Raw genomic sequence first — 144,179 nt, 5'->3', positions numbered from 1 at the left:
TAGCACGTTTAGTGAGGTGGTCACACCACAGGTAATGGCTGCACAGGCAGAAAAGAGATGGGTGACTACCAGACAGAGTAGTAGGCGCAGGCAGGTAGTGCAGGAGTCCCCTGTGGCCATCCCCCTCTCAAACAGATATACTGCTTTGGATACTGTTAGGGGGGAATGACGTCCCAGGGGAAAGCAGCAACAGCAAAGTCTGTGGCACCACGGAGGGCTCTGCTGCACAGGAGGGGAGGGAAAGTGTTGGAAGAGCTATTGTGATAAGGGATTCTATCGTTAGGGATGCAGATAGGCGTTTCTGTGGCCACAAACGAGACTGCAGGATGGTATGTTGTCTCCCTGGTGCTCGGGTCAAGGATGTCTCACTGCAGCTGCAGGACATTCTGAAAGGGGAGGGTGAGCAGCCAGAGGTCGTGGTCCATATTGGTACTAACGACATAGGCAGGAAAAGAGATGAGGTCCTGCAAAGTGAAGCTAGGGAGTTAGGCAGAAGGTTAAAAAGCAGGACCTCTAAGGTTGTAATCTCAGGATTACTCCCTGTGCCACGTGCTAGTGAGGGTAAGAATAGGAGGATTAGGCAAATGAATGCATGGCTGAAGAGCTGGTGTAGGCGGCAGGGCTTCAGCTACTTGGATCATTGGGATCTCTTCTGGTGCAGAGGTGACCTGTACAAGAAGGACGGGTTGCATCTAAACTGGAGGGAGACCAATATCCTTGCAGTGAGGTTTGCTGGCACTACTCGGGAGGGTTTAAACTAGCCTTGCAGGGGGGTGGGACCCAAAGTAGTAGTCTCTCAGATGAGATAGTTGAGGCAAATGTAAAGGTTAAAGCAAGCAAGTCCAGTAGGCAGGCCAGGCAGGGGCAGGACAGGGAACGTGGAAGGTCTGGTAGGCTAAACTGCATTACTTTAATGCATGAAACCTTACAGGTAAGGCAGATGAACTCAGAGCATGGATCGGTACATGGGATTGTGATATTATAGCTATTACGGAAATGTGGTTGAGGGATGGGCAGGATTGGCAGCTCAATGTTTCGGGGTACCGATCATTCTGGTGTGACAGAGGTGGAGGTAAGAAAGGAGGGGGGTTGCATTATTGATTAGGGAGGACATCACGGCAGTACTTAGAGAGGATATCCTGGGGGGAATGTCCAGCGAGGCCATATGGGTAGAACTTAGAAATAAGAAAGGGGTGATCACTTTGATGGGATTATGCTATAGGCCCCCCAATAGTCAGAGGGAAGTGGAGGAGCATATATGTAAGGAAATCGCAGATAGGTGTAGGAATTATAGGGTTGTAATAGTAGGTGATTTTAACTTCCCTAATATTGACTGGGACTGCCTTAGTGCTAAGGGATCAGATGGGGAAGAATTTGTTCAGTGTGTCCAGGATAGTTTTCTGAAGCAGTATGTGGATGGCCCTACTAGAGAAGGGGCTACACTCGACCTCCTCTTAGGAAATGAGGATGGGCAGGTGGTTGATGTGTCAGTGGGGGAGCACTTTGGGACCAGTGACCATAACTCTATTAGCTTCAAGATAGTTATGGAAAAGGATAGGAATGGTCCTCAGGTTGAAGTCCTAAATTGGGGGAAGGCTAATTTCAATGGCATCAGACAGAAACTCTCAAAAGTTGAATGGAAGAGGCTGTTTACAGGTAAAGGAACGTCTGGCAAGTGGGAGGTTTTTAAAAGTGAGATAGGAAGAGTTCAGGGCCGGCATGTTCCTGTTAGATGGAAGGGCGAGGCTGGCAAGTTTAGTGAACCCTGGTTGATGAGGGATATTGAGGGTCTGGTCAGGACAAAGAAGGAGGCACATGTCAGGTATAGGCAGCTGGGATCGAGCGAGTCCCTCGAGGAGTATAGGGGATGTAGGACTACACTTAAGAAGGAAATTAGGAGGGCGAAAAGGAGCCATGAGATTTCCTTGGCAGATAAGATAAAGGAGAATCCGAAAAGATTCGATAAGTATATTAAGAGTAAAAGGGTAGCTCGGGAGAGAGTAGGTCCCCTTAAGGATCAGTGTGGCAATCTATGTGTGGAGCCACGGGAAATGGGTGGGGTCTTAAATGAATATTTCTCGTATGTATTTACCGTGGAGAAGGTCATGGAAGCTTGTGAGTTCAAGGGAGGGAACACCGATATCCTGGAGCATATCAACATTACAAAGGAGGAGGTGTTGGAGGCTTTGAAGCGCATTAAGGTAGATAAATCCACAGGGCATGACCAGGTGTATCATAGGATGCAATGGGAAGCAAGGGAGGAGATTGCTGGGGCTCTGGCAGAGATTTTTGTATCATCATTAGCCATGGGTGAGGTACCGGAAGACTGGAGGATAGCTAATGTTGTGCCTTTATTTAAGAAGGGCAGCAGGGATAAACCAGGGATGTACAGGCTGGTGAGCCTTATATCAGTGGTGGGAAAGTTATTGGAAGGGATTCTGAGAGACAGGATTTATATGCATCTGGAAAGGCATGGTCTGATTAGGGATAGTCAGCATGGCTTTGTGCGTGGGAAATCATGTCTCACGAATTTGAGTTTTTCGAGGAGGTGACCAAGAGGATTGACGAGGGCAGGGCTATGGACGTTGTCTACATGGACTTTAGCAAGGCCTTTGTGAAGATCCCACGTGGTAGGCTGGTCCAGAAGGTTTGAACACTTGGGATCCAGGGTGAGCTAGCCAATTGGATACAAAATTGGCTTGGTGATAGGAGGCAGAGGGTGGTAGTGGAGGGTTGTTTTTCAGATTGGAGGCCGTTGACCAATGGTGTGCCGCAGGGATCGGTGCTGGGCCCTCTGTTGTTTGTCATATATATTAATGACTTGGATGTGAATGTAAGGGGCATGATTAGTAAGTTTACAGATGACACCTAAATTGGTGGTTAGTAGACAGTGAAGAAGATTGTCTAAGGCTACAACAGGATATAGATCATCTGGGAAAGTGGGCAAGGGATTGGCAAATGGAATTTAATGCAGACAAATGTGAAGTGATGCATTTTGGGAAGTTAAACCAGGGCAGGACATATACAGAGAATGGCAGGGCCATGGGGAGTGTTGTTGAGCAGAGAGACCTTGGGGTGCAAGTACATAGTTCCCTGAAAGTGGCAACACAAGTAGACAGGGTGGTGAAGAAGGTGTATGGCATGCTTGCCTTCATCGGCTGAGGCATTGAGTACAAGAGTTGGGACGTCATGTTACAGTTGTACATAACGTTGGTTAGGCCGCATTTGGAGTACTGTGTGCAGTTTTGGTCGCCGCACTACAGGAAAGATATGATTAAGCTAGAGAGGGTGCAGAAAAGATTCACAAGGATGTTGCCTGGTTTGGAGGGCTTGAGTTATAAAGAGAGATTGGATAGGCTGGGTCTGTTTTCCCTGGAGCAAAGGAGGCTGAGAGGGGACATGATAGAGGTATATAAAATTATGAGAGGCATAGATAGGGTAGATAGTCAGAGTCTGTTTCCCATGGTAGGGGTGACTAAAACTAGAGGGCATAGATTTAAGGTGAGAGGGAGGAGGTTTAAAGTGGATCAAAGGGGTAAATTTTTCACACAAAGAATAGTGGGTATCTGGAATGAGCTGTCTGATGAGTTGGTGGAGGCAGGAACAGTAGTGACATTTAAGAGGCATCTGGACAGGTACTTGAATGAGCAAGGCATAGAGGGATATGGAATTAATGCAGGCAGGTGGGATTAGTATAGATAGGCATTATGGTCGGCATGGATGCGGTGGTCCGAAGGGCCTGTTTCTATGCTGTAAAACTCTACGACTCTATAAAACCATGGTGAGAAAAAAATTGGATCCTCTGCATTCAGCAGAGCAGCTGAAGGAGCCCTCAAGTTAGGCTTCCAGCCAGCAGGTTCTGCCTACCTGCACTTGCTCCTCTTCACTCATGCTCTGCGTTTCAAGTATCTTCTCCTGAGACTCTAACCAACTTTCATGTGGGGGATCTTTTCAGTACTGGGTGCTTGCCACAGTGAAGGTAGATGATGCAGTATGTTGTAAGGTGTTTGGTTGAGGCTGTCTCTGGTCTCCTCCACTCTATTGCCTTCAGGCACAGAAACTCCAGTGTCACTCCAATGTCCTCTCCCTTTGTGAGGAGTTCACAGTCTAAGATGAGATGGGCCCATGCTGTCCTGCACGAGTTATCATCTGTTATTTGTGCTTTTTCCTGCAAGCAGATAGAAGAGTCAAATGTTAGAACGAGAAATATATGAGATGATGTATGTCACCCAAATGCCCAGCCAGTTAACTTATATCAGTATTTGAGTAAGCACATACCTTGCAGTGGCAGCGTGTTTGCTGCTTGGTACATGTAGCTGTTCATGATGCAAATATAATGATGTGACAGCAATATAGACTATGCTGCTAAAACATAGATATCTTGTGCATATGGAAAATACATGAACAGTCGCCAGAATGCTATGCAGTCTTCCTCTATGATATCTCACCAAGCTTGCAGTGAAGTGCTGTTCTGGTGCAATTTAAAGTAACTTTGTAAACTGAGGCAAAATTTGAGCAGCACTTTCCTTGTCAACCTTCTTGAGACGAGTTGATTTCTTCTTCACCTGTTGCCAGGTTCAGCATACAGGTGAGAAAGGATTCAATCTTTCAGCCACCTCTATCCAGTCTACTCTGGTGATGCTGTTGACTGGAGGATGCTTCTCAATTCCAAAACAGGCTACCTTTTTAAGGTAAGACCCCCAAAGGTGATTCATTGAATGCAGCAATTCTGCCTTGTTGCAGCACCCCTTGTCAGGACAGGCTCAAGGGCCACGAGTAGCCCTTACTGAGCTACTGGCACTAGTTATTCCAGCCCGTTACCATGTGCTCCAAGCACCTAATGCAGAGTGCACCAGAGCACAGTATTTTCAAACAAGTCAGATGATCTTTCATTTTTGAGGGGATTTTTTAAGGTTCAACATCATACAAATTCTGTAGGTCTGCCCTCAGTACTTCCTATGTTTTTTTTTAGAGATACAGCACTGAAACAGGCCCTTCGGCCCACCGAGTCTGTGCCAAACATCAACCACCCATTTATACTAATCCTACACTAATCCCATATTCCTACCACATCCCCACCTGTCCCTATATTCCCCTACCACCTACCTATACTAGGGGCAATTTTGATAATGGCCAATTTTACCTATCAACCTGCAAGTCTTTGGCTGTGGGAGGAAACCGGAGCACCCGGAGGAAACCCACGCAGACACAGGGAGAACTTGCAAACTCCGCACAGGCAGTACCCAGAATTGAACCCAGGTCGCTGGAGCTGTGAGGCTGCGGTGCTAACCACTGCGCCACTGTGCCACCCCTATGTCCGGGAATGCTTTAATTTGCCCAGATAGCGAGGTAAATTTGTAGCAGATTCATTTTGTTCCCTTTGTTCTATTTACTGGTTTTATGACAGATCCTCATGGGATCTTCCTTGATTTTGGAAGGCAGTACATAGAACTCCACTAGACTGTGACTTAGGCTTTAAATGTCAAACAAATTATACAGTAAAAGAATTAATGATTAAAACATTGTAGAGTTTACAGTGCATATTAAAGCATAGGTAATTTCTCAAGTATAAAATATCAGGTAGCCAAGCTCTGCTCAACTGCAATGTGCATAACGGGACTGCTTCTCTGATCAGACACTCTTAGCAAGCAGAAACATTCACAGGAGCATTCATCTTAATACATAAAGGTTTCATTTCTATCCAGAGAGCTCAAAGCATTGCAGGTATGTATAGAGTGCCCAATGAATTGTGGAACTATATTAATTTAATGGAAAAATTCATTGTAAGACCTTCTAAAATTTGACCTAGACAGGACATCCTTCTCCTCCTTAAGTCCACAATGGGTCAAAAGGCTCCATTATTTGTGAGTACAAAGTTTTAGGAATAGACACATCTTCCCACTGGATTGATTTTTTAGATCCAACTTTAACTGTTAAAGGGCATTTCAGTGTAAATATCATTCTTAACATAGCTTAAATAAAATAGAAAATACTTACTCCCTCAATGGCCAACATTGGAAGCATAAGCTATTGTTAGTGAAAATAAAAACCTTGGAAATATAATGTTGATCAAAAAACTGAAAAGGAATCACAACCCAGAAAGCAGACATCTAAATTGAAACATACGTAAAGTGAAGCCGACCCATTATCATCAGGTAGAGGAAATCCCCATGACTTACTTCCCCAGGATAGCATCAAATTTCAGCATAGTTATGTTATGTATAAACCAATCAGGAGTATTGCTTAGTTTCCAAAATCCATTCCTAACTAGCTTGGCTATGGTTTCTGCTTACAGACTGTAAAATTCAACAAGGAGAGCTTTAATCACAAAAAATCTAGCCTTTTGACCCAACAGTTGGGGGTTGGGAGATGCATGGTTACTGGCCTCTGTAATTAGCCTCCGGAGGTCCCATCCTAACACCAATACTCCCCATGAAAATGCCTGAATATTATTGCACATTCATACCTCGCCTGTGTCATCAGAATATATAGTTGGTATGGGAAATAGTACACAAACCAGGAATGTATTTCATTTCCAGTCAGACATCAGACAGTTTACTGAATGCAGTTCAATTTCATATCTTAAAAAGAGCAAGTCAGTGAGTTTAACTGACTTCCAAGAATTTTGTTTTTAATTTTTTTGTTAATAAATTTAGTAGCATAGAGGGTTGCTGGGGGCAATTACTGTAATAAGAATACATTTTTAATGGGATTGACCCAGGTGCTGCAAGGAAGCAGAAGATCTGAACAAATTGTAATAGAAAATTAAACATAAACCATAGCTTCAAGAATAGCATCAGGTGATAGTAGTACACGGAAGTGAAATGCACAAGCTGAATACTTAAAGGTTCATTGTTGTAATACCATGTCAACTTTTTGGAAATAAACGGAAACATCAGCAATTTCCTTGGATGTTACTGTAACTTAGGTGCAAGATCCACAAACGCTCTGAATAGACGCAGAAGTAGGATTTCCATAAATCTTCTGCCAAAGGTACATTGGCCGATTAAGACAGCCCCACAGAAATTCTCAGTGAGAGTGATGAGATGCAGCTACAACAACTGCTCGATTTGTGTCATAAGATATCTTCTTCTTTCTTTTGGGCCTCCTTATCTCGAGAGACAATGGATACGCGCCTGGAGGTGGTCAGTGGTTTGTGAAGCAGCGCCTGGAGTGGCTATAAAGGCCAATTCTGGAGTGACAGGCTCTTCCACAGGTGCTGCAGAGAAATTTGTTTGTTGGGGCTGTTGCACAGTTGGCTCTCCCCTTGCGCCTCTGTCTTTTTTCCTGCCAACTACTAAGTCTCTTCGACTCGCCACAATTTAGCCCTGTCTTTATGGCTGCCCGCCAGCTCTGGCGATCGCTGGCAACTGACTCCCACAACTTGTGATCAATGTCACACGATTTCATGTCGCGTTTGCAGACGTCTTTATAACGGAGACATGGACGGCCGGTGGGTCTGATACCAGTGGCGAGCTCGCTGTACAATGTGTCTTTGGGGATCCTGCCATCTTCCATGCGGCTCACATGGCCAAGCCATCTCAAGCGCCGCTGACTCAGTAGTGTGTATAAGCTGGGGGTGTTGGCCGCTTCAAGGACTTCTGTGTTGGAGATATAGTCCTGCCACCTGATGCCAAGTATTCTCCGAAGGCAGCGAAGATGGAATGAATTGAGACGTCGCTCTTGGCTGGCATACGTTGTCCAGGCCTCGCTGCCGTAGAGCAAGGTACTGAGGACACAGGCCTGATACACTCGGACTTTTGTGTTCCGTGTCAGTGCGCCATTTTCCCACACTCTCTTGGCCAGTCTGGACATATCAGTGGAAGCTTTACCCATGCGCTTGTTGATTTCTGCATCTAGAGACAGGTTACTGGTGATAGTTGAGCCTAGGTAGGTGAACTCTTGAACCACTTCCAGAGCGTGGTCGCCAATATTGATGGATGGAGCATTTCTGACATCCTGCCCCATGATGTTCGTTTTCTTGAGGCTGATGGTTAGGCCAAATTCATTGCAGGCAGACGCAAACCTGTCGATGAGACTCTGCAGGCATTCTTCAGTGTGAGATGTTAAAGCAGCATCGTCAGCAAAGAGGAGTTCTCTGATGAGGACTTTCCGTACTTTGGACTGCGCTCTTAGACGGGCAAGGTTGAACAACCTGCCCCCTGATCTTGTGTGGAGGAAAATTCCTTCTTCAGAGGATTTGAACGCATGTGAAAGCAGCAGGGAGAAGAAAATCCCAAAAAGTGTGGGTGCGAGAACACAGCCCTGTTTCACACCACTCAGGATAGGAAAGGGCTCTGATGAGGAGCCACCATGTTGAATTGTGCCTTTCATATTGTCATGGAATGAGGTGATGATACTTAGTAGCTTTGGTGGACATCCGATCTTTTCTAGTAGTCTGAAGAGACCACGTCTGCTGACGAGGTCAAAGGCTTTGGTGAGATCAATGAAAGCAATGTAGAGGGGCATCTGTTGTTCACGGCATTTCTCCTGTATCTGACGAAGGGAGAACAGCATGTCAATAGTCGATCTCTCTGCACGAAAGCCACACTGTGCCTCAGGGTAGACGCGCTCGGCCAGCTTCTGGAGCCTGTTCAGAGCGACTCGAGCAAAGACTTTCCCCACTATGCTGAGCAGGGAGATTCCACGGTAGTTGTTGCAGTCACCGCGGTCACCTTTGTTTTTATAGAGGGTGATGATGTTGGCATCGCGCATGTCCTGGGGTACTGCTCCCTCGTCCCAGCACAGGCATAGCAGTTCATGTAGTGCTGAGAGTATAGCAGGCTTGGCACTGCTATAAAGCACCGCAAAAGTCCAATAGGCGCTTAGGCTGTATTAACACAAAAGGGCAGGACTTCTGCCTGGTGGTAAATTGCACCATTGACCCAATCATAATTAGCAAGATCAGTTCATTTAATTATTGTGTGGTAGGCCAGGAACATGACTCCCTCGTAGAATAGGAATAAAGCACCCAGATGTGGAAGGAAACTTATAGGATTTTAAATCTTGCAGAAACTTAAACTGGCAGGATTTTCCAAGAGGGACAGCAAGTGATCCCCCTGCTTTTGTCAGAGTTTACAACTGGAACGTGGAACCAGGACTATGCCATTCAGTCCCTCAGGCCTGCTCCAACATTCAGTTGGATCATGGCTAATCTGTACCTCAACTCCATTCAGCCATCTTTGCTCCATATCCCTTCATACTTGTACCTAACAAAAATCTATCAATCTTTGCTTTGAAAATTTTAATTGACTTAGCATCCATAACCTTTTGGGTGGACAAGGTAAAGAGTTCCAGATTTCCACTGCCCTGTGAGCTTCTCAATTTCACTTCTATATGGCCTACCTCTAATTTTAAGATTATGCCCCTTTGTTCTGGAATCCCCACCAGAGGAAATATATATCAGTATACACCCTAACAAATTCCTTCATCGTTAGATCACCTTTCAACCTTCTAAACTCTGGGGACTATAAGCCAAGTTTAAGCAGCCTGTCCTCAATGGGGTCTGACCAATGCTCTATACATCCAAAGCATCACTTTCTTATTTTTGTAATCCAATGCCTTTGAGATGAAAGCTAACATTTCATTAGTCATTTTGATTATTTTTTGTATTAGCTTTTAGTGATCTGGAAACTGAAATCCCTTTGCTCCTCCATAACTTCTATGCTCTTACTATTAAGAAAATATTCTGATTTGTCTTTTTCAGATTTGAAGGGAACAATCTCATACTGCCCCACATTGAAATGATTTCTTACCAGGGGATTTCTGGCATCATCAGTTACTCGCAAAGGAACCCAAGAAAGGGGATCAGGTAACTGATAGCAGAACTAAACTGAGCATCTCTGACCAGATTATTGGTAAATAGGAGTCTCTTAACAGCATTATTGAGGATTCCTTCCATTCCTTCATTGATGACTGGGAGGAGGCAGATGGGGCAGTAATTGGCCAAGTTAGATTTATCCGTTTTTTGTGGATATGACATAGCTGAGCATTCTTCCATATGGTCACATCAGTGTGAATACAGATGCTGAACTGGAAAAGCCTGGTTAGTTCTGGTGCGCAGCACTTCAGCACTGCAGCCAGGATGTCATCAAAACCAACAGCCATTTCTGTGTTCAGTGCACTCAGCTGCTTTGTAATGTGTGGAGTGAACTGAATCAGCTGGACTAAGCACTTTGACCATTAGTGCCTGAACATTTCAAGTAAATTGGTTAATGTCTTCACTAACAAAAAGTGGACAGCAAAATTTCACACAAATGTGTTAAGCATTCATGTGCTACCATTCTAAAACCATAATTTCAAGACACATATGATAAGTTAGGTACCAGTGTTATGACCGAGGATGGAGGAGTGCACTGTCTTTCTCGAGTTCCACTTCTCCATGAGTCACAACATATTTTTAGATGTTTTACCCAGTTACCAATATGGCCAATTCTATGCTTTATCTATTTTAGTTTCAGAATAAAAATCTGCCAACCAGGTTTCTTTAATAAACAACAAAATTATTAAATTATAAAACAAGACTCGTTCAATATATATGCAAAGATTATTAACACACAGGTTGAAATATGAAAGTATCAATATATTCCCTTTTCAATAACCCATCACACACGCACACACACACACCAGTTAAAGGAAAAATAAAGAAGTTTTCTCTGCAGAGATCAACTTTACAAAAAAAAAAATACTTTGGCCAAATACTTGAAGATAAATGATAAGATATGGAATGTTCCAGTTGGTCTGGCATCCAGATACACGTAGATGGGTGCCACTGGACACATGTGGTTGCCACTGGGAACTTTTCAGAAGCAGTTCGTCAGGAGATGTCAAGAGAAAGGTTTGCAGAAACTACTCAGGAGAAACACTAAATCAGTTTCTCCAATTCTCACACTGGATTCTCAGGGTTTCTCAAAGAGGTAGAACAGGATGATCTGGTAGCCGCTCTCTCTTAGCAGGCTTACATCCCAACCGCCCATTCAAACTGCTCAAAAACAAAACCAACTCCTGACCACCATAAATCTAGGCATGTCGCATCTCTGTAAACAACTCCAATCATCAGGAAATCTCCTGCTGTTTACTTATCTTAAGACATGTGACTTACAGTGAGTATAAAAAAATAAAGTCCCAAGTGTCCTTCCAGTGACCCTTTTTAAACCCTAATATCTCATCAGATATTCTCACAGTTTTTAGAACACAAGTCCTCAAAAAATATTAACAATGGAAACATGTCCATGACACCAGGCAGAAGCTGCAATGTCCCTGTGGTGTTTGCTTGTGAGGTGTGTAACAGGCAATTTCTTCCATTTCTGGATCAGACCTTGAGATGAGCATATGTTGAATGAACTGTGATTAACCACTGTAGGAAAGTATCCAATCTAATTTATGAAAATATGATTTTCTGCAGGGTAGGCAACAGACATTGAAAATGCCAGTGACAAAGGAAAAACAGGTAAAACCCATGCTTGAGTTACAGTGAATCAAGTGTTGCAGAAAATTAGATTAGTGACTGAATCCTTCAGCTATTCTCCATTAAGTATTTGTGCATACCCAAAGCAGAAGGTGCCAGTGAAGCAAAAATAGATTGAAGAAGAGGGACAACATTTAAATCAGCATGGGATTACAGGCCCAAAGCTGTCTCATCCTTAATAAAGCAAGTACTCACAAATTAATTCATTGAGCAATGAGTGTTCTTTGCTACACTCAATGTATGTGGTTTCCATCTCATTTGTTTTCTGCAGATTCCAAACAGTCAACTGAATAAAGAATTAAAACAACTCTCCAAAGTAAAAGTATATTATCTTAATGTGTGAAAGAATAGCTAGAATAAAGAGTGTTAAAGAGTTTATGTTAAGAGTTTAGCAGAAAGTAAATGACCATTTCATTCTGTTCTTTCACTTGTTCTGACCATTTACGCAGAAATGCTTGTTGCACTCTTGAATTCTAAATACATAAAACTGAAACATTTCCGTTAACCAGTTCAAAATAGCATGAATTTGAATTCATATGACTGATCAAATTTACAAAAATTGCCTTTGAGTTTTAGCTGACAATGAGGGAAAAAAGCAATTCCCATTGGCAAGACTCCAAATATAATCCATTCACAGGCATAAGTAATAGCAGTCTCGCATCAGAAATCTGAAGAGGCAGTAACTAGATTCCTGGCAAAAGACTGATGTGTCTATGAAGAAAACATGAACTTAAGATCTTTCATGGGATGATCATTAAAATTACATTTTGGCAAATACTCTAACCTGTAGTTTAACAAAGAAAATAACAAAAAATGATAAATCCCAACGGTCAAAGAATATTCCACCTTCCCAAAAGAAAATACTGTAATTTAGGCTCATTGTGTAGTTAAAATAGATCTTAGCCTTAGAATTTCTTTTAAAAATTCAAATGCAACAAACAGCCCGAAACATACCCAAGATGCATTTGGACAAAACTTCAGGGTCTCCATTTGTCCATCATCATTACCAAAGAAAAAAATACAAACATAATGTGCATTAATAACACAGTTGGGGGTGCATTAGGGCAGTGAAACCCATTCAAACATGGCCCAGAGCACATCCAATGAATGGATATGTATACTTCATGGCACATGCTGGAATGCAGCATAGCACCGAGCACAATCATATAAAGGCAGGCTGCCTAGGTAATATTATTAAAGAAAAACTACTTCCTTCTGGTAAAGGAAAGGGAATCACAGGCACGAGGGCCCAGCGGCAGATGTCAGTGGAAGTCTGTCCTGGACTTCGGGTCCTGGCTGAAAGATAGATGCTGGTTCTGGAAGCAGACTTTCAATTTAGTGTTCACAGAATTGTTACAGCGCAGAAGGAGGCTATTCAGCCCTTCATGTCTGCACCGGCTTTCCCAAAGAGCAATTCACTTAGTGCCAGTCCCCCGCCTTCTCCCTTTTCATATAACAGTCTCATTCCCTTTTGAATGCTTCAATGGAATCTGTCTCCACCACACTCCCAGGCAGTGCATTCCAGACCTTAACCACTCGCTGTGTGAAAAAGTTTTTCGTCATGTCACTTTTGCTTCTCTTACCCATTAATTTAAATCTGTGCCCTCTCGTTCATGATCCCTTCATGAGTGGGAACAGTTTCCCTCTATCTACTCTGTCCAGACCCCTCATGATTTTGAACACCTCTATCAAATCACCTCTCAGCCTTCTCTTCTCCAAGGAAAACAGTCCTAACTTCTCCAATCTATCTTCATAACTGAAGTTTCTCATCCCTGGAACCATTCTTGTGAATCTTTTCTGTACTCTCTCCAATACCCTCATGTCTTTCCTAAAGTGCAGAGTCCAGAACTGGACACAGCACTCCAGCTGAGGCCGAACTAATGTCTTATATAAGTTCAACATAACTTCCTTGCTCTTGTACTCTATGCCCCCAGAAATAAAGCCCAGGATACTGTATGCTTTATTAACTGCTCTCTCAACCTGTCCTGCCACCTTCAATAGCTTATGCACATATACACCTAGGTCCGTCTGCTCCTGCGCCCCCTTTAGAATTGTACCTTTCATTTTATATTGTCTCTCCATGTTCTTCCTACCCAAATGAATCACTTCACATTTCTCTTTATTGAACTTCATCTGCCACCTATCCATCCATTCCACCAACTTGTCTATGTCCTGTGGTAGTTCTAAACTATCCTCCTCACAGTTCATAATGCTTCCAAGTTCCGTATCATCCGCAAACTTTGAAATTATGCCCCGTACACCAAGTTCTAGCTCATTAATGTATATCAGGAAAAGCAAGGATCCCAACACTGACTCCTGGGGAACTCCACTAGAAACCTTTCTCCAGTCCAAAAAACATCCATTGACCACTACTCTTTGTTTCCTGTTACTCAGCCAATTCCATATACATGTTGCGACCATCCTTTTTATTCCATGAGCTATAACTTTTCAACCTCCTCAAAAAACTCCAGCAAATTAGTTAAACATGATTTTCCCTTAAGAAATCCATGCTGGCTTTCTTTAATTAACCTGTATTTGTCCATGTGACTATCAATTTTGTCCCAAGTTATTCTTTCTAGAAGTTTCCCAACCAAAGAAGTTAAACTGACTGGCTTGTAGTTGCTGGGCTTATCTTTACACCCTTTATTGAATAAGCGTGTAACAGTTGCAATTCTTAAGTCCTTTGGCACCACCCCTGAGTCTAAAGAAGACTGAAAAATTATGGCCAGTGCCTCTGCGATTTCCACCCTCATTTCCCTCATTATCCTTGGATGCATCTCATCAGGTCCTGATGCTTTATCCACTTTAAATACAAACAGCCTATCTAATACATCCTCCTTATCAATTTTAAACCCTTCTACTGTCTGAATTACCTCCTCTTTCATCATTGCCTGGATTGCATCTTCTTCCTTGGTAAAGACAGATGCACAGTATTCATTTAATAACTCAGCTATGCCCTCTGCCTCCATGTGTAAATCCCCTTTCTGGTCCCAATTCCTGCTTTTGCCACCGTTTTACTATTTATACATCAATAGAAAACTTTGGGATTCCTTTTAATGTTAGCTGCCAGTCTCTTTGCATGCTCTCTCTTTGTTTTTTCATTTCCCCTCTGGATCTTCTATATTCCGCCTGGTTCTCAATAGTATTTTCTACCTGGCATCTGTCATAAGCACACTTTTTCTTATTTACCCTACCTTTCCCCTTTGAGGGAACATACCTTGACTGTGCCTGAACTACCTCTTCTTTGAAGGTAGCCCATTGTTCAGCTATCATTTTTCCTGCCAAACTTTGATTCCAATTTATTCGCCCCATCTCCATTCTTACCCCATTGAAGCTGGCTTTCCCCAGGTTAATTATTCTTACTCTGGATTGTTCTTTGTCATTTTCCATAGTCAGCATAAACTTTATGATACAATGATCACTGTCTCCTAAATGATCTCCAAATGGTACTTGATTCACTTGACTCACCTCATTCCCAAGACCAAGTCTAGCAGTGCCTCCTTTCTCATTGGAATAGAAACATACTGTTGTAGAAAATCTTCCTGAGCATACTCGAGGAACTCTTGCCCCTCACTGCCCTTTACACTACTACTATCCCAGTCTATGTTTGGACAATTAAAGCCCCCTTTGTTCCTCCACGTCCTTCCCACTAGCTGGTGGCCTATGGACAACACCAAGCAATGTGACTGCACCCTTTTTGTTCCTTAGCTCTAGCCAAATTGATTCTGTCCTCAACCCCTCTGGGACATCCTTTTTCTCCAGCACGGCAATGCTCTCCTTAATCAATACCACCACCCCTCCCCCTTTATTCCCTTTCCTCAACACCCTGTATCCAGGAATATTCAATACCCAGTCTTGCCCTTCTTTGAGCCGGGTCTCTGTTATAGCCACAACATCATATTTCCACATGTTAATCTGCACCTGTAACTCACCAATCTTATTAACAACACTCCGTGCATTCACATAAATGCACATTAACCCTGATTTAGACTTTATTACTTTCTCCCTTACTCTGACCCCACCTAATAACTTACTATTCTTTACTCTAGAGCTATCTATCTCTCCCATTATTCTGTGCACCTTGGTATTCCTCTCTGATATTTCCTCCTGGTTCCCAAGTTAGTTTAAACCCTCCCCAATAGCACTAGAAAATCTCCCCACAAGGAAATTTGTCCCAGCTCTGTTCGGATGCAACCCATCCAGCCTGCACGGGTCCCACCTTCTCCAGAATTCGTCCCAGTGTCCCAGGAATCTAACGTCCTCCCTCCGAAACCATCTTTCCAGCCACACATTCATCGGCACTATCCTCCTATTTCTATACTCACTTGCAAGTGGTACTGGGAGTAATCCGGAGATTACTACTTTTGAGGTCCTGCTTGCTAATTCTTACCTAGCTAACTAAACTCATTCTGCAGGACCACATCCCTCTTCCAACCTATGTCGTTGGTAGCAATGTGGACCATGACTGCTAACTGTTCACCCTCCCCTCGCAGAGTGCTCTGCAGCTGTTCAGTGACATCCTTGACCCTGGCACCAGGGAAGCAACATTCTGTCACATCTCAGGCTGAAGCTCTCAGCATCATGCTCTCAAACCTCCTGATCAACTCTAATGTTCCTCAGCTCTGGTATCTTGGTGCATATTTTGCATCCAAATAACAACTCAGCCGGGCTCTTCCCCGTCGTCGTGTGTGTTCTATACATGGCCACATATGACAACAACATTTCCTTCCAGTCTTTACCCTCAGCCTGAGCAATCCTCATCCGTTTCGCTAAGAATTGGTTTTGTCTTTCCACTTCCCATTTGCCTGTGGCCATTTAAGGTGTTACTCTGTGATGGTGAATACCTGTAATCTGCAAAGGTCTGTGAAATGAATTGTGGTTCATTGTCTGAATACAAAGTGACTGGTAGATCATGCCTTGCAAATATTTAAGTCAATGCAAACACTGTTTTCTCTGCCGTTGTAGACTTCATTATCACATACTCATAATAACGGCTGTAATAGTCAATCACCACTCGTGGACTCTCCTTAGGAAATGGACCTAAGAAGTCAACTACTACATCCTCCCATCGTCCAACCGGTAACAGTGTACTACATACTGGTCCTGGTGGATTGACAAGTTGACAACCATGACACGTTTTGACAAAATGTTCCACATCTTTCTCCATTCCTGGACACCATACTTTGCATTCGTAAGTTTTGCTTAGTACCAACCACTCCCAAGTGACCCTCATGAGCTAGCATCACTAATCTCGGCCTAATCTTTTGTGGCACTGTAAGTCTGTTGCCTCTGAGAATACATTTCCCAATTATGCACAGTTCATCTCATATAACAATGTATGTCTTGAATGGGTAATATCTCCAATTTTCATCTTGGATATTTTGTCTGATGTCATTCGGTAAAGTCCAGAATGAATGACAAAAGTAGTCACCTTCTTTGAATCAGGATGAAGCTCCAGCTGGTGGTAACCCCATTTTAAGTCTACTTTAAAGAATACCTTGCTTGTTGATAAACTCTTAAAGGATTTCATCCACAGTGGGAATTGGATGACGTTCTCTCACTACTGCTTCATTTACCTGTCTCATATCAACACAGAGTCTGATGTCACCATTTGGTTTAGGCATCACCACAACAGGGCTCACCCACTGTGTTGGTCCTTCAACTGGTTTTATGATGTCTTGGTCAATCAGTTCCTTGATCTTTGCCTCAACTTTCCCTCTCAGACCAAAAGGTGTTCTGTGTAGAGGCTGAGCTACAAGTTTCACGTTCTCGTCAATGGTTAATCTCACTTGGCGGTTGTACAACTTCCCAATTCCTTGAAACACTGATCCAAACGCCTTTTGAAGCTTCACATAGAATTTCACAGAATTCACTTTCAACCCAATGTGTAGCACCCCCAAGGCTTGGCCAGTTTCTCTACGGAGAAGAGACACACCATCCTCCTCAATCACTACGAATTCTACCTCCACACTCTGACCTCCAGCTCTTACACTCACTGTGAAGCATCCAACAGTTAGAAGTGGGGTTTTAGATGTGTAAGAATAATGCTTTTTGACACATTTTGCAATGTGCACTTGATTCCCTTTGTATTCAATTCCTCCCACAGTGTTCTGCTGATGACATTACTGTCACTGCCTGAATTTATAATAATGCTCAATTCAACACCCCCAACAATCACTGGAACTTTCCATTGGTTGCTTCCATTGACAGAAAACAATCCATGATTGCTATTCGTGTCCTCACTCACTGCATCTTCTTCAACTCATCTCACAGTTGTACTACTTTCATCTCTCTTTCCTTTATATAGTTTGCCAGGCTGTTCAGCTTTGCTCCTGCACAAAGCTACTTTCAGTTTCCCTTCCAAGTACCATATATACTCTAATGCTCAAGCTCACACATACAATCATGACACATACCATCCTGGATTCACAACTGTGGCCACAGAAACGCCGGTCTGTTCCAGACTATCGAATCTCCTATCACTATCGCTCTTCCAGTCTTCCTTGTGCGACCCCCCCCGCCCCACCCCACCGGTGCAGCTGAGCCACCCATGGTGCCATGGCCTTGGCTCTGGCTGCACTCCCCAGACGAACCATCACTTTCCTCCATATTTAGAACGGAACACCTGCTGGAGAGTAAGACGTATTCAAGGGTCTCCTTCACTACCTGCCTGTTTCTTCTTGACTGTCTGGTGGTCACCCCTTCCCTCTCTCCCTGCATACGCTTAAGCTGTGGAGTGGCCATATCTGTAAACATCCTATCCACGAAGGCCTCATCCTTACAGATGTGCCGCAGTGACGCCAGCTGTTACTGTGCTGTTAGTTAGCGAAGGGTCTGTCTCTGGGGTCCCATAAAACTGCAGGGCAAGATGAGAGTGAAATCAAATCAGTGAGAGGACAGGACAGAGAGAAGAGTTGGGGGGAGATAGAGAGAAAATGCTCAGGGATATTCAAGATCCTTATGGAACTGGATAAGATAGAGAGGACGGAGATGGTCAAGAGAGAGAGAAATTGGCAAGGACTACAAGCCCATTGCACCTTAAGGTTGGGATACAATCCTCTCACCCTGAAATTAGTCTGTAGTTCTCTCTCAACTCACATGAAGGGGTTGAGTGAGTTAGGGAAAAAGAATGAGTGAATAAAGAATCAGTGAGAGACAGTGAGTGAGAATGACTAGGAAAAATATGATTGAGTGAGGGCGAAAGCATGAGCACAAGCCAGAGTGCGAGGACGAAAGCACGAGTAAGAGCCAGAGAGTGAGGACGGGAGCACGAGTAAGAGCCAGAGAGTGAGGATGGGAGCACGAGTGAGAGCCAGAGAGTGAGGACGGGAGCACGAGTAAGAGCCAGAGAGTGAGGATGGGAGCACGAGTGAGAGCCAGAGAGTGAGGACAGGAGCACAAGTGAGAGGAGGTCATTTGGCCCATCATGCCTGTCCTGGCTCTTTGAAAGAACTATCCAATTAGTCCCACTCCCCCACTCTTACCCCCTTTTATGGTAAAATTTAAGGGCCTCAAACAAAATGTTTACATGGGACCCTGCAAGGCAAACACCACTACTGTACAGAGTCAAGTAAATTGGAACTGACCAGACTATTATTCTCTGGAAATAAACCAGATCATGGTAGTATGGTGTTAGCACTAAAATAGGAAAAGTTAGTTCGCACTTAACCAGGAAAAGCACAAAAAAAATGACAGCAGGAGATTTTTTTTAAACCCCTGAAGCTTGCTGTATAAAAAGCAAAATATCTTGAAAAGGGTAACTGCTTGCATAAGATTTCATTAAGACTTACAGCAATGTGTTTACTTCACCAAGATTTATCTCACACAGAGCCTGCTCAATTCGCTACCAAGATGAGATGTGTACATTACAACTTGGTTCAGAAAATAGACCTGTCACTGTAGCTGATCAGAATCCAATCCAAACTGGACCAGCAAAAACACTATTTAACTCATTTCAATCTTACTGCAAAATTTCTGGCGAACTTGGATATAAGAAGCAGCTCTATGCTTTCCCCCGAGCTTACCATTGTATTCTACTGAATTAGACATGAAGCAATGCAGAATGGAAGAGGGCTTTCAATTATTTTTATTTATTTATTTTTTATTTATTTATTTAGAGATATAGCGCTGAAACAGGCCCTTCGGCCCACCGAGTCTGTGCCGACCAAGAACTACCCATTTATACTAACCCTACAGTAATCCCATATTCCCCTACCACCTACCTACACTAGGGGCAATTTACAATGGCCAATTTACCTATCACCTGCAAGTCTCTGGCGGTGGGAGGAAACCGGAGCACCCGGCGAAAACCCACGCACTCACAGGGAGAACTCGCAAACTCCACACAGGCAGTATCCAGAATTGAACCCAGGTCCCTGGAGCTGTGAGGCTGTGGTGCTAACCACTGCGCCACTGTGCCGCCCAAAAATTGCAGAAGAACAGGATTACTTATGACTGTTTGTATTAATGTTTACTGAACTGAGAATTACGAGTTTCCATTAAAATAATGTACAGTTTCATAATGTCAGTTTTGGGGAAGATGCAAGACTCTGTACAAAGTGTCCAAGTCACCTCTGATCTACAAATGATCAATAATCACCACCAAAATCCTTTTCCTTCTCAAAGTTTATGAAACAATGTCCTTTCAAGTATATGTTTCATATTCCAATACATGTTATTATATCAATTCTAAATTCCATCTAGTAATTGTTAGCCCATCTGCTTAATTGCTCCAATTCACTTTGAATGTTGGCAATCTTTTTTATGCTCATCATCTGGCCAAATAGCTTATCATCAGCAAAATTTATTTATGACAAGTGACAGGAGATGCAGAATAGAATCTATTGAATTCATCAGTCACTGCTTTCCACCCGAACATTTTCTATTCATCTCCATTTCTTATTCCCAAGTCAGTTTTGAATCCAGGTAACTAAAATGTCAATTTTTTCATGAGCTAGCACATACAAAATTTTATTAAGATCATTCTGCAAAAGCAACTGATTTATATCAACTTAATAATGCTTGTTCAGTCATTTAGTTCCATCCCCAGAACACTCCAGTACATTAATGAAGCACAATTTATTGCTCCTGAACCCATGCCGGCAACTCCTTTTGGCCGCTACCCTGCAGTTTAAGGTACAGATCCTGTAATGATAGAGCTCCTAAAAATATTAACCAATATCTAATTTGTTTTCTCTATCATTTCTTTGGTGATCCAGGCTGTAACTGAACCAGGTGCATTGCAGACATTTAGTTCTTTATGTTTTTTCATAGCACATGAATGTGTTCTGCATTCCTGCATTAATTACCTTGTATACCTTCTCAATAGTTTGCATTACCTGAATATCCTGCTTTCATATTGTCTACCAGAGCCAAAAGGTCGGCTCATTCAAGAAACATCTTCACTTTATGCTGAAAAGACTGCAGTAGAAAGACAGGTAGCCCAGCTGAGGTCTGTATTGATCCTATAGTTTTTTTTTTCGGGAAGAATGCAGTTTGCCTTTAAGGCTGGGAAAAGGAGCCATACTGCTTTAAGGCAGCAGGCTTCAGAAGCTGAGTCAAACAGTGCATTCTCGTTGCCCGGGATACAGCCACTCAGAGACTGTGATTCAAAGACTGCATTCTCGTTGCCCAGGATACAGCCATTCAGGACCAGAGGTCGAGAGATACATTTGTTACAATTTAATTTTGAACTGGCTTATAGTGGAAACAGACTGTTCTAACTCAGAGAAACAGACAGACAGCCACGTGTTAGCACATGAAAGGAGTGCTCTCAGACCATTTAAACAGAAAGAATTTAATCTGTTTATTTATCTCTCTCAAACTTCTAAAAAGTCAAGCCAAAATAGAGATCTCTGATAAATTTAAACTGAAGAAAGGGAAGTGAGACTGTGACGATCTTTTATCCCTCAAAAATAATTCTAAAGCCAAATTGATTCATTAAAAAGTGTTTGCAAGTTGTTAATTGTTGAAATTCATCGCTGGAGAAGGAACAAAAATTTTGACTTCTGAATTAGACTACGGACTTTTCTACTGTTGAAGAACCTTTTTTTTCCCATCGGATGGCTGTGAGGACTTCAAGCAACCTTGGACTGTTCCACAGGCGGCAGGAGTGTAAATCTGCAAGGACTCTAATTTTTTCTATTTTAAATGTTGTTTCTTTCTTAGTAGTCTTTAAGAATTTAGTTTTTCTAATTAAACAGTTAATTTGTTGATTTAAAGACACCTGGTTTGGTTAGCCTCATTCAGGGGTCAATAGATGGTACAATTTGGCTGGGTCTTTCTTTAATTTGGAAAGTTTAAAATGATATGTTAGGCAATCTGTGGAGGGACAGGATTGAATTAACAGTGCATTTCTCCCACCACAATCAGAATCGTATATTTTGATTGGGGGTTTTGACTGGAGCAGTCGGTCGTAACAGGTCGAGGATGCTTCTCTGAATACGTTGGTTTCCTTTGGCTAAATCTCACCTCAGAGGGATTTAATTTTCTCTCCAATTACCATTTTCTGTCATTGACTCATTTACATGTAGCTAATATTATTGAACTGGCCTCATTTGTGGTCAAATTAGTGTACTTAACCAATTCCATCATCTCGCTACACCTCCCATGCTATCCATTCCATGCCATTCCATCCTTCCTAGGCCCTCTTGGATGCCATCCCCTCCCTCCCAATCCTCCTATGCCATCCCCATCCCATGCCATTCCACCCTTCATTTGCCATCCCCTCCCTCCCATGTCATCCTGATCCCATGGCATCCCTCTGATGCCATCCCCTCCTCCAGTTTCTCCCATGCCATTGCCATCCATGCCACTCCATCCTTCCATGCCATCCCCCATGCCATACCATCCCTCCCATCCCATCCCCATGCCCTTCTCTCCATCCTGTGCCATCCATCCCATGCCATCCCTGTCCAATCCCCTCCCTCTCATATCATCCCCATCTCATGCCATTCCATGCTTCCCATGCCATCCCTCTGCTATTCACCCTTGCATGCCATCCCCATCCCAATCCATTCCATCCTTCCCATGCCATCCCTCTCATGCCATCCTCTCTCTCCCATGTCATTCTGAAAGGACTCTAATGCCATCCCTTGGATGCCACCCCTCCCTCCTACTCCTCCTATGCTATTCCCATTCCTCCCTCCCATGCCAGTGCCATTCCATGCCATCATTCCCATGCCACCCCTCCCTGCCAAGCTATCCTCAGCCCATGCCATTCCATCCTTCCAATGTCTTCCCCATCCCATGACATCCCCTCCTTCCCATGCCATTCCATCCTGCCCCTGCAACCCCTTGAATGCCACCATCCCTCTCACTCTGTCTGCTCCTCCCTGACCATTCAAATCCCATTCCAGCCTTCCCAGGCCATCCCATCCCTCTCAGGCTATCCCCATCCTTTCTTTCTCATTCATTCCCCATCCTATGCTATGCCATTCCATCCTTCCCATGCGATCCCTCCCATGCCATTCTGCCATTCCAATGCCATTCCTTCCCTCCTATGCAATCGCCATCCCATGTCATTCCATCCTTCTCTTGCCACACCTCTGGTGCCACCCCCTCCCTCCCATGCCATCCACATCCCATCCAACCCTCCCATTCCATCCCCAACCCACTCTTGCCATCCCATCCCTCCCATCATCAACTCGATCTCTCTCTATCCTATTATATTGGTCTTTTACCTCAGTCTCTCTCAATTTTATATTATACTGATAATATTTCACCTCAATGTGTTGGATTTTATAGAGGCCTCGACATTGGGATCCATGGCAGGGGGCCATGAAAATTGCCCCAGATGAGGCCCGCCAAGGACCTCCATGCCAGCAGGGCCCATCATGATCTTGTAGGTGGCGGCGAGGCCTCACGGCGGCCTGCCTGTCGCTTGGCGACGAGACTGTAATTTAAATATTCAAGTTCATTAACTTACCAGAGTTAATGATGTTCCTTGCCTCCTGCAATGCTGCCACGATCTTCATCTCAGCGGCAGGTATTGCTGCACCTTCGAATCCCCGCACGTGGAAATGAGGCGTAACACCTTTGGGGAGAGGGGAGGAAGTAAATTTCTCAGAACGGGAGGTGGGAAGCAGGGTCAAACTATTCTGATTGGTGGAGGTGATGGCGGGAAGGGGTACAGTTAAAAGTTTGTGAACTTTGTGGGAGGATGGTCAGGTACACAAGGCAAGTGCTTTTGAGCGGGGAGAGGGCAAGGAATGAGTGTATTCTTAATGGGGGGGCAGGGTGGGAGAGGGGCTGGAAACATGTCTGTAATTGTTAAAAATAATTCAAATGACATTTAATTTAAAAGTTTTAAGGGAAAGTGTAAGGGATGGAAGCCCGGTAAAAATGGCGCCGGCACCTGTGCAGTGGTGCTGTATGCCGTTGCCAGGGACAGATTGCCCACCCCCTCCATGTCATCGGGGGGAGTTGTCCACCCCGGCCATGTAAATGAGCTGCTGTGTATAAGATCGCAACGGCTCCACAGAGTAAAACCCGTGCGTGCGGGCCTCCATTTTTTACGGTCGCCATCATAATCAGTGGTGGCAACATAAAATTCAGCCCAATATCTCCCTCTTCTCTATTTTTTCTTTAAATTCTGTAACATCAAACCTGCTTTATCCTAATCGGGCTCCAAATCTTCCTGGTACCAATCACCATAGTCCCCTCCCTACGGCCTCCACGTGCACCAGGCACGACCCATCAAAGTTGTGTCTTTCCCACTCACCGGGTTGGAGTTTGTAGACCCGGCACTGGGAATGGAAAATGGCAACCGCCCCATACGGGACCCATGCCGCCATGCCACCACACTTCTGCGGCAGGTAGCCACTTTACATATTCATGGAGGCCGTCCCCCCAATAATGTGATGGGGCAGCATTGGCAACACTGTTCACAGCATCACCTGATGCAGGAGCAGGTGCTGGCGCCATTTTTAAAAGGCTGCCAGTCCTGCAGACGTGCAGTGTTAACCCCTTCCCTTCCCTACACAAAGTGCAGAGTTTATCCCTTCCCCACCTCAGTGGCGACATCTTTCCCTGGACGGGAAAGTGAAGGTGCGTGAGTGCCGCTCGTCACACTGAGGATCGGGAACTGAAGGTAAGACTGCTGAGGTCATGCAAATGTGTTATCTAAATATGCTAAGTCGGGTCCCATCACAGAGTGGCAGAGGGACTGCCACGGAGCTTCCCCGCCGCCGTGAAGATTGGGCCCAACAATCTCGGCATCGGGTTCCATGTCTGGCCGCTGCCAGTTACAATATTTAATCAATGTGCTTTCAGCCCAGAGGTTAAATCTTCACTGGACCTTACAAAACACTCCACAAACCAAGACCTACAAAGATTGTCCTATTTTAAAATTGGATCTCCCTCTGCAATCCCTATTTACAATTGATTGGACTTTACCTCAGTCCCTTTCTATTTAATATTATATTTTACCTCACTGTCCATCTATTTTATATTATGTTGGCTCTATTTAACCTCAGTCACTATTTGATATTACATTGATAAATTTTACCTCAGTTTCTCTCAATTTTAAATTATAGTCTCACAAGTGAGTACTAAACTCACCTGTCATTGTACATGTGAAAACCTTGAACATATCTAATGTGGACCTGGGGCCAGATTTTTAAAGCCCGCTGAGGGTGGGTACAGAGGTGAGCGTGATTTGAAGATCACGGAGGTCGGCGCTAGGACCTGCTTCTTCTGGAACGTTACACCATTTTTAAAGGGACGCCGGGAGGGAGGGAATGGGTCAGGCGCATGCCTCCAATTAGTAGCCTGTTGAACTCATTGAAGAGCTCATTAACAGGCTTGTCAACAGGAGCTTTTAATTTTCAAAGGCTGGGAATGTGGAGGACATCATGTGGAGAACACAACAGGATGTTCAAGTCGTGAACACGGGGGCCACGAGGGCTATGGGAAGAGCCAATTAAAATAACACAGAGGCCAAAAGTAAAGCTCAGCTGCTTCAAAGGTTCCACACAGTGGACATTACTGCAGCTGCAAGCCTTGCTTTTCTCAGTGGAGAGTGACAGGAATCTGGAGAGGGATGTGAGAGCGCTGGCAAACCTTAGGCAGCTGAGGTTGGCAGGAGAAGGCCTGGTGAATGCACAAAGCCCAGCTGAGGGATTGATATGGGAACAGGCTATTCTGACATTGGACAGAGCAGCCAGGATGAGATGCAGCAGATGAAACCTCCAGAACAGGAGGCCAGAGGAGCACAGCAGGGGGCGCTAGAAGGAGAGGAAGTCACTGCCCAAGACACCAGGTGCACCAAGTCACAGCCCAAGAGTCAGCTCCCAGCAAATGACAGAGCACCAGTGCCATAGGTGTCTCCGCCTATCCAGGCCAATGGTCTTGGTCCTGTGTGCTCTGATCCACAATGACCTGAGGCCTCATGGCCCCTATGGCAATCCCCTACCTGCAGCATTCAAGGTCTCCATTGCCCTAAAGATGTTTGCAAGCAGGTAGTTCCAAGGGTCAGCGGTGGACCTAGATGGCATCTCGCAGTCGGCAGCTCATCAGGCAGGTCATGGATGCCATTTTCAGGAGGGCTAGGACTTCACCCACTTTGACACAGATGGACCTGGGCAGGCACAGAGGACACTGGGTCTTGCCTCCATCGCTAGATTCCTTCAGGTGCAAGGCACCATCGCTTGTGCCCATGTGGCCATCAAGGCACCCAGTAGCCGGTCAGCGAGATCCATCAACGGGAAGGGCTTCCAATCCCTCAATGTCCAACTGGTCCACAACAACAAGAGCTTCCTTTATGTGCGCAATCACTTTCCTGGCAGCTGCCATGACTCCCTCAGCCTCCACCAGTCCAGGCTGGCTTGGTACTTCACTCCATCCCCTTAAATGCATGGATGGACCCAAGGGGACAAGGGAAATCCCTTGAGAGATGGCTACTGACCCCTGTATGGGAGCTGCAGACAGAGGTGATACAACTAATGCCACCTGCTCAGCAGGCCAACCATTGGAACAGGCCAACAGACTTCTGAAGATGCGATTCCGGTGCCTGGATCGGTCAGGTGGCACCCTCCAATACCCTGCTGCAAGGGTCTCGGTTATTGTGATGCTCTGCTGCGCTCTCCATAAGATAGCCCTCCAGAGAGGTGTGGACCTTGAAGACAGTAAGGCCCTGGAAGGAGATACCTCTTCGGGGGAGAAGCTGAAGGTAAGAGAGGAGCTGGAAGAGTGGGCAGTGGGAAATAACACTGAACAGAGAGGTGCCCCTGCTGCATGATGAGGTGGTCTCTTCCTGCAACCCTCCGGGAATAGGACCTCGTCCTCTCTCTCATGGCCACCAGCATTAGGTCCAGGCAAGTATCGATGAAGCGAGGGTCTGCCTTGGCCCTAGTGCCGGCCCTCCAAGCTCCCACGTGACATCTCATTTCCCTCTGGTGCTGTGGAAGGTAGATCTCTCCCTCAGAACAACTAGCAGCCTCAGTGATGGCTGCCATGGAAGTCTACATGAGCCCGACACTTGATCTGACCCATTGCCATTTTCAATCCCACTGGTTCTAACAGGACAGGAAACTCGTCTCCATACCAATTAAGGGCTTATCCATTTGAAAATTGCAATCTGAATGAATTTCCCACAGGAGGTGGATTTTTGACCCAAACCCAGACCTGGTTCCTGGATCGGTCAGGTGGCACCCTCCTCACCCTGCTGCAAGGGTCTCGGTTATTGTGATGCTCTGCTGCGCTCTCCATAAGATAGCCCTCCAGAGAGGCCTCCATGATGATAATACAGCCTCTGATCTCTTGTTTGGAGCCAAATCTAAATGCCAAAAAAGTTTTCATTTGCACAACTCACCTCCCACATAGTGGGAAATGGGGCCGATAAACTTTCTGCTGTGTGTTGAGCCCTGGTTCCACCCTCCAATTCAATCCACCAACCGATCAGAAAAATGCAGACAGACAGAAACTGCATATTATTATAATAGATAGTAATAGATAGCAAAAATCTAGTTTGACTTTAACATTGATGTTGTCTCAGTACAGCCTGATCAAGATGTCAAGTGATCAGAAATGGCAGATTCACCATAATTGCCTAACTTGTAAGTATAACATCACATGGCTGAATAGCTACACACCTTACACTAAACATTCACAAATTTAAAAACAATTTATATAACAAGTTTTCACAATTTCATTCCAATCTTGACTTAGTAATGTTTGATGAGAATAATGCATTTCCGTTAACCAATCTTTCAGCATATATACACACAACTAAATGGTAAATGCATATTTGTACAAAATTATTAATGCTATGAAATATCAAAACCAACAGAATACTATGAAAGAGTGACTACAAATGCATACTATGTGCAAAGAACAGATAAGACAGACTTATTTAATGGAATTTATCTGAAGCAGGACAGATTTTGATGAGCCAAGCAAACTGTGCAAGTGAAAATGTAATGAAAATGTCAACAGCACTTCAAAACTGCTAGAGAGCTAGATTGCTTACCATAATAATTTTGGTATCAAAATGACAGTCTTTTACACTTGCCTGCAGAGACATGTGTATACCTGTAAATCTCCAGTTATGAACATGGACAGTCTGCCAACAATTTATTTTCCAAGATAACTTACCACAGCAGTGACACTGCAGCTCAAGGACTACTAAAGAACAATTAAAAGCATGTATGGATTCTATAAGTTTGTTCTAATAGCCAACAACTAGCAAGACAAGATTGTCCAGGAAATCACACTCCCAGGGATTCCCTCTGTAAATACTGACACACTCCCGGGGATTCACTCTGTAAATACTGACATACTCCCTGGGACACCCTGTAAATACTGACACACTCCCAGAGACCCCCTGTAAATACTGACACACTCCCAGGGACCCCCTGTAAATACTGACACTCCCTGGGACACCCTGTAAATACTGACACACTCCCGGGGACCCCCTGTAAATACTGACACACTCCCGGGGACCCCCTGTAAATACTGACACACTCCCGAGGACCCCCTGTAAATACTGACACACTCCCGAGGACCCCCTGTAAATACTGACACACTCCCAGGGACCCCCTGTAAATACTGACACACTCCTGGGGACATCCTGTAAATACTGACACACTCCCGGGGACTCCCTGTAAATACTGACACACGCCCGGGGAACTCCCTGTAAATACTGACACACTCCTGGGGACATCCTGTAAATACTGACACACTCCCGGGGACACCTCGTAAATACTGACACCCTCCCGGGGACCCCCTGTAAATACTGACACACTCCCGGGGACCCCCTGTAAATACTGACACACTCCCAGGGACCCCCTGTAAATACTGACACACTCCTGGGGACATCCTGTAAATACTGACACACTCCTGGGGACATCCTGTAAATACTGACACACTCCCGGGGACACCCTGTAAATACTGACACACTCCCGGGGACCCCCTGTAAATACTGACACACTCCCGGGGACCCCCTGTAAATACTGACACACTCCTGGGGACATCCTGTAAATACTGACACACTCCCGGTGACTCCCTGCAAATACTGACACACTCCTGGGGACATCCTGTAAATACTGACACACTCCCGGGGACTCCTGTAAATACTGACACACTCCCGGGGACACCCTGTAAATACTGACACACTCCCGGGGACCCCCTGTAAATACTGACACACTCCCGGGGACCCCCTGTAAATACTGACACAATCCGAGGGACCCCCTGTAAATACTGACACACTCCCGGGGACCCCCTGTAAATACTGACACACTCCCAGGGACCCCCTGGGCGGCACAGTGGCGCAGTGGTTAGCACCGCAGCCTCACAGCTCCAGCGACCCTGGTTCAATTCTGGGTACTGCCTGTGTGGAGTTTGGAAGTTCTCCCTGTGTCTGCGTGGGTTTCCTCCGGGTGCTCCGGTTTCCTCCCACATGCCAAAGACTTGCAGGTTGATAGCTTAATTGGCCATTATAAATTGCCCCTAGTATAGGTAGGTGGTAGGGAAATATAGGGACAGGTGAGGATGTTGTAGGAATATGGAATTAGTGTAGGATTAGTATAAATGGGTGGTTGATGGTCGGCACAGACTCGGTGGGCCGAAGGGCCTGTTTCAGTGCTGTATCTCTAAACTAAAACTAAAACCTAAATTATCTACAATTAAGAGGCCTGAAAACTGACCATCACATATGACCATGACCTACACAAGACATCACTTTATGCCCCATTAGTCACTTTAACTCAAAGTAACATCTGTAATAATCGCCGGAGGAAGCTGCGAGAATTCCCTCTCGATATACAAGGGGAATCAATGGGGAAACAGGGAACAACTTAGTGGAAGGTCATTGATTAACTTACTTCCAAATTGGGGAAAAACTAGTAATTTTGAAAACTATCTAGTAAATTATAGAACATAGAACAGTACAGCACAGTACAGGCCCTTCGGCCCACAATGTTGTGCCGAACCTTTAACCTACTCTAAGATCAAACTACCTACCTACCCTTCATTCTACTATCATCCATGTACCTATCCAAGAGTCGCTTAAATGCCCCTAATGTATCTGCTTCTACTACCACCGCTGGCAGCGCATTCCACGTACCCACCACTCTCTGTGTAAAGAACCTACCTCTGACATCTCCCCGAAACCTTCCTCCAATCACCTTAAAATTATGCCCCCTTGTGATAGCCCTCTCCACCCTGGGAAAAAGTCTTTGACTATCCACTCTATCTATGCCTATCATCATCTTGTACCCCTCTATCAAGTCACCTCTCATCCTTTTTCGCTCCATTGAGAAAAGCCCTAGCTCCCTCAATCTTTCTTCGTAGGACATGCCCTCCAGTCCAGGCAGCATCCTGGTAAATCTCCTCTGCACCCTCTCTAAAGCTTCCACATCCTTCCTATAATGAGGCGACCACAACTGAACACAATATTCCAAGTGTGGTCGAACCAGGGCCTTATAGAGCTGCAGCATAACTTCTATGGGCCAGCCAATTTTGTATCCAGACAGCCAAATTTCCCTGTATCCCATGCCTCCTTACTTTCTGAATGAGCCTACCATGGGGAACCTTATCAAACGCCTTGCTAAAACCATATACACCACATCCATTGCTCTTCCTTCATCAATGTGTTTTGTCACATCTTCAAAGAATTCACTGAGGCTTGTGAGGCATGACCTGCCCCTCACAAAGCCATGCTGACTGTCTCTAATCAAACCATGCTTTTCCAAGCAATCATAAATCCTGTCTCTCAGAATCCTCTCCAATAATTTGCCCACTACCGACGTAAGACTGACTGGTCTATAATTCCCAGGGTTATCCCTATTCCCTTTCTTGAACAAGGGAACAACATTTGCCACCCTCCAATCATCTGGTACTACTCCAGTGGACAGTGAAGACGCAAAGATCATCGCCAAAGGCGCAGCAATCTCTTCCCTCGCTTCCCGTAATATCCTTGGGTATATCCTGTCTGGCCCCGGGGACTTATCTGTCCTCATATCATTCAAAATTTCTAGCACATCCTCCCTCTTAACCTCAATCTGTTCAAGCATATCAGCCTGTTCCACGCTGTCCTCACAAACGACCAGGTTCCTCTCACTAGTGAATACTTAAGCAAAGTATTCATTTAGGACCTCCCCTACCTCCTCCGACTCCAGGCACAAGTTCCCTCCGAAGAAGGGTCACTGGCCCGAAACGTTAACTCTGCTTCTCTTTTCACAGATGCTGCCAGACCTGCTGAGTGGTTCCAGCAGTTCTTGTTTTTATTTTATATTTCCAGCATCTGCAGTATTTTGCTTTTATACAAATGACAGGTTCCGTGGGCGCGGCTTCTAGTCACTGTGCCACATGATCTATCCTTTTCTCCCGCGTTACTCACTGAGGCCCATGGCCTGAGGGAATCCTCCATCCTTGCAAGTGAAATTTACACCTCACTATTGTATTAGATAAGTTCGTACCTTAATTCAAGGACAGCGACGAGTGCCGTCGTTTTGCTGCTGACTGCAACACCGGGCCATTGTATGTGAGTCGCTTAGAAACATATCAGAAAAAATAAGTGCTATATACCTGTAACTTTTACCTTTGATTACCATTAATTTGTCCTCTAACCCTCTTTTTGGGATTGGAAATTTTAGGCAATACCTCACTATTTTTACTCAAAACAAATGTGTTTGGTGAAACATCATCCAGACAGCTGTGCAATTTGCAAGACAGCAATGTAGAAACAAAAACTTTTAGTGATCCACAAACTACTTATTTTTATAGTCTGAATAGAATCACAAGTCTGAGATCTTCCCCAATATTTCAAAATTAGAGAACAAAATGTGTTAGCTGATCAAATCACATTTAAGAAAAATGTGCCGATCAAATCCATTAGTAAAAGTGTCTTTTGTTGGAATTAGAAATATACCACGTGCAGATGTATTCATGTTAATCTACAAAAATGTGACATTATATTAGATGGTACCTTAAAAGTGCAATATGAATTTATAAACAGATTGCCACTAGTGCTAACCTTCAAAGAATTACAACTTCACAAAATTCAGATCAATAAATTTGAAAAGATTCAAAATGTATAAAGACACTCTGTGAGAAATAGATCTTATAAATTCATCAATTAAACTATTATTTTGTGGCTGATGAATTTTGTTTACAGGCATCAGAAATATAGGGGAGAGAAACTGGACCTCATTTATACCATATCTCACATATGAAACAGGAGCAAATAGGTCCAATTTTGTGCGGCTGTGTCCCCCAAGTTAAGGTTAAATAGTTAAGTCCCTTTAATATGCTAATGAGGGGCTTAAGGACCCTTTTCTGAAACTCAGCAAAAATCAGTGATTGCACAAGCTCCAAGTATTGTTTTCCAAGTCAACAGCAGCCTAACCAGTAAAGGCATCGATGGAGGCCACAGAAGGCAAGGCAAATAAACATTTTGCACTTAATGGCAATCCATGAGGAGCAAGCAGGCTCGTTTAGATCCATGGCAATACTGCATGCCACTACCGATGCCTGCATATATAACAGAAAAGAAGAAGGGCTGGGTTGCCAGCAAAAGAGGTTCAGCCTGCAGCAAGTCCATCAAAAGCCACGAGACAAACATCATCACAGACTACAGACACCATAAAAGTGAAAGGGTGCAAGAAGTGGAAGACAAATGGAAAGATAGGAAGTAAGATATAAAAAGAATTAGAGAATAGAAAAACAGGCAAGGCAATTGCAGGATAACTTGAAAAGAAAGATCAGTCTTTGTCATTTTCAGTTGCTAATATAAATAATAAAACTAGTGGTTCATTACATTTTGATTGCATTGCCACAGGTCAATAAGAAGTCTCTGAACTGCATGTGTTTAACTTCTTGTTCAAGATGGAATATGGACCACACAAAGCTAGATAAATGAGTGCAAGAAACGACAGCAGACAATAACTAAAGTTTACGAAAGACCTTTCAAGCAAACATAAGAGGGTAATCAAATAAATAGTTTAATTAAAAGGAAATGTAAATAGTTTTCTCGTTCTGGTAGGCCAGCCAGCATTGGTTCAATGTAATAAGATACAAATATTTAATTTTGTTGGTAAGATCTTTTACTTCAGAAGATAGCATATAACATTATGGTAATGCAACAGAGCTTGAAATGTAATTTTATTAAAAGAGCAATTAGCATATGTTTTGTCAAACAAGATGTAGTTTTGTGTAACCACGCATTATTATTGAACATTTCACAACAGTGAAAAGTTCTGACTCATACTGAAATGTATGGCATTTATTCTCCCTTAAATTTAAGAGATGATGAACTGCCATGAACAATGCCACTGGCACCAGTGGATATAGTCTGCACTCTGGAAAACTCCAGCTTTATTTTGCACTTTTCCAAATATTTTTGTATTTCAATTTGTTACTAATAACAGTCCTAAATACTTTTTCATAGGACTAAAGAAAAAAATTGCTTTGGGTAATTTCAAATTTAAAACGTTCTGAATTCAACAGAGGGAGCTTGATACTACTGTAAGAAAGTTAAAACATTTCATAGGCACTTCAGTAATGGTTACCATATTTTAGTGCAAAAATAAAATTAGTTGGCATATTCTTACACAAGTTTCCAAACTAATTCCAATACTTATTTTAGAGTGGTACAATGACAAATCACTTCACTTACACTTCAACATACACTAATAACAATGAAAGGAAGAAAAGAAAGACTTGCATTTATCTCGTGCCTTTCATAACCACTGGACGTCTCATACAGCCAATGAAGTACTTTTTGAAGCGCAGTCACAGTTGTAATGCAGGAAACACATCAACCAGTATGTGCACATCAAACTCTCAAACAGCAATATGATAATGACCAGATAATCTGTTTTTGTAAAGTTGGTTGGGGGATAAATATTGGTCAGGACACCGGGGATAACTCTTCTGCTGTTCTTCGAAATAGTGCTATGGGATCTTTTACATCCACCTGAGCAGATGGGACCAATCAGATAAATTTGACCCACTTCCCCCCTCCCCATCAACACCACCCCACCCCGCACTGAAAACTTTTTAGGGAAGGATTGGACAGATGTAGGCTTACTACAGTGCAGCAAAAACACTGCTAAGGCTAAAGATAAAACAACCCAATAAATCATCCTATCGATTTCCTCTGAAAGTCAAAATAATCCAACACCCAGAATTATTGTTATAAATGTTCAGCAAATACTTCAAACCTATTTTATACTTTGGAGAATAGGAAGTACATTAGTATAGCACTAAAAATGATCTTTTGAGATTGTTTAAGGCACATTATCAGGACAGCATACAGGGAGCTTTACTCTGCATCCACCTAAGCTAAGAGTGTTTGATACTGACATTGGATGCCTTAAATGGAGAAGTATTTTGTTTGACCGTGCTAATATCGTTTGCCTTCATAAACAGGAAGAAAAAGAGAAAATAAAACTATTTTTAAAATCCTTAGAACTCTGGAACTATGGCACTTCGTATAGAAGTAGTTGGTGAATGTCAGCACTGAAGTAGCCTTAAGTATAGAAATAAAAACGCAAAAGCTCTCTTTTGCAATCAAGGCAGAAGATAGCACAATTGCAGTTCTTCCTAATTGGCAGCCAGCTTTTGTGATCATGTCCTAAAATTGCTGCTGTTGATGCACAGAAATCCCTGTTCTACCCTATTTTTACCTAGTCCCCCTCACCTATCACTCCATCCTTGCTAACCCACATTGCCTCCAAGTCTCCCAACGTATTGAAGGAAATTTTGGACCTCGCTTACTGATCCTTACACAAATTAGCTTCATCCTACTTCTGCAACCACTTCTAACCGTTATGTCAATAAGTGCCCTCCACTGTTCTCACTTACGGCCTTTGCATGCATATCTCTCTTATCCACCATGATCGGCAGAACCCTAAGTGTTCAAGCACTTCTTTCTCACAACATCTTGCAAGCTCACTACCTCTCTTCCAACTTACGAAGACTCAAAACCAGTGCCTTAGTCGCTTCCCTAATTTTTCTACTGCTACTACTTAGCACGTTAGGGTTGATTAGCTCACTTTTCTAAACAGCTAGAGTATAATGCAGAATAGATGACAACAGTGTTTGTTCAATCTCTGTACTGGCTGTGGTAGTTAGTGGAAGCCTGCCTCATTGCCTTGCCCCATGCTTGCATAGTGGTGCCCCTCAAGCTATACATTACCAACTATCTCTCTCTAATGGAGAGAGATGCCTTTGGTTCTTTTGGACTATGGCTACAACAACTATTTAGCATCCATTCCCTCTCTGAGCTACTTTAAATATTTACTATATTAAAGGTGCTATATAAATAGAAGTTATGATAAAGGCAATGAAGTACTCTTACAGTATGTTTTTGCAAAGAAAATAATTTACTATTACATCAAGACCTTCTTGTGATTTTATTGTGGAAGGTTACCAATACATCCAGTTTTGGTCTCCAAGTAAATTCCACCTTCTTTCATTCATCAGTTCACAGGATCTGTAAGCTATGTTCCAGTTGATCCACAGACCCACCTATTCACTATAATCAACCAGTTATGATTTAAGCTCAACTCAATCACCTCCATTATTGGCTCAGGAGTACATGAAAGAAATAACCAAATAGCAATTCCTAAACACTAAAGATTTTAAATATGAAAATTGAACCATTCATGAAAACAACAATATTTTTACTACTTAGGCATTTGTAAGTATACTAAATGCTTTTTTTAATGAAATAGAGTCTTACTCAAATTACTTTTTGTAGGATGGGATGTTTTTATGTGATACCATCCAAGTACAGTTTCTCCAATGGGGCGACTTCATCTCCCAAAAATTTGGATTGCAGTCGTCAACTGCACTGAATGAATACATCTTAAAAATGCTGTCACTATATACAAACAAAATAAAAATTATGACAACTCATTACTGAAGGTTTCTGAGCTCATTAATTCTTTCAGAAGGCCAGCCTTTAGACCAACTCCAGCCAGCAGAGAATGAAGAGTAAGCAGATAGAGAGAGAGAGTACAATTATAATATTTTATGAAAAGAGTGAAAATTTATATGTGCAGAATCACAGGAGGAATTACCTTGAGTTTTTTTTGAGATTATGAATCAGACAGGAAGATAAAATATAGTAATATGATGTCACCCACTTCCATTACATGAAGTGAGAACTTCTTACTAGTACAATAAATTCAAACACTGAATGAAAATTATTTCAAATTGAGATGCAGATATTCAGAGTACTGAGTAGAGAGAAAGACAACTGAAATCTGCTTTCATAGATGGCAAACTAAAATAACTTGACAGGGACAGGGATTCTTCAGGAATACCTCAATGTTTCATTTACCTTTTCTATTGTTCTCCATCATATACTGCAAAATCTGAGCCATTCTATAGCCCTTTAAAAGTGGCCCCAGGAGCTATCACTCTGCTTGAAAATTGGAAAGATCCCAAGAAGATTTCCTAAAACTCAATTAACTCTTCACAAAAATGCTTTAAATACAGAATAAAACAAAAGCTCATGGCAACTATGCTCTACCTCAAAGTAAGGTAATTGAGGAAGTCAATTCTCATGTCTCTCAGTTCATGTTATCATCTGAAAACAGAATACAGGAATCAAAATCAATCACTTGAGGCATTTTATTGCAGTGATACAAAGATGAATGTACTTCAGATTCTTAATTTTACTGTATGACAGTAAGCGATGGATTTTGAAACAGCTGGATTAACAGGCACAGCACCAAATGAGGTTTAAGAATCAAATACATTAATTGCACAACTGATTAAAACATCTATAATCAAATGAAACAGCAACCCTCATATTTACTCCAATACCAACTTCACTGGCTAATGCTTGGGACAAATCCTGAGGTAGCTAAATGAGGAAACTAAAACTACCCATGCCTTCCATAAATTCAACCATGGGTTCTAAATTCTAAGCAAACACACAATGACTTTCTTTTGGGTTCAGGAATCCAGAAACATCGCAATCATAATGCAAAATATCAGATAGTGACTGAGTTAAAGGTGTGTCAGTGGAACACATGAAACAAGCTTTGAAATTCCCAAACTTTTCCACTCAAAAGTTCACAGCAACATCATTGTGCTCAGCCTACGATATTCAGTGAAAATTAAGACTGTGTTTAGAACTGCTAAAAATTGTTGGAATCATTTTACTCTGCTGAATACGAATTCCTTTTAAAATTCTACATGTTCCAAAGCCTGGACCAAACTCAAACTAATTTGGGGCACTAAGTCAGCAACATTTTAAAAAAAAATTATTGGGATTGTGAGTGCCAGTAGCAAGGCCAGCAGTTATTGCCCACCTATAAATGCCAGTATGAAGGTGGTGGTGAGCCTTCATCTAGAACTGCTGCAGTCAATGTGCTGGAGGTAGTCCAAGAGTGCTGTTTGGAACAGAGTGCACAAATCCCAAATTGCCTCTTCACTCACAAATAGATCATACTGTCCCTATCACTTCCATCCTCTCAATGCCAGTTTGCAACTCACATAACAATTTCCCATAATTTTTTAGGTTTGTTGAAAAAAAATCTAGCTTGGGTAGGAAAAAAAATGAGGGATAGGAAACAATGGCATATTCCCATTTCATTCAGATTTCTTTAGCCAGTCCACTCTTCGAATACATCCCAATCAAAAAAACTAGCAAAAGCAATTTTCTTTGGGTAAGTACCTTAAGGAAGGATAAGAATTAATCAGTATTATGAAATCAAAACCTTAGAAACTGAGTTCTGATGAAGGGTTGTACCAAAGCATTGACTTGTCTTTTCCCTTTTTAGATGCTGAATTATCTGCTGTACTCTTCATATTTTCTGTTTTTAACAGCATTAAAGCAGAAGGCTGGAAATTACTATTGGTGATAATGGGAGCTGAACACTTAACATAATTGCATTAATTTCCTTGACTGTAAATTAAATACTTTAATTTCCCCAGTAAAATAGTGGGCAGAGGAATGTCATAAAAACACATAAGAACATAAGACACAGAAGCAGGGGGAGGTCACATGCCCTCTCGAGCATGCACCACTATTCAATAAAATAATGACTGATCTACTTCAACTCCTCTTTCCCGCCATATCCCCGCATTAAACAGTAATACTTTATTAATGGGCTTATTTTCTTGCCTTGGTAATAAAAATCAATAAATGCTGACATAATTACAATAAAACATAACTGCACCAAAATGTGGTTTGCAGACTGGCATGGAGAGGCAAATTTTATACTCTCATGGGCAACTTGACTGTCTCCAGTGGAAAGTTTGAAATTGATTATACTCTTACTGATCATCGATATCACTTCTTATACAGGTGTGTTATCAATCAAGTGTTAGTTGTATATTAATTGTGTTCAATTGGATGCAGGTGATGGGCATTAACTAGGGATTCACTTGGACTCCAAGAAATAGGAATAGACTGGAACTAGGGTTGGAGTTTAGGAGGTGCATGTTTGCAACATATCAGCTGTGGCTTCATCCCTGTCTCAGCTCATCTGCTGCTGAAATCTTCATTCATGCCATTGTTACTTCTAGACTTGACTATTCCAACATACTCCTGACTGGTATTCCACATTCTACCCTCTGTAAACTTGAGCTTATCCAAAACTCTATTGCCAATGATTTAACTCGCATCAAGTCTCATTCACCTATCACCCGGTGCTCGCTGACTACATTGGCTCCCAGTTAAGCAATGACTTGATTTTAAAGTTTTCATCTTAGTTTTCACTAATCCCACTGTGCCTTGTCCCTTCCTATCTCAGTAATCTCCTCCAGCCTCACAACCCTCCAAGATATCTGTGCTCCTCTAACTCCGGCCTCTTGAGAAGCCCGATTTTAAACACTCCACCATTGGTGGCCTTGACTTCAGTTGTCTAGGCCCTTAGCTCTGGAATACTTTCCCTGCATCTCTCTGCCACTCTACCTCACTTTCCTCCTTTAAGAAACTCCTTAAAACTTACCTCTTTGACCAAATGTTTGGTCATCTGACCTAATATTGCCTTAGGTGGCTCGGTGTCATACTTTGTTTTATAATGTTCCTGTGAAGTGCCTTGAGATGTTTTATAATGTTAAAGGCACTATATAAATATAAGTTGTTGCTGTTGCAGGTAAAGAAACAATCTCCGTTTTATATTCGTGTAATGCCCACATTTATAGTGCTTTTTAATTAACAGTGCGATTAGCTAATAAGATAAAAGTTAATTTGCTTTTAAGTGGAAATTACTGATCTAACATAATGATACCAGCAAAAGCCTAACCCAATAGCAGAGATTGGAAATGGATCCTTACTCCAGATCTTAAGTAGCAAACTGACAGACATCAATCATCAGAGGAGGACTGGAAAATGGAAAAGTCCTGGGGAAAATTGATGTCCAGAGAGATTTGGGTGTTCAGGTCCACTGTTCCCTGAAGGTGGCAACGCAGGTAAATAGAGTGGTCAAGAAGGCATACGGCATGCTTTCCTTCATCGGACGGGGCATTGAGTACAAGAGTTGGCAGGTCATGTTACAGTTGTATAGGACTTTGGTTCGGCCACATTTGGAATACTGCGTACAGTTCTGGTCGCCACATTATCAAAAGGATGTGGATGCTTTGGAAAGGGTGCAGAGGAGGTTCACCAGGATGTTGCCTGGTATGGAGGGCGCTAGCTATGAAGAGAGGTTGAGTAGATTAGGATTATTTTCATTAGAAAGACGGAGGTTGAGGGGGGACCTGATTGAGGTGTACAAAATCATGAGAGGTATAGACAGGGTGGATAGCAAGAAGCTTTTTCCCAGAGTGGGGGTTTCAATTACTAGAGGACACGAGTTCAAAGTGAAAGGGGAAAAGTTTAGGGGGGATATGCGTGGAAAGTTCTTTACGCAGAGGGTGGTGGGCACCTGGAACGCATTGCCAGCGGAGGTGGTAGATGCGGGCACGATGGAGTCTTTTAAGATGTATCTCGACAGATACATGAATGGGCAGGAAGAAAAGAGATACAGAAGCTTAGAAAATAGGCGACATGTTTAGAGAGAGGATCTGGATCGGCGCAGGCTTGGAGGGCCGAAGGGCCTGTTCCTGTGCTGTAATTATCTTTGTTCTTTGTTCTTTGACTGTTCATTTAAAGTGAATGATTAGCAAAGATTTGGGAACACTGCAGGATACACTTGATGATTCAAATTAAGTACAAAAATGTTGGATTAGGGAAGTTATCTACTGTGGATATTCAACAGGTTACAATGCTGTCAGGACAAGATTTCATGTTGATTCTTCAACACGTGTCTAACTTCTTGCTGTTTCTTATTGTATTAATTGCCTTCTAAATGAAGTCATTAATAGAAATAAGTTGGAGGGGCACAATAATAAAATTCTTTCCGAAATGTGATTTCCTCTGATTGTGGAGTCAATGACAAGGCGTCTAAGAAAGTGAAGAGAAAGGTTAAGAGAAATGTCTTTACTCAGGGTTGTTAGAGCATGGTATGCTTTGCCATAGTGTTATGAAAGTGATTCTGTTTTTGTTAAAAATATTTTATGGAATTCATAGACAAACTGAAGAAATGTTGGACCAGTTTTGTTTCAAGAGGGTCACCAAGAGGACACTGAAAGAACTTGTGTGGCAACAACATTTACTGGTTGTCACATGACTCAAGTTAAACATAGAACAGAAACGCTGGTAACTGGGGAAGATGTGGACAGAGAAGTGACAGTCACATGCCCCTTGACAGGACAAGTCTGCTGAAGAAGTGTCACGGAGGAAGAGGCCAGATTCTTGCTGAATGTTTAAAGAGAAAAGCCTACAGGGGGAGAAGAGAATTCCCAAGGAAGGAGCGAAGACCACAACCCAGCTCAGCTTTCCAGCACCTCTCTAAAAGACCCTGAGAAGTCCACTGTCAACTCATCTCGTCTCCTGTCTTTGAAGAAAAGCCTGCTAAATTAATTCTCAATGCCGCCTGAAAAGAACTGTTCTAAAAGATCCCAGTGACCCATTTATTCGGAGGCTGGACTGTATGCCAGTTTTGGAACACAACATATCTCATCTGCTGTTTTCTTCAAAAATGAGCAAGTATTCAGCCCAAGTGTTTTTTTGTCTGTAACAGAGCTCAGTACAAAAAAATTCTTTTTATTTTTCTGGTTAACCGGTGTATGTGTGTGAGTGTGAGGGGCGAAGGTAAAAAGGGAACTTTAACATTTCAATCTGTGTGTTTATGCTTTACTTCATTACATGGTTTATACTTGTTTTATAATAAACTGATAATTTTGTTGTTCATTAAAGAAACCTGGTTAGTGTGTTTTATTCTGGGAAAAATAGAGTATATGATTGACCGTATCGATAAGTGGGAAAATTTAAATATAGGTTGTGACCTGTGGAGAAGTGGAACTAGAATAAACAGTGCACTCCTCCTGCCTCGGTCGTAATAATAGGGAGTATTTTATGCTGGGACTTCACCCATCTTTTAAGGGAAAAGTAAGGAAACATTTGAAGCAAATGAAGATGCTGTGCTATGGGAAGAAAACAGGGTAGAAGAAAACATTTTGGATTGCAGTTTCTATGAGCTGGCACAGACAATAGCCCAAATAGTCTCCTTGTGTGCTGAAAACTACCAAGGTTCAAAGTTATGTGGCAAAAGCTGTTTTGTTAAACAGTGGGCAGTATTTGATGGAGGCGACGGGAGTCTCGCCTGACGCCTGAAGAGCTGGCGAGAACCCTGTTTCACCTCTTTTTGGGAAGGCCCGCCACATTACGTGCCAATCAGACACTTAACTGGGCAGCAGCGGGCCTTCCCCAGGATTAAAGAGGTCCTGCCCGCTGAGAGCTGCCAACCAATCCGAGGCTGGCAGCTCTTTTACTGAGCAGTGCCACCATGGAGGCAGTGGCTGCTGCCAGTAATGCATCCACCCGAGGCCCAGGATCGTCGATGGACCCAAGCCACAGGTGAGTGATGGCAAAAGGGGTTTTGTGGGGTGGGGGTCACGGGGGAGGGGGTTGTAGAGGGGTTTGCAGCAAGGGCAGAGGTTGGTTCTCAGTGGTCCCGCCCCTTCCCGATGCCGGGTCCCTCAATCAGGCACCGAGTGCCTTTGAACAAGGAACCACCCCCTTCCCCCCATCCGCCCCCAGGGAGCCGGAAAACAACCCACGGGGGTTTTCTCGTGCTCCCTTCGTGGCGACAGGCCCGCCCCCCCCCTCGTCTAATCCTGGTGGCAGTGGGAAGAGACCCTTAATTGGTCTTTAATTGCCCACTTAAGGACCTCAATTGGCAGCTGAGCAGGAAAGCCGTCCATGGGCCATCCACCACGGACTTAATTGGGTTAGAGATGAGGAGGTGGCGGGGTCCCCACCCACCACCATCCCACCCGATTAAATGCTCTCCCTGATTTCAAACTTGCCACAGGGGAGAGCATAAAATCCAATCCAGTGTTCATATTTGAAGTATTCTCAGGTCATATTAAAGCTTAACAATTCTTGATGAATATTGACTGGAGCTTAACGTCAATATTTTAAATGTAGGCTTAAACACCATCTTGTAAGTGGAAGACAGTTCCATCTGTCAACAGTTTGCCAGTTTAATTGAATGGATGGACTAAATTGTGCAAAGCTTGCAGCGATGACAAGTAGTCCCATGCATGTGAACATTGCAGGAGTAATTAATCACTATTATGCTACTTCTTTGAAGAACCATCACTACCTTACAGAACATTGTGCCACAAAGTGATCAGATAATTTGCCAATTAATTCATTGCGAACCTCCCTTATCCAGGACTATTAATGAAGCGCACTAGAGCTACTAGAGAAATTAGGCAAAATCTGCAAATAGGTAGAACAGTGGTAGTGAAATGTAATGTGGAAAAATAAAAGGCACTGCACATTGAAAGGAAAAAAATGGACATCATAGAAAATGCATCAGGAGAAAAGTCTCAAATGCATCCAACTAGTCCTAAAAGTTAATAATCCTTAATTGCCCATCCCAACAAATATTTATCCAATTATTAGTTAGATTTTTTCTGTACTACTTGCCTCCACTGCCTCAAAATTTGTCCACCGTCTTTTGTACAACATGGGTAAATCTCAATGCGGTTTATGCATTTTCCCTTTTTTAAGCTTATGAACCCTGGATCGAGAGTTTGTCAATTTTGAAGATATCAGGATTCAATTTATTCCTTGTCCTAAACCTCTTCAACACTTGAATAGTATCTCCCTTGAACCAATTTTGTTTCTAAAATAAACAATATCAGGCTCCTCAACCTCTCCTCATAGTTAGGCATCAGCTTAAGGCCCTTTTCTGCATTGTCTCCAATGTCTGGATATCCTTGGTGTAATACAATGACCACTATTGTAAATCATATTTCAGGTGTGACCATAAATTGTCTTTTACCGACTCATCACCTCCTAATCGATTTCTGCTCTATCCATAAAGCAATAAATGCCAAGGTCTGGTTTGTTTTCCTTACTGTTCGAGTTTGATCTTGTAACTGTTTTTTTGTATCAGCAAATGTTCCAAAACACCTTTTAGACTAAATTCCTTCTAATCATATTACCTGTTGGCATTGAAAGAACAATCACTATTTTACTGTGAGAGGAAGGTACAAAAAGGAGAAAATATATCAACTAACTCTTCAGTTTCATGTTGAAATCGGACATTAACATTCAAGACAAAGCACTAGACTAATTCTCATGCTCAGAAGCACAACCAGCAGCTCCCAATTAAAATAGTTTTCATAAGATAATTCAACACTGATTTGCATATTCACAATATTAGCAAAGTAAAATGCACAAGGATGTGAGGTTTTAAACTTTCAAAAGTGGATAATCATATCAGTTTAAAAAATGCTTATTAATAAACAGGGAGGCAGTGGTGTAGTAGTAATTTCACTAGACTAGTAATCCAGAGGCTTAGCCTAATGGAAAAATACTTCACCTAAAGCTACCCCCAGTAAGTATAACTTTTGAGTTTGCATACTGAAATTTAAAAAAACTGTCCCAAATTTATTAATCTAGATTATGAACATGAAAGCAAATGTTTTTAATCCACTATCTCTAACAGCACTCATAGCAGTAAGTGCCAGAATCTCCCATTTTAAAAAGGTGCCATGTGCAAATTTTGTAAGTTTACTCTGCGTGAACTGACTACCTGGAAGTGTTGTACACTAGTTCACCAAGGCACTAAGGCACATAGGATTACACACAAGTTCCTGTCTGAAGCAAATTACGAACAGCATCAAACAGAGGTGGGAAAAACATATTCAGTAATGGTTTGGACAGGGGGAAGAAAGCTGAATAGTCCAAATTGATCCGATGCACCTGATGCAAACAGTGTTAATGGAAGCCTAGAAGCAAATCATCTGTTTTCCTCCCAATTGAGGGATGGTGTATGCTGCATTAGGGAACAATGTTTAAAATACTGAATTATTATTTTAATTACCACAGTATGTTGCATCAATGTACAAGACTTATTTGGGCATTTCATGCCTGGCTAGATTTAAGTAGAAATGGTCCAAATGTAAAATTTCCCAGATTTTCAGGTCCGTTAAACCCTGCACAAGGGGAAATGCACACATCAGATTTTACAGTATAATGGCTAAAATTAAACAGCTAGTTCAACAGCCTACACTTTCCCAACTTAATTAAATTACCCAAGTTTTATGCCAAAAACTAAGCAAATTGTTTAAGGGTGCATCCATATAACAAAGTTGAACATTCGTGCAAGACAGTTTTGGTTTCACACCAAAGCATGTGCTTAAACCCAAGCACACTCCTTTAGAGGGTTTCACAGCAGTATCAGCTTAGGCCTTGACTTAAAACAGCGTTAGTGCAAAGTGAATTGTTATAACTAATTCTACAGTTATAGGGTGAATGTACACCAAGGATAAGTGGGAATCCATTTCCTAGGAAATTAGAACAGACAATACACTGGGCTCTAATACTCCAGTGACATTTCAGTACAGCTTTTTATTGTTAATCTTTTTAGGGCTGCTGACATACCAGGAAAAGTGCAACTCATTAGAATAAATGTTTTTTCGTAGCTTTTTATCCCTATTTAAAGAGGTCATAGGCACAACAGTTCATTTCAGAGCAAGGAAATAACTGAAATCTTATTAAATTTACTGCATACATCTAGGATACAAATCTTACTAACTTAATAAATCTGCAGCACAATTGTACCAAATGATATACAAGGCCAGTTACCAGTTATAAGCTAAGAATATGCCTCTTCATTCAACAACATTCACATCTACATAAAATAATTGGAATGCAGTATGTAGTTACCATTAAATTATACTGTACATTTGCAAGCCACATTTTCTTAATCTGAAAAAATATGCTACCCAAGCATTAACGATAGTGAATGGAAAAGCATAATGCAGTACCGTTAAACAAAATAGTAGCCTCTCAAATAATTTCTGCCTTACTGTATTGCCTTCTCACATGATTCATATTCAGCAACATCATCCTTTCCAACTGACCACTTCCTACACTCCCACTCCCTCCTGCCTTGGGCGCTATGGCGTTGGAAGGATGAATGAGAACGGGCAGAGACTGCTTGAGTTGTGTACCTATCATAACCTCTGCATCACCAACTCGTTCTTTCACACTAAACCCTGTCACCAGGTTTCATGGAGGCACCCAAGATCACGTCGTTGGCACCAGCTAGACCTCATTGTCACAAGGCGAGCCGCCTTAAACAGTGTTCAAATCACACGCAGCTTCCACAGTGCGGACTGCGACACCGACCACTCCCTGGTGTGCAGCAAGGTTAGACTCAGACCAAAGAAGTTGCATCATTCCAAGCAGAAGGGCCACCCGCGCATCAACACGAGCAGAATTTCTCACCCACAGCTGTTACAAAAATTTCTAAATTCACTTGTAACAGCCCTTCAAAACACTCCCACAGGGGATGCTGAGACCAAGTGGGCCCACATCAGAGACGCCATCTATGAGTCAGCTTTGACCACCTACGGCAAAAGTGCGAAGAGAAATGCAGACTGGTTTCAATCTCATAATGAAGAGCTGGAACCTGTCATAGCCGCTAAGCGCATTGCACTTTTGAACTACAAGAAAGCCCCCAGCGATTTAACATCCGCAGCACTTAAAGCAGCCAGAAGTACTGCACAAAGAACAGCTAGGCGTTGCGCAAACGACTACTGGCAACACCTATGCAGTCATATTCAGCTGGCCTCAGACACCGGAAACATCAGAGGAATGTATGATGGCATGAAGAGAGCTCTTGGGCCAACCATCAAGAAGATCACCCCCCTCAAATCTAAATCGGGGGACATAATCACTGACCAACGCAAACAGATGGACCGCTGGGTTGAGCACTACCTAGAACTGTACTCCAGGGAGAATGCTGTCACTGAGACTGCCCTCAATGCAGCCCAGCCTCTACCAGTCATGGATGAGCTGGACATACAGCCAACCAAATCGGAACTCAGTGATGCCATTGATTCCCTAGCCAGCGGAAAAGCCCCTGGGAAGGACAGCATTACCCCTGAAATAATCAAGAGTGCCAAGCCTGCTATACTCTCAGCACTACATGAACTGCTATGCCTGTGCTGGGACGAGGGAGCAGTACCCCAGGACATGCGCGATGCCAACATCATCACCCTCTATAAAAACAAAGGTGACCGCGGTGACTGCAACAACTACCGTGGAATCTCCCTGCTCAGCATAGTGGGGAAAGTCTTTGCTCGAGTCGCTCTGAACAGGCTCCAGAAGCTGGCCGAGCGCGTCTACCCTGAGGCACAGTGTGGCTTTCGTGCAGAGAGATCGACTATTGACATGCTGTTCTCCCTTCGTCAGATACAGGAGAAATGCCGTGAACAACAGATGCCCCTCTACATTGCTTTCATTGATCTCACCAAAGCCTTTGACCTCGTCAGCAGACGTGGTCTCTTCAGACTACTAGAAAAGATCGGATGTCCACCAAAGCTACTAAGTATCATCACCTCATTCCATGACAATATGAAAGGCACAATTCAACATGGTGGCTCCTCATCAGAGCCCTTTCCTATCCTGAGTGGTGTGAAACAGGGCTGTGTTCTCGCACCCACACTTTTTGGGATTTTCTTCTCCCTGCTGCTTTCACATGCGTTCAAATCCTCTGAAGAAGGAATTTTCCTCCACACAAGATCAGGGGGCAGGTTGTTCAACCTTGCCCGTCTAAGAGCGAAGTCCAAAGTACGGAAAGTCCTCATCAGAGAACTCCTCTTTGCTGACGATGCTGCTTTAACATCTCACACTGAAGAATGCCTGCAGAGTCTCATCGACAGGTTTGCGTCTGCCTGCAATGAATTTGGCCTAACCATCAGCCTCAAGAAAACGAACATCATGGGGCAGGATGTCAGAAATGCTCCATCCATCAATATTGGCGACCACGCTCTGGAAGTGGTTCAAGAGTTCACCTACCTAGGCTCAACTATCACCAGTAACCTGTCCCTAGATGCAGAAATCAACAAGCGCATGGGTAAGGCTTCCACTGCTATGTTCAGACTGGCCAAGAGAGTGTGGGAAAATGGCGCACTGACACGGAACACAAAAGTCCGAGTGTATCAGGCCTGTGTCCTCAGTACCTTGCTCTACGGCAGCGAGGCCTGGACAACGTATGCCAGCCAAGAGCGACGTCTCAATTCATTCCATCTTCGCTGCCTTCGGAGAATACTTGGCATCAGGTGGCAGGACTATATCTCCAACACAGAAGTCCTTGAAGCGGCCAACATCCCCAGCTTATACACACTACTGAGTCAGCGGCGCTTGAGATGGCTTGGCCATGTGAGCCGCATGGAAGATGGCAGGATCCCCAAAGACACATTGTACAGCGAGCTCGCCACTGGTATCAGACCCACCGGCCGTCCATGTCTCCGTTATAAAGACGTCTGCAAACGCGACATGAAATCGTGTGACATTGATCACAAGTCGTGGGAGTCAGTTGCCAGCATTCGCCAGAGCTGGCGGGCAGCCATAAAGACAGGGCTAAATTGTGGCGAGTCGAAGAGACTTAGTAGTTGGCAGGAAAAAAGACAGAGGCGCAAGGGGAGAGCCAACTGTGCAACAGCCCCAACAAACAAATTTCTCTGCAGCACCTGTGGAAGAGCCTGTCACTCCAGAATTGGCCTTTATAGCCACTCCAGGCGCTGCTTCACAAACCACTGACCACCTCCAGGCGCGTATCCATTGTCTCTCGAGATAAGGAGGCCCAAAAGAAAGAAACTTCCTACATTTCTACTTTGAAAAGTGCATTGCTTTTAATAATACCCTTTTCAATGTGGGTGAAAATTACAGTCTATAATATAATGCTCTATTAATTGTGAATGCAAAAAGATTACAAAAATACTAACAGTACAATATAATCTCGAACTTGAAATCTAGGATTTATTAGGATTATTGAAATTCACCTCTTGATTTATTATAGCAGAATGAGAGAAGCTATTGCTGTAAATCATTGGCAGTTTCCATACCAATTCAATGAAGATTTTGACTGCTTCAACAACAGTCAAAAGTCCTGTCAGGTAATGAACGTTGCGAATTAAATTGGCTGACATACCTTGAAATACAAATCTTAGCAGTAAGCACAGAACTCTCTCGTAAAAGTCACAACACTTTAATAATTCCCAGAATACTTAAAATTCAGAATTGTTTTGGTTCATCTAACAATTGTGTAAAAATACTGCTCCAGATCATGTAGCATCTTCAGATTGAGATAGGCTGCGCACTAGGCCTTAATTGTGGTCCATCTGGGAAAGTTACTTTGGGAATGCTTTCTCAAGAGCTTGTTAATGCTTCCTGTTCTGTTTTATTGAGAGTGCTTAATTACTTGATAATCAAAAAAGATGTCAAAAGCCATACACATCTAATAAAATCATGTTTTATGCTGCAATCTTTCCATTGACAAATTGAATTGTGTATGAAACAGAATAACCACATTAACAAAATCTAGCAGGCTGCACATTAGAAATCTTGACTGAGCGATATCAGCTTCCTATGTCAATACAAATATAGGACCCGTTTGTCTAAAAAGGCATTAGTTATCTCAGTGATTTTTTAAAATTGGATGCTTCTTAGCACACAAGCCAGATCTTTTGATGGAAGCTTCTCTTGTCTGAGTGTCCATTATTAAAATATCTTAATATATTTTAAATGATAGTCTGTGAAGAAATTTGAAATCAGTTGCTAATGTTTTGATACAGAAGAAAAAGTATGAGGAAAATATGCAGAATATGTTTAGCACAAAGATCTAATGAGAGGGGTTTTTTTGACAATTTACACCCTTCAATTCCATATAAATACAATGTGCCACATATTAATTCTTTAGGGATAACATAATTAGATTACAACACAAAAGATCTTGATATATGATGGCTTGATGGTTCAATAAACTCAGCTACAAACTGACCAATTATTTATGAAGCATTTTGTGCTGGTCACAATATCATACTCTGGGATGATATTGGCAATCCCATCAGAAAGATTGTATTTTTCCTCCACTAGCTATTATTGAAAATTTGCTCATCCTGAAACAGGGGCCTGAATTTTAGTAGCATGCCGCAAATCACAGCGCCGCGCTTTGAAGGTGAGGTCAACCTGTGTGGAGCGTCTGCCTCTGAGCTCCCATGATATTTCGCACGTGGCCTCATTTCAATTGAAGGGATGGAACGGCCGCCCCCGATGATGTAGAGGGGGCAGCTGCTCCATTCCCGGCAACGGCGTCCAGCGCCACCGCGCAGGCACCGACGCCATTTTTAAAGGACTTCAAGCCCTCAGAAGGAAATTTGAATTTTTAAAGGAACGGTATTTAACATTGTGTTTAAGAAATTACATAAAAGCTGGAGGACCTGTCCCCCCCACCCCCAATGTTTGCCTTTGGGCCTATCAAACCAAAATAAACTTTATTCCCAACCCAAACTTCTGCCTCCCCCACCCCGACTTTGTTCCTTTGCCCTTCAACCCCCTTCTCACCATCCCCTCGGCCAATACAAAGTGTTTTCTCTGCTCCCCCCCACCCCCAACCCTGATAATTTCACTCCTCCCCACCAGTGTCACACCTTTTTTTATTTTATTTATTGTATTTAGAGATACAGCACTGAAACAGGCCCTTCGGCTCACCGAGTCTGTGCCGACCAACAACCACCCATTTATACTAATCCTGCATTAACCCCATATTCTCTACCACATCCCCACCATTCTCCTACCACCTACCAACGCTAGGGGCAATTTACAATGGCCAACTTACCTATCAACCTGCAAGTCTTTGGCTGTGGGAGGAAACCGGAGCACCCGGCGGAAACCCACACGGTCACAGGGAGAACTTGCAAACTCCGCACAGGCAGTATCCAGAACTGAACCGGGGTCACTGGAGCTGTGAGGCTGCGGTGCTAACCACTGCTCCACTGTGCCACCCACTTTGTTTAGAAGGCGCGGGAATTCCGGCCTATGGCCGGAATATTGGCATGGGACAGCCACCGGGACAGGTTAAGTTAATTTGCAAGTGTTTAAATTAATTTTATTAAAATGAAGGCCCCACTGCCGTGCGGCGGTGTGGCCGCACCAAGGCCTCGCCACTGCCAGTAAAATGTGACGGTGCCTTCTCGGCATCGGGGATCATGTTGGGCCTCACCCAGAAGAATTTTCCGGGCCCCCCCGCCACAACCCTCGACGTCAGAGTGCTACTAAAATTCAGCCCAGGAAGGCAACCACAATCTGATACTCCAGACCTAAATATACAGTTTATATATTACTCTTAGAGCATATCTGATGCCATATCTGTTATATTATCACTTTCTAGACTAATACAAACGAAGCTGAAGGGTAGGCATAAAGGTTTGGATGCAGAGCTTTAATGGAAACTTGGTGCTTCAGCTTACACATACTCACTGACTGTGCAAGAGAACTGAATCATTGATATTGCATCACTTCCTGTGATGATACACATATTACCATAAACATATATTTAAATGATTATATTTAACATACTAACAAATACACTATCACAACATCCCCCTTCCCTTAAATGACAACCCCATGTAGTAGGACATTAATATGCATATGAATAAGCAACCCTTATGAGATATAAGAAATTTGACAACTATAACACTATTTACATTAAACATTCAACTGTAACCAAAACATTTGGAACACTTCCCTTCAAGATATTATGTACGTTTGGAACTGTACTGGTTGTCGGCTGACTCAACCAGACCTTGTGTCAATGATGTGGGTGTATTCTCAAACTGGCCGTCCTCCCCTCCTGATATTTGTGTTTGGGAGGATTGTCCTCAGTTGTCGGTGAGTTGCTTATTGTCTCTTCATCTTCAAAACATATGCGGGTACACGTAGGCGATGCTGGTGGTTGCCTTTTGCTTGGCTAGCATGGAGTCCCCTGAGGTGAGATCGATTTCTTCACTGCCACACCATTTGGTGTTGTCACCTCATATGAACATGGTCATTTCACACCTTGGACACCTCTCCTGGGATCTGTTATGGTATTGCTTTAAGAGGTGTATCTGAAATGGCTGTCCAGCACCAGACAGGAAGTGATGTATAGACCCATGTGATCTCTAGACAGTTATTGAAAGCAGCGACAGAAAAAAGACATGTTAAAATACCTTCCTAGTACTGCTGTTTATAAGTTAATATCTTCAATAAAAGAACCCACTGTTACAGACAGAGTTAAGATGGTGTGGATTACTTCCACTTTTCACCTCTCAGCTGACCGTAGACAGTGTTGTCTTTTAAAAATATTGTTTTTAGTCCATGTGCTTTAGTGGTCAAATAAACAGACAAACGACGGGATTTCTTGTAGGATTAAAAGAAAGATAAATTATTTATTCAACAGTACCGGAAAATATTTGCAACCTCACCCACTCACAGAGGCACACACATGGTCTGGATTTTACAGCTCCCCTGATGTCAGGGAACATGGTGGGGGGGCCAGAAAATGCCTCTGGCAGAGGCCTGCCATGGGCCTCAACACCGAGAAGGCTTGGCCTGATATTTGTCGGCAGTGGCAAGGCCGCCGCTCGGTGAAGAGGGCCAAATTTACATATTTAAATACATGTAAATTAGCAAATTAATTACCTGCTCACCTCCGCCTTCCATCACGCTCCGATATTGGTGCCAGTGACCGGCACTTCCGTGCCTTTGGATACCTTTCCGGGAATCCGATACGGGACACTGGTGGGGAGGGTGGAGCAGGTAAGTTTTTCAGTGCAGTGGCGGGTGGGGGGGTGGGGGGTGGAAAGAGAGCGGGGAGTGGCATCAGTGTGATTTGATTGATCTAGGGGATGGTGGGATGGGGTAAAGTTTAAAGTTGATGAGCTTTGGGGGCGATAAAGGTTGGCAGCAAAAGGTAGGTGTTTTGGGAGGGAGCGGGCAGGTAATTACATCTATGCTTATTGTGGGGGGGGGGGTGGTGGGTGGGAGAGGATCAGGATTCCCTTAAGTAAGTAAATTGCATCGTAGGTCTAGATGCCCTTTAAAAATGGCATCAGTGCCTGCGCAGTGGTGCCTGACATTATTGCCAGGGATGGACTGCCCACCCCCTCCACGTCATCGGGGGTGGTGGTGGGGCACTCCGCCCCGGCCATTTAAATTTAAGGTGATTGGTAGAAGGATTAGAGGGTGGTGGGTATCTGGAATTCACTGACACGAACGGTGGTGGAGGCAGAAACCCTCAACAAGGCAGGGGAGAAACCATGATCCGTGGCCTTTGATCCTGTTCGAGATAGGTTTTGAGTAAAATGGCTGGAACCAATTCTAGAGCTTCAGGCCAAGGAGTGCAAAACACCGTTCGGGTGGTGGTGAAAGATAAGGAAGGAGGTGCACCTATTGACCGTACCTTCTTCATTAAGAAAATCCTTATTGATTGCTGTGGATTCCAAGCTACAGACATCTTCTGCCTGCAGGACTTCCCCAGCAGTGGATATTTCGAAATGAAGTTCAAGAATGTGGCGGGATGCATCAAGTTTCTGAAGGTGTTCAAGGAGAAGGGAAACCAGGCGCCGCTGTCCATCCTCACAGTGGAGCCACTCTTCACGCTGTCATCACAACGTGACCGGGTGGTGACAGTCCACCTCTACAACCCCCATGTTCCTGTCGTCGATGTACTCACCTTTCTCGCCAGGTACATCGAGGAGACCCATTTGGAATTTGGACCAACAAGCGGCAGGTCAAGGTGACCTTGAAGGTCGATGCTAATGGAGCCATCATACACCCTCCCTCCAGCTTCGCTATCGGGGGAAGTCGAGGCTTCTTGGTCTATGCGGGGCAACCCAGAGTTTGACTCACCTGTGGCAAATCTGGTCACGTGGCAGCTAACTGCAGCGTAGTCGTCTGCAAGAACTGCAAGAAGGAAGGCCATCAGACCAAGGACTGCAAACAGACTAAGTGCTGCAACCTGTGTGGTGAGGCAGGCCACCTCCACAAAACCTGCCCCAAACGCTGCCTCAGTTATGTTCGGGCGACAAGGTCCAAGGAAAAGCTGGGAGATGGAATGGTGAACGCGTCTAGCACTGGGAAGGAGACAAGCAATCCTCTCTGCAGCGAGGAAAGTCTATCTGAGAAGGAGAAGAAAGGGGAGGCAGCTGCAACCAGCAACCCAATACCTACCCTGTGCCCGGAAACCCCTCCTCTACAAACAGAATCAATGGAGGAGGAGGCAGCAGATGGACAAACTGGTCAGTGGCAAGTGGTACAAAGGAAAACCACAAAGAAGAAACCTCCCAAAAAGGAACAGACCATCACCCAAACCGGTGGCAAGAGGAGACTACCATCTGAGACAGACTAAGGCAGCTCCTCCTAATTGGATGAGGAAGGGCCAGAACGACAGCACCTGCAAAAGAAGTGGCAGAACCCAAAGGCGCTGGAAGATAAAGCCCCCCAGCTCCGGCGGACTGTAAGCTGTGATGGGGCCCAAACCCAAAGCGCCGAACCCAGCGACATGCCCTGCGCACCCTAGCTGTGGGACACCGAGAGCACCGAAGCGTCTGGTGGACTCCAGCTCCAGGAAGCCGGGAACAGTGATGGCTTCGAGGAGGACCAGAGGGGAAAGACACCAACAGCAGAGGACAGCCCAAGCCTTGCTGCCTACAAGACCCCCCCTGATGTCACCCTAGCAGAACAAACCCCCCATGAGTAACCAGGAGGGGTTTCTGAGCCCAATGAATGTGAAACAGCTTGTGTACACTATAGGTATGCAGGAACATACCCAAGGACTGGGACTGGCAATGACAACTGGTGTGGGAAGCAACACCCAACTTTAAAATGGGTATAAAGATTGCTTCGATTAACGTGCGTAGCATTAAATCCACTATGCGATGTGTTTCAACCTTAGACGACCTCGCCAAGGTCAAAGCTGACCTGCTGTTTCTGCAGGAGTGTGGAATGCCACATCTCAGTATCTACAGGCAATGGTCACGATGGTGGTCACACGGGACATCAATCTGGTCAAGGGGAAATGATTCCCGTTCCTCTGGCCTGGGTATTCTGCTGCGGGAAGGCAACCTCATCATCTCCGAAGTTAAGGAGGTGGTAGGTGGTCGCATCCTCGTAGCAGATGTAATGAACAACAATGCTCCACTCCGGTTGATCAACGTGTACGCCCCGGCTCAATGCAGCGAGCGGCTGACTGTTTTCCAGCAGCTCCCACTGCAACTGGCAACATCTAGACCGGTCATCCGAGGCGGTGACTTCAACTGCATCATTAACGCAACTGGATGATCCGGCAGTGACGACAGCAAACTGGTGCGACGTCCAGATTCCTAAAGGAAGCAATAAAAGATGCCAAGCTGCACGACGTCTTCAACAAACCTGCAGACAGAGCTCAGCGTAGATACACTTGGTCAAGACTGGACTGGTCTGCCCATTCCAGGATTGACTTCCTGTTTGACCGTGAAAGCACGGGACACAGATCCACCGACGTCAAGCCGGTGTTCTTCTCTGACCACTGCCTCTTACTGGCCAGCTGTCACTTACAGGATGTCCAGTAGATTGGCAAAGGGACATGGAAGCTCTTTGCTACACTGCTAACCCCAGAAAATGTTGAGGAACTCAAAAGGGCTTACAAAGGTTGGAGAACTGTGAAACCCCTCTTTGAGTTTCCAGTTCACTGGTGGGAGGCGATCAAGGAGAACATCAAGAGGTTCTTTATCTTCAAAAGTGTTCAGAGGGCGAGAGAGAGACAGAGGGAAATGTCCCGACTCCAGAAAAGAATGCAAAATCTGCTGCGGCTGCAGTCGATGGGGGTCGAGGTGAAGAGCCAGCAGTCCTCGCTCTTTGCCATGGAGGCCTCCAAGATCATCTTCCGGTCCAGAGTTTGCTCCATTGAGCAGGATGTGATGCGCTCACGTTTCTTCTTCCAAAAGGTACACACACAGAGAGCTCTGTGATCAGCAGCCTGAAGGAAGAGAATGGCTCGGTAACGTCTTCGCAGTCTGACATACTAAGGATCAGCAAATCCTTTTATGCTGGGCTGTCCGATGTGAAGCCCATGGACAGCATGGCCTCCCAGTCCTTCCTGTCATCTATCACAGAGGTCTTAGATGACAACATGTTGGAGAGACTGGACAAACCGCTAACTCTGGATGAGCTGACAAACGCCATCAGGGCCTTCGAGACGAGTAAAACTCTTGGAAGTGACGGCTGACCAGTTGAGTTGTATTCGGCCCTGTGGGACTGGGTCGGCCCAGACCTGCTGGAAGTATACGAGTGTATGCTTCTGGCTGGCAGCATGTCAGAATCTATGAGGAAAGGCATAATCACCCTCATCTACAAGCAGAAGGGCGGAAATCAGAAATTGGCAGCCCATCTCACTGCTTAATGTAGATTACAAGATTGTGTCCAAAGTCATCGTCAGTCAGGTCAAGTCTGCTCTGGAGTTGGTGATTCACCCTGATCAGACCTGTACTGTACCCGGCAGGAAGATCTCTGATAGTCTCGCACTACTCAGGGATACGATCGCCTATGTACGGGACAGGAGGGTGGACACCTGCCTCATCAGCTTGGACCAGGAGAAGGCTTTTGACAGGCTATCGCACACAAACATGATGGACGTGCTCTCCAAAATGGGATCTGGGGAGGGAATCTGCAATTGGATTAAACTGCTCTACACAAACATCAGTAGTGCAGTCTCAATCAATGGGTGGGAATCAGAAAGTTTCCCGATCAAATCTGGAGTCAGGCAGGGCTGTCCTCTCTCCCCTGTCTTGTTTGTTTGCTGTATCGAACCTTTTGCTGAGTCCATTAGGAAGGATGTGGGCATAAGAGGAGTGACAGGCAGCGGAGGCACTCAGGTCAAAGCTTCCCTGGACATGGACGATGTCGCTGTCTTCTGCTCGGATCCGCTGTCCGTTCGCAGACTGATGAGCATCTGCGACCAGTTCAAACTGGCCTCGGGAGACAAAGTTAACCACGACAAAGGTGAGGCCATGTTCTTTGGGAACTGGGCCGACTGATGCTTTGTCCTCTTCACCGTCAGGTCAGACTACCTGAAGGTGCTGGGGATATGGTTCGGAAGGGTCGGGGAGTGCGCCAAAACCTGGAATGAGCAAGTAGCCAGGGTACACCATAAACTGTGCATGTCAGAGCAACGTTCTCTCTCCATTGTGGGTAAGAACCTGGTCATCAGGTGCGAGGCGCTCACGTTGTTGTTGTACGTGGTGCAGGTCTAGCCCATACCCCACTCCTGCACCGTGGCGGTCACCCGAGCCATTTTCCACTTTATCTGGAGATGCAAAATGGACCGGGTCCGGAGGGACACGAAGTTCAAACCTCTGGATAAGGACGGTAAAAATGTACCCAACGTCGCCCTCATCTGATGACCAACTTCGTGTGCGGCTGCATCAAGCTGTGCGCAGAGCCCCAGTATGCAGACACCAAGTGTTACTACGTGCTGAGGTTCTATCTGTCCCTGGTGTTGCGAAGAACAAAGAACAGTACAGCACAGGAACAGGCTTTTTCGGCCCTCCAAACCTACACCAATCTTGATGCCTGCCTAAACTGAAACCTCTGCACTTCCGGGGACCGTATCCCTCTATTCCCATCCTATTCATGTATTTGTCAAGATGCCTCTGAAACGTCGCTATCGTACCTGCTTCCACCACATCCCCTGGCAGCAAGTTCCAGGCACTCACCACCCTCTGTTTAAAAAACTTGCCTCGCACATCCCCTCTAAACTTTGCCCCTCGCATCTTCAACCTATGTCCCCTAGTAACTGACCCTTCCACCCTGGGAAAAAGCTTCTGACTATCCACTCTGTCCATGCCGCTCATAACTTTGTAAACCTCTATCATGTCGCCCCTCCACCTCCGTCGTTCCAGTGAAAACAATCCGAGTTTATCCAACCTCTCCTCATAGCTAACGCCCTCCAGACCAGGCAACATCCTGGTAAACCTCTTCTGTACCCTCTCCAAAGCCTCCACGTCCTTCTGGTAGTGTGGTGACCAGAATTGCACGCAATATTCTAAGTGTGGCCTAACTAAAGTTCTGTACAGCTGCAGCATGACTTGCCAATTTTTATACTCTATGCCCCGACTGATGAAGGTAAGCATGCCGTATGCCTTCTTGACTACCTTATCCACCTGCGTTGCCACTTTCAGTGACCTGTGGACCTGTACGCCCAGATCTCTCTGCCTGTCAATACTCCTAAGGGTTCTACCATTTACTGTATACTTCCCACCTGCATTAGACCTTCCAAAATGCATTTCCTCACATTTGACCGGATTAAACTCCATCTGCCATTTCTCCGCCAAGCCTCCAACCGATCTATATCCTGCTGTATCCTCTGACAATCCTCATCACTATCCGCAACTCCACCAACCTTTGTGTCGTCCGCAAACTTACTAATCAGACCAGCTACATTTTCCTCCAAATCATTTATATATAATACAAAGAGCAAAGGTCCCAGCACTGATCCCTGCGGAACACCATTAGTCACAGCCCTCCATTCAGAAAAGCACCCTTCCACTGCTTTCCTCTGTCTTCTATGACCGAGCCAGTTCTGTATCCATCTTGCCAGCTCACCTCTGATCCCGTGTGACTTCACCTTTTGTACCAGTCTGCCATGAGGGACCTTGTCAAAGGCTTTACTCAAGTCCATATAGGCAACATCCACTACCCTTCCTTCATCAATCATCTTCGTCACTTCCTCAAAAAACTCAATCAAGTTAGTGAGACACGACCTCCCCTTCACAAAACCATGCTGCCTCTCGCTAATAAGTTCATTTGTTTCCAAATGGGAGTAAATCCTGTCCCGAAGAATGCTCTCTAATAATTTCCCTACCACTGACGGAAGGCTCACCGGCCTATAATTTTCTGGATTATCCTTGCCAGCCTTCTTAAACAAAGGAATAACATTGGCTATGGATTTCAGCAAAGCCTTTGACAAGGGAGACCTATCAAGAAAGCAAATGCACATGGGATGCAAAGTAACTTGATAAGGTGGATTCAAAATTGGCTTAGCTGTAGGAGACAGAGAGTGATGACAGACGGCTGTTTTAGTGACTGGAAGCCAGTATCCAGTGGCGTACCACAGGGATCTGTGCTGGGTCCCCTATTTGTCATTTATATAAACGACATAGATGACGATGTGGGGGGTAGGATCAGTAAGTTCGCGGATGACACAAAGATTGGCCGAGTGGTTAACCGTGAGGTTGAGTGTCTTGGGTTACAGGAAGATATCGACGGGATGGTCAAATGGGCAGAAAAGTGGCAGATGGAATTTAACGCTGAAAAGTGTGAGGTGATACACTTTGGAAGGAGTAATGTGACACGGAAGTATTCAATGAATGGCCTGACACTGGGAAGTTCCGAGGAACAAAGGGACCTTGGCGTGTTTGTCCATAGATCTCTGAAGGCAGAAGGGCAGGTTAATAGGGTGGTGAAAAAGGCAGATGGGACACTTGCCTTTATCAATCGAGGCATAGATTACAAAAGCAGGGAGGTCATGTTGGAGTTGTATAGAACTTTGGTAAGGCCACAGCTGGAGTACTGTGTGCAATTCTGGTCGCCACATTATAGGAAGGATGTGATTGCATTGGAGGGGGTGCAGAGGCGATTCACCAGGATGTTGCCTGGGATGGAACATTTAAGCTATGAAGAGAGGTTGGACAGGCTTGGGTTGTTTTTCGCCGGAGCAAAGAAGACTGAGGGGTGACCTGATCGAGGTGTACAAGATTATGAGGGGCATGGACAGGGTGGATAGGGAGCAGCTGTTCCCCTTAGTTGAAGGGTCAGTCACAAGTTTAAGGTGAGGGGCGGGAGGTTTAAGGGGGATTTGAGGAAGAACTTTTTTACCCAGAGGGTGGTGACGGTCTGGAATGCCCTGCCTGGGAGGGTGGTAGAGGCAGGTTGCCTCACATCCTTTAAAAAGTACCTGGATGAGCACTTGGCACGTCATAACATTCAAGGCTATGGGCCAAGTGCTGGCAAATGGGATTAGGTAGACAGGTCAGGTGTTTTAATGCATCGGTGCAGACTCGATGGGCCAAAGGGCCTCTTCTGTACTGTATTATTCTGTGATTCTGTTATTCTCCAGTCTTCTGGGACCTCACCTGTCAGCAATGAGGATACAAAGATTTCTGTCAAGGCCCCAGCAATTTCTTCCCTTGCCTCCCTTACTATTCTGGGGTAGATCCCATCAGGCCCTGGGGACTTATCTACCTTAATGCTTTGCAAGGCACCCAACACCTCCTCCTTTTTGATAACGACATGACCCAGACTATCTGCATTCCCTTCCCTAGACTCATCATCCACCAAGTCCTTCTCTTTGGTGAATACTGATGCAAAGTACTCATTTAGTATCTCGCCCATTTCCTCTGGCTCCACACATAGATTCCCTTCTCTGTCCTTGAGTGGGCCAACTCTTTCCCTTGTTACTCTCTTGCTCTTTATATATGTATAAAAAGCCTTGGGATTCTCCTTAATCCCGTTTGCCAATGACTTTTCATGACCCCTTTTAGCCCTCCTGACTCCTTGCTTAAGTTCCTTCCTATTGTCTTTATATTCCTCAAGGGCTTCGTCTGTTCCCAGCCTTCTAACCCTTACAAATGCTTCCTTTTTCTTTTTGACTAGGCTCACAATATCCCTCGTTATCCAAGGTTCCCGAAAATTGCCAAACTTATCCTTCTTCCTTACAGGAACATGCTGGTCCTGGATTCTAATAAACTGACGTTTGAAAGACTCCCACATGTCAGATGTTGATTTACCCTCAAACAGCCGCCCCCAATCTAAATTCTTCAGTTCCTGCCTAATATTGTTATAATTAGCCTTCCCCCAATTTAGCACCTTCACCCAAAGACTACTCTTATCCTTATCCACAAGTACCTTAAAACATACGGAATTATGGTCACTGTTCCCGAAATGCTCCCCTACTAAAACTTCGACCACCTGGCCGGGCTCATTCCCCAATACCAGGTCCAGTATGGCCCCATCCCTAGTTGGACTATCTACATATTGTTTCAAGAAGCCCTCCTGGATGATCCTTACAAATTCTGCCCCTTCCAAGCCCCTAGCACTAAGAGAGTCCCAGCCAATATAGGGGAAGTTAAAATCACCCACCACGACAACCCAGTTACCTTTACATCTTTCCAAAATCTGTCTACATATCTGCTCCTCTACCTCCCGCTGGCTGTTGGGAGGCCTATAGTAAACCCCCAACGTCGTGACTGCACCCTTCCTATTCCTGAGCTCCACCCATATTGCCTCGCTGCATGACTCCTCCGAGGTGTCCTCCCGCAGTACAGCTGTGATATTCTCCTTAACCAGTAATGCAACTCCCCCACCCCTTTTACATCCCCCTCTATCCCGCCTGAAGCTTCTAAATCCCAGAACACTTAACTGTCAATCCTGTCCTTCCCTCATCCAACTCTCTGTAATAGCAATAACATCATAGTTCCAAGTACTAATCCAAGCTCTAAGTTCACCTGCCTTACCTGTTATACTTCTTGCATTGAAACAAATGCACTTCAGACCACCAGTCCCACTGTGCTCAGCAACATCTCCCTGCCTGCTCTTCCTCTTAGTCTTAATCTTACTGGGTCTGGATGGGTCTGGTCACATTGCTGCGGAACGCTCCATCCAGTTGGACCGTGCCGTACCACCTATCCTTTGTGGGAAAGTTTCTGTGGGAAAAACACCTTTTACCGCCAATCCATCAGGCAGTGGTCTGCACAGAATGTCCTCAAGGCCCTCCGGGATAAGGAGATGGTGGATCCTGTCGGATGGTTCCCCGAGCAGACTGCCAAAGTCATTTGGCAGAACGCCTCATCACCAGAACTTTCAAACAAGCACCAAGACGTAGCATGGCTGGCAGTGAGAAGGGCTCTCCCCATCAGATCCTTCCTGCACGCTCGCAGTCTCAACCCTTCCGCATGCTGACGTTGAGGTGGCTGTGGGGGGAACAGACTGTTGCCTACCTCCGTCTGGAATGTGCCTTTGCAAAGCAGGTGTGGAAAGAGATGCAGTGGTTTTTGTAGAGGTTCATCCCAAGCACATTTGTAACACAGGAATCTGTGCTCTTCGGGCCGTTCCCAGGGACGCACACTGAGATAAACATCAACTGCTGCTGGAGGACCATCAATTCGGTGAAAGACGCTCTTTGGTCTGCCGAAATTATCTGGTTTTCCAGCGCAAAGAGTTGTCCACAACCGAGTGTTGCAGACTGGCACATTCCACGGTCCAGGACTATGTGCTGAGGGACGCACTAAAGCTTGGGGCAGCCTCTGCAAAGGCTGAAAGGAGAAGACCACTGTGTAAGGTCCTCCCGCCATAGTGAACTGAGGGGCTGGACCCACAGGAAACCCCTCGTACTGTATACATCAAATATGTGTTTGCTGCAAAATGTACATGGCATGTAAAATGGAATGGAAGGTTTGTGAGGCAACTCACTCCTGTATTGAAGAAAACTGATTTCCTTTGCACTTTTTGGAATGTCAACTTGGTGCTGTTTTGAACTGTTTTGTAATGTATTTTTTTTTACATATTTTTATGAATAGAGTATATTTTTGGGGAAAATTTTTTTTAAAAGGAACCTGGACATGCACCTGAAGTGCTGCAACCTGCAAGGCTACGGACCAGGTGCTGGAAGGTGGGATTAGACTGGGCGGCTAGATTTTTCAGCCGGTGCAGACATGATGGGCTGAATGGCCACCTTCTGTGCCATAATTTTTCTATGGTTCTAAATGAGCTGCCGTGCTGAATATCGCAGCGGCTCCACCAAGTGCAGTCTGCAAGGGCAGTCCGCCATTTTTTAAGCTTACTGCTGGGATTGGTGGTGGGCCTATAAAATCCAGCCCAAGAAGAGATAGAGATTAGAGCACAGCATGCATTTAAGTCTGATTTGTTGTAAAAAGAGTTCACTTTGAAACCTTCTTGGTTTTCCGGGAGGAATTTTTAAACAGTGGTACAGGCCTGGTGTTCCTTTTTTGAGGTATTGCAGGCTCCTCTGGTTAAGATTGAGTCAGAGACAATGATAAGAATCCCGTTACAATTTCTCAGGTGGGGAGTTTTCAAGGTCACCTTGCAGTCTCTACCTCTGTGGTTTTAAGATGTTACAGGCAGGGTCTTCTTGGCTGGAATGGATCTCTGAGCTTCCCTGGCTGGTTGGCTTTCTGTCTCTGTCTTTCAGAGAGCTTTTTTTTTTAAGAAAAACCTTATCGAGCTTGTTTTTGGTCAGGGGACTATGGAAGCTTTCCCCTGGTGTGTTCATACAATGTCTTTGAACGTTTGAACAATGGAGTTTGAATGTAGCTTATCTTGATAATATGGTGTTATGTCCCACCTATTATTTTGGCTTTGAATCCAGAGTCTCCCTATCTGCGAAGGCCTTTGTAAACCCAATTCTTGAAGATAGGAACCATTTAGAATTGAATGAGGTGTTTAACATTTAATGTGCCTTGCCCACGACTAGTCCAGATGCAATGATGGGTTTCGTCTCCAACAGTCACTATGTATATTTGCAGTACAGGAGAGGTCACCTGACCTCTTACTCCATCTTGCCTGCAGCAAAAGTTTGTCCAATTTTTGGAGTTTGTTTCATCAATTCATTTTTGTAGTTCAAAGTTGCTGTAATTCACTTTAGCTCATAACTGTTCTTGCGTGAGCGTTACACCACCTTTTAGATTCACCGATCTTAACTGTGTGATTGGTGTGTTTGCATCAAGAAAGAGGAAATGCAAAGGATCCGTGTCCGTTCCTCTGTCTAAGTATAGTGGCGGTAATTCTTCACCTGCATGCACGCTATGTGCGTCTTTCATCTTGTTTCTGACGTAACCAGTCTGTGATCAACTTGGTGAGATCATAACTTGGTAGTGTGATTCTCACCGACTGACCAAACATAATCTCAGCAGGTGATGGCAATCCAGCATCCAATGGCGTTGCGCGAAGATGCAATATCACAATTTTCATATCTTGCCCGGTTTCTGAACACCTTTTGATCAGCGATTTGTCTGTCCTGACCATACATTCAGCCATCCCATTCGATCAAGGATATCTGGGTGATGTTGTGACATGGTTGATGGACCATTGTTTATACATATCCTGGAACAGTTTTCCAGTATATTGTGGATCATTGTCGGACACCACTTCTACCAGGGCGTCAAAAAGACTAAAGATGGCAGTAACAGTGTTGCCACTGCTGAACTAGTTGTGTCTCAAAGCTTCAGCACAAAGGAAATTTGAAGTGATAGTCAATCACTAGCAGATAGTTTTCTCTGCGCTGAGAGCACAGATTGGTTGTAATCTTGATCAATAGTGATGATGGTATGTCATGCAGTTGGAGAGGCTCTTTCTGTTGATGAGCCTGATGTTCCTGACATGCATCACAAGATCTCACCGTCTGAACACTGACTCACAGGTGAGTCATCTCGTTCTTTCTCTTCCCATGTGTCTTTGGTGGAGTTGTCCAAGTATGTCAGATGGAGGTGTCACTGGGATGAGTACTTAGCATCCTTTGAATAGTACTCCATCGAATATAGGGCTTTTGTTTCGATATGGCCAATACATTCTTAGATCGTAGGGATCTCTTGAATGGTCTCAGGGCAACCTTCTATAACAATTTGTCACAGCTTAGAGTTTGGGGTTTTGAGAAGTCTCCCTTTGGAGTTTCTCTCCCTTGTTTTCACTGAAGTACGTGAGATCTATGTTGTAAACATCCTCCAAGCTTGCTCAATCTTGGTCTACCTGGAAGTTGAATGGCGTGTCTCACACCTTCCCAGTGTTGGGCAGTCTACTTAGGGTGTCCAATAGGATCATCTGACTACTGGGTTTGTATCTGACATCACAGTTTTAGCCCTGAATCTTGATGAATAGCCTTTGCAGTCAAGGCGGTGCACTTGTGAGCGGTTTTCTTCAGATCATCTCCAGCGACTTATGATCTGTCACAAATGTGAACTCTCCTCCGAATAAGTATGCATAGAACCTGGTGATCCCAAAGACAATAGCAAGAGTATCTTGTTCAATATTCTGTTGTGGTGGCAACAGACTTGTTGAACCAAATGCGACAGGCTTATTGTCTTGAAGACGACATGCACTGAGACCTTTCTGCAATGCATCCACTTCAAATATTGTTGCCTTTTGAAGGTCATAGTATTGAAGACAAGACTCGGCTGATGGTGCTTGTCTCAACGCACTGAACACATGTTGATGATCATTCTGCCCTGGGAATGGCATGTCTTTCTTCAGCAATTCTCTTAGTGGAGAAGCCTTCTCCACGAAGCTCAGTATGTATGCATAAAGGAAGTTGAATAGACCTAGACACCTTTGGAGGTCGTTCTTGTCCTGCAGTGTCATCATTGACTGGATGTCTTCCATCTTCCCAGGATACGGGTGGATACCTGAGCTTGAATAAATGGCACTGAAGAAATTTATATGATCAGTCTTAATGGAGCACATTTTGCTGTTGAAAACCAAACCTTCCTGTCTGGCGGTTTCCATTAAAAAGTGTAGGTTTCTGTCATGCTCTTCTTCTGTATGTCCTACTATGGCAATGTTGTCCACTGTACACACACAGCCTGGGATTCGTTCTGTAATCCAATCCCTATACTGTTGAAATATATCCTGGCTGACCGACAGAGGAAACAGTACCTGCCAAAAGGATTTCCTAAAGTTCTTAATTCTTGCGACCTTCTTGACAAGTGTACGGACCAATATCCGCTTTTTGTGTCTAATTTGGAAAGGTGTTTCGCTCGAGCAAATATTGGGTTTAACTCTTCTAGCATTGATATTAACTCTTCTAGCATTGGTATGTTATGAGGACATCTCTTTAAGGCTTTGGTTAGCCTCTTTGTGTCCAAACATAGTGAAAATGAATCATCCGTCTTGATTGTGGTAGTGATGGAACTGCACCAGTCTGTGTGATGTTGCACTCATCGAATGATGCCTTGTTTTTCTATTCCATTCAGTTCCATCTTCAACTTTTCTCGAATGTGCATGTGCATTTTCGTGGCAGGTTGATTGACTGCGTGGCACCTTCCTTGACGTGTAGGACTGGGTCCCCGTGGAAATTCCCAACCGGGTACAACCTCTGGAGGTCTTCTACCGATCTAATTTGTATGCATCTGTTTTGACTGCTGTGGTCTTCTGACTGGGTCAGCTCATGGATGGTGACCACGTTAAGTTTATTGCACGCCGGCAACCCTGTTACTGCTGGTCCTGACACATCCACTATGTAGAATATCTGAATAGACCATGTTGACTCTTTGTACCTACATTCCAGGTCTAAGGAACCTAGGCACTTTATTGTCGAGCAATTGTATGCCATATGCTTCACACTTGTGGGTTGGACCACGGCCATCCATGCCTTGTGGTTCATATCCTTAAGGATGCGGAATGGTAGAGCGTTGGCACTTGCACCAATGTCAATTTTCACTCTCAGTCGATGCCGTCCAGGCTTATTGGGGCAGACAATCTGAATGTTGCAAAAGCTTCCATTTTGTTAACAGAATAGACCTATTCCACTGAGGTGATCGTATGAAACAGCTTTTTACCTGTGGTGTCTTCACCTCAATCCACCTCATCCATTTTGGTCAGGCTTTCCCCCATTTCGTGGATGGGTCCATGCTTTTGCTGATGCCTGGAAGTGTCTCGCCTCCCTTTGCCTCTGGATGGTGTACTTTTGCAGTTTGAATGTTGCCCATTCTGGCTTCTCCCCACATTCCTGCTGCTGGACCTTCTGCGATGTTTGGCCCAATGCCCTCTAGGCCCGCATGCTTTGCACATATCAGCATATGCCGAGCATCTATGTGGTTATGCGACCATACGAATTAGGAGCAGAAATAGGCCATTTGGCCTGTTGAGCCCGCTCCACCATTCAATAAGATCATGGCTGATCTGTTTCTGTCTCGAATTCCACACTCCCATCTACCCCCGATAATCTTTGATTCCCTTGCCTAACAAGAATCTATTTACCTGCACCTTAAAAATATTCAATGACCCTGCCTCCACCACCTTCTGAGGCAGAGAATTCCAAAGTCGCACCCTCTAAGAGAAAAAATTTCTCCCCGTCTCTGTCCTAAATGGTGACCCCTAATTTTAAAACAGTGCCCCCTAGTTCTGGACTCACCCACAAAGGAAACATTCTTTCCACATCCACCCTGTCAAGACCGTTCAGGATCTTATATACTTCAATCAAGTCTCCCCTCACTCTTCTAAACTCCAGTGAAAACAAACCCAGTCTGTCCAACCTTTCCTCATAAGACAACCCGCTCATTCCAGGTATCAATCTCGTAAATCTCCTCTGAAACGCCTCCAACGCATTTACATCCTTCCTTAAATAATGAGACCAAACTGTACACAGTATTCGAGATGTGGTCTCACCAATGTTCTGTATAACTGAAGCATAACATCCTTACTTTTATTTTCAATTCCTTTCGTTATAAAGGATAGCATTCCACTAGCCTTCTTTATTACTTGCTGTACCTGCATACTAACTTTTGTGACTCCTGCACTAGAACACCGAGATCCTCTGCACCTCTGAATTCTGCAGTCATTCCCTGTTTAAGAAATACTCTTTTTTATTCTTCCTGCAAAAGTGAACAACTTCATATTTTCGCACATTATACTCCATCTGCCAGATTTTTGCCCACTCAATCAGTCTATCTATATCGGTCTGCAACCTCCTTACGTTCTCTTCATAACATACTTTCCTACCTATCTTTGTGTCATCTGCAAATTTAGCTACCATGCCATCGCTCCCCTCATCTAAGTCATTGATATAAATTGTAAAAAGTTGAGGCCCCAGCACAGACCCCTGAGGGACTCCACTCGTCACATCCTGCCAATCAGAAAAGGACCCATTTAGAGTCATAGAGTTATACAGCACTGAAACTGGCCCATTGTGTCTGTGCCGGCCTTAAAGCACCTATCTACTCGAATCCCATTTTCCAGCACTTGGCCCGTAGCCTTGTATGCTAGGGCGTTTCAAGTGCTCATCTAAATACTTCTTAAATGTTGTGAGGGTTCCTGCCTCTACCACCTCTTCAGGCAGTGCATTCCAGATTCCAACCACCTTCTGAGTGAAAATTTTTTTCCTCAAATCCCCTCTAAACCTCCTGCCCCTTACCTTAAATCTATTCCCCCTGGTTATTGACCCCTCCGCTAAGGTAAAAAATTTCTTCCTATCTAACCTGTCCGTGCCCCTCATAATTTTGTATACCTCAATCAGGTACCCCCTCAGCCTTCTCTGCTCTAAGGAAAACAACCCTAGCCTAGCCAGTCTCTCTTCATAGCTGAAATGCTCCAGCCCAGGCAACAGCCTGGTGAATCTCCTCTGCACCCTCTCCAGTGCAATCACATCCTTCCTATAGTATGGTGCCCAGAACTGTACACAGTAGTCCAGCTGTGGCCTAACTAGCGTTTTATACAGCTCCATCATTACCTCCCTGCTCTTATATTCTATGCCTCGACTAATAAAGGCAAGTATCCCATATGCCTTCCTAACCACCTTATCTACCTGTGCTGCTGCCTTCAGTGATCTATGGACAAGTACACCAAGGTCCCTCTGACCCTCTGTACTTCCTAGGGTCCTACCATCCATTGTATATTCCCTTGCCTTGTTAGTCCTCCCAAAATGCTTCACCTCACACTTATTTAGATGAAATTCCATTTGCCACTTCTCTGTCCATCTCACCAGCCCAACTATACCATCCTGTAACCGAAGGCTTTCCTCCTCACTATTTACGACACCACCAATTTTCGTGTCATCTTCAAACTTACTGATCAGACCTCCTATATTCATGTCTAAATCATTAATGTGCACTACAAACAGCAAGGTCCCAGCACCGATTCCTGCAGTACACCACTGGTCACAGGCTTCTAATCGCAAAAACAACCCTCGACCATCACCCTCTGCCTCCTGCCACTAAGCCAATTTTGGATCCAATTTGCCAAATTGCCCTGGATCCCATGGGCTCTTACCTTCTTAACCAATCTTCCATGCGGGACCTTATCAAAAGCCTTACTAAAGTCCATGTAGACTACATCAACTGCTTTACTCTCATCTAGTCACTGCCTCGAAAAATTCAATCAAGTTAGTTAGACACAATCTCCCCATGACAAAGCAATGCTGACTATCCCTGATTAATCCCTGTCTCTCCAAGTGGAGATTAATCCTGTCCCTCAGAATTTTTTCCAATAGTTTCCCAACCAGTGATGTTAGACTCACCGGCCTGTAATTACCTGGTTTATCCCTGCTACCCTACTTGAATAATGGTAATGCATACTCTCTGTTTTCCACCAGCCAGCCAATCTTCTATCCATGCTAATATGTTATCCCCTACACCATGAGCTCCTACTTTGGGCAATAACCTTTTATGTGGCACCTTGTCAAATGCCTTCTGGAAATCCAAGTACAGTACGTCAGCAGGCTCCCTTTTATGCACAGCGCATGTTACTCCTTCAAAGAACTCCAATAAATGGTTAAACATGATTTTCCTTTCACAAAACCTTCCCGATTACCTTGAGTTTTTCTAAGTGCCCAGCTACAGCCTCCTTAACGATTGATTCTAACATCTTTCTCACAACATGTTAATTCAGTGATTATATGCAGGCGAAGGGAGTTATTTGGGGTTTTAGTTGAGCACTTAAAAGCAGACACTCACTGGGACTGAGAGAGGGATTTGTGTGAGGAGCTACATGTTTGTAATCTTTTTATTCTGCACAATAAATGTGAAACTGAATAAATCTAGGATCCAGCCTTATCGGAGTCTGAACCATACGACCAGTGGAAGAATGAAGTGGATATGTGTGCGTGGGTTACATCTCTACTAAAAAGGAAACAAGGTACGGCCTTGGCGTTGTCACTTCCGACCAAAAGTAAAATCAGAAGTAAAGTGTTTTCTGAACTGAATGCTTGTCAGTTGGATATTGATGAAGGTTTGGATCTTCGGTTAGAATTCTTCAATTAACTTTCCAAGAAAGATGACCTATTGAATGCCTATGAGGCATGGTCAGACTTTTATAGATTTCAGAAAACTGATGGTTATTCAATGGAGGAATATATCATGGACTTTAACAGACTGTATAAAAGATTGAGTAAATTCAATTTGGAGATCCCTGGTTCAATGCTAGCATTTAAATTGCTAGATTGTGTTAGGGTGTCGCATATGGACAGGCTCCTAGTTCTAACTGGGGTTCGGTTCTTGGACAAAGACTCCCTGCTGGATCAAATGTCTACTGCCTTAAGAAAATTCCTGGGGATACAGTCATTTCCCACTGTCCTGGTAGAACAAGCGGGGCACTCTGCGGTGACACAAAGAATAAAGGACTCAATGTTTACAAGATTTAGAAATAATCCAGGTACTGGAAACAGGCCTAAGTACAATGGAAGAGTTAAAGACAGGAGGAATGAGGAGGAAAGCACCTTTAGCAGCTCTGAATATTACAGTGGAAGATGGGTGGAACTGTAGTAAAAGGCGAATGAATCCCAAGAATGCCCGAGGAACAGTTAATAGGTGCTTCAGATGTGACTCAAAGTATCATTATGCAATGAACTGCCCTAAATGGAGGGGCAGAGTCTTTGAAATAACACATGATGCAGAGGTTCTGAGGCAGAAGAGGAAGATACTGATGAATCTGAAGGAATTGTACTTGTCACAAGGAATTTTAGTCCTGTGATGAATGTGTTGGTTGCGGATTCGTTCAACTGTGTGGTACTGGTTAGTGCTTGTACATTGGCAGTCTGTGGAACTGATTGGTTACAGTGTTATCTGGATTCACTCAGCAGTGAGGATCGACGCAAGGTTAACGAGTATAAAAGTACTATCAGCTTTCAGTTTGGTGATGACAACACATTGAAGTCACTGAAGAGAGTAGTAATCCCATGTAAAATAACTGGGGTAAGCCACTTTATCAGTACTGATGTAGTCTCCAGTGAGATACCTTTACTCTTGAGTCAGCCTTCAACAAAAAAGGCACAGATGAAACTTGATCACAGAATAATACAATGCAGAAGAGGCCCTTCGGCCCTTGATATGGAACATGATAAGGCAATCGTTTTTGGGAAGCCAGTGAATTTGCAATTTACCCAGTCAGGGCATTATTGTATCCCCTTAATAAAACCTGATATTTCTAGTCAGAGTGTTAGAGAAGTGTTGATGGCATCAGGTGTTACGAATCAGAGAGATAAAGGCAAATTGTCTTAAAGTTGCGCAGGCAATTTGCTCACTCTTGTCAGAGATTAAAAACCCTACTAAAAGATGCAGGTGTGATTGATGGAGAGTATATGAGGATAACCGAAGAGATTAGTGAAAAGTGTGAGGTTTGTAAAAAGTATCGGAGGACTCTATCACGTCCTATTGTCAGCCTTCAATTGGCATCTGATTTTAACGAGGTAGTTGCCATGGATTTGAAAGTATGGGACAAAGACAAGAATATTTTCATTCTACCTTTTATAGACATGGCAACTAGATTTAGTCTTTCTGCAATAATAAATAGTAAGGACAAAACATTGATTATAGACAAAATTATGGAGAAATGGATAGGGACTGGACTTGGGGCACCAGCTAAGTTTCTGACTGATAATGGAGGGGAATTTGCCAATGACGAGTTCAGGGATATGTGTGAAAACATGAACAGTACGGTTATGAATACTGCAGCTGAAAGTCCTTTCAGCACTGGGCTATGTGAAAGGAATCACGCAGTGGTTGATGAAATGTTACATAAAATCTTAGTTGACCAGCTAAACTGAAAGTTGACAACTGCCCTGGCATGGGCAGTTCACGTGAAGAATGCACTTCAGATGTTTGGAAGATACAGTCCCCATCAATTGGTCTATGGGTGCAATCCCAAATTGCCTTCTGTACTGTGCGACAGTCCTCCTGCTCTAGAAGGTACTACAATTAGTTTCATTTTTTCTACACATTTGAATGCTTTACATGTAGGGAGACGGGCTTTCATCAAGGCTGAGGTCTATAAGAAATTTCCTAGAGCTCTGAGGCATCGTATAAGGCCATCTGAGGCGGAATTTAGTTCAGGAGATTTGGTCTATTATAAAAGAGAGGGCCATAGGGAATGGAAGGGCCCTGGTGAAGTCATCGGTCAGGATGGTAAAACAGTAGTTATCAAGCATAGAAATCAAACTGTTAAGGTCCATTATTCATGATTAATCGGGGTTGATTACAAAATCTCAGAACCTGAGCAGCTGATCGAGGGAAATGAGGCACCTTGTACCTCGAATACTCATGTGTTTTGTGATGAACGTCCTGAGGCACAGGTAGATCAAGAATTGTATTGTAATGCAACTGATCATGATCCTCAGGAAAGAGCTATCACATCCAAAGGCCAATTACCTCGAGTAGGTACTCGGGTGACATATATTCCAGAGAAGTCTGGTAAATGGAAGGATGCGACAAATGTGGGGCATGCAGGAAAATCTACAGGAAAGTTTAAATATTGGTTAAATGTTCAAGATGATGGCCAAGAAGCTACAACCATGGACTGGCAGAATGGGGTGAAACAGTGGAGGATAAGAAAGCGCAGAGCAAGTTTTGATAGTGGGTCAGGAAGTGACTCTTGCGTAAGGAAGCAATCACGTACTGGAGAAAGAGCCTCCGATAAAGTGCAAGGGAGATCTTCTAGCAGTAGTTCCGAAAGACATCAAAGTGCTAATAGAGTCCATGGTATGAAGAGATTCCACGATGAAACGAGGGCAGTCTTGGAATTGAACTAGAAACAGAAGTCCTCATGATCATGAAGTTTTAGTGGCTGCCAATAAACTTGCGGATAAACTAATAAGAGAAGCAAAACATAAGGAATTAGAGACAAAAACAAGAAATGCTGGATTCACTCAGCAGGTCTGGCAGCATCTGTGGAAAGAGAAGCAGAGTTAACGTTTCGGGTCAGTGACCCTTCTTCAGAACTCAGAATTAGAGAGTTGGATAGAGTTTGGAGTCTATTCTGAGGTACTAGATAGGGGACAGCCAGCCTTTGCACATAGATGGATTTGTACTGGAAAAGTCCTTCCCGATGGAACTTATAAGGCTAAAGCGAGGTTAGTTGCGAGGGGTTTTGAAAAGTGATTGGGTGATACCAATGTTAGAGTGGACTCTCCCATAGCTGGAAAAGTAATCTTGAAAATCTTTTTGGCTCTTTTGGCCACATATTCATGGGAGTGTAGATCCATTGACATAAAAGCTGCATTTCTGCAAGATGATACTTTTCAGAGAGTAGTGTATCTGAAACCACCTAAAGAGGCAGCAGATACAGAAGGAAAATTATGAAAACTGAACAAATGCATTTATGGCCTTAATGATGCGTCCAGTGTGTGGTATTTCTTGGTGAGATCTGTTTTGTTGAAATTTGGTTGTGTTCAACTAAAAGCAGATCCTGCAATGTTTTATTGGTATCATAAAGGGCAACTTTCAGGCATCTTCATGATGCATGTTGATGGTTTCTTATGGGGTGATGCTGTGGATTTTGAGAAATATGTTAAGATTAAGGCAGAATTTCATATTTGGAGTCAGGCTTGTGGGGTCTTTAAATATATTGGTTTAAATATTAAGCAGAATAAGTCTGGAATAAGTTTGAATCAGCAATCCTATTTAGAGAGTGTTACTCCCATCCCGGTTAATCGTGCTCGGTCATCACAGAAAGATGATGATCTATCTAAAGCAGAGATTGAGCAATTGCAAAGCCTGGTGGGTCAATTAAACTGGTTGTGCTCTCATACTAGGCCTAATATTAGTTTTGATGTGCTGGAGTTAAGCACGATGATAAAACATCCAAAAGTTGAGAATGTTTTAAGGGCAAATAAAATGTGAAAAACTAAATCTGGAGAAATGTGTACTGAAGTTCCCATCCTTAGGTGACCAAAGAACATGAAGCTAATAATTTTTAGTGATGCTTCACATGCTGATGGGTATTCAAGTGCAGCTGGCTTCATAATATTTCTGATGGGTGAAAATGGGAAATGTTGTCCTTTAGCTCGGGAGGCTAAGAAAATAAAACTGGTTGTTAAAAGCACGTTAGCTGCGGAAACACTGGGTCTTGTTGAGGCAGTGATCATGGGGTTCTATTTGTCAAAGAATTTGGGTGAAATTCTGATGATAGGGTACCCATTGAATGTTATGTGGATAATCATTCTTTGTGGGACAATGTACACTCTACAAAAAGTGTGAGTGAGAAAAGGCTACGTATTGACCTCACTGGAATGAAACAAATGCTAGAGAGAAAATAAATCTCCAAACTTAAATGTGTAGATGTAAGTCATCAGCTATCCAATTGTTTCACAAAGAGAAATGCAAGTGGAAAGAGATTGTTGGAGGTGCTGGATGAGGGATGTCTCACAATGTAAAAACTTTGTACCCAATATGGAATTTAATTTTGATTGATTTTGAAATATTCTTTGAGCATGTTAATCTATGTTGTATTGTCAAAGAAAAAGGGAATCTGTTAATTGTGTGATTATATGCAGGGGTAGGGAGTTATTTGGGATTGTAGTTGAGCACATAAAAGCAGATACTCACTGGGACTGGGAGAAGGATTTGTGTGAGGAGCTACATGTTTGTAATCCTTTTACTCTGCACAATAAATGTGAAACTGAGTAAATGTAGGCTCCAGCCTTATCTTTCTATAACAAGCTTTCTGGAGTTTAACACAACAGACGTCAAGCTAACTGGCCTATAGTTACCTGTTTTCTGCCTCTTGAATATTTGCTACTTTCCAGTCTGATGGAACCTTTCCAGAATCTAGCGAACTTTGAAAAATTAGCACCAACGCATCTGCTATCTCATTAGCTACCTCTTTTCAGACCCTAGGATGAAGCCCATCAGGATTTGGGGATTTGTCAGCCCACAGCTCCATCAGTTTGGTCAGTACCGCTTCCCTAGTGATTGCAATTTCACCAAGTTCCTCTCTTCCTTCCACCTCCTGATTTATAGCTATTACTGGAATGTTTTTTGTATCCTCTATAGTGAAGACAGAAGCAAAATATTTGTTCATTTCATCCACCATTTCCTTATTATCTACTATTAACTCCCCATTCTCACTCTCTGCAGGGCCAACGCTCACTTTACTTTTTTCCTTTTTAAATACCTGTAGAAACTCTTGCTATCCATTTTTATATTTCTCGCTAGCTTTCTCTCATCCTCTAATTTCTTTCTCCTGATTAACCTTTTAGTCATTCTCTGATATTCTTTATATTCTGACCAATCATCTGACCTGCCACTCACTTTTGCACAATTATAAGTTTTTTCCTTAAGTTTGATGCTTTCCTTAACTTCTTTAGTTCGCCACAGATGGTGGGTCCTCCCCTTAGAATTTTTCTTTATTGTAGGAATATACTTATTCTGACTATTCTGAAATATCCCCTTAAATGTCTGCCACTGCTTCTCTATTGATTTATCTCCTAGCCTAATAACCCAGTTCACTTCAGCCAGCTCAGCTTTCATGCCCACATAGTTGCCCTTATTTAAGTTTAAAATTCTAGTCTTAGACCCACTCCTCTCTCTTTCTTTCAAACTGGATGTAAAATTCAATAATATTGTGGCCGCTGCTACCTGGAGGTGCCTTTACTCTGAGGTCATTAATTAATCCTGTCACATTACACAATACCAAGTCTAATATAACCTGCTCTCTGGTTGGTTTCAGAACTTGCTGCTCTAAGAAACTATCTCGAAAGCATTCTATGAACTCCTCATTCAAGCTACTATTGCAAATCTGATTTTTCCAGTTTATATGTAGATTAAATCACCCATGATTATTGCCATCCCTTTATCACAAGCACCCAATATTTGTTGGTTGGAGAGCCTGCAGTTACTGCACACATTGTTCTGCCTGGGTGCCTTAGAAATTGGACCGACAGGCAGTTTGGACCTGAAGGCTTGCGGACACTGTCTCCCTGCAATAATTACCTCCGGTAGCATACTCTCCATGACATGTCCCTATGACTTTTCCAGGAGGTCCTTTTAGAATGCCTCAATAGAAGTGAAGATGATAACCAAGTCCATAATTCATTCTAAGAGTTCAGTATCAGAGAAGTAACATTCTCTTGCTTTCTCTCGCTGCATCAATTAACAAAGTCGTCTAAGCTCTCGTTGGCTTTCTGTCTATACCACATGGGTTCCAGGTGGTGTGCTCTGAAATTAACTTTAATCTTCAGCTGACTTTCACTGTTGTGCATCCGTGAGGTGGAGGACTACATGGATAGCACATTTAGGGAGGTGGTCACACCGCAGTTTAAGAGCATGCAGGCATATAGGGAATGGGTGACCACCAGGCAGTCTAAGAGAAGCAGGCAGCAAGCGCAAGAGTCCCCTGATATGATCTCACTTGCTAATCAGTTTTCCATTTTGCACACTGGTGAGGGTAATGGTTCCTCAGAGGAGTGCAGTCAGAGCCAAGTTTGTGGCACCACAGTTGGCTCAGTTGCACAGGAGGGGAGGAAGAAGAGTAGAAAAGCAGTAGTGATAGGGGCTTCATCGGTTGGGGGAATAGATAAGCAGTAAATGTGACTCCAGGATGGTGTGTTGCCTCTCTGGTGCCAGGGTCAAGGATGTCACGGAGCGGCTGCAGGACATTCTTCTGGCGGAGGGTGAACAGCAAGAGGTCGTGATCCACATTGGTACCAATGACATAGGTAAGAAGAGGGATGAGGTCCTGAAAGCAGATTTTAGGAAGCTAGGAAGGAGATTGAAAAGCAGGACATCAAAAGCAGTAATCTCAGGATTGCTCCCAGTCCCACGTGCAGGTGAGCAAAAGAATAGAAGCATTGAGTGATTGAACACATGGCTGGAGAACTGGTGTAGGAGGAAGGGCATCAGATTTCTGAGACATTGGGACAGGGTCTGGGGCAGGTGGGGCCTGTACAAGATGGACAGTTTGCATTTTAGCAGGACTGGGATGAAAATCCTCGCAGGGAGATTTGCTAGTAATGTTGGCGAGGGTTTAAACTAAATTGTCAGGGGGATGAGAACGTGAGAGGGAGCTCAGATTGGAGGGAAGCAAAACTGGTAACTTGTCAGGGGTGTGGAAACCAGGAGCAAGTATCAGAGAAATACCAAGGTGCACAGAATACTAGGGAGATAGTGTTATGATCCTATCGTTTTCTTTTGGGGGGGGGGTGGGGGGGAAGAATGCGGTGTGCCTTTAAGGCTGGGAAAAGGAACCATACTGCTTTAAGGCAGCAGGCTCCAGAAGCTGAGTCAAAGAATGCATTTTCATTGCCCCGGGATAGAAACATTTGGAGATGGCAATTCAAAGGGTGCATTCTCGTTGCCTTGGATACAGCCACCCAGACTGAGCATCGAGAGATACATTTGTTCCAACTGGGATTGAACTGGGATATAGTGGAAAACAGCTTGTTCTAACAAGAGAAACAGACAGACAGCTGTGTGTTAGCACCTGAAAGGAGCGCTCTCAGATGATTTGAACTGAAGGAAAAGAATTTAGTCTGTTTATTTATTATTCTCTCTCAAAATTCTAAAATATCAAGCCAAAACAGAGATCTCTGATAATTTAAACTGAAGGAAGGGAAGTTAGACTGTGACAATCTTTTATCCCTCAAAAATTCTAAAGCCAAATTGGTTCATTAAAAAGTGTTTGCAAGTTGTTAATTGTAGAAATTCATCGCTGGAGAAGGAAAGCAACAGTTCCAACTTCTGGATTAGACTACGGACTGTTTTACTGTTGAAGAACCTTCTTTCCCCAATGCATGGCTGTGAGGACTTCAAACAACCTTGGACTGTTTCATATCCGGCAGGATCATAAATTTGCAAGGACTCTAATTTTTTCTATTTTTAATGTTGTTTATATCTTCGTAGTGTTTAAGAATTTAGTTTTTCTAATTAAACAGTGAATTTGCTGATTTAAAGACACTTGGTTTGGTTAGTCCCATTCGGGGGTTAATAGATGGTACAATTTGGCTGGGTCTTTCTTTAATTTGGAAAGTTTAAAATGATATGTTAGGCGATCTTTGGAGGGATGGGATTGAATTAACAGTGCATTTCTCCCAGCACAATCAGAATCATATATTTTTGATTGGGGGCTTTGACTGGAGCTGTCGGTCGTAACAATAGATAGCATGCGAGTAGGGAATTGTAAGTTATTAGGTGGGGTCAGAGTAGGGGAGAAAGTAATAAAGTCTGGATCAGGGTTAATGTGCATGTGTGTGAATGCATGGAGTGTGGTTAATAAGACTGGTGAGGGACAGGTGCAGGTTGCCATTTGGAAATATGATGTTGTGGCTATAACAGAGACCTGACTCAAAGAAGAGCAGGACTAAATGTTAAATATTCCTGGATACAAGGTGTTCAGGAAAGATAGGAAAGGGAAAAAAGGGGAGGGGTGGCGGTATTGATTAAGGAGAGAATTGCAGTGCTGGAGAAAAAGGATGTCCCAGTGGGGTCGAGGACAGAATCAATTTGGCTAGAGCGAAGGAACAAAAAAGGTGCAGTTACATTGCTCAGCATCGTCTATAGGCCACCAGCTAGTGGGAAGGACATGGAGGAACAAATTTGCAAGGAAATTACAGAGGTGCAAAAATTGTAGGGTAGTTATATCGGGGGACTTTAATTATCCAAACATAGACTGGAATAATAGTTGTGTAAAGGGCAGTGAGGGGCAAGAGTTCCTAGAGTGTGTTCAGGAAAATTTTCTACGACAGTATGTTGCAAGTCTAACGAGAAAGGAGGCACTGCTAGACCTGGTTCTTGGGAATGAGGTGGGCCAAATGGATCAAGTATGAGTCGGAGAGCATTTAGGGGATAGTGATCATTGGCTGACTACAGAAAAGGACAAAGACCAATCCAGGGTAAGAATAATTAACTGGGGGAAGGCCAACTTCAACAGGGTAAGAATGGAGCTGGGGCAAATAAATTGGAGTCAGAAGCTGACAGGAAAACCGGTAGATGAACAATGGGCTACTTCAAAGAAGAGATAGTTCGGGCACAGTCGAGGTATGTTCCCTCAAAAGGGAAAAGTAGGGCAAACAAATCCAGAGCTCCCTGGATGACAAAAGAGGTAGAGATTAAGGTAAAGAAGAAAAAGTGTGCTTATGATAGGTGCCAGGTCGAAAATACTATTGAGAACTAGGCTGAAAATAGAAGGTCGAGAGGGGAAATCAAAAAGCAAATAAGAGAAGCAAAGAGACAGCATGAAAAGAGATTGGCAGATCGCATTAAAGGAAATCCTGAAGTTTTCTATGGGCATAAAAATAGTAAAGGGGTGGTAAAAGGAGGAGTGGGGCCAATTATGGACCAGAAAAGGGATTTACACATGGAGGCAGAGGCCATAGCTGAGGTACTAAATGAATATTTCACATCTGTCTTTACCAAAGAAGAAGATGCAACCTCGGCAATGTTGAAAGAGGAGGTAAAAACAAGAAATGCTGGAACTACTCAGCAGGTCTGGCAGCATCTGTGGAAAGACAAGCAGAGTTAACGTTTCGGGTCAGTGACCCTTCTTCGGAACTAGCAAATATTAGAAATGTCAAAGGTTATAAGCAAGTGAGCCGGGGGTGGGGCAAGAGATAACAAAGGAGAAGGTGTAAATTGGACAAGGCCACATAGCTGACCAAGAGGTCATGGAGCAAAGGCAAACAATATGTTAATGGTGTGTTGAAAGACAAAGCATTAGTACAGATAGGGTGTTAACGAACTGAGGATTGAACAGCAGCAAGTACAAACATGAAAAAAAAGTGGGTAAGCAAACTTAACAAACTACAATGAAATGAAATTAACAAAAGAAAAAAAATTGTAAAAAATGTAAAAAATAAAAAATAACCAAATAAAATTAAAATGGGGGGCCCGTCATGTTCTGAAATTATTGAACTCAATGTTCAGTCCGGCAGGCTGTAGTGTGCCTAATCGGAAAATGAGAGGCTGTTCCTCGAGCTTGCGTTGATGTTCACTGGAACACTGCAGCAATCCCAGGACAGAGATGTGAGCATGAGAGCAGGGGGGAGTGTTGAAATGGCAAGCAACTGGAAGCTCAGGGTCCTGCTTGTGGACTGAGTGGAGGTGTTCCGCAAAGCGGTCACCCAGTCTGCGTTTGGTCTCCCCAATGTAGAGAAGACCACATTGTGAGCAGCGAATACAGTATACTACATTGAGCATTCTTTGTTCCAGTCCTACTCAGGACCCCTCCCCCAACTCTTTTTCCGGTACATTGATAACTGTATCGGTGCCGTTTCCTGCTCCTGCCCTGAACTGGAAAACTTTATCAACTTTGCTTCCAATTTCCGCCCTTCTCTCACCTTTTACATGGTCCATCTCTGACACTTCCCTTCCCTTCCTTGACTTCTCTATCTCCATCTCTGGGGATAGGTTGTCTACTAATATCCATTATAAGCCCACCGACTCCCACAGCTACCTGGACTACACTTCTTCACACCCTACCTTCTGTAAGGACTCAATTCCTTTCTCCGTCTCTGACGCATCTGCTCGGATGATGCTACCTTCCATGACGGTGCTTCTGATATGACCTCCTTTTTCCTCAACCGAGGATTCCCCCCCACTGTTGTTGACAGGGCCCTCAACCGTGTCCAGCCCATTTCCCACACCTCTACCCTCACCCTTTCCCCTCCCTCCCAGAACCGTGACAGGGTTCCACTTGTCCTCACTTTCCACCCCATCAGCCTCCATATCCAAAGGATCATCCTCCGCCATTTCCGCCACCTCCAGCGTGATGCCACTACCAAACGCATCTTCCCCTCCCTTCCCCTGTCAGCATTCCGAAGGGATCGTTCCCTCTGCGACACCCTCGTCCACTCCTCTATTACCCCCACCACCTCGTCCCCGTCCCATGGCACCTTCCCCTGCAATCGCAGGAGATGTAATACCTGCCCATTTACCTCCTCTCTCCTCACTATCCCAGGCCCCAAACACTCCTTTCAGGTGAAGCAGCGATTTACTTGTACTTCTTTCAATGTAGTATACTGTATTCGCTGCTCACAATGTGGTCTCCCCTACATTGGGGAGACCAAACGCAGACTGTGTGACTGCTTTGCGGAACACCTCCGCTCAATTCGCAAGCAGGACCCTGAGCTTCCGGTTGCTTGCCATTTCAACACTCCCCCCTACTCTCATGCTCACATCTCTATCCTGGGCTTGCTGCTGTGTTCCAGTGAACATCAACGCAAGCTCGAGGAACAGCCTCTCATTTTCCGATTAGGCACACTACAGCCTGCCGGACTGAACATTGCGTTCAATAATTTCAGAGCATGACGGGCCCACCATTTTAATTTTATTTGGTTATTTTTTATTTTTTTCATTTTTTACTATTTTCTTTTCTTTTGTTAATTTCATTTCATTGTAGTTTGCTCAGTTTGCTTACCCACTATTTTTTTTTTCATGTTTGTACTTCAATCCTCAGTTCGTTAACACCCTATCTGTACTAATGCTTTGTCTTTCAACACACCATTAACATATTGTTTGCCTTTGCTCCATGACCTCTTGGTCAGCTATGTGGCCTTGTCCAATCTACACCTTCTCCTTTGTTATCTCTTGCCCCACCCCCCGCTCACTTGCTTATAACCTTTGACATTTCTAATATTTGCTAGTTCCGAAGAAGGGTCACTGACCCGAAACGTTAACTCTGCTTGTCTTTCCACAGATGCTGCCAGACCTGCTGAGTAGTTCCAGCATTTCTTGTTTTTATTTCAGATTTCCAGCATCCGCAGTATTTTGCTTTTATTGAAAGAGGAGGTATTTCAGACACTAGAGGAGTTTTAAATTGATAAAGAGGACGTATTAGATAGGCTGTCTGTACTTAAAGTGGATAAAACATCAGGACCAGATGAGATGCACCTTCGGATACTGAGGGAAGTGAGGGTGGAAATCATAGAGGCACTGGCCATAATTTTTCAGTCTTCTTTAGACTCGGGGGTGGTGCCAGAGGACTGGAGAATTGCAAACGTTACACCCTTGTCAAAAAGGGTGTAAAGATAAGCCCAGCAATTACAGCCCAGTCTAGAAAAAATAATTCGGGACAAAATCAATAAGTCACATGGACAAATGCGAGTAAATTCTGGAAAGCCAGCATGGATGTCTTAAGGGAAAATCATGTTTAACTAACTTGCTGGAGTTTTTTGAGGAGGTAAGAGAGAGGGCTAATGAGGGCAATGATGTTAATGTGGTGTACATGGACTTTCAAAAGGCGTTTGATACAGTGCCACACAACAGACATGTGAGCAAAGTTGTAGCTCATGGAATAAAAGGGACAGTAGCAACATGGATACAAAATTGGCTGAGTGACAGGAAACAAAGAGTAGTGGTTAATGAATGTTTTTTGGGCTGAGGGAAGGTCTAGTGGAGTTCCCCAGGAATCAGTGTTGGGACCCTTGCTTTTCCTGATATATATTAATGACCTGGACCTTGGTATACAGGGCACAATTTCAAAGTTTGCAGATGATATGAAACTTGGAAGCACTGTGAACTGTGAGGAGGATAGTGTAGAACCTGAAAGGGACATAGACAAATTGGTGAAATGGGCAGACATGTGGCAGATGAAGTTCAATGCAGAGAAATGTAAAGTGATTCATTTTGGTAGGAAGAACATGGAGAGACAATATAGAATAAAGGGTACAATTCTAAAGGGGGTGCAGGAGCAGAGGGACCTGGGTGTATATAAGCATAAGTCATTGAAGGTGGCAGGACAGGTTGAGAGCGCGGTTAATAAAGCATACAGTATCCTGGGCTTTATTAGGAGGGGCATAGAGTACAAGAGCAATGAAGTTATGTTGAACTTGTACAAGACACTAGTTCAGCCTCAGCTGGAGTATTGCATCCAGTTCTAGGCACTGCACTTTAGGAAAGATGTAAGGGCATTGGAGAGAGTACAGAAAAGAGTCACAAAAATAGTTCCAGGATGAGGAAATTCAGTGATGAAGATAGATTGGAGAAGTTAAGACTGTTTCCTTGGAGAAGAGAAGACTGAGTGGTGTTTTGATAGAAGTATTCAAAATCATGAGGGGTCTGGACAGAGTAGATGGAGAGAAACTGTTCCCACACATGAAAGGATCGAGAATGAGAGGGCACAGATTTAAAGTATTTGGTAAGAGAAGCAAAAGTGACATGAGGAAAAACTTTTTCATATAGAGGGTGGTTAAGGTCTGGAATGAGTTGCCTGAGAACGTGGTGGAGGCAGGTTCAGTTGAAGCATTCAAAAGGGAATGAGACAGTTATCTGAAAAGGAAGAATGTGCAGGATTATGGGGAGAAGGCATGGGAATGGAACTGAGGGAATTGCTCTTTTGGAGAGCCAGTGTGGACAGGATGGGCCAAATAGCCTATTTTCTGTAACAATGCTGTGATTCTAAGGTTGCCCATAGCTTTGGATTCTTCTGGTCAACATTGGATAAACCAGAGGTATTGATTCTGTGCAGACCTTCGTTTCCTATGGCAATCCTAATTTTTATAGCCTTCTTCTCTGCATCCACAACCTCGAAGTCTAGGAAACATTGTTCAATCCTCTGCTTTGAACTCGCTCGGGGCATCAGGTGCTTTCCAGTTCATCTCAGGAAATCTAGCTGCCATTGCCTAAGCCTTCTACTCTTTTCTACCGCTGGGGAGCAAACACTGCTTTAAAATGGCGCACAAGTGTGATGACGTCGGGAAGGGATCTGCACCAAAATACAATGCTGCACTGATCTCTGCTGCTGAAACTACCAATAATTTTTGTCTTTCCCACTCGGGGCAAAACTGGATGTGCACCCAAATTGCCTTCAGTCGCTACCCTGTTAATCTCCCAATGTGAGAGCTTTGATCTGGTTGCAGTGCTTCAGATAGGGCTTCTGACTTGAATTGTCATTTTCAGCTGCTGATCAATGCTGTCGACTCACTACCGCTGCAACCATAATGTATTATCTCTTTCTAGCATAATACAAACGAAGCTGAAGGGCAGGCATAAAGGTTTGAACACAGAGCTTTAATGGAGACTTGTTGTTGCTTCAACACTGTAGGTGTACCTACTCCACATGGATTGCAGCAGTTCAAGAAGGTAGCTCACCACCACTTTCTCAAGGGCAATTAGGGATGGGCAATAAATGCTGGCCTAGCCGGTGACACCCACATCCCCTGAACAAATTTTTTGAAAATTGAATCACGTGATATTGCATCACTTCCTGTGATTACATACATATTATCATAAACATATATTTAAATGATTATATTTAACATACTAAAAAATACACTATCACAACAGTATCATCAACCACCCTCAGCATACTTATATATTTTCCCCTTTGTTGTTGGTCGCTGTTTGACTAGAAGCATGTCTTCAGAATTTCACATCCACTGCCAAGCTTATGCTTAGCAAAAAAAAAGAGTTGAAGTTCTGGAGATAACACAATGAACAGCAATACTCCTCTGTTCTAACCAGCAACTTAAAACAAGGTTTAAAATGTTTATGATCATATCATTAAACTATTTCAATAACTTCAGTTGCTGATTGAATTATCTGATTGACTTAAAAAAGTTTCCTCAATCTTGAACAAAGTGTGCACATTTGCACATGACAGCTACAAGCAAAATGAACTTTTATGTTTATTGAAAACAAATAAATACGAATACTCTCAAAGCTATGATACCATCTCAAATTAGTGAATTTTATCACTGTATTTTTCCTATCAGATTAAGCCAGATGTGTCCATTCCAATAATACAGATGATGGATTAAGAGCCATCACACACAATGGGAAAAAAAAGTTCTTAGCAAAAAAGAAAAAGAAAATACTTAATTTCATGCATGGCTAACTAGCCAGCAGCAAAACACTGCAAAAATAAAATAATCACTGCACTTGCTAGCTGAGTCCATAAATACTGGAAGTATACATAGGCAACTGGCATACATCGGCACTTTTAACACATTCTTTATGTGGGAAAATTAACTTACTGCTCATGTGATTTATACTGTTGATAGCTGAGACTGGGGTCATTGAATCGAGCAATCAACATCAGTCGTTGGTCTATGTTCCTAGTTTTGCAATCTGAGCAGTATATAGTTCTCCAAAGGGCAAATTAATAAACCCCAGAGTGTAAATTGAAGTGAAGCGTTAACTAGCAGCCAGCCTGCGGTGCTGTAATTCAATCTGGTGTGGTAGAAATATAGAGCTAATTTCCAAGCACAAAGTAGTCAACATTCCCTTCCATGTAATTAATACACTGATGATGTTGCATCACTATATAGTTAGATCATGCCTTGAGGATGATACAAAAACACTACCTGGCAAAATTGAGATGTATTCTCTCCCCTTTTTAAAACAAAACATTTCCATACAATAAAACAGTTGGACACTGGTAAATCTTCAGTGGCGTTGCTCTGAATGAGTCAGATGCGTGCTATCAATCCTTCTCTCATGCAGACACCTACACATACCAACAAAACTAGGCACAGGATTCAACCACATTTAATTAAAACAACTGTTTCTATTCAGCCACTGAAGTAGTTTCATCCTGGCATCCCATTACTACCTTAAGTACTTCGAACAATGGTTTCCCTGGGGTATTTGTTGTCAGTTCTTCTTTATCGATATAAAGCGGGGGGAAAGTGGATTTGGTTTACAAACAGCATGTCTTGTCATGCTCCATCTTGCTATTGATCAAAAACCACACTCATGAGAGTTGTCGGCATAGATGCTGGAAGCAACAGAAAACATTGTTGACGACATTTTGAACTCAAAGGGCTGTTTCATATGGACTTTTCATTATTTTCCTATAATAGACATAAACATTATAAAGTTTTCAAATCTTTTTACATTAATTTCTGTGAAGAAGTCTTAAATTTTATTTTTAATTGGTCTATTTTTCTATGTTTAATTGGTATATTGCTCCCCATTTCGGTTATGACTTGCCATAGTTTCAGGAATCTGAAATTCGTGTCACAGCTACATGTGTGACACATTGCATGTCATGTGTGACACAGGAAGTGTAATGGTCAAAATGCCTATTAGACAAAAAAGCCCCCACTTTAATCTATCTAACCTTGTTTTCCAGCGAGTGAAAGGCCATACCAAGACCAGAATCATAAACTATCGCTCCCGTCTACTAGCCTGACACACACCTACTGTCATTTTTGAGTGAGCTTCAATTTTGACAGCCAATGTTCACCCCAGAAACAGGCAGGAGCCTGAGAGAGAGGACCCTGATTCCACCTGAGACCAGGAATGTAAAGGACCCTCTCACTGTCCCAGAGTAGAAAGCAGCCGCAGCCAATGTCCCTTAAAGGGATTGCTGGAAGTTGCTCTAGAAGACTTCCAGATTTGTGAGGATTTTTGACAGACGGATGATCATCATTGCTCTTCCTGCACCCCACTAAAAGTCTCCCCAAATGTAAACTTTCTATGTCCACCAAGTTTTAATGTCCACCAATGTTTTTATATTTAGTGAAACACTGAATTTATTGCATGGGTGAAAAAGATCTCAAGCTATTTTGTTTACATTATTGTGATGTATTATATCTGGGTTTGGAGACTGTTGTGAAGATGTTCAAAATAAAATTTTCAGAATAACCTGGTTTTCTGAATCAACATTTAGTCTATCAAAATTTTAATTAAAGACCAAATTAGCATTTAAAAATTACAATCAATTATCAATTCAATTCAGAACACAAAAGATTCTATTTATTGGCACAGTGATTCTAATCCTATTGTGCTTATTCACATTTTAATCTTCCCACTCGATCACCAAAGAGCCTCAAACTGATACAGTAATTCTGCTTTACATGTTTTCTAATTTTTAACTGAAAGCCTTTTATCTTTACAGAAGTTAATGGATTAGATTTTCTTGGGACGAGCACCGTTATAATGGTACATCTACAGCACAGGAACCCTATGAGTGGTGCAAAAGAAAGGGGAAATTATGGAGTAAGTGACATGCCATTAATTGTTCCACTCCATATTTCCCTGGGATGTTTATATCACTCTACTTTTTAAATTTTTGTCACAGGCATGTGAGTATTTTAGCAGGATAACAATATTTTGCACATAGGGCGATGGTAGATTAATGTTTATTTGAGAAGTTGCACTCTTGCTCCCTTAACCCCTCAGGCAGCTCTGCATGGTGAATGTGACATCACTTCACTGTTGGATTGCCACTGAGTTCCTGATTCACCACTATAATCTCTGTGGAGTATTCTAATTAGAAAACCAGCAAAATTTGCAGCTTGTTAGCAACGGTGGGTTCAGCATTTTAGACGTTGAGATTTACAATGTACATCATCAATCTCACCAATGAGAAAAGCAGGGCAATTGTTTTGGGTATAATCCTGCATCAATTAACATAATGTTAACCTGGCTTCTTTCTTTCCAAATGTTGACTGACCTGCTGTACACTTCAAAAGGATTGGCAGGCCTCGTTTAAATGCAAGCTTGACAGACCTCATTCAATTATCATCGAAATGGAAAAATAATGTGCATGGAAAATGAGAGAGATCTGATGGTCCAGACTGACAATCATTATGCTGGGTTGCAGTTAGAATTAGAACATTACAGCGCAGTACAGGCCCTTTGGCCCTCGATGTTGCGCCGACCTGTGAAACCATCTGACCTACACTATTCCATTTTCATCCATATGTCTATCCAATGACCACTTAAATGCCCTTAAAGTTGGAGAGTCTACTACTGTTGCAGGCAGGGCATTCCACGCCCTACTACTCTCTGAGTAAAGAAACTACCTCTAACATCTGTCCTATATATATCACCCCTCAACTTAAAGCTATGTCCCCTCGTGTTTGCCATCACCATCCGAGGAAAAAGACTCACTATCCACCCTATCTAACCCTCTGATTATCTTATATGTCTCTATTAAGTCACCTCTCCTCCTCCTTCTCTCCAACGAAAACAACCTCAAGTCCCTCAGCCTTTCCTCATAAGACCTTCCCTCCATACCAGGCAACATCCTAGTAAATCTCCTCTGCACCCTTTCCAAAGCTTCCACATCCTTCCTACAATGCGGTGACCAGAACTGCACACAATACTCCAGGTGCGGTCTCACCAGAGTTTTGTACAGCTGCAGCATGACCTCGTGGCTCCGAAACTCGATCCCCCTACTAATAAAAGCTAACACACCATATGCCTTCTTAACAGCCCTATTAACCTGGGTAGCAACTTTCAGGGATTTATGCACCTGGACACCAAGATCTCTCTGTTCATCTACACTACCAAGAATCTTCCCATTAGCCCAGTACTCTGCATTCCTGTTACTCCTTTCAAAGTGAATCACCTCACACTTTTCCACATTAAACTCCATTTGCCATCTCTCAGCCCAGCTCTGCAGCCTATCTATGTCCCTCTGTACCCTACAACATCCTTCGGCACTATCCACAACTCCACCGACCTTCGTGTCATCCGCAAATTTACTAACCCACCCTTCTACACCCTCTTCCAGGTCATTTATAAAAATGACAAACAGCAGTGGCCCCAAAACAGATCCTTGCGGTACACCACTAGTAACTAAACTCCAGGATGAACATTTGCCATCAACCACCACCCTCTGTCTTCTTTCAGCTAGCCAATTTCTGATCCAAAGCTCTAAATCACCTTCACCCCCATACTTCCGTATTTTCTGCAATGGCCTACCGTGGGGAACCTTATCAAATGCCTTACTGAAATCCATATACACCACATCCACTGCTTTAACCTCATCCACCTGTTTGGTCACCTTCTCGAAAAACTCAATAAGGTTTGTGAGGCACGACCTACCCTTCACAAAACCGTGCTGACTATCGCTAATGAACTTATTCTTTTCAAGATGATTATAAATCCTGTCTCTTATAACCTTTTCCAACATTTTACCCACAACCGAAGTAAGGCTCACAGGTCTATAATTACCAGGGCTGTCTCTACTCCCCTTCTTGAACAAGGGGACAACATTTGCTATCCTCCAGTCTTCCGGCACTATTCCTGTCGACAATGACGACATAAAGATCAAGGACAAAGGCTCTGCAATCTCCTCCCTAGCTTCCCAGAGAATCCTAGGATAAATCCCATCTGGCCCAGGGGACTTATCTATTTTCACACTTTGCAAAATTGCTAACACCTCCTCCTTGTGAACCTCAATCCCATCTAGCCTAGTAGTCTGAATCTCAGTATTCTCCTCGACAACATTTTCTTTCTCTACTGTAAATACTGACGAAAAATATTCATTTAACGCTTCCCCTATCTCCTCTGATTCCACACACAACTTGCACTACTATCCTTGATTGGCCCTAATCTAACTCTAGTCGTTCTTTTATTCCTGATTCTCTTCTTTCTTCTTTCTTTCTTTTGGGCCTCCTTATCTCGAGAGACAATGGATACGCGCCTGGAGGTGGTCAGTGGTTTGTGAAGCAGCGCCTGGAGTGGCTATAAAGGCCAATTCTGGAGTGACAGGCTCTTCCACAGGTGCTGCAGAGAAATTTGTTTGTTGGGGCTGTTGCACAGTTGGCTCTCCCCTTTATACCTATAGAAAGCCTTCGGGTTTTCCTTGATCCTATCCGCCAATGACTTCTCGTGTCCTCTCCTTGCTCTTCTTAGCTCTCCCTTTAGATCCTTCCTGGCTAGCTTGTAACTCTCAAGCGCCCTAACTGAGCCTTCACATCTCATCCTAACATAAGCCTTCTTCTTTCTTTTGACAAGCGCTTCAACTTCTTTAGTAAACCACGGCTCCCTCGCTCGACAACTTCCTCCCTGCCTGACAGGTACATACTTATCAAGGACACGCAGTAGCTGCTCCTTGAATAAGCTCCACATTTCGATTGTGCCCATCCCCTGCAGTTTCCTTCCCCATCCTACGCATCCTAAATCTTGCCTAATCGCATCATAATTTCCTTTCCCCCAGCTATAATTCTTGCCCTGCAGTATATACCTGTCCCTGCCCATCGCTAAGGTAAACCTAACCGAATTGTGATCACTATCACCAAAGTGCTCACCTACATCTAAATCTAACACCTGGCCGGGTTCATTACCCAGTACCAAATCCAATGTGGCATCGCCCCTGGTTGGCCTGTCTACATACTGTGTCAGAAAACCCTCCGGCACACACTGGACAAAAACTGACCCATCTAAAGTACTCAAACTATAGTATTTCCAGTCAATATTTGGAAAGTTAAAGTCCCCCATAACAACTACCCTGTTACTCTCGCCCTTGTCGAGAATCATCTTCGCTATCCTTTCCTCTACATCTCTGGAACTATTCGGAGGTCTATAGAAGACTCCCAACAGGGTGACCTCTCCTCTCCTGTTTCTAACCTCGGCCCATACTACCTCAGTAGACGAGTCCTCAAATGCCCTTTCTGCCTCTGTAATACTCTCCTTGATTAACAATGCCACACCCCCTCCTCTTTTACCATCTTCTCTGTTCTTACTGAAACATCTAAATCCCGGAACCTGCAACATCCATTCCTGCCCCTGCTCTACCCATGTCTCCGAAATGGCCACTACAGGTACCAATCCATGCTGCAAGCTCACCCACCTTATTCCGGATGCTCCTGGCGTTGAAGTAGACACACTTTAAACCAAGTTCTTGCTTGCCAGTGCCCTCTTGCGTCCTTGTAACCTTATCCCTGACCTCACTACTCTCAACATCCTGTACACTGGAACTACAATTTAGGTTCCCATTCCCCTGCTGAATTAGTTTAAACCCCACCGAAGAGCACTGGCAAATCTCCCCCCCAGGATATTGGTACCTCTCTGGTTCAGGTGAAGACCATCCTGTTTGTAGAGGTCCCACCTACCCCAGAAAGAGCCCCAATTATCCAGGAAACCAAAACCCTCCCTCCTACACCATCCCTGCAGCCACGTGTTCAACTCCTCTCTCTCCCTATTCCTCGCTTCGCTATCACGTGGCACGGGCAACAACCCAGAGATAACAACTCTGTTTGTTCTCGCTCTAAGCTTCCACCCTAGCTCCCTGAATTTCTGCCTTAAATCCCCATCTCTCTTTCTACCTATGTCGTTGGTGCCTATGTGGACCACGACTTGGGGCTGCTCCCCCTCCCCCTTAAGGATCCCAAAAACACGATCCGAGACATCATGAACCCTGGCACCTGGGAGGCAACATACCAACCGTGAGTCTCTCTCGTTCCCACAGAACCTCCTATCTGTTCCCCTAACTATGGAGTCCCCAATGACTAATGTTCTGCTCCTCTTCCCCCTTCCCTTCTGAGCAACAGGGACAGACTCTGTGCCAGAGACCTGTACCCCATTGCTTACCCCTGGTAAGTCGTCCCCCGCAACAGTATCCAAAACGGTATACCTGTTGTTGAGGGAAATGGCCACAGGGGATCCCTGCACTGCCTGCTGGTTCCCTCTCCTTCCCCTGACGGTAACCCATCTACCTACTTCTTTTACCTGAAGTGTGACTACCTCCCCATAACTCCTCTCAATAACCCCCTCCGCCTCCCGAATAATCCGAAGTTCATCCAGCTCCAGCTCCAGTTCCCTAACGCGGATCTCGAGGAGCTGGAGTTGGGTGCACTTCCCGCAGATGCAGTCAGCAGGGACACTCTTGGCGACCCTTACCTCCCACATTCTGCAGGAGGAACATACAACTGCCTTAACCTCCATTCCCACTATTCTAAATTCCCAACAAATCTACTGAAAAACCCCCAAAAAAAAGTCAAAACTTGTTTGCTTATCAATCCGACGGACAGAACTTTTTAAATAAAAAGCTTACCTTATCAACACACCAGAGTCCTTTTTTTTGGTTAGAGAAGGAGAGTGGGTGGGAGACACTACACGTGTAGTGTCTCGGGTACAGCCACCGCCCAAATATATAGTTTTCACTTACCCAGCAGTCCCCTGGTCCTCCGAAAACAAAAGGGAATTAAACTTTTAACTTACACTGAAATTGACCTCCCAGCTGTAAGTTCGCTCCGTACCTCTGCTTATGTCCAAGCTGCTGCAACCAAAACTAAAAGAAATTGATTTTAAACCACCCAAATATATAGTTTTCACTTACCCAGCAGTCCGATGTGAAATCAGATGTGAAAAGGTCAATATTGAGCTGAAATAGTGAGGAAATCCTATGACTCAATAAATCATTGGTGTAACCGTACTTGGAATATGGTGTACAGTTCTGAACTCCTCAGTACAGATATAGAAGAGAACAATGAGAATGATTGAAGAAATTGAAGGATTGGGCTATGAGGAGCGATGATGCAAACTGAGAATTTTTTCACTGGAAAAGAAGTTGAGAGTGGACATGACTGCTAGTTTTCAGATTCTAAAGAGATTAGATAAGGTCGACCATGACTAGCTATTCTACCTTGTCCAGAACAGCAGAATCAGAGGACACAGATGCACTTGAAGGGTGGTTAACGCAAAACTAATTTACAGAAACATTGGGCTGAATTTTATGGGCCCTTGGGAGACTGGATAGGAGGCTGGAGGCTTATCGAATAGCAAAGGAAGGCAGCAGGTGGAGTGCCCATTGCAATCCCAGTACCATGCAATTTGTCGGGGCGGGGAAGGCCAAAGATGGCCTTCCTGCCCAGAGGCCAATTGAGGCCCTAAGGTGGCCAATTAATGGCCACTTAAGGGCCTCTTCCCTCCACCACTGGTATTTTGCCTGTGGCTGGTGTGAACCCTGCCACGTGGGGACGTCGCCCAGTAAAACAAGGCGGCTTGCATGTGGGCTGGGGGCGGGGTGGCCTCCTTTGTGGGCAACAGATTGCCTCTCCGGTAACAACCCGCCCTCGGCCCTCAATGACCACCCTTCGTGGGGCTGGACCCGGTCCTGGGCTTCTTGTAGTACTCAGTGGCCACCGCTCCTGGGTGGCGCTGCCAATATTACTAAGCTGCCAGCCCTTTGATTGGCCGGCAGCTCTTGGAGCCGGGATTCCTGTCCTTAAAGAAACGGGGACCCCAGCGCCAAGCAGCTAATTGCCCTAGCAACGTTAAATAGAGCCGGGGTGAGGAGGGAATATCTCCAAAGGGCCGAGGCGAGGATCCCCCTGCCTTTTGGGCCTGGCATCGGGACCCCCGCCAGCTTCATAAAATTCAGCAAATTATTTCACTGCGTGGTTAATCTATGGAATAGGATCCCTAAGCAAATGGTGATGGTAGTTAGTATTTATATATTCAAATGCAAATTAGATAGATTCCTTTAAGAAAATAATATTTTGGGGAACAGTATGAGTAACTTGTGATATGGTAAGTGTAGCATACTTCAGAGGAACAGGTTACCTTGGACCTTTGGTTCCCAAAGCTCTCCACACTAGGGTTTTCCTCACCTCATGTCTGGGTCTGTTGTAGACTAATAGATAGAGATTGATTAGTCAACAACTCAATTAATGTTTTATTCATGTGATGACCAGATTTAAAAGGTAAATTAGATGAACTATTTTCTTTGTCCAACATTTCCTACCCTTCATGTTTACAGTTTCAGGCCATTAATTGCTACAAGATTAGTGTGCTTCCAGTACAGTAATCAATGATAAAATTGCAAGCCCTGCCATCCTATTTGATCCTGAGCTGAGTTTCTGACCCAATATCTTCATCACTTAAGACTGGCTACTTTCACCTCTGTAACATTACCCATCTCTGTCCCATCTCAGTTCATTTGTTGATCCATGTTCATCCATGCTTTAGTTACCTTGAGACTCAACAATTCCAATGCTACCCAGCTCACCCTCCTTCCTTGCACCCTCCACAAACTCAAACTCATCTAAAACTCTGCTGCCCATATCCTAACTCGCATCAAGTTTTGTTCTCCCAACCCTACATTGACTCCCGGTCAAGCAGTGCCTCAATTTTAAAATTCTCATCCTTGTTTTCAAATCTCTCTATGGTCTTCCTCCTCCCCATCTCTGTAATTTCCTCCAGCCCAAAAACACGTCAAGTTCTCTGACTCCTCCAATTCCGGACCTTTGGTGTATCCCTGATTTTCTTCGCTCCACCTTTGGTAGCCATGCCTTCATTTGCCTCGGCCTAAGCTCAGGTATTCCCTCCCTAAACCTTTCTGATTTTTTTTACCTCTCTCTCCTCCTTTAAGATGTTTCTTAAATCCAGCTCTTTGACCAAGCTATTTGTCCTCACATTTCCGTATGTGGGTCTGTGTCAAATTTTGTTTGACAATCAGTCCTGTGGGTTGGGACATTTTACTACATTAAAAAGCATATAAATGCAGGTAGCTATTGTTGGCATAGTGCCAACAGTCACATTGATCTCTAGCTAAGAGTTATGGACTGATCCTGTAACTTTAGCATAAAAAAAATTCTGTGACACTGACAAAAGAAAACTCTGGCTTCATCATCCTAGTTTCCCATAATGGTACAAGCCTTCCCAGATTTCATGGCTAGATTGGATAAGGAAAGCATACCTCAGGACCATGAATAAGAAATTGCTTTACACATTCCCTAATGTCATTTCGAAGTTCTTTTCAATCAACATGTAAAAAGACTGTCACATCGACCTCTGAGGGAGTTTGGAAGTTGGGAAGTTATGTACCACGGTTGCTTCATACAAGACAATAGTGGTCATTGTTAGTAACTGCATTGCAACCTTTCCAGATTAAACAACAATGAGTTCAATTTATTTGACCGGCAGCAGATGCTGTTCAGGCATTAACTAAAGTACACTTCTCAGAATACAACAACACTGACACACTCAATCACATACTATAATATTGAGTGGTTCCTCACTTCTGTCTTTTGTTACGACCAAGGCAGGAGTAATGTACTGTTAATTCAGTCCCACTACTCCACAGGTCATAGCATATCAAATAAAGTTTCCCATCTAACGAAGACTAGCTAAATAAAACACTGTATTTTTCCCCCAGAATAAAGCACACCAAACCAGGTTTCTTTAAACAACAACAACATTAACTATTTATTAGAAAAAGTAATAGGTCTTAACTACTAACGAGATAAGGGAAAATTCCTTAATCCCTAACCCTCATGCACACACGCATACATTCAAAAAGAAATAGTTATCCGGTTTTAAAAGGGTGTTTTGCTATACAACACATTCTTAGGAATAGAAGGAAAAATAAAAATTAATTGAGCTTCACATTCTAGTAGGATGTTTTCAGTATGGTGAGGTGTCCCAGAGTCAAATAGTTGGATGCCACTCGAAGCCTCTCCAGACAAGGTTGATGAACAGTCTGTGATGGGTAGGTGTTCACGGCAATTTAACTCAGCAGGCGTCACATAGGTCTTCCATCAGGGTATAACAGGTCTGCTTGGGTTTTAAAGCAGCAGTCTAGCAGTAGAAGAATTCTTCAGATTTCAGGATTTTCTAGCACACAGGAAGCAGCAGGCATCTCACTGGATGCAGAAATTCTTCAGAGACTGGAGGCAACAGGAATCTGCCACCTTTCAAATGCAGCATTCCTTTTCAAGAGATGCAAGTCTCCTTTGAAGAGAGAGGTAATACTTTTCTGGGTCTTTTCTCTCTTGCTCCAGGCAGGTAAAGCAAAGATTTTCAAATGCCTGCCCTTTGGCCAATTCACAGGCTTTTAAAGGATCCAAAGTGAAAAAAGAACCTTCCTGAACATTGTCACATGTCCAGACACAGTGGCCGGAATTTTACCGACATTAAACGTGTCTCTTCGGAGGCGTCCGGATGGTAAAATGAAGCGTGATGACGTCAGGCCGTGTCCGCGGCGCCATTACGCGCTGACGTTATTTTACCAATGTCGGAAGTTGGGCGTGAGCGAGTCTGTGCTCGTCGTCAAACTACAAGTAATTGAAAGGTAATTGAGGTCGTTTAGAAAGCAATTGACACAATTTTACGTCTGAGGTCTGATTTAGCGTCCGTAAATCGGCTCGTGGGGCGAGTCGGCCATCCGGCAGGTTCATAAGGGCGGCAGGCATTGATTCAGGAGGGAGTTGGAAGTACAATTTTCAGTTTTACTCTGAAATAATTCTAATGCTATTTGTATATCCTGACAAAGTGTGTGACTGCAACTAGTGCTAAAGGATTCATCTGAGTGTTCTGCACTGCTGATGGGGACTCATCAACTTTGGTTTATGTGGTGAAAGGAAGGGGATCTCATGAGCCAGTCCTAACTGCTGGAAGCTAATACCTGTGGTCAGAGCATCTGGTGAGCAGTACAGAAATGGGAATTGTTCAATGTGGAGGTGGATCATCAGATGAGGAGGACCTTGCCCCTATGAGGGACAGAAGGACAAATGGGCAGGGGAATATGCAACAAGCTGACCCAGTGCACCATCGTGATGTGGGAGGGAGAGCAGGTGGCAGAGTCGCCCGGGAGCGAACGCATGTCAGGATACGTGCCTACCCAGCAGGAAGGACATACTGACCGTGTCTGAGCTACCTGCAGCTGTCAGAGCGCCAGTGCAGAAGAAGACTGCAGCTGTCACGGGAGACTGTCACATCTCTGTGAGATGTTAGCAGTGGATGTTTCCTCAAACTGTATCGGAGGCCATCCAATGTCGGTCGCTCTAAAGGTTACAATATCTCTTAACTTCTATGCGTCTGGTTCATTCCAAGCCTCAGCAGCAGACTTGTGCGGTGTCTCACAAGCAGCAATGCACCACTGCATCAAGGTTGTGACTGATGCATTGTTCCAACGTGCTAACCATTTCATCACGTTCAAGACGGACAACACTAGTCAGGCTGAGAGAGCCAGAGGCTTCAGCACTATATCTGGGTTCCAATGGTACAGCGCGTGATCGACTGTACTCATGTGGCCCTTAGAGCCCCAGCTGGTCATCGGGGGCATTCATTAACCGCAAGGGATATCATTCAATGAACGTTCAGCTTGTCTGTGATCATCGTAAGAGAATCATGCAGGTGTGTGCACATTACCCTGGGAGTTGTCATGATGCCTTCATTCTCCGAAACTCCCAGGTACCTGCACTTTTCAGCCCTCCAGACGGAATGGAGGGATGGATATTTGGCGACAGGGGTTATCCTCTGAAGACATGGCTCATGACACCAGTGAGGAATCCAAGGGGTCATGCGGAGGAATGATACAATGAGAGCCATGCGGCCACCACAATGACCATCGAACAAACTATAGGCCTGCTTAAGATGAGGTTCAGGTGTCTTCACCGCTCAGGTGGAGCACTGCAGTACGCACCTTCAAGGGTTTCAAGAATAATTGTCGTCTGCTGTGCCTTGCATAAGCTGGCGACTGAAAATGGGGAGGCAATGGAGGAGGATCAATGTCAGTGCCATGTGTCATCACATGACGATGATGTTTCTCATGATGAAGCTGGACATCACTCACTTGACGGTCATGGAGAAGAAGCTGAATATAATTTGGCTCTAACTACTCGAGAGACCAGGGAGTCTTTAATAGGCAGATATTTCCATTGAGTGTGTGTAAATTTTCGCACAATTGGGATTGCCGTATGACAAGACTAATTGTGAGGCTCTGAAAGGGCAAATTCACTCACCTTCACAGGGAGAGAGAATGCGACGATGCAATCCTTCACATCATGAGGAACACCACCCAGATGTGAGACCTCACATGTTGAACTACTTTTTTTGAGCAACGATGTTGGATTTGACTTGAGGAAAGCCATGACAAAATCTGATAACCCAATTTATTACAATATTTTGTAACACATTCAAATAAAAAACCTTTCAATTCACCTTGTGAACCAGTAGTAGTGAGAAAGTGATTTCTTAAATCTTTTCCGAGTGCTCTTTCGGGTGCATGATCCCTCGCCACCAGAAGCAGGTGGCTGAACTGTTTGCCGCCTTCTTGTGATGACTTTGGCGGACGTCCTCTGCTTGCTCGTGACCATGAGGGCCCCGACATCTCAGGGTTCTCCTGAGAAATCTCATGAGCACCCTGTAACACCCTGGGATTTCGCAGATCACATGTCCCTGGCAGAGGGAGCAAGGAGCTGGAGGATGCATCAGAGGCGCCCTGAAAGGAGCTCCCATATGCAATCTGCTGCCCCTGTGCCCTCCTCAGGCTCGGACGATCCTCAATGGTGACATCAGAGGGTTAAGCAGCCTCGACCTGGCGCCAGAGCATCAGATTCTGCTCTCTGGTGCTCTGGTCCAGGGAGGTCACACTCGATCTGACGTCATGAAGTGCATCCAGAACTGGCCCTTCCACTGCAGCTGCCAGTCTGTCAATGGAGGAAGCCAGATGTTCAATTGCCTGAGAGTTAGCAGAACTCATACTCTGGATGGATGTAGCCAGAGTTTGATGAATTGCGCGTTGTGTCTCAGGCAGCTCCGCCAGATTTCCAAGGACCGCTTGCTGCACCTGCAACATCTCCCGCCGAATGGATGTTCTCAAAGGCATGTCATCAGCTTGCTGCTCTGCACTGACCTGGCCTCCCACACTCCTCCGACTGTGTGAGGCATCGGCCGATTCTGCCTCCGGTGGTTGGCCTGGCACCTGTGCTGTGCTGACACCTAGATGTCAAATCGAATCCACGCACATGCAAATCCCAACCGAGGTGTCTGTATCTGCGCTGGTGCTTGGTGCATTGCGAGGATATGATGGTGTGCCCTCTGAGGCACCCTCCTCAACCTCAGAGGTGGATGGTGGTACAACGGAGACGCTTCTTGTTCCATGCTGTTGGTCACCTGCTGGGAAAATCATATTTATCAGTTTGATCAGAAAGCCAGAGTTGAGAACATGTATTTGAGTCCATTATGGTCACATCAGTGTGATGTGACATTTGAGGGCAAAATTAAGTTCATTAGTCAATCATCACAACATTGGCCCACCAATGCTCCCCCACCCTGTCTCCTCCCCCCCCCAAATGCACTAATACAGCACTTACTGGATCACTCACTCTCATGGCCATGTCCACCGGCCTCGCCATCTGCTACGGCTCGTCCTCCTTCCTCCCCTGCCATCATCAATGCATCCTCCTCCATTCTACTGAGGAATGCTGGACAGGCCACGCCACCACCTGTCCGGGAGCTCTCTCGGGCGTTGTGTGCCCTCTTTTCCTAATTAAAGAAAAAAAATAGTTCAAACATTTTTGTGAGCATGTCACGCAATCACCCAAATGGGTTGATGTGGCATTTAACTGCTGTGCCATTGCTGAGCGTGCCCTCATCAATCCCTCCTTAACGTTCATCTCACATATGCCCATCTTGCATCCCAATGCAAGGAGGCAGCCAGGCAATGATCACCCAGGGGTTCCACATTGCATCATGAATACAAATACACCCTCCCTTGACAAAGTAATGATTAGATGAATGAGAAATGCCCCTTACCCAGGCAGAGCGAAGCAGGTCATTGAGGCGCTTGTGGCACTGTATCCATGTGTGCCTAATGACGCCATGACTGCTGACCTCCTCCGCGACCTCCAGCCAGGCCCTCTTTGTCACTTTGGACAGTCGCCTTCTACCATCTGTGTTGAACAGGATCTCACGCCTCTCCTCAACCGCCTGAAGGAGGACCTGTCGTGATGCATCCAAAAAACAGGGGGCTCAGCGAGTGCTTCTCCCTTCCAGGACTTCCTCCACCTGTCTTGAAATCTCTAAGTCCTTTTGCCCTAACAAAAGTGCAGCCTCTCAGTGAACCACAACTAATACAACAGATTTACAAACAATGAATGACTACCTGGTCAATTTCATTAAACTAAACCTTTTTCAAGGGCTTACGTTAGACATTTCCGGATGTGGCCCCGACCCCAATGATGTATATCTTCCTGCCCGCACGAGCCGATTCAGGTCTCAGTTACGCCACAGGGCTGCTAATTGGCTGCCCCATGCGTGATGCCGGTGGACCGGAGACACAGCGCGGGATCAGAGGCCGCATCCGTTTGAGTTCCACCTGTACCGGAGCCAGCGATTAAGGTAAAATTCCAGCCAGTGTCTCCCGCGGTCCAAAAGCTACTCTGAAGAAAGGTCAAACCCCCTGTGATTTCCTTGAAACTGCTGACCTTCCTGTCCTTTTACAAGTTTAACATCCTTTCAAAACACCCATAAAGTTCAACCCTTGTTCTGAACTTCCTTTCAAAATGTTACAGGAATTCCAATTATTTTTGCAGGTGTCTTTTACTGAGCAAAATCCACTTTTTTTTCTTTTTTTTTTAAACACATAGAAGTCCGAGATTTTAGTACAAAGATAAAACCTTTTGTGGCACTTTCAAGGTTAAATAATATCTGCTTAACCAACAAGGTCTTCATAATCTCTCCCATCACCAATGTGCTAAAGACAGGCATATAGGCTTAAAAAATAGAAATCATTACTCTTGGCAATAGGATCAAAGATAATATTAAAGCCTAGACTTACCAAAAGAAGCACTAAAGATAACACTGGGCTTAGTGACAGAGATGATGTCAGAGGAATGAAGACAAGACTCAATGCATAATCCGAATACTTCATGTATCCCCTCATATACTTGCAACTTCTGATTTATAACTTTTGAAAAATACTGTAGTAATAAATAACCTGAATCAACTAAAAAAAATACAAGAAGGAGTAGATCCTATGGCCCCTCGAACCTGCTTCACCACTCAGTAAGATCATTGCTAATCTTCTACATCAACTCCCCTTTCCTGCCAGATCCCCATTGATTTTCTTAGAGTCCAAATATTTATTGATTTCAATCTTGAATATACTCAATGACTGAGCATCTACAACCCTCTGGAGTAGAGAATTCCAAAGATTTGCAACCTTTTGAGCAAAGAAATTTCTCCTCATCTCATTCCTAATGGATCACCTTTTATCCTTAAACTATGTCCCCTAACTTTGGCTCTCCAATCAGAAAAAACCTCTCCACCCTATCAAGCCCTCTCAGAATCTTGTACGTTTCAATGAGATTACCTCCCATTCTTATAAACTCCAGATGATATATACCATTCCAGTCTATCTCTCCTCCTAGGACTACTCTCTCATCCCAGGTATCTGTCTAGTGAACCTTTGATGCATCCTCTCAAAGGCAAATATATCCTTCCTTAGGTATGGAGACCAAAACTGTTCACAGTACTCGAGATGGGGTCTCACCATAGACCTGTACAATTGCTGTCAGTCTTCCTTACCCTTTTACTCCAACTCCCTTGTAACGAAGGCCAACATACCATTTACCACCTTAATTGCTTACTGAACCTATATGTTAACTTGCTGTAATTCTTGTACAAGGACACCCAAAATCTCTCTGAATACCAACATTTAATAGTTTCTCCTCCTTAAAAAAAATTCTGCTTTTCTGTTCTTCCTTTCAGTGAATAGCCTCATATGTGGGAAAATATTTTCCCACATTATACTCCATCTTCCACCTTCTTGACCACTTAGAAACATAGAAAATAGGTACGGGAGTAGGCCATTCGGCCCTTCAGGTCTGCACTGCCATACAAAAAAGATCATGGCTGATCGTCTAATTCAGTACCTTGTTCCCGCTTTCTCCCCATATCCCTTGATCCCTTTGGCATTAAGAAATATATCTATTTCCTGCTTGAATATATTTAATGATTTGGCCTCCACTGCCTTCTGCAGTAGAGAATTCCACAGGTTCACTACCCTCTAAGTGAAGAAATTTCTCCTCATCTCGGTTCTAAATGGCATACCCCGTATCCTGAGACTGTGACCCCTGGTTCTGGACTCCCCAGCCATCGGGAACATCCTCCCTGCATCTAGTCTGTCTAGTCCTGTTAGAATTTTATAGGTTTCTATGAGATTCCCTCTCTTTCTTCTAAACTTTAGTGAATATAGGCCTAGTTGACCCAATCTCTCCTCATACGTCAAACCTGCCACCCCAGGAATCAGCTGAGTAAATCTTCTTTGCATTCCCTCCATGGCAAGAACATCTTTCCTCAGATAAGGAGAACAAAACTGCACACAATACTCCAGATCTGGTCTCACCAAGGCCCTGTATAACTGCAGTAAGACATCCTTGCTCCTGTACTCAAATCATCTTGCAATGAAGGCCAACATATCATTCGTCTTCCTAACTGCTTGCTGCATCTGAATGCTTGCTTCCAGCAACTGGTGTACAAGGACACCAAGGTTTTGTTGCACCTTCCCCTTTCCCAAGCTATCACCATTCAGATAATAATCTGCCTTTCAGTTTTTACAACCAAAGTGGATAACCTCCCATTTATCCACGTTATACTGCATTTTCCCATTAACCCAACTTGTCCAAATCATATTGGAGCCTCTTTGCATCCTCCTCACAGCTCACATCTCCCCCTCCGTCCCACCCACCGCTACCCCCCAAGCTTTGTGTCATCTGCAAACTTGGAAATGTTACATTTAGTTCCCTCACCCAAATCATTAATGTATATTGTGAATAGCTGGGGCCCAAGCACTGATCTCTGCGGTACTCCACTAGTCACTGCCTGCCACACAGAAAAAGACCCGTTTATTCCTGCTCTCTGTTTCCTGTCTGTCAACCAATTCTCTTTTCATGCCAGCATATTACCCCCAATCCCATGTGCATTAATTTTGCACACTAACCTTTTATGTGGGACCTTATCAAAAGCCTTCTGAAAATCCAAATACACCACATCCACTGGTTCTCCCAAATCTATTCTACTAGTTACATCCTCAAAAAAACTTCAGTAAATTTGATAAGCATGATTTCCCTTTCGCAAACCTATGCTGACTTTGTCCAATCCCGTTTATGCTTTCCAGGTGTTCTGCTATCACATCCTTTATAATAGACTCTAGCATTTTTCCCACTACTGATGTAAGGCTAACTGGTCTGTAACTCCCTGTTTTTTCTCTCCCTCCTTTTTTAAAAAGTGGGGTTACATTTGCCACCCTCCAATCTGTAGGAACTGCTCCAGAGTCTATAGAATTTTGGAAGATGACCACCAATGCATCCACTATTTCCAGGGCCACTTCCTTTAGTACTCTGGGATGTAGATTATCAGGCCCTGTCAGCCCGTCAGGATTTGTCAGCCTTGAACCCCATTAATTTCCCTAGCACTATTTTTTTTTACTAATACTGATTTCCTTCAGTTCCTTCCTCTCATTAGACCCTTGGTTACCTAACATTTCTGGGAGGTTATTTGTGTCCTCGTTTTGTGAAGACAGAACCAAAGTATCTGTTTAATTGTTCTGCCATTTCTTTGTTCCCCATTATAATTTCTCCCGTTTCTGACTGTGAGGGACCTACATTTGTCTTCACTAATCTTTTTCTCTTCACATATTTATAGAAGCTTTTACAATCAGTTTTTATGTTCCCTGCAAGTTTACTCTCATACTCTATTTTTCCCCACTTAATCAACCTCTTTGTCCTCCTTTGCTGAATTCTAAACTGCTCCCAATCCTCAGACTTGCTGCTTTTTCTGGCAGTTTTTTATGCCTCCTCTTTGGATCTAATACTAACCCTAATTTCTTTTGTAAGCCACGGTTGAGCCACCTTTCCGGTTTCATTTTTGCGCCAGACAGGAATGAATAATTATTGTAATCCATGCACACGTTCTTTAAATATTATCCAATGCCTATCCACAGTCAACCCTTTTAGTAAAGTTCCCCAATCTACCATAGCCAATTCGCGCCTCATACCTTCGTAGTTTCCTTTATTTAGATTCAGGACCCTAGTTTCAGATTCAACTACTTCACCCTCCATCTTAATGAAGAATTCTATCATGTTATGGTCGCTCCTCCCCAAGGAACCCCGCACAAACAAGATTGTTAATTAATCCTTTCTCATTGCACAATACCCAGTCTAGGATAGCCTGTTCTTGAGTTGGTTTCCCAACATATTGGTCTAAAAAGCCATCACATATACACTCCAGGAAATCCTCCTCCAAAGTATTATTGCTAATTTGGTTTGACCAATCTATATGTAGATTAAAATCACCCATGATTACAGTTGTACCCTTATTGCATGCACCTCTAATTTCCTGTTTAATGCCATCCCTTACATCTCCACTACTATTTGGGGACCTATAGACCGCCCCCAACGTTTTCTGCCCCTTGGTGTTTCTTAGCTCCACTCATACAGATTCCACATCATGATTTTCCGAGCCAATATCTTTCCTCACTATTGCATTGATTTCCTCCTTTACTAACAACGCTACCCCACCTCCTTTCCCTTTTTACTTAACCTAGCTACATCTCTTTGTAGATTCTTTGGGTGAAATATTACCGGGATGCCTGAGGTCCCACCACCAGGGCCGAAAGCGGGAGGCGACACCACTTAAGCCGAAGGCGAAGCCCAGAGAGGCATCTTCCTAGCAGTGCCAATTGAATGGCTGCTGCTGGGATTGCCATTCCTATTAAGGATGGCAGCCCATCCCCAACAGCTACTGACCCAATCAGAGAGCCAGCAGTGCCACAGCTAGCGGTGGCCATTGCTGGGGCTGCACCTACAGGTTGAGGGTGTATTGATGGCCATGCACCCTTGAAGACAGGTAAGTAGGGTTTGGGAACACCAGGATCTGCTTGGGGTGGTCGCTGAGGCCAGGCGACGCTGCCATCAGGGGATCCTCTGTGGGCCATGGAGTGCCCAAAAAGGAGGACCCCCCCCCCATTGGAGCTAACTGGGAGGTGGCCAGGTTGCAGTGGACAGTCTCCCCATGTGGCAGCAGTGGGCCCCCTGCCACTTGGCAAAATGCCCAGGGAGGCAGTAAGAGGCCCTTATTTGGCCTCTTAAGTGGCTCAATTGTGCTCCCGGGATGAGGCAGATCTGCCAGCTTTCCCACCACTGGCAAAATGGCATGGCGGCGGGAAGATGTCGCGAATGCCCCCAACGCCTTCCCGCACCATTTTGCCATGTTCCTTTCTCCCAGCCCGTCATCAAGGGACTAGTAAAGTTCCGCATACTTTCCCACCTAGTTTTGTATCATAAGCAATCGTGGATATATTACGCTCATCTAAATCATTGGTATAGAATATAAATAGCTGAGGCCCAAGCAATGATCCTTGCAGCACCCCACTAGTTATAGCCTGCCAACCTGAAAATGACAGGTTTACACCGTCTCTGTGTTCTGTCCATTAACCATTCCTCAATCCATGCTAATAAAATACCCCCAATCACAAGAGCTCTTATCAAGTGTGACAACCTTTCATGTGGTAGCTTACCGAATGCCTTTTGAAAATTCAAATATACTACATCCATTGTCTCCCTTTTATCTATCCTGGTAGCTGCATCCTCACAAACTCTACTAGGTTTGTCAAACATAATTTCCCTTTCAATAAACCACGTTAACTCTGCCAAAACATAATGATTTTCTAAGTGCCTTGTAATAACTTACTTCACAATGGATTCCAGCATTTTCCTGATAACTGATGCCAGGATAACTAGCCTGCAGTTCCCTCTTTTCTCTCTTCCTCCTTCCTTGAACACTGGTGTTATATTTGCTACTTTCTAATCCACTGGGACCATAACGGAACCTAAAGACTTTCGGAAGATCACAACTAGTGACTTTCCCTGCAGCTACCTCTTTTAGAACCATAGATCCAGGGGATTTGTCAGCTTTTAGTTCCATTATTTTCTCTTTACTCATATTAATTACCTCAAGTTCTCACAGTCATTAGACATTAAGCTCCTATTATTTCGGCGGGTCGGGGGTTTGTGTTTTCTGTATGATGGCAATGTCTCAGCCTCTAAGGGATCCTTGTTTACTTTCGTTACGCTCTTCCTTTTTACATTTTTGTGGAAAATCTTACATGTATATTTCTTACCAGTTACTGTCATACTCAACTTCTTCTGCTTCAATATTTTTGCTATCCTTTGCTGGTATCTAAAGCTCTCCGAATCCTCAGATTTACTACTTTTCTTGGCAATATTATAACCTTAACCTCTTTAGTTAGCTGTGGATGTATCACTTTTCCCATGGAGTTTTTACTTCTGAATGGAATGTATATTTGTTGAGAATTATATAATATTTCTTGAATGTTCATCAATTAGTCATTCACAAGTAAATTTGAAAGAAATGGAAAATAATTTCATTCATGAGTTATTTGTTTTCAGGATCATTTTAGTCCTAATATGGTTCAAAATGGTGACATAATTGCAGCAGAGAGTAAATAACTAAGATACTAGAATTTTGTGAAGCTTGTTCCACTAATAGAATACTTCCACTTAATCACAGGAGTATAACAGTGTTATTGTCTCATTGATCAGGATGTCACTGCCGTTTTTCTTGAATTTCTGCTGCTGGTGTTTGTATTGTTCTGTGGCTTTAAACTTTGGTGAAGTGGTAAAATATTAAGTCAAATCTTTCTACATCAAATTTATAATATTAACTAATAATGAACTTTTAATGTTATGTCCAGGGAAGTAGCATTTATGTTGCATCATTTGCTAAGGTAACATACTGAAAATTTAGGCAAAATCTTGTATTTTACTGCATTGTATTTAGAAATTCAGTCATCTTGTGCAATTGAAACAAAGCTGGCAAAATAACTATGAAGTGAGAAAGAACATCTTCCATCCTGTAGTCTAATGTTCAAATAGACAATGCAAAGAATAATGCATGTAAAGAAATAACCACTAGATGGCAAACTGGTAGCATACCACACACTGGTTTCACAACTTCAGGTACAGATGAAAGCTGCCAGTCAAAACTGCCTACCATTTTGTACAGAAGTAAAATTCCATTAGTTGACCCATTCTAACAAATGGATACATTTAAGTATATACCCTCCAAATCAATTGAAGCATTTCAACACAAAATTACAGCTACTTACCATGTAACCAAATAATGCAAATAAAAAAATGGAAAAGAGCCGTCCAGCCTAAATATCCTGCTTTATCACATCAATAGGCTGTGTCCATTGTACTGCAATCCCTCATTTACCAACTACATTTTGACCTATCTACCATTGTTTAATATGTTAAGATGATTTCAATAGTTACTCAATCCTATAAGCTTTTTATCTGATCAAAGAAATTGCTACAAACTCACCATGGCAAAAATGAAGCTTTTTGTACAAGACTTTGCATGGCATTGGCGCCTTGATTTCTGTCATAGTACATAAAGGGTTAAATATCCCAGACTCTTCCATCACCATTACTGGGTGCATCTTGTCCCGCCAGTAGGACAGATCCAAAAGAGGTGGCAGCACAGTGGTATACAGTTAACTCCAAAGTCCATAAGGTTTCATGGCATCAGGTCAAAAATGGGCAAGGAACTTCCTGCTGATTGTCACCTCCTGCCCTCCCTCAGCTGATGCATCAGTGCTCCTCCATGTTGAACGCCACTTGTAAGAAGCACTGAGGGTAGCAAGGGCACAGAATGTACTCTCAAAGGAGGACTTCAAAACCCATCACTAAGAGTGATTCAGTATTACCACTGCTGACCAAATCCTGAAGTACAGAGCTACCATACTGGGCTTGCGACAGGTGGTGACAAACCAGATGAGCAAAAAAAATTTACTTGACCTCGTCCTAGCCAATCGCAGATGCATCTGGCCATAGCAGCATGTGTCAGAGTGACCACTTCACAGTCCTTGTGGAGATGAGGTCCCATCTTCACAATGAGCACATTCTTCATCGTGCTGTGGGGCTAAATGCGATAGATTCAGATCTAGTAACTTAAAACTGGGCATCCATGAGGTGCTGTAGGCCATCAACAGCAGCAGAATTGTATTCCTCCACATCTAACTTGGCATATCCCTCACTTGACCATTACCATTAAGCCAGGTGAACAGCCCTGGTTCAATGAGTATAGAAGAGCATGCCAGAGCAGCACCAGACATAACTGAAAATGAGGTGCCAACCTGGTGAAGCTACAACACAGGACTAAACATAGAAAGATTACAGCCTTGCATGTTAAACAGTGGAAGCATGGTTTAGACAGAGCGAAATGATCCCACAACTAACAGATCAGATCAAAGGTCTGCAGTCCTGTCATGAATGGTAGTGGGCAATTAAACAATTAATCGGAGGAAAAGGTTCCACAAACATTTCCATCCTCAACAATGGAGGAGCCCAGCTCATGAGTGCAAAAGACAAGGCAATCATCTTCTGCCAGATGTGCAGAATGAATGATCCATCTGAGGTCCACACCATAACAGATGCCATTCTTCAGCCAATTTGATTCACTCCACATGATATCATGAAATGGCTCAGTATACTGGGTACAGCAAAGGTTCTTGGCCCTGATAACATCCAACTGTAGTGCTGGAGACCTGTGCTCCAGATCTAGCTGTGCCTCTAGTCAAGCTGTTCCACTACAGCTACAACAATGGCAGCTGCCTGACAATGTCCAGGTTATGTTCTGTCCACAAAAAGCAAGATGTATCTAAGCCCCTCAGTTATCAAAGTGATGAAAGGGTTGTCGACTGTTTTGTCAAGCAGCACCTACCAATAACCTGCTCACTGATGTTCAATTTGTGTTCTGCCAGGATCACTCGATCCAGACCTCATTACAGCCTTGGTCCAAACATGGACAAAAAGGAGCTGAATTCCAGAGGTGAGGTGAGAGTGTGATGGAGTCCACGATGTGAGACCAGTGGAGGAGCGTGTACCAACTTCTTTTGAACAGATGACTTGCTGAATTCTGTTAAGTGCACTGAATCTGGTTTCGAAGCTTGTTTTTTTTTGAGACAGACCCTGACTTGAAAATGAAACTAAAAACTTCAGGGTTTTTGAGAAACAGAACTGAATTCAAACTAGGTAAAACAAAATTGCATCAGAAGACAAAGAAACAGAATGAGGAATGCAAAAATTTGAGTTAGAATGAGAAAAGGAAAAGGGCAAACTTGAATTAGAAAGAGAAAAAGAAATGCGAAAAATTGAATTCGCATTGAAAATGGAAAACCTCAACGCCTGTGGATGTGCATTGGAGGTGAAAACTGAGGATGATTCAGAGCAAACTCCTTGTAGTTTTGATTTGGCAAAGAAACTATGTTTGGTACCTTCATTTAGTGAAGAGGGAGCACAAATGTACTTTGTGTCATTTGAGAAAATTGCCATGAATCTGGATTGGCCTAAATCATCTTGGACAATGGTCCTATAGAGTGTTTTTGCAGGGAAAGCTTTGGAGGTGTACTTGTCTCTTTCAGATGATAACTCATGAGACTATGACAAAGTAAAGACAGCTGTTTTCAATGCCTATGACTTGGTCCCAGAGGCCCACAGACAAGAATTCAGAAATTATAAAGGAAACAGGGCCAGATGAATGTGGAATTTGCTAGCGAGAAGGAAATGGTGTTTGATAGGTGTTATAGATCAATGAAGATTGCAAAAGACTTAGAGAACTTTAGGTAAGTGATTCTGATGGAAGAATTCAAAAATAATGTCCCTTCAGGAATAAGGTCCCACCTGGAAGAACATAAAGTTGGTAAAATCAGGGATGCTGCAGGAGTGGCAGATGATTACAAATTGATTCGCAAGAGTAGTAGTCACAGGCCCCAGTTTGGAGACTTTCAGAGAATTTGGAGAGATAGGAAGCTTGATAATGAAAAGTGATCTGGTTCTATGAAAAAAGATGGCAAAGGTAACAACACAGATACACCTCAGGTTAGTAAAAGAGGAAGTCCGGGGCACAGGTTTGGTTCAAGGGGGCCAACATGCTATTTTTGTCATTAAAAAAGGACATCTGGAGGCTTAGTGTTGGAAGTGAAAAACCAGCCGTTGCATGTTTGCAGTCACATGGTATCCTCCCAGGAAATACTGTCCTAGCAGGTAACGTTCACAACAAGCAGGTAGTTTTTCCCCACGTTCACTAATAGAGTGAATTAGGTTGCAGGAAACTATAGAAGTTTTCTTTTTGAGGGTGAAAAATCTCCAGTTGTCTGGTGAGGCAGGCAAGTCAATTGTTATCCTTAGAGATACAGGGGCGGCACAGTCACTGATGTTGGCAGGTGACATGAATTTCTTCCCCAGTAGTTCACTGAATGCAAAAGTTTTAGTTCAGGGGATTGATGGAACCTATTTACCCATTCCCTTATCTAGCATTGATTTAAAATGTGACATGGACACTGGTCCTGTTACAATCAGTGTCGTTCCTAGTTTCCCCATTGAGGGTATAGATTTTCTGCTAGGAAATGACTTAGCTGAGGATAAGATATTGGCATCTCCAGTTGTTTCGGAGAAGCTAGCTGATGTTGCTGGAACTGAGGTTTTGCAGGAAGAATTTCCTGAAATATTCCCAGATTGTGTTGTGACTAGGTCCCAGGCTCAGGGTTAAACGAGATGAGATGGATGCAGTTGTTGTGGAGTACATTTCAGGTACTTGGTTGGCCGAAACCTTTTTCAAGCATTTGGATGGGAATGTTGGTGGTAAAGGCTCCAAGGCTAACAATGGGTAATGTTTAGCAGATCTTCCTTGATTGAGGCGCAATAGGCAGACACTGATTTGAGGAGCTTGTCTCAGAAAGTGTGTTCTGAGGCAGAGGCTGAGAAAATCTCTCAGTGTTATTATGTTAAGAATGACATTTTGATGAGGAAGTGGAGACCTCCCCAAAGGCCCACTGATGAGGATTTGACTGTCGTCCATCAAATTGCTATTCCCCTTTGTTACTGCAGTGAAATTTTGAGAATTGCCCATGAGATTTCAGTTGCTGGTCATTCGGGTATTCAGAAGGCACAGGCTAGGGTAATGACGCATTTTTACTGGCTGAAGCTGCATAGGGATGTTGGCGACTTCTGCAAGACATGTCACATATGTCAGATGGTTGGGAAGCCACAGCCTCCGATTAAACCAGCCCCCATTAATTCCGATACCTGCATTTGATAAACCATTTAGTAGGTTTCTTGTGAATTGTGTTGGACCCTTACCGATGACTAAGTCAGGTTATAATTATCTCCTGACCATCATGGATTTGTCCATTCAATTTCCAGAATCAGTACCATTGAAGAAGGTCACAGCAAAAGTTGTGATTGAGTAGTTGGTCCAGTTTCACCAGGTATGGGTTGCCAAAAGAGATTCAGTCTGACCAGGGGTCAAATTTCATGTCAGGCAAATATCAGAAGCTTATCACCCACAGTCCCAAGGAGCTTTGGAGAGATATCACCAAATCCTAAAGAGTTTGATTGGGGCCTATTGCGTTGAGTATCCCCAGGATTGGGATAAAGGGGTATAATTTTTGCTATTCGCAACTAGGGACACGCCAAACTGGTTTCAGTCCCTTCGAATTGGTCCATGAGCATGAGGTTGGGAGCTGCCTTAAATTCATCACGGAGGAATTTTTGGCACAGAAGGAGGAAACTACCCTCCTAGATAATGGCTGGAATTTTACGTCGGGCCAGAGGCCCCGGCAATCCCGCCTCTGCCAGCCCTGGAAGCCACAGCATAATTTTACGTGACCCAGGCCCATAATTGGCCTCGGGCGGGACTTCCGCCCCTTTGAGGCAGGAAGTCCCACTTCCAAGAGCTGCCAGCTCCAGTGGGGATGGCATGTGACACGGAGGGCCTTCCATCGGGCACAAGGTGCCCAATTAGAAGGGCCCCCACCCACTGCCAGCAAGACGACAACCATGTTTTACTGGTTGGCCTTCTGAGCTACTGAACCACGGTGGCAGGAGGAGGCCCTTAAAGTGGGAATTAATTGGCCACTTAAGGGTTCTAATTGGCCTCAGGTGGACGGGCCATTTGTCACCTCCCCCTCCACTTGTAACATTGGAAGAATCCGGTGGGAATGGCAGCCCTCGCCTCCCAGTCAATTATATGCCACACCCGCCTCCAGCCTGCTCCTGTGGGGGGCATAAAATTTCGGCCAATGTGTCAGAGTTCCAAGAAAAACTCTCAAGTGCTTGTGCGATGGCCAGAGAACATCTCAAGGCTTCTCAGCAGGTGATGAAAACACAGGCAGAAAGAACAGCTAAGGCACGTAGTTTTCAACCAGGGGATAAGGTGCTAGCCTTGTTGCCTTTGCCTGGTGAACCATTGAAAGCTAGGTTTAGTGGACCTTACTTCATCAAAAGGAAACTCAGTAATGTGAACAATGTAGTTAGTACCCCAGCCAGATGGAAAAGTCAAAGGGTGTGTCATGTGAATATGCTGAAGAGGTACTATGACCATGAACATAGTCAGCCAGTCAGTGTAGCACAGGTAACAGAGAATGTAAATGGTGACACTGGTGCACATGATAAACCAGATGATGAGTCTGAGGCTGAGAGTTCCCAGATTGAGCCTCCTGCTGTGAAGCTGGCAAACACAGATGTGTTAGAGGGTCTGCATGAGGTGCTACAATATCTAAGTGAGCACCAGAGGAAAGACATAGCTGACCTATTGAGGGAGTATTAGCCTGTGTGTGCAGATAAGCCAGGTCATACTTGTCTATCTATTCATGAGGTTGATGTAGTGGAAGCAAAACTAATTAAACAAAACCCCTACAATCTCAATCCCAGCAAATTGACCACAGTCAGGGAGGAGGTTCAATTCATGTTAAGTAATGATATAATTGAACTCAAAGATTCTGCATAGATTATTGAAAGGTTAATGCAATATCTAAGCCGGACTCCAATCTGATCTCAAAGCTTGAGGATTGATAGGGCGGGGAACTCGGCCTTTGTTAGCAATATTGATTTGCGTAAAGGATATTGGCAAGTCCCCTTGTCTGACGAAGTCAAATAAATTTCTGCTTTTCTAACAGACGCTGTCTGTTCCAATGTAAAGTCATGCCATTTGGTATGAATAATGCACTGGCTACATTTTAAAAATTAACCAATCAGGCGATTGCCGAATTGAGTAATTGTGTTGTGTATATCCATGACCTTTCGGTGTACAGCGACATGGAGTGATATCCTTTAAGCAAATCAATATTGTTAACAAAGGCCGAGTTCCCCGCCCTATCAATGCAATCCTCAAGCCTTGGGATCAGATAGGAGTCCATCTTAGATACTGCATTAACCTTTCAATAATCTATGCAGAATCTTTGAGTTTATTTGAGAGGTCTATTTCACAGGCTGGCCGAAGCTAACCTTTTAAAAAACCTGGCAAAGAGTAAGTTTGCCAAGGCCTAAGTCACTTATTTAGGACATACTGTGGGTCAAGGTCAATTGTTACCATGAGAGACCAAGGTTCAGGCGATAATGGGCATTCCTGTACCCAAGGCAAAGAAATTAGTGTACGATTTCTGGGTAGGTGTGGGTTCTATAGGAAAGTTGTCCCTAATTTCAGCCCAGTAGTCATCCTATTGATGAATCTATTAAAGAAAAATATGAAATTCGAGTGGTCAGAATCATACCAAATGGCATTTTAGAAGTTGAAGGCCATTTTCATCAAGGAACCAGTTCTCGCAGCCCCAGATTTTAGTAAGCCATTCAAGGTGGCCATCGACAGCAGTGACTTAGGGGTAGGAGCAGTGCTGCTCCAAGATGATGATGCTGATCTGGGACAGCTCATTAGCTACTTTTCTAGGAAGCTTAATAAACATCAAAGAAAGTATTCAACCATCCATTGAGAAAGAGGGACTTGAACCAAAGTCTTGTACTGTGTCATGAAAACCACACCTGCCAAAATGAGACATATTCATTTTGTCATGCAACATGAAAAAATGGCTTGGTTCTAAAGACTGCTTGTTTTGCATTCTAAAAGACAGTTGAAAAAAAAAGACAATGGCCGGAATTTTACTGTATGAAAATGGGAGTCCTCTGAGGTGGCCAAGGCGTAAAACGGCAGACGATGACGTCATGACGCTCAAACGCCATTTTATGCTGGTCAGATGGCGGGTGAGATCAAGGTGCCGCTCGCCGTCTGCTTAGAATCAATTAAAGGCCAATTGAGGTCGTTAATAAACAGCTCGACAGCCATTTTACGTCGGCTCTCAAATTTTATGTCAGTAAAACGAGTCGAAGGAGGTGTCGGGAACCGGGCAGCTTTAAAAGAGCGTCAAGCAGTGTCTCTATGAAGGAGTGGGAGGTACTTTTTTTTGGTTCATTGATATTTCTTTGCGTAACTTTTAAGTTTGGGGGTTGTTTCTGCTGGTTCAGCAGGGGTCATCTGAGTGTTAGTCACTCCTGGTCGGGCCACAGCAGTATTGATTTATTGGGTGTAAGGGAGGGGGATTGTGTGTAGCTGTCATTACAGCAGGCTGGTAATAACTGTACTAACTGCATCTCTGGAACACAGCATCAGTGGGAATTGTCCACTCTGGAGGCAGCTCATCTAATGAGGAGGACTATGCCCCCAAGGAGAGACAGGAGGACAACTGGCCAGTGGAACCAGCAACCTGCTGGCCCAGTGCAGCCTCGTAATGGGGGAGGGGGAGAAGGTGACAGAGTGGCCCAGGTGCAACCACCCGTCAGGAGCCAAGCCTACCCAGCAGGCAGGGTCTACCGCCCGTGGTTGAGCTTTCTGCAAATGTCAGAGTGCCAGTACCGAAGAAGACTGTGCCCATCCTGAGAGACTGTCACATCTCTGTGAGAGATGCTGGCAGTGGAGGTCGCTTCCAACTGCATGGGTACCATCCAATGCCAGTTGCACTGAAGGTAACAGTCACACTCAATTTCTATGTTCTTTCCAGGCTTCATCAGGTGACATGTGCGGAGTCTCCCAATCATCAGCGCATCACTGCATTAAGGTGGTGACTGATGCCATATACAGGCATGCCAACCAGTTCAAGTTAAAGATGGACGCCGCCAGTCAGGCTGAGAGCCAGTGGCTTCAGCACCATTGCTGGGTTCCCCATGGTCCAAGGTGCAATAGACTGCACTCATGTCGCCATTAGATCACCTACAGGTCAGTCAGGGCCTTCATTAATTGAAAGGAGTTCCACTCAATGAATGTTTAAATCGTCTGTGACCACCGTAAGGGTATATTGCAGGTGTGCTCTCATTACCCTGGAAGCAGTCACGATGCTTTCATTCTCTGGAACTCCCAGGTGCCAGCAGTATTCAGCCCTCCTGAATGCCTACAAGGATGGATACTTGGCGACGTGTTATCTGCTGAAGACATGGCTGATGAAACTGGTGAGGAACCCAAGGAATGAGGCAGAGGATCGTTACAATGAGAGCCATGCAACCACCAGAGTGACCTAGAACAGACTCTCAGTCTTCTCAAAATGAGATTTAGGTGTCTCGATCGCTCAGGTGGAGCCCTCCAGTACTCGCCAGCAAGGGTATCTAGAATTATTGTCATCTGCTGCACCTTACATAACCTGGTGATGGAGAGGGGAGAGGCCTGAAGGATGATCAAGTTCAGCTCGAGGAATCCTCAGACGAAGATGGTGATACGGATGAGGAAGAGGGGCTGCAGCCACCTGAATGACAGGGGGAGGGAGCTGGAGGTCGGGGGAGTTCCCAAGGGAGGACCGGGAGGCTCCAATACTCAGGCGTTTCTCCTAAACAGTCTCATCAACCAGAAACTGACATGGCTGTCTGAGATGAGACATTAACAGGAGCTGAAAGTGCAGACGCACTCACCTTCAGCGGGAAATCTCAGCTGATACAGGCCACCTTTCCATCAAACACCACACAGTCCAAATGTGTCACCTCTCAAATAATCCTTCTCATGCAGATCAACATGCCTACAACATCAGCAATGACTTGTGACATGAAAATGCCAAGTGAAAGATTTAATAAATTTTAATACATTTATACATCAAATAAATATTTACAAATTGCACCAGTGACCCTGGAGTGCTGTTAGTGTGATCTTTTGAAACGTTTGCGAGTGTTCACGAATGTGGACGATCCCTCACCGCCAGCCACAACAGAGGCAGGGGGCTGAACAGGTGGCCACGTTGCTTTGAATGACTTTGGCAGATGTCCTCTGCCTGCCTGGGGCCATGCGGGCCACGGCATGTCAAGATGCCTGAGGACTCTTAGGATCACCCTCTGACACCCTGGGATTATGCAGTGCTGATGTCACTGGCAGAGGGGACAATGAGCTGCAGGATGCATCAGGAGCGCCCCCATATGCATTTTGCTGTTGCCCCTGTGCCCTCTGGAGGCTCAATTGATCCTCACTGCTAACCTCAGAGAGATGAGCAGCTTCCAAATGTTACCTGAGCATCAAAGACTCCAATGCTCTGATCCATGGAATCCACGCTCTGTGAGGTTATGCATGGCCTCCAGGATCAGGCCCTCCATAATAGCCACCAATCTGTCAGTGGAAGAAACTTGATGGGTAGATGACAGGCACTGTGCGGTAGTCAAGACCTGGATGGACATTTTCAAAGTCCGAGTCATAGCACGCAAAGTCTCTGGTAACTCCGCCAGATCTCCACGCACCGCCTGCTGCACTTGCAGCATCTCCCGCCGAATGAATGGCAGCAGAGGCTCATCATGAGCTTGTGGCTCTGCACTGGCCCAGCCTCCCGCAGTCCTCCATCTTCTGAGTGTCAGGGGTATCAGCCGGTACTGCCTCTGGCAACTGGTCTGGCAGTTCTGTGGTGCTGACACCAGGTTGTGACCACGAATCCGAGGAGACACGTACATGCTAACCGAGGTGAATGTCTCTGAGCTGGCGCTTGTTGCGAGGAGAGGATGTGACGCTGCACCGTCTGAGCTCCACTCCTCCTCCTCAGAGGTGGACGGATGAATCCAGGAGACGCTGCCTGGCTGCTGCTGTGTTTCAACTGCAGGCAAAAGCAGAATGATAAGTTGTGATCAGCACTCCTGACTGGAGGACATGTCATAGACTGCAGTATGGACACGTGTGTGATTTTAAAGTTTGAGAGCACCCTTCATTGCCTGAAACAATCGCCGCACCAACCCCCTGCACACCCCACCGACCCTCGACCACACTCGAGGGAACTCACTCTCCTGGCCAGTTGCGCCAGCCCCGCCATCAGTTATAGCACGTCCTCCATCCTCCCCTGCTAGCGTCAACACATCTTCCTCCAATCTGGTCAAACCACCACCGGTCTGGGACCTCTCATGGGCATTATGTGCCCTCTTCTCCTGTGAAGACACAAGGCAATTAGTTAAGACATATTACTTGAATGATCACCCACTCACCCCTTGGGCTGAACACCGCATCTCAAACCAATGCCAGTGAAGTGCACGGATGGAACACATCTGGAACACTGTGCGTCACAGATGTGCCCATTATACGGCCCAAGGCATGGCTGCAGCCAATCACTGAAGCTGGTCGGCTTCGACCTTGCAGCATCAGCACCCTTTGACCCTCCCATGTCACATAGAAGGTGCGCTGACTGCGGAATGCCCCTTACCCTGGCAGAGCGCAGAAGGTCATTGACCCGCTTGCGGCACTGGAGCCACGTCCTCCTAACTACTCCACGGCTGCTCACCTCCTTCACTACCTCCAGCCACGCCTTCTTAGTGACCTGGGGAGGTCTCCTCCTTCTGTCTGATGGGAAGAGGACTTCCTGCCGTGCCTCAGCCGCTTGGAGGAGGACATGCAAGGAGGCCTCTGAGAAGCGGGTGGGGGGGGGTGCCATGCGTCTACTTCTCCCTTCCATTGCTGACAGTGGGTCCTGGTGGGCTTCTGTTTCATTTACAATTGTTGGATTGGTGAGCACTTTAAGTCCTCCTCCAGTCCTTCCACCCTCAGGCTCTTGTTTTTCCTTTGTTGATATGCAGATGCTCCTCCCAACGTCCTCCTTGCTGCAGGTAAGCCTCTGAGTCACAGAGGTTACTGAAAGTCCTTTGAATTGGCTTTCAGCAATCTCTTTCGGCTCTAGCACCACCCCATGCACGCCCTTTTCATTCAGAAATATGCCACAGGGCTGCTAATTGGCTGCCTCAGGTGTGATAGCGGTGGCAGCTAGGCGTGGAGCGGGAGCGAGTTCTGCACCTGCTTCCACCTCCCCGAACTCTTTTCTGTGTAAGAGACAGCACTACACCCTCTCCCCCCACCACCCACAGACAGCTTTGAAATCCACAAACCGCAGGAGCACTTGTTCCAAATAGGGGGTTAGTCACATGACTAACCTGCTGGCCAACTTGCCGTTTTGAATTGTGCTCACAGAACAGTTTTTGAGCAGGGACTGCAATTTTAAGACAACAGAGAAGGAAGATCTCTCCCTCTCTCTCTTACGAAGTTCCAGGGGGATCCACTGAAGTCACTCAAACCTCAAGAGAGACGACTCCGGCAACTAAACAAGTTTGAAAGTGTGCACTGGGCCCCAATGAGAACTGCAAGACAACTGCAATCCAAGACTTTACATCAAACCCACAAGCTAGTAACTGAACTCCAGCTATTACTTTAAACCTATCCCCTTCTTTCTCCTCCTCTGTCTCTATTTGCATGTGTGTTTATCGCGTATGCATTCTAGCATGGTTACATCACCTATTTCTAGTAGTTTTAACCGAATTAGAGTTTTAAGGTTTATAAACATACACCTTTCTTCTTCAAATCTAAGAAAACCTGTCTGGTTGATTTCTTTGCCATTACAATTGGAGAGCATTGAACAAGGATTTACTGAGGGGAAGCTAAAAACACAGTGTTTTAAAAAATTAAACCCTGTTACCGCCAAACCAGGCAAAGGCTGAGAGGGAACCCCTAGACCCCTTTTCTCATCTAGTCGTAACAGAAATTTGGGGGCTAGCGTCCCGGTTTTGACCCACAGACAAACGAGAAATTGGAAGTGGGAAGTCAAACTGATCCAATCAAAAAAAGAAGAGATTTCAATACAGGTTTTCTTGTGGTTGTGTGTGCTAGAATACCAACATGTCTGCAACTGAAGCCAGAAACTCCCCAAGCCAGGGTGAAGTAACTTGGGATAAGCTAAAAGCAGTGGAGAAGTTGAGAAATACGACTGAACAGTGTGGGATCACTGTCTGTGCCAAGGCTAGAAACTCCAAACTCCTAAGACTAGTGGCTAACCATTTTTCCCTCAAATCTGAAGAAGCAGAGACAGGGTTAGAAATAGACTCCGACAAAAATACAATTGGAACAGAGGAAACTTGAATTAGAAGACAGGGAAAGAGAAAGAGAGCGAGGAGAAAGAAAAAAAATGAGACAGGAGAGAGAGAAAGGCAGGAGTGTGATAAAGAAAGAACATTCCAGAAGGAACGTGAGGAAAGAGAGCTGAGGCAGCTTGAGTTAGCTAGGGGGTGACAGAGTAACCCCAGTGAAAGCATGGAAGATACAAGTAATTCGGGGCTGTGTACTGAATTGTTTAAATTCTCCCAACTGATGCCAAAATTCAATGAGGGAGACGTGGAAGCATTTTTTGTATCTTTTGAAAAACTTGGAAGGCAATTAAAGTGGCCAGCTGAGACTTGGACTCTTCTGTTGCAAAGCAAGTTAATAGGAAAAGCCCATGAGGTTTATTCCCTATTGCCAGACGAGAGTTCATCAAATATGAACAGACAAAAAATGCTATCCTCAGGGCATATGAGTTAGTATCAGAAATTTCGAACCCTCAAGAAGCAGGCTGATCAAATTTACTTGGAGTTTGAGAAGTAAGCAGCTGGCTTTTGACAAGTGGTTGAGGGCTCTTAAAATACAGCCTATGTATGAAAACCTCAGAGAGGTGATTCTTCTTGAGGAATTTAAAAACTCTCTCCCGCTCTTCATAAAAACACATGTAGAGGAACAAAACGTTCATACAGCCAGGCAAGCTGTCGTTCTGGGCTGATGAGTTTGCTCTCATATATAAGTCGGTTCCCCAGAGGAAAACCTTTCCTAGTCACCCCCACAAATCCAAAAAAGACAAAGGATGGGAAGGTGATAGAAGCCCAAGCAGTCCTGGGAGAGGGAGAAAAGCAGGAGACACAGGGGGCCCTCCACCTGCCAAAAAGGAAGGTGCTGTGAGTAGGAGTGAGACCCGGAGACCTGTTTGCTTCCATTGTAACAAAGCAGGTTATCTAAGAGCTGACTGCTGGAAACTACGGGGAAAACCTGTAGAGTTAATCAGGGCACACCCACTCAGTGAAGGAGAATGGACCCTGATGGAAAATACAGTTGAACAAGCTGTGGTTTTAACTGCAGCAATGGTAAGGCCCAGGAAACATACTGCTGCGAGTGCAGGAAAATTTAATAGGATTCCTGAAGGTTATCAGGATTTTGTGTCTAAAGGGAGAGTAACCTTATGCCCCTCGAGTGGGGCAAGCAATTCCATAGTAACCCTCAGGGATACAGGGGCCACCAGATCACTTTTACTGGGAAAAGGCCTGACCTTGCCCCCAGAATGGTGGTAAATGGTATTGGAGGGCACTGTACACCTGTACCTTTACGTTGGATGCACTTGGAGTGTGACCTAGTTTCGGGACCGGTGATCGTAGGAATTGTCCCTAGTTTGCCTGTGGATAGGGTTGACCTGTTCCTCGGTAATGATCTGGTGGGGGCGAAGGTGGTAGCTTCCCTAGTAGTGAAAGAGAGACCGCAGAAAGACAAGGCAATGGCAGGAGATGGTCCCCTGCAGTTCCCCTGCATGTGTAGTGAATCGGGCCATGATCAAACCAGCTTCCCCAGAGGAGACTGAATTGGCATTGCAGGAAGATGAACATGAGGTCTGTCTGTCTGAGAGTTTCTTTGGAAAGTTAGAAGACTCAGGGAATGAATTAAATGAATCTTCCCTAGCTAAGGCTCAGCGAGCCGACCCAGTATTGAGAGAGTTGGCACAGGCTGCCCAGTCTGAAATTAAAGCAGAGGGAGTCCCTGATTGCTATTATTTAAAAAATGAGGTACTGATGAGGAAGTGAAGTTCTCCTCACAAACCTGAGGACAAAGACTGAACAGTGGTTCACCAGTTAATGGTGCCACAGAGGTACCAGAGAGAAATATTAAGAATGGCCCATGAGATAGCAGTGGCTGTACATGTAGGTATATGAAAAACCAAAGCCTGCATAAGACAGCAGTTTGACTGGCCAAAACTCCACAAGGTGCGGTGGAGTACTGTAGGAGTTGCCACATGTGCCAGGGTGAGGGGAAACCCCAACCAATAGTGAAATCTGCACCCCTAATTCCTGTATTGGCTTTTGGGAAACCCTCCAGCCGAGGGCTGGTGAATTGTAAGGGTCTCCTGCCAAGAACAAAGGGGGACTGACAGTCACAGGGCTGGTAAAACGAGGAAAGAGGAAAAAGGGACCAAGAGGACAGGTTAAAGAAGATCCGAGAGGATTCTCAGATGAAAACCCCTACTGTCCAGTCAGCCAACCCCGAAATGTTGGAAAATATAAATCCCACAACCTCCTATGTAAATGCAGACACCAGAAGCACACCACCAGAGTTGCTAACAGTATTTACAGAAACGCACAGAGACAAAAAAAGTCCTCAAGAGGGCAGAAAACCCAAGAGGGTGATGCCTCACCTAGTCAAAGTGCCGCAGGGGAGGGCAGTAGAATCTGGACAAAGACTAGTAAAGAATTCTCCCCCACAGTCAGGAGAAAAGGGAACCAACCCTCCCCTAAAGTGAAAAGCCCAAGCATGACTCATCTGAACACAGAGTTCAGAGTGGATCCATCCACTGCCGACACCCATAATCAGCACTCTAAATCAGGGCTAAATAAATCTAACCCTGCAGACCTCAACAGAAACAAAGGCACCCGAGGCAGCCATGGAAATGTGCAACCTGCAAACCTCCCCAAAAATCACTTGTTTATTGGGATGCCAAAAAGGGCAGTTTAAAGCTGTACTGCTACCTAGAAAAGACAGTCTGTAACCATCTTTAGGATTTCTGAATGAATGAGAGAAATGCATGTGTGTTTTCCTATACTTCCCTCCTTTCTTATTTTATAATGAAATGCACTTCTAAAATTGCATTTCATTTTGCTGGATGTGGAAGTGTCATGAAAACCATACCTGCCAAAATAAGACATATTAATTTCATCATATGGAACATTAATTTTAAACTGTTACTGGACTGACAAAATAGTTTGGTTCAAAATATCACTGAAACATGACTGCTCATTTTGCATTCTAAAAGACAATTGAAAAAAAAAGCTCACTGATTCCATCTTGTCTGTGTAGGAGACAGCACTACACCCCTCCTCCCCACCCCCACCACCCCCCACGGAGAGCTTTGAAATCCACAAACCACAGGAGCACTTGTTCCAAAAAAAAGGGGTTAGTCACATGACTGACCTGCTGGCCAACTTGGAGTTTTGAATTGTGCTCACAGGACAACTTTGAGCAGAGACCACAATTTGATGACAACAGAGAAGGAAAGTCTATCCCTCTCTTTCACAAAGTTCCAGGGGGATCCACTGAAGCCACTCAAACCTCAAGAGAGAAGCCTCTGGCAACTAAACATGTTTGAAAGTATGCACTGGGCCCCAATGAGAACTGCAAGACAACTGCAATCCAAGGCTTTACATCAAATCAAAAGCTAGTAACTGAACTGCAGCTATTACTTTAAATCACCAGGGCAGTGGTACTGAACAAAGTGTTGGAGCTGCGGGTTGACAAGTCCTTGGGCCCTGATGGACTTCATCCTAGGGTCTTAAAAGAAGTGGCTAGTGAGATAGTTGAAGTATTAGTTTTAATTTTCCAAAATTCCCTAGATTCAGGGAAGGTTCCGCTAGACTAGAAAATAGCGAAAGTAACTCTTTTATTCAAAAAGTGAGGGAGACAGAAAGCAGGAAACTACAGGCCAGTTAACTTAACATCTGTCTTAGGGCAAATGTTAGAAGCTATTATTAAAGACATTATAGCAGGGCACTTAGAAAAATTGAAGGTAATCAGGCAGAGTCAACATGATTTTGTTACAGGGAAATCATGTTTAACCAATTTATTGGAGTTCTTTGAGGGAGTTACATGTGCTGTGGATAAAGGGGAACCGGTGGATGTATTGGACTTAGATTTTCAGAAGGTATTTGATATGGTGCCACATCAAAGGTTATTGCAAAAAATAAAAGCTCATGGTGTAGGGGGTAACATATTGGCATGGATAGAAGATTGGCTAGCTAACAGGAAACAGAGAGTAGACATAAATGAGTCATTTTCTGGTTGGCAAGATGTAATGAGTTGTGTGCCACAGGGATCTGTGCTGGGGGCCTCAACTTTTTACAATTTATATAAATGACTTAGATGAAGGGACCAAAGGTATGGTTGCTAAATTTGCTGATTACACAAAGATAGGTAGGAAAGTAGGTTGTGAAGAGGACATAAGGAGGCTACAAAGAGATATAGATAGGTTAAGTGAGTGGGCAAAAATCTGGCAGATGGAATATAATGTGGGAAAATGCAAAGTTGTCCATTTTGGCAGGAAGAATAACAAAGAAACATATTATCTAAATGGTGAGAGATTGCGTAGCCCTGAGATGCAGAGGGATCTGGATGTCCTAGTGCATGAATCGCAAAAAGTTAGTATGTAGGTACAGCACATAATTAGGAAAGCTAATAGAATGTTGTCGTTTATCGCGAGGAGAATTGAATATAAAAGTATGGAGGTTATGCTTCAGCTATACAGGGCATTGGTGAGACTACATCTGGAGTACTGTGTACAGTATTGGTCTCCTTATTGAAGGAAGAATGTAAATGCATTGGAAGCTGTTCAAAGAAGATTTTCTAGATTGGTACCTGGAATTGGCAGGCTATCCTATAAGAAAAGATTGGACAAGCTAAGCTTGTATTCACTGGAATTTAGAAGAGTAAGAGGTGACTTGATTAAAACATATAAGATCCTGAGGGGTCTTACCAGGGTGGATGTGGCAAGGATATTTCCTCTTGTGGGAGAATCTAGAACCAGGGTTAACTGTTTAAAAATAAGGGGTCGCCCATTTAAGACAGAGAAGAGGAGAAATGTTTTCTCTCAGAGGGTCGTGAGTCTTTGGAACTCTCTTCCTCAAAAGGCAGCGGAAGCAGAGTCTTTGAATATGTTTAAGGCAGAGGTAGATAGATTATTGATAAGTAAGGGGCTGAAAGGTTATCGAGGGTAGTTGGTAATGTAGACAAATCTGTTCAGCCATGAACTTACTGAATGGCAGAGCAGGCTTGAGGGGCCGGGCGGCCTACTCCTGCTCCTAATTCGTATGTTCATAACCTTTCTCCTCCTCTGTCTCTATTTGCGTGTGTGCTTATCATGTAGGCATGCTAGCGTGGTCGCATTGCCTATTTCTAGTAGTTTTAACCGAATTAGAGTTTTCAGGTTAGTAAACTTACACCTTTCTTGTTTAAACTAAGGAAACCTGTCTGTTGATTTCTTTGCCATTTCAATTAGAGAGCAATGAACAAGGATTCACTGAGGGGAAGCTAAAATCACGGTGTTTTAAAAAATTAAACCCTGTTACAGCCAAACCAGGCAAAGACCGAGAGGGAACCCCGAGACCCCTTTCTCACCTGGTCGTAACAAATGGCTCTATGACAAGTGAGGTAAATGTAACCAACAATTAGGGGAAATATTAATCTATACAAGCCATGACCTTCTTGCGTTTCTAGAAAGGTTCAGAACAAAAGTACCTTAAGCTGTTTCACTGGATTTCTTTAATGAACAACAAAATTATCGGTTGATTATAAAATAAGTCTTGACCAGTAATGAATTGAGGCATAAACACACAGATTAAAATTTTCAAGTTCCCTTTTTACCTTAGCCCCTCACACTCACACACGCACGCATGCATGCATGCATGCATACACCGGTTAACCGGGAAAAAAAGAGATTTTTGTTCAGAGCTCTGTTACAGACAAAAAAGAACACTTGGGCTGAATACTTGCTCATTCTTGAAGAAAAAAACAGAGGAGATATGTTGTGTTCCAAAACTGGCATACAGTCTAGCCTCCGAGTACATATAGATGGGTCACTGGGATCATTTAGAACAGTTCTTTTCAGGCGGCGTTGGGAATTAATTTAGCAGGCTTTTCTTCAAAGACAGGAGATGAGATGAGTTACCACAGTGGACTTCTCAGGGTCTTTTAAAGAGGTGCTGGAAAGCTGAGCTGGGTTGTGGTCTTCCCTCCTTCCTTAGGAATTCTCTTCTTCTTGGAAGTTCTCCTTCTTCTGCAGACGTGACTCTTTAAACATTCAGCAAGAATCTAGTCTCTTCCTCTTCTTCAGCAGGCTTGACTTTATCTCATTCCAGAAGGTAAACACTGACATTACAACCAAAAGCTTGCAAGTTTGCTGCTCTCTCAGGTGCATGCTGTTGCTCCCAGGCTTCTCCTGTCAAGGGGCATGTCACATCTCTACCCACATCTTCCCTAGTTACCAGGGTTTCTGTTCTATTTTTAACTTCTGGGAGCTGGCCATTGGCAAATACAAGTTATGGCGGCTGACTTAGAGTTACTTAAGGCGACACTGGTGGAGTGACTTCATCAAGGCTGTCATAAGCAGAAGTATGGAAGTTCTGGAGGGGTGAGCAGTTTTTGTGGAAATGATATTGGTGGAGTACGGGATTGCAAGGGAATTGCTGTTGAATGGAAATCTGTGTTGACATCTTGGAGGACAGGAGTTGGGAACCTACCTGAAGAGGTTCATAGTTTTGGGGAGTTTTGTGACTTTCAATGCCATCTTTGCTGAGAGGGCTGCCCAGTAAATCTGTGAGATCTATCTTTGTTGCATCTGATAATTAAATGTAATCTGTAAACTAAATATATATATATAGATAGACAGTGATTTGACTGTTAATTCATGTTTAATTTACATTGTATTTTGTTTGATTGTTAAAGTAAAATTTAAAAAAGTGAAATCATGATGTATGGTTTTTCTGTTGGAGCCATTCAGTACATTTGATTCTTTTGGTTTGTTGATCTCCACAGGGTTCATAACAAGAGTGACTGTCCTTGACATCAATGCAGTATTTGACTGAGTGTGGCATCAAGGAGCCCTAGCAAAATTGAAGACGATGGGAATCAGGGAAAACTCCCCACTGGCAGTAGCCATACCTCACAAAAGGAAAATGACTGTGATCATTTGAGACCTATCATCTCAGCCCCAAGACATCGCTGCAGAAGTCCACAGAGTAGTGTCCTAGGCCCAACAATCTTCAGCTGCTTCATCAGTGACCTTCCCTCCATCCTAAGGTCAAAAGTGAGGATGTTTACTGATAATTGTAGTGCTCAGCACCATTTGCAATTCCTCAGATATTAAAGCAGTGCGTGCCTGCATGCAGACCTGAATAACATCTGCTATTCAAGTGCCAAGCAATGTTCATCTTCAACTAGAGAGCGTCTAACCACTTCCCCTTGACAGTCAATGGCATTATTAACATTGAACTACCCACCATCAACATCCTGGGAGTCACCATTGATCAGAAATGAAACTGGACCAGGCACACAAATATGGCAACTATGTGAGCAGGTCAGAGGCTGGGCATTCTGTAACAAGTGACTCACCTGACTCCCCAAAGTCTTTCCACAAGACACATGTCAAGAATGTGGGTGGATTTTCCTGGATGGCTATGTCGGAATGTGAATTCACACTACCCATGTATCTCAATGTACTTTGTTGTTTGTGGGATCAGCAGACAATGAGTTCAAACAGCTTTCAGTTCTGCTAAATAGAAATGCTTAGTGAAGCAGTCCTAGTTGCAGGAAGGTGATTCATCCATGTCTTAAAGGTCAGGGACATGTTGGGTTGGTTACTGTTTATAGTAATAGAGACTGAAAAGCTTAAGTGGAACATATAACCATGGTAACTGAATCACTGGGAGAGATTCAGATTAACATGTGTATCTTCCTTGTTCCATGTTATCTGAAGTTCACACTGTCTTGAAATGTATTCTAATTTATTTTTAGTATGCATGGGATTTAGAGATCGAAGGTAGAATTGGTGTAAATGTTTTGAGTAACCCACTGTGTGCTATAGTCATACTGGAATTGTGAAGTGTTGTACCTGAGATCTTATAATGAATCATGAACTCAATAATAAAGAATCATATGGAATTGTGTTATATAATTTGACTAAGTACTCATATTGGATTGTGCAACAACTTTTCAATTTTTGAACCAAGGCATATTTGAACTGGCTTCCAGCATATTGTCACCATGCCAACGCCGATTCCCATTGACTCCAGTTTTGCTAGGGCTCCTTGATGCCATATTCAGTCAAATGTTGCCTTGATATCAAGGGCAGTCACTCTCACCTCACCTCTTGAGTTCAGCTCTTTTGTCCATGTTTGAACCAAGGCTGTGATGAGGTCAGGAGCTGAGTGACCCTGGCGGAACCCAAACTGAGCGTCATTGAGCAGGTTATTGCTGAGCAAGTGTTCCTTGATAGCACTGTTGATGACACCTTCCATTACTTTACTGATGATTGAGAGTAGAGTGATGGGGCAGTAATTGGCCGGGTTGGATTTGTCCTGCTTTTTGTGTACAGGACATATCTGGGCAATTTTCCACATTGCCAGGTAGATGCCAGTGTTGTAGCTGTACTGGAACAGCTTGGTTAGGAGTGCGGCAAGTTCTGGAGCACAGGTCTTCAGTACTATTGCCGGAATATTGTCAGGGCCCATAGTCTTTGCAGTATCCATAGTCTTCAGTCGTTTCTTGATATCACGTGGGGTGAATTGAATTGGCTGAAGTCTGGCATCTGTGATGCTGGGGACTTCAGGAGGCCGCCGAGCTGGATCATCAACTCGGCACTTCTGGCTGAAGGTTGTTGCAAATGCTTCAGCCTTATCTTTCGCACTGATGTGCTGGGCTCCCCCGTCATTGAGGATGGGGATATTTGTGGAGCCACCTCCTCCAGTTAGTTGTTTAATGGTCCACCACCATTCGTGGCTGGATGTGGTAGGACTGCAGAGCTTAGATCTGATCCGTTGGTTATGGGATCGCTTCGCTCTGTCTATTGAATGCTGCTTAGGAGTACTTGCGTGCCAAACTGCGTCTGTTATAGCTTCAACAGGTTGACACCTTTTTTTTTGTTAGGTATGCCTGGTGCTGCTCCTCGCATGCCCTCCTACACTCTTCATTGAACCAGGGTTGGTCTCCTGGCTTGATGCTAATGGTAGAGTGGGAGATATGCCGGGCCATGAGGTTATAGATTGTGGTTGAGTACAATTCTGCTGCTGATGGCCAGTTTTGCACTGCTAGATTTGTTTGAAATCAATCCCATTTAGCACGGTGATAGTGCCACACTACACAATGTCTGCAAGTTCCCCTCCAAGTTACACATCACACTGACTTGGAAATACATCATTGTTTCTTCTTCATTCTGGCTCAAAATTCTGGAACTCCCTATCTATCACTAGGGAGTACCTTTACCACACAGACTGCAGTGGTTCAAGAAGGCGGCTCCCTACTATCTTTACAAGTGAAATTAGGGATGGGCAATAAATGCTGGCCTTGCCAGCGACACCCACTTCTCATGAATAACATTTTTTAAAATACCAACAAAGCAAATTCACTCAGGGAAATCATGTCCCTGCTTAATGCATGGAATGTTTGCCAAAACCAGTTTGAAGGAGGGGCGAGCCATTCGATGAAAATATCTTTTGAGATCTGTTCAAATATGTGTCTGATTGGCAGGGATGTGAACACAATGAGAGTTCTTTAAATACACTTGGTCCTAGTTAATTTTTTTTTTTTTTTAAAAGATATGAATTAGGAGCAAAAGTAGGCTATTCGGCCCCTTTAGCCCACTCTGCCATTCAATAAGATCATGGTTGACCTGTCTGCGTCTTGAATTCCACACTCCCATCTACCACTGATAACCTATGATTCCCTTGCCTAACAAGATATTTATCAGCTTGTCTTTTTCAACTCAAAGTGTCTATCTCTGGCCTGCTAAAAGAAAGAGAACTAAGAATATTACTTGCATCATATTTTAGCATAAATAAGAATATAAGAAATAGGAGCAGGAGTAGGCCATACGCTGTCATTCAATAAGATTATTGCTGAACACCCATATCCACCAGTCAGGAATATCACATTGGACATCAGTCCAGAATTCAGAGCCAGAGCTCTGCTCACCACTAACAAGTTCTCTCTGGAGCAGGTTGAGAGACGCGAGAATTTATGGCGAAGGCAATGGCTCACTCCATAATCTAGTTAGTCATGCACCAAACCAGAAGCACTTTTTGCAAGAGGAAATTGACTAGCAGATAGCAAGGGTAAACATTTCTCGCTTGGACTTTTGTCCAGACTCAAGAATTTGAAATTTATTCAAGTTTTAAACTAGAATTAATGCTTCCATGGGAAACTGATCAAACTCCTATTCTGATGTTTGACATTAAGCTAATTTAAATTATTAGAACAGTTGAGATAACAAATTACAATTTCTTATCTGAGAAAAAAGTAAAACAGCCTTATTCCTATTTCCACTTTTTTTCCCTCTTTTTTACTTTTCCCTTCACCCTTCTGAGACCACTCTTTCCTGTCATCATGCCTCCTTTCATTTCTCTCCAGATATTCTGCCCTCCCAAATCCTTACCCCAGCTCTCCAGTGCTCCTCTAACCTCCTTGTCTCCTGCCACCATCTCACGCTTGGCTTCCTCTTAAATAAACCCACAGCTTCCCTCTGTGCCTCTCTTGGCATCCTCCGAAGGGCTCATTGAGGCACTCATTGCTGCGTCCTTACAAGCAACAACTTCAACTGCCCCATCCTACACTCTTTCCAACCTTTCCACCCAGCAGCCCACTGGGGGCTTATCTCTTCTACCTCCGCCCCATCCCATTCACTCCATCCAATGCTGATCCTGTCATGGTACATGAGTGGATGGTAGAGAATGAGGATTTTAAATGAGAAACAAGAGGGTGGAACAAGGTGGGATGCTCAAAGGAGAAGAATGGGCTAGAAGAGTTGCCACCTGATCAACTATCACCGCTCCTCTCTACATCTCCCTCCACAATGCTAGTTCACTTGGATGGCAAGGATGAATACATCGACATCATGGCTTCAACGTAAACCTGGTTCAGGGGTGATGACGCCTTCCCCCAAGATGAAGCCTCCCAGTCTGGCTATACCTTCCACCACTTGCCCCACCCAAATAGTAGTGGTGGTGTGGCTCTTATCATGAAATCACATCTTGGTCTATCTGTCTACTCTTCTAGCCCATTCTTCTCCTTTGAGCATCCCACCTTGTTCCACCCTCTTGTTTCTCATTTAAAATCCTCATTCTCTACCATCCACTCATGTACCATGACAATTTTCTCACTGAGCTGACTTCACTGCTTTCCGCTCAGCCTCTGTATCAAGTAACTTCTCATCCTCAGTGATTTCAATCTCCATTTCATCATGTTTTTCCTCCTCAGTTCATTTCCCTCCTATTCTCCGATAATGTCCCCCTCCACATGAGCTACCTACCCTTTCCACAGCTGCCCCCTTGGCCTTGCCATCTCATCGTACCTCACTACTCCCATCAAGCCAATCTCAGATAAGGCCATCTCTGATCATATCCTTGTATCGATTTGCCCTTCCCTCTCCCAAACCTACTTCCTTCTATGTCCAAACCCAGAAATATTCTCTTCCAATTCACTTACAATCAGGGGTTGGCAATGTGTCCATACACGGACACCAGTGTCCATGGTAAAAAAAATTCTGATGTCTCTGACTGGTAGCTTCAGTGATGAGAAATTTCCCATTGGCTTCTTTCTGACCAGACTGGCTTTTTAAAAAAAAAATCGCAAGTGTCAGTTTCACAGCTGAATTGGAATTTCTAAGCTCAGATCTTTATCTAATGCTCATCAACACCCTTTCCATATTCACAGCTGACAGGTGCTGAGAGTGGGAACAGCAGTTTCCAAACTACGGACAGATTTGGGGTTTTCTGGCAGGCTTTAAAAAAGGCTGCATTTGCTGACAACACAACCACTAAGTGGCGCAGTACTTGAACATGCGCAAATGAAGCCTCATACACTGAAACATCACTGCCTGTGACGTTTTTGGCAGCTACCAGTAGCAAAGATGGCAATTTATCAGAAAAACAAAAACAAATGAAACCAAAAGGCAATCACCACTTCCATCCCACCCTCAACGGTACCTTGCTCCCTCCTGTCATGGCACTTCTCTTCGCTGCTGACCACCGGCAGAGAGCTGTTTCTCTGTTGTAATTAGAGCCAAATCCACTACTTGAATCAGCATCACTTCAGTGAGCTTTGTGTTTAGACCTGTGCCGATATAAAAAAAAAGTTTGGTTTTTCGTCTATTTGTTGTTTCATAAACTTAAATCCAATGGACATTTTGTTTTAAAATGAGAATTTTAAATGGATCTGGCTGGAAATGGAATCCTTGGGTCATTACAGAATCTGTAAAACAGAATGGGAGCTCGCCAATCTCTACCAGACCAAGAGAGCAGCTCTGGGATAGCTGCATGTGTGTAATTGTATGTGCAATTCAACAGAATTCGTGGCCTCGCCACTTCATCCCCCTCTGCCACTCCCTGCCACTCGCAGTCACCCTCCCCTCCCTATCTAGTCACTCCCTCTCTTACCCGCTTCACCCCTGCAGGGAAGAAAGGCAGCGATCGTGGGAGGGAGCGGGGACCAAAGGCATAGCAGAGGGGAGGAATCTGTGAGGCTGTGAGTGAGTAGCCCACAGGTAGGTGGGGGCGGAGGAGGGGGGAGTAAGCAGCCAAGTAGGGAGAAGTGGCGAGCGATAAATTTTGTGCACATGTGCAAATTAGTCCTGGCAAGCTGAGTGCTGGCATAGCACCATACTGGCAGCAAGACCCTGTTCTGCTCATGTGCGAAGCTGGGAGTGCTCTGATCACATCGGCACTGGGCTGCGTTGTCAGGAGTCACTTTGTTAAAAAAAAAATCAGAACCCACAGGAAAATCCCAAATCTGTCTGAAGTTCGGAAGCTGCTGTTCCCGCTCCCAGCACCTGTCAGGACAGCTTTGGGATTTTCTGGCGGATCCGATTTTTTTCTTTTAAAAGCCCACCGAAAACCACAAATCTGTCTGTTCGTAAACCATGGTTTCCAACGCTTAGCAACAGTCGGAGGTGGGGATGGGGGTGGGCGGGGACTGAGGGGGGGGGGCGATTGAGAGAGGGGGCAGAGAGAGAGAAGGACGGGGGGGGGCAAAGACAGGGGGAACAGAGAGGGAGGGGGGATAGAGAAAGGGGGGACAGAGAGAGAGGAGGTGATAGAGAGAAAGAGAAAGAGAGATGGGGAACAGAGAGAGAGGGGGGGAGAGAGAGAGAGGGGGGGAGAGTGAGAGAGGGGGGGGGAGAGTGAGAGAGGGGGGGAGAGAGTGAGAGAGGGGGGGAGAGAGTGAGAGAGGGGGGGAGAGTGAGAGAGGGGGGGAGAGTGAGAGAGGGGGGAGAGTGAGAGAGGGGGGGAGAGTGAGAGAGGGGGGGAGAGTGAGAGAGGGGGGGAGACTGAGAGAGGGGGGGGAGACTGAGAGAGGGGGGGGAGACTGAGAGAGGGGGGGGAGACTGAGAGAGGGGGGGGAGACTGAGAGAGGGGGGGGAGACTGAGAGAGGGGGGGGAGACTGAGAGAGGGGGGGGAGACTGAGAGAGGGGGGGGAGACTGAGAGAGGGGGGGGGAGACTGAGAGAGGGGGGGGGAGACTGAGAGAGGGGGGGGAGACTGAGAGAGGGGGGGGAGACTGAGAGAGGGGGGGGAGACTGAGAGAGGGGGGGAGACTGAGAGAGGGGGGGGAGACTGAGAGAGGGGGGGGAGACTGAGAGAGGGGGGGGAGACTGAGAGAGGGGGGGGAGACTGAGAGAGGGGGGGGAGACTGAGAGAGGGGGGGGAGACTGAGAGAGGGGGGGGAGACTGAGAGAGGGGGGGGGGAGACTGAGAGAGGGGGGGGGAGACTGAGAGAGGGGGGGGAGACTGAGAGAGGGGGGGAGACAGAGAGGGGGGGAGACTGAGAGAGGGGGGGAGACTGAGAGAGGGGGGGAGACTGAGAGAGGGGGGGGGAGACTGAGAGAGGGGGGGGAGACTGAGAGAGGGGGGGGGAGACTGAGAGAGGGGGGGGAGACTGAGAGAGGGGGGGGAGACTGAGAGAGGGGGGGGAGACTGAGAGAGGGGGGGGAGACTGAGAGAGGGGGGGGAGACTGAGAGAGGGGGGGGGGAGACTGAGAGGGGGGGAGACTGAGAGGGGGGGAGAGTGAGAGAGGGGGGGAGAGTGAGAGAGGGGGGGAGAGTGAGAGAGGGGGGGAGACTGAGAGAGGGGGGGAGAGACTGAGAGAGGGGGGGAGACTGAGAGAGGGGGGGGGACAGGAGAGAGAAAGGGGGAACAGAGAGGGGGAATGACACGGGGTGGAGTGACACACAGAGGGGAGAAAAAAATAGAGAGGGAACAACACAGGTGAGGGGCAGCTCAGAGGGGGGAAACACAGTAGGGGGAACACAGAGAGGAGGAGTGTGACAGACACAGAGTGAGGTGGGACAGAGAGCAATCAAGATCACTCCTGACAGATGGACATCTATCCGGAATACTCCACATTGCTACAAGACGTGTGTGGGCAGACATTGACTACTTTTGCAGCCAGAATAAATGTCAGGTATTCACTGAATCAGTGTCCAACATAGTGAAGAGAAAGTAAGTCTCCTCATTTAATGCTTAACAAAAATGGACTTTTTTTGTTGTTTTGATTAACAGTATGAATTTTTAATGCCTTTATCTTTCCAAAATTGTCTCACCAGCCTCTATGTAAGACAAGAATTGTAATGTGGACCCTATATGAAAAAGTTGAACAGCCCTGCTCCAAGCCTTTACCCTTGTGTTTTAAAATAACCTAGCAGCAAGGTTATTTTAAAACACAGGTTTAAAGGCTTGTGTTATGTAACCTTATTTTATAATGGCAGAAGTCACTTGGGCAATGTCTCAATTTCTGGATACTGACACACATTACTTCACTTGTGACACAAGCTCAGTGATATGTTGAATGTTGCTGGACTTTTACTTCTATACAAGTGTCCGCTGCTATCCATTTGGAATCACATTGTTCCAGAACTTGTATTGAGGGGAGAACAGGCAAGAAAATCAAAGGCATCTCCAGAAGTCAGCATTGTAAATTCCTCATGAATATAAGAGTATGGTGTAACGGGGCTGAGTGATAGTGGCAAAAACAGTATGCTTCTGACCCATATACAATAGTTAGTAAATATAGTGTAATGGAAAGCTTTAATAAACCTTAATCAATGACGAACTGGCAACGATTCCTTAACAAAATCCATGCCATATTTGCAGTTTTAAAAACTGCCGGGGAAGACATAATAAAAATTTATTACGCTTCAAGGACCATGTTAGAAAGTAATTCACTAATCCAATTCACAGTAAATAAAAATCAAAAGTCAAGGTTTATAAGTATGTCAAAGATCAGTAACTGAAATGTGCATAATTTACTATCCAGTTTGAGGGCAGATAACCTGAGCAGCCAATGTCATTTAAAAGTTGTCTGTATTGTTACAACTGAGGTGGGAGGAGAGCACTGTTAATTCAGTCCCACTTCTCCACAGGTCACAGCACATCAATAAGCATTCCTACTTACCGAAACAACCAATTAGATACTCTATTTATCCCCAGAATAAAGCACACCAACCAGATTTCTTTAATAAACAACAAAATTATCAGTTTATTATCAAACTTAACCAATAATGCAGTAAATACATATGCAAATTGAAATATTAAAGCCCCATATTTTTTTTTTATATACTAGCCTTCACACACACTCACATACATCCAAAAACTAGTTAACTGGGGAAAAAAAGAGATTTTTGTTCACAGCTGTTACAAAGGAATGGAAGGAATAAAAAAAAAACTTAGACTGCAATGATCTGGAAGGAAGTTCTTTGGTTTGGCAAGGTGCCCCAGAGTCAAACAGTTAGCTGGCACTAGGAATTTTCCAGACTAGCTTGAACAGTCTGTTTTGTTAGGCGTTCAAAGAAATTCAACTGCAGAAGGCTTCACATAGGTCTTCCATCATGTGTGCAGCAACAGAGGTGTCAGTTCTCACGTACATTCGATGCAAAAGTCCTTTTAAAGATGCAAGGTTTTTGCAAATATTCAGGGTTTCTTTAAAATGCAGGAGGCAAGAGTACCATTTCATACAGGCTATTGCTTTTCAGCAGCAGGGACTCTTTAAAGAGAGGTAATAGGTTTTTTCTGATTTCCTGGCAGGTCCATCTCAAATTCCAATTGTCTGCACTGGCTTTTAACAGTTTGTTACAACTGACCACTCCAGTCAAAGCCCCCAATCAAAATATATGATTCTGATTGTGGTGGGAGAAACGCACTATTAATTCAATCCCATCCCACCGCAGATTGCCCAACATATCATTTTAAACTTTCCAAATTAAAGAAAGACCCAGCCAAATTGTACCATCTATTAACCCTCAAATGAGGTTAACCAAACCCGGAGTCTTTAAATCAACAAATTAATTGTTTAATTAAAAAAAAACTAAATTCTTAAACAATATGAAGATATATACCACATTTAAAATAGAAAAAAATAGAGTCCTTGCAAATTTACAGTCCAAGGTTGCTTGAAGTCCTCACAGCCGTCCGATGGGGGAAAAAAGGTTCTTCAACTGTAGGACAGTCCGTAGTCTAATTCCAGCAGTAAGTGATGCTTTCCTTCTCCAGCGATGGATTTCAACAATTAACAAATTGCAATCACGTTCAATAGAATCAATCTGACTTGAGTTCTTGAGGGATAAAAAATTATCAGTCTAACTTCTTCCTTCAGTTTACATCAGAGATCTGTGTTTTGGCTTACCTTTTTAGAATTTTGAGAGATAATAATTAAACAGACTAAATTCTCTTCCTTCAGTTTAAATAGCTGAGAGCTCTTCTTTCAGGTGCTAACACCAGCTGTCTGTCTGTGTTCTGTTAGAACAGACTGTCTTCAACTAAATAGCCAGTTCAAAATTGAATTGTAACAAATGTATTGCTTGATGCTCAGTACAGGTGGCTGTATCCAAGGTAACGAGAATGCACCCTTTGAATTGCAGTCTCCGAATGGCTGTATCCAATGGCAACCAAAATGCACTTTCTCCAACTCTTGAGGCTTGCTGGTTCTTAAAACAGTACTGATCCTTTGCTATCTTAAAGACACGCCACATATTCCCTGGAGAAAAAAAAAAACTGCAGGACCATGACAAGTTCAAAATGAAACTACTTTTCCAGGCAAGTTTCATGCTCATCATAAATTCTCTCTTGTCATAACAAGGAATAACTGAAGTCAAACCCCCTGTGGTGTTTACTTGAAATCACCTGTTTTCCAGCATTTGTTTACTGGCCAAAACCAGGAACCTCTTGTTGACCTTTATTTAAAAAACATCCATAAAGTTCAGCTATCTCCAAATATTTAAATGTCCATGAAATCCTTCTTTAGATTTTTTAAAATATAGACTCCCAAGTTTCAACACAAAATATGGAAATTCCGTAACACCTCCACCCATGGCAAAATGAAATGCCATTTTTGAATGTGTTTCATTACAATGTAATAAAACAGAAGTTGAAAACACTTTAAAACACATTTCCCACACTCATGCCCCCCATTGGCTCCATACTTGTAGTTAATGCAGTTTTGCTTTGTACCATCTTTGCTCATATACTCAACAAAGTTAAATTCGTGACAAAGCATCTGCAATAACATGATTTTTTCTCAAAATATGGACAATCATTAAGTGATCGGGCTGCAACAGTAAACTCCATCGGAATTTTCTGGCATTCTGGGTTTTAACTTTTTCCACAAAGGTTATTCAAATTAGCCAATTGCAACCTTCCAAACATAGCCTCCCAGTTGCTTCATGTGTTCCTTCCAAGTGTCCCTATAGACCAGCACCTCAGCAAGGTAAACTGCAGAGTTAGGAACACTGGCGACTACTGGGTTCACTGGTCTCTGAGAAATTTCTTGAGTATCCCCTATCCTTGACACTGAAAAAACCCATCCAAGTGCAACAAAAGCTGATATTTTTTTGGCTCCGGGTGTTAAAGGAACTTGCCAGTATCCCTTTAACAAATCTATGTTTATAAGAAACATGGCATTGCCCACTCTGTCAATGCAGTCTTCCAAGTGAGGAATTGGATAGGAGTGTGCCTTTGTTACTGCATTAAATTTTCTATAGTCTATGCAAAGTCTGGTTGACCCATCAGGTTTAGGTATTAATACTATTGGTGAGCTCCAGCTGCTTTGACGAGGTTCAGTTAAATTGCTTTCCAGATGTATTGGATTTTGCTTTTACTTGGGCCTGTTTCTCTGGACTTAAGTGATAAGGATGCTGTTTTATAGGAACGGTTTCTCCTACACCCACATCATGTCTGGTTGAGGTTGTACATCCTGGTTTATCTATACAGACTCTTATAAATGCTATGAATAGTCTTGTTAGGTATTCTTGTTGTTCTGCATCTAAATGTGAAAGCATGGTGTCCAATCTTCTGAGCAATTCAGGATTGGCTGACTGGATAGTAGGAGGTTCAATTTGAGAATTGTCTAGGCCTCCTTCTGCCTCATCCTCACTATCCATTTCATTCTTCATAGCTCCTACTACCTGATATATCTGTGCTTGCTTATCCTGCTTCCTGAAATAATATTGTCTTAACATATTGATATGACACAGTCGACTCTTTTTCTGGTGATGTGCAGTGTCAATCAATAATTTACCTGACCAATTCTTTTGACCACTTTATCCAGACCACTGAACTATGCTTTTAATGGTTCACCCTGTAAAGGTAATAATACTAACACTTCATCGCCTGGTTGAAATGTCCCCCGGGTCTTTGCATGCTTGTTTGCCCATTTTTTCATAATGGTTTGGGATGCTTTAAGGTGTTCCTGACCCACATTGCAAGCTGTCATGTGCCATTCCTGGAACACGGATACGTAGTCTAGTACAGAAGATTCATCCCTCCGTTCTAAAAACCTTTCTTTAATTAGTTTTAGAGGACCTCTCATCTCATATCCGTAAACTAATTCAATTCAGCTTCCATAGGTACGCGAATAGGAAATGTTTGGTGGGTCCATTATAGGCAGAATCAGGAGAATTTATAATGGGGAATAGAGAAATGGCAGAGAAGCTAAATGATTACTGTGTGTCTTCACTGAGTAAAATACAAGAAATCACCCAGAATTAGAGATCCAAGGAAATAGAGGGAATGAGGAATTGAAGGAAATTAGTATCAGTAAGAAGGTTGTATTGGAGAAATTAATGGGGCTGAAGGTTGATGAGTCCCCAGGATCTGATATTCTATATCACAGAGTGTTGAAAGAGATAGCTATGGAGACAGTGGATGAATTGGTGATCATCTTCCAAAATTCGATAGATTCTGGAGCAGGTCCTGCAGATTGGAAGGTAGCAAATGTCACCCCACTATTTAAGAAGGGAGGGAGAGTGAAAACAGGGAATTACAGACCTGTTAGCCTTACACCAGTCATTGGGAAAATGCTAGAAACTATTCTAAAGGATGTGATAAATAGACACTTAGATAATCATGATTTGATTCGGCATACTCAATATGGATTTATGAATGGGAAATCATGTTTGACCAACCTGTTGGAATTTTTTGAGGACGTTACTAACAGAATTGTTAAAGGGGAGTTGGTATACTTGGATTTTCAAAAGGCCTTTGATAAGGTCCCCCACAGGAGGTTGGTTAGCAAAATTAAAGCACATGGGATAGGAGGTAATATACTGGCATGGATTAAGGAATGGTTAACAGGCAGAAAATAGAGAGTAAGAATAAACGTGTCATTCTCTCGTTGGCAGGCTGTGACTAGTAGGGTACCGCAGGGATCAGTGCTTGTGTACCAGCTGTTCACAATATATATCAATGATTTGGATGTGGGGACCAAATGTAGTATTTCCAAGTTCACAGATGACCCAAATCTAGGTGGGAATGTGTGTTGGGAGGAAGATGCAAAGCAGCTTCAAGGGGATTTGGACAGATTTAGTGAGTGGGCAAGAACATGGCAGATGAATATAATGTGAAAAAAATGTGAGGTTATCCACTTTGGTAGGAGGAGCAGATGTGCAGAGTATTTCTTAAATGGCAAGAGATTAGAAAGTGTAGATGTACAAAGGGACCTGGGTGTCCACGTCAATAAGTCACTGAAAGCTAACATGCAGGTGCAGCAAGCAATTAAGAAGACCTTTATTGCAAGAGGATTTGAGTACAGGAGTAGTGAAGTCTTGCTTCAATGGTATAGAACCTTAGTTAGACCGCACCTGGAGTACAGTGTGCAGTTTTGGTCTCACCTTAGGAAGGATATTATTGCCATAGAGGGAGTGCAACAAAGTTTCACCAGACTTATTCCTGGAATGGCGGGACTGTGTTCCTGGAATGGCTGGACTGTCCTATGAAGAGACATTGGGGAAACTGGGCCTGTATTCTCTAGAGTTTCAAAGAATTAGAGGTGATCTCATTGAAATCTACAAAATACTTCAAGGGATAGACAGGGTAGATGCAGGTAAGATGTTTCTCTTGGTTGGGGAGTCTAGAACAAGAGAACACAATTTCAAAATCAGGGGGAAGCCACTTAGGACAGAGATGAGGAGAAATTTCTTTACTCAGTGTCGTGAATCTTTGGAATTCTCGACCCAAGAGGGTTGTGGAAACTCAGTCATTGAGTATGTTTAAAGCAGAGATTGACAGATTTCTAAATACAAATGACATAAGGGGATAGTGTGGGAAAAAGGCATTGAAGTGGATGATCAGCCATGATGGTATTGAATTCTCAATTATTCATAACCTCTACACTGACATTGGTTTTTGTATTTGGTTTTATAGCTGCTAAAGTTACAGCCTGGTCTGCTGTACAGTGAGAGCCCATTTCTCTACATTAGCTTTGTGTACCCCAACAAGTCCCATGGGTTTACTTTACAAGTCCCAGCCTTCGGAATAAAAATGTCTCACCTTGTGACAATGACAACAATTTGGCTTGAGGATCTTACATCCACCCTCAGCACCTTCTTTTCTGGCCTGAGGAGGGGATCCTTGGGCATTCCCAGCTGTCCCTCCTTGTACCAGGCTACTTGCCTTCCTTTCACTCTCCCACCTTCTATTCATCTCGGGTTTGTGGGGGTGACGGACAAAGGCTTATACACAAGACCAAAATCATCAGCAATTTTCACTGCTTGTTTGGCTCTTGAAATCTTTTGTTTCTCTACACGAGTTCTCAAAACTGCAGGGAGTGAATTTTTAACTTCTTCCAGGAGAATCAGTTCCCTAAGGTTCTCATACGTGGCTTCCATCTTTAGTGCCCATATCCAACAATCAAAATTAATTTGCTTTACCTTCTCAAATTCTATATAAGTCGACCCAGCCAATTTCCGGAGGTTCCGAAACTTCTGACGGTAAGCTTCATGGACTAACTCATACACAGCGAGAATAGCCTTTTTTGCCATCTCATAATCTGCAGAAGTCTCCTCAGAAAGCATGGCATAAACTTCATGAGCTCTGCCCATCAAGCTGAAAGTTTCCAGCTTTCCTTTGGCCGTTTCACTTGTTTGGTTATCTTTAGAAAAAAATGAAAAATGCCTCTGCGTCCCTTTCCTCAAACTTAGGGAGAGCTTGGATAAATTTAAATAGCTTTTTGCTGGGTCCTAGGTTGGATTCAGATTCTTTTTGAGCAGAATTTTCACTGGAGTTAAGACCACCCCTTTTCCTTAGTTCCATCTTGCTTAATTCGAATACCCTTATTTCTTTTTCATTGTCTCTTTGAAATTCAAGCCTAAATCTTTTTTCTTTCTCCTGGTGAAGTCTATGTTTTTCCATTCCTTGTTCCTGCTCAAGTTTTTTCAGTTATAACTGAATTTTAGCTAATTCAAATGCACTACCCTCTGACTTATTGTCCATTATCGCCATGCCCTTAACTCCAAGGGATGCAGACTTGAATGTATATGGTGGACAACTGGGTTATTGGGCAATAAGGTAGCAGATGGAGCATAATATGGGGAAGTGAGAGATTATATAGATTAGAAAAGCACAATTTTTAAATGGGGCGAAACTTTTAAATGTTGATATTCAGAGACACTTCAGTGTACTTGTACAAAAAAATGAAGTTAACATGCAGATAGAAAGCTAGGTGGGAATGCAAGCTGTGAGGACACAAAGAGGTTGCAAAGAGATATTATATTGACAGGTTAACTGAGTGAGCAACAAGGCCGCAAATGGAGTATAATGTGGGGAGGTGTGAGGTAGTAACAAAGGAAGATTTTCTTTTTCATGCAGGAAACTTCTAAAGTTTGAAGTTCAGGGGCACTTGGGTGTACTCATACAAGGAACATGGAGTCAGCATGCAGGTACAGCAAGCAATTAGGAAGGCAAATGGCATGTTGGCCTTTATTGCAAGGGAATTGGAGTACAAGAGCAAAGAAGTCTTTCTACAATTGTTTAGGGCCTTGGTCAGACCACAGCTTGAGTACTGTATGCAGTCTCCATATCCAAGGAAGGATATTGTCATGCAGGGCCCCACCTACCAAGAATGAGGCACACATTATTTCGCCACATGAACATTAAAACTTAAAATCGCTGATGGGAAGAAGAGAGGACCTATCACAGGTAATTGCCAGGCCCCTCGTCGAAAAGACCTTTTTTACATAGTAACAGACAGTACTTGGAATGGACAAAGGGGCCACTCCCTACTCCAATTTAATCCACAATGGACTTTTGATTACCAGACATTGAATGTGGAGAGGCTAGCATTCCAGATTAACTAAGATGGTCAAATAGACAAACATATGCGGTCAGACCAGTTTAGTCACATGACTAACTGTTGGGAGTTTTTTAAATTTGAAATTGCCACGGGGAATTTGAACTCAAAGTTCTTTGCTCCTGGACTGAAAAGATCTCTCTCCTGTCTGCTTTCATCTCTTTCTCATGGAACTGAAAACCCATTGAAGACCCATGAACTCCAAGAGAGAAAAGTCTCCTACAGCAAACAAGGTTTGAGAAGAATGCTGGGCCCCAACGAAAAGCAAGACTACTTACAAAGGGACTACAGTGAGCTCAAAGCACAGTAAACAAGAAACTCTTCTGATTGCTTCAAACCTATTTTTCTTCTGCTCTTTTCTGTCCCCACTTGCATGTGTGTATCGTGTGTGCATGCTAGGGTGAGTGCATCATATATCTGTAGGCGTTAACCATATTAGAGTTTAAGTTTTAATAAATTTCACTTTTCTTCTTTAACCCTAAGGAAGTGTTTGTGCTCATTTATTTGCCTTATAATGGGAAAGCACTGAACAAGGATTCACCAAGGGGAAGCTCAAAACACTGTTTAAAATTAAACCCTGTTACAATAACGGGACATTGACAGGATGCAGAGCTGGGCTGAGAAGTGGCAGATGGAGTTCAACCTGGAAAAGTGTGAAGTGATTCATTTTGGAAGGTCGAATTTGAATGCAGAATACAGGCTTAAAGACAGGATTCTTGGTAGTGTGGAGGAACAGAGGGATCTTGGGGTCCATGTCCATAGATCGCTCAAAGTTGCCACCCAAGTTGATAGGGTGGTTAAGGCGGCATATGGTGTGTTGGCTTTCATTAACAGGGGGATTGAGTTTAAGAGCCGCGAGGTTATGCTGCAGCTCTATAAGGCCCTGGTTAGACCACACTTGGAATATTGTGTTCAGTTCTGGTCGCCTCATTATAGGAAGGATGTGGAAGCTTTAGAGAGGGTGCAGAGGAGATTTACCAGGATGCTGCCTGGACTGGAGGGCATGTCTCATAAAGAAAGGTTGAGGGAGCTAGGGCTTTTCTCATTGAAGCGAAGAAGGAGGAGAGGTGACTTGATAGAGGGGTACAAGATGATGAGAGGCATAGATAGAGTGGATAGCCAGAGACTTTTTCCCAGAGCGGAAAGGGCTAACACCAGGGGGCATAATTTTAAGGTGATTGGAGGAAGGTTTCGGGGGTATGTCAGAGGTAGGTTCTTTACACGGAGAGTGGTGGGTGCGTGGAATGCACTGCCAACGGTGGTCGTAGAAGCAGATACATTAGGGACATTTAAGCGACTCTTGGACAGGTACATGGATGATAGTAGAATGAAGGGTAGGTAGGTAGTTTGATCTTAGAGTAGGTTAAAGGTTCGGCACAACATCGTGGGCCGAAGGGCCTGTACTGTTCTATGTTCTATAAGAAGACCAGGTGAAGGCTGAAAAAGAGACCCCTAGACACATTTCTGGTCGTAACAATATAATTGCCTTGGAGGCAGTACAGTTCACTAGATTGGTTTCTAGGATGAAAGGGTTATCCTGCAATAAGAGGCCAAAAGTAGACTGGGTCTATATTCTCTGCAGTTTAGAAGAGTGAGAGGTGATCTCATTGAAATATACAAAATTCTGAAGGGGCTTGACAGGGTAGACACAGAGGTTGTTTCCCCTGGCTGGAGAATCTAGAACACAGGCTGCAGTCTCAGCATAAGAGCATAAGAGGGTGATCATCTGAGATGAGGAGAAATTTCTTTACTCAGAGGGTTGTGATCTTTAGACTTCTCGACCCAAAAGTGTTGTGGATGCTCCATCACTGAGTATATTCAAGGCTATGATAGAGACATTTTTGATTTCTAAGGGAATCAAGGGATATGGGAATGGGCAAGAAAGTGGAGTTGAGGCAGGTCAATCTTGATCATATTGAATGGCGGAGCAGGCTCGAGGGGCCATACGCTCTACTCCTGCTCCTATTTCTTATGCTTTTAAGTTCTACATCACACCACCAGATCAGGCTGAACTACAGAAGCACCATCAGGTCCTGCTCTCATCAGCCAAAACTGCTCAGGATTATTCTGAAATGCAAAGATAATCCTGGCTTCTTTACTACTGCAAACTGTCCTCTTAAACCCTTCTACCCGGTCTCCTCCACCTTCTTATCGAACACTAGTGAGGAGTTCATGGACTTCTCTGTCACTAAAGATTGAGAGCATCTGTTCAGTTGCTCCTGCCACTTGCCCACCAGCCCAAATTTCCTCTTAATGTCCTGAAGCCCTGAACTCTCATCATTCTCCATTTTCTTTCCCATCTCCTCTCATGCTCTCTTTAGCTCACCTTGTCCATAAGACTACCTCCTGCTCCCTTGATCCTATTTCCCATTAAACTGCTGACTACCTAACTTCCCTTCCAGACCCCTAGGTTAGCCAATAGAGTTAATAGTTCTCTTTCCTCTGGTACAGTCCCTCTCTCCTTTAAATCTGTTGTCATCCCCTCGTCAAAAAAACCTTACATCTTCTGTTCTTGTTGACTATTGCCCCATCTCCAACCTCCCTTTCCTCTCCGAAGTCCTTAGATGGCTTGTTGCCTCCCAAAGCTGTGCCCACCTTTCACAAAATGGATTCCGCAATTGGACAACATTTGCTAAATAATCCTCAGCGTGCTAAGCATTACACTGACAACCAATTTAAGATTGTCAGTAGGGCTCGCACTGTGGCACATTTGCGCATACTGGAAGCTACATATATTAATACACAGGGCCCTGTTTTTTGCAGACAGGAAGAATATGTACAAACATTGCGCCTGTTACAGCTAAACAAAATAAGTGACAGCTATTCGCTGGTTCATTCTCAGGGCAATGCCTTGACCAGAGTCAAGCTGCCTGGTTTGAACTTCAAACAAAGCTTGGCAGTTAACTGTCAGTCACCATTAACTGGTGCATTCTCCATGGCAACGCTTCTACCAATAAGAGTTCACTTGTCAACCAATCAACACTCTCTTCTCATACAGTATAAAGTTGTTGTTTCCCTTGCATTGGTGTTCTTGCGGATTGTCCTGGTGGGTGCAGGACGAAGGGCTTCGACAAACATGTCTCTATTTTCAGCAAGTTCTGTACTACCAAACGGCTGTTTGTGTACCTGAAATAGTAAAGTATTAGGTGGGGTCAGAGTGAGAGTGTTATTCAGTACGAGAGAAGGGAATAGTTCCATATTGGATGGGAGTGGTCTGAGAAGGACTACTAGGAATGCAAAGACAGGATTACAGTGCATTTGTATAAACGCACAAAGCATGGGGTGAGCTGCAAGCACAAATAGCAGTATGAGAATATGATATAGTGGCAACAACAGAAAGTGAGGACTGGGTGCTTAATATACAAGGATATAAAGTGTTCAGAAAAGATGGAGAAGGGAAAAAAGGAGGTGGGGTGGCAATACTGATTGGGGAAGACATTGCAGTGTTGGAAAGGGAGGATGTACTTGAAGGGGCAAGGAGCAAAAAGGATATGATCTTGTTACTATGGTATTCTATATGCCTCCAAATAGTGAGAGAGAAAGGAGCAAATCTGCAGGGAAATCACAGAGATGATATTGGGGGACTTTAATTACCCAAATACCGATTGGGATAATTTTGGAGCAAAGGGTAAGGAGGAGGAGGAATTTCTGAAATGTGTTCAGGAGAACTTCCTTGATCAGTATGTTCTCAGCCCAACTAGAAAGGAGGCATTGCTGGATCTGATGCAAGGAAAGGAGGTGGGCCAAGTGGACCAAGTATCT

The sequence above is a fragment of the Heterodontus francisci genome, chromosome 11, assembly GCF_036365525.1.
Source record: "Heterodontus francisci isolate sHetFra1 chromosome 11, sHetFra1.hap1, whole genome shotgun sequence".
Taxonomy (NCBI): Eukaryota; Metazoa; Chordata; class Chondrichthyes; order Heterodontiformes; family Heterodontidae; genus Heterodontus; species Heterodontus francisci.
Note: the sequence above shows the minus strand (reverse complement) of the source record.